A 144,179-nucleotide genomic window follows, 5' to 3' on the forward strand; every position below is an offset into this window, starting at 1 on the left:
AGTGATTTTTAGCCAGGAATAAAAGGGACAAAGTTGGTTTATACGGTCGCTTATCATGTTCAAAAGTTATTGAAATGTAAATATAACAACAATAAAAAGATAAGATATAGCAGAATGAAATCAGATTAATCAGTTACATCAGTACAGAAAAGTTAAATAAATTTTCAAGAACAATTACAACGGATAGAAAATAGGAAAAAATAAAATTAAAACCTTGCAAACGTATACAATGAAACACACAAAAAAGTGAATAAAAGTGGAGATAAAAGCTTAATAAAAGTACAGGCAATTAACACCAGTCTTTATAAAAGTAAACTAAAAAAAAATTTCAAAATTCAACTTAACTTTTAATTAAATGTCTTCAGCTTACTTGTAAAAAAAATGGCTACCTTTGGGCCAAATCTTACTTCCAAAGGGAGCTGGTTCCAGCAGTGGGCAGCAAAATGACTAACACCAATTTATCATGTCTGGCCTGAATTCCGGACACCACAAACTTACCAGTCCCAGCAGATACAGGACATCTACCAGGCTTCAGCAAACATATCTCCAATATATTTTGGTGCCAGATCATTCAAAGACTTACAGACAACAAGAAGGGTTTTAAATTTAATTCTATCGTCAGTCAAAAGCCAGGGCAGGAATCTGAAAATTAAGGGAGATGTGTTCTCTTTTCTTGAGGTCTCTGTTCTAGCAGCAGCATTGTGAATGAGTTGCAGATGTCTAATGGTCTAATTAGGGAGGCCAGTAAGGAGTGCATTACGGCTGTCCACTTTACAGGTAATAAAAGCATGAATCAGGTCTTCTAACTCTGTTTTTAGGATGCCAGCTTTGGTGTGACGGCTGTGATTTAAATCTTTCTCGATGATCACACATGGATTTTTTTACCTGGATGGTAGGTTTTAGAACTTTAGACCTATGATAAGTAAGTCCATACTTAGTAGTCTCGTAAATACTTTCAAATTGAACACGAGTGTCTGTAGTAATGACATTTTTAAATCCAATCAGCCCATTATTATAAAGGATAAATACAGCAGAGAACATGTAATCGCAGATATATCAAGAACACCACATGACATCCCTCCACAGCTGTCAATACTCCATTACACACACTGATATAAAGTGTCACAACACACAAAAAAGAAACTGCAGTTTGATAATAGATATATTTTATTGGTGATGAATACAAATTTAACAAAAGCAGGCAACGCCAGGAACTTTTCGGATCACTGAATATGTCGGCGAATGTTAAGGGTTTATGCAACTTTTGGCTCTATCGTCCGACCATCTACTCTGATGAAACCATGGAGTTGGTAGAGTCACATTTAGTGTATGTAAGAAAGCTATGAGCAAAAACAGTGGAATAAATTAACATCTACAAGGAACGTAATTTAAAGAAAACTTCACAGGAGGACAAAAATAAACAAACCCGACATCATACTTGTTCAACATTTGGTCATAGTCATCAAAAACTGAGGTATAATCGATTAAAATTAAAGTCAACTCTCCTTCGGCCACACCAGAGAAAGTCGTTGTACCATCACTGCCATGGTTTTAAAGGTAATAACTGCATCTTCATTACAAAAAAAAATGGGTCATTTGAGAAACACTGACAAGAAAGTACAGTACATCTACATCAGCAGATGATTTTATGAATGTACACACGAGTGACCAAATCTCCAGCTATAAATTGCAATCCAGTACTATATTACGACCTTTGTTTGTTGATTTAGACATGTTTTCAGTTGCATATTGCTCGATGAGGCTGCAGTTTGTTGCTTTTCATTTAACTGCATTATGTTGTGATGTGTTTTGTACACTTTTGCCTTCAATATTGTGTGTCCTAACCTGTGAAACTCCGCATATACAACAAGAAATGGGTTTAAAACAGAAAACAACTCAAGAAAAACTGAGAACTTTAAGTAAGGTAGCAAAACCGGAACGACTGTTGGATTGCATTTCTTCGTACAAGTGTTATTTGTCTGGTCACTCAGTATGAAACGCTGTCCTGCGACAAAGTGAAATCCCATCTCTACGGTAAAATAACTGCACAATGTGATGCTTTAAAACTATAGCATAACCATAGGACAATATCACAACAGCTATTTTTAAAAATATTTTTAAATAGCTACTATCTGCATCTATTTTTCATTTCAAATGCTCAAATGATCCAACATTAACTACTGAAGACACAAACAATGGCAGCCAACAAAAAAAAAAAAGAAAAACTATCCGGCAATGTGACAGATACGCATGAACCTACACATGTACAGGGTTGGAAATATATTTTCCCATACGCAATTAGTGATGATTTAGTATTTGTCACAAATAGTTCTCAAACATAGCAGAGAAAAGAGAGTGACAGTGAGGAGGCAACTGACCGACTGACATTTCCGCCCCCTTTGGCCAGAGGTCAGAAGGCACTGCCAGCTGTGCTTCTGTGATTAGGCTCTCCCACTGCTCAGGACTGGTCAGGCCGTCACTACAGGCTCTTGCTTCAATTTCTAGCAGCTATGACAACGGATAAAGCTACGCCACCGATGGCTACTGCAGTGGCACCAAAAAGCCACTTCCAGCTGAAACCCTGGGGAAATAAATGTACAGTGCATGTTAGGTAGACTGAATATATCGACACAGACAAAAACTCAAATGGAAGATATTCATCCGACTGAAAATATTCATTCATTAAAAACACATTATGCAGACATTTTTCTGAGGGAATGGCTGTCTCACCCATGAAGACTTGGCCCGGTGTTTCTGCGTGCCGCTGCTACTGGAGGGATTACCCAGCATCTTCTTATACATGGCTTGCTCTGCTCCCCTCTGCTCCGAGTGCTTCTTCACCAGCTTGGAGAGCTCTGCATGGATTGTCTATACAAAAGAGACGAGACAAAATGATATCGCAGGCTCCAGTTCCAATCTGTCTCACAAAAACATGCAGAAAACAAAGTCCTGCTACGATAAAACAACCCGAGTTTGATTTCCTTGGTAATGATAACGTGTCAGGATGATAACAACCCTTACATCAACAGACACAAGCAGTGACCAAGTGGTCTGGAAAGCACAAAAAATAGCCATAATCACCAGGCTTCTCAAAAGAAATATGACCAATATTGTTTTCTTTAATCATTATGGTTGGAAGAAGCATTGATTAAACGCTTAACATAAATAAATACCGGAAAAGTGTTTATGCTATTCTTTGCTGTCTTCCAAGAAATCACAGGCTTGCAACACAAAATTAGCCTGCAATTTTGCCCACATGTCCACACAATTATTCCAGGATATGGGTTCAGTTATTGTTCCAGCATGGTCTCAGATCTGAGTCACTTCGCTGCTCTTAAAGCCGGTAAGTGACTAAGCAGACCAGGGTTTGCAGAGCCAAAAAACATTTCTGCTTAGTAAAAGCACTCCAGAATAACTGATAGAGCGCCATTACGTAGAGTTTACAGCAATGTTCACTAATAGTAATTGTATTTTTGAGTGCAGTCCACCTGTGAGGCTCAGTAGGAAGAGAATCAGTATGTCTGTCTGTGTAAGGTCCTACCCTGAGGATTTCACTGTTCCTTCCTGCTGCTAAGAGTTTGAAGATACATTTGAAGCAGGGTACCCTTGGCAAGTTGGCACTGCTATTATACAATCAACTACCCACCAAAAATCACCAAAATGACAACACTGACTTGTCCCCGGGGGAAAGGATAAAATAAGCTGAACAAATGTGTAACATCCTGTCCTTAGAGCATGTGTGTCCAAATACTGGGCTGAGACAGTCTGAGGCCGTCTAAACTGGAACTGTCAGGCTGCATGCCATTTCATAAAGTAAACAAACAGGCAAATAAATCTCCTGTGATCCATACCAGTTTATGATAGAGGGCGTGAATAGCTGACACCAGTGTAAAAAAAGTGAGACAGTATGTCTCTCAGTGCTCTGTGAAGAAAAAGACAGTGCGTCATCTTGTCACTTCATGATGCCTGTGCCTGTTTAAGACCGCCTCATTGATTATAATGAGAGCGTCTTGGCATTGTCACTGAAGCACACCCACTGTTCTTGCTGCTAGAACATGGGGTTATTTAAGGAGCCTCGATTATTGTCATAGAACCGAGAGACAAATCCATTTCAGCATTAAAACATCAAATCTAGCACCAAATTAGAAATGCATGGATAAACGCACACACACACCACTGCAGACATACACAAGGACGAAAGTCATGAAACGGAACTCTGCCAGGTAAAAGGGCTTTTAGGTGCAAAACATCTACAACATGTTCATACTGCAGATATAGAAACAATAACTATTCAGATACTTCAGATTCCCGTTATTTCAGCAACTCGCCTAGGATACATGAACAGAAAATGTGGTAGTGCATAGCATTTACACTGCATTTGTTGGCTGAAAAGTGGTGTACAGGCCATGTGCTGTTTGACAGATTGGTGTAGGACTGAAGTTCTGGGCACGAGTAGCATGCTGCTGCAGCTCACAGCTGATCCAAGAAGCCCACACACTTGGATAAATTCTGTGAGATGGTCTTGTGCAGCCAAAGAACCACATATACCCAGTTGTATAAGCAGGAGAACAGAAACAGTGGCACGGCGTTGGATATGGATGGGGTGCAGGGCAAACCTATTTACAGCAACAACATGAAAACAGATCCTCTGAAATGATGAATCAGCAGTCCACCTGACCTTGCGCCGCTACTAAAATTATATTCTCCCCTATAGCACCATCTACTGGCCATACAAGCAGACTGTCATTTCTCCATCTGAAAACACAAACTACCAAATACTAATGATATGATTACAAAAATACCTTGTTGCTTGGCTCCAGCTTCAGTGCCTTCCTCAGCGTTTGAATGGCTTCCGTGTATTCCCCTTGCAGAGCCAGTACCTAAAGCGAGAAGACAACTGATAACAAGAGAGTCTACGAGAGTTTAATAAAAACAAAAGAAACTGAAAGAACCAAAACAACACGTACCTTGCCCATGCGGAAAAGCGCTTTTATATTGTCTGGCTGGTGAGCAAGTGCTGAGACACAAGACTTAAGGGCTGCATCGTAGTGGTCCAGTTTCAGCTGAGAGGCAGCCATGTTGTTTAGACACTTCACTTTCACATCCATCAACTCATTTTCCTCCTCAGGGGTAATGTCAACTGGAACAGAAGACACAACAACTTTGAAATAATAATAAAAATAAAACTGCAAAAAGGTCATTGAAATCAGAACCATGGACTTAGACCTGAAGGAGATTTGCCGTTTATTTAGCCAGGTGTATTTCACATTAGGCTCACTATTGTGGTTGTGAGCGTCATGCTAACTTTGCACTCTTCACCTCCATTGTAGAGATTACAGGAAAAGAGGAATTACACTAAACAGCTTGTGAACAGCTGAAGTGCTCCAAAAAAGTGGATTGTCTTCATGAATTATTATTATTATTCTAACCCGAAGCAAACACTGAAATCTGTTACGTTATTCTGTGCATGCAAGTTTAGAATTACTGTCTCCAACAGTGGATCATTAAAATGATCGAAACTAAGTGTATCATTAGTTAATCAATTACATTTTCCTTTCTTTTCACTAGGATGGAGTTGCAGAAACATTTAAATTTGCAATGGGCTCCTCTTTCTTTGACGGGAAACTTGCAAAACTCTATAATGAAAGACAACAACAGTAAGGATGCCCTATTTTATTTCAGTATAACTTTCACCGACTTTGTACGCGAGTCTCACCTTTAGAACTAGACTCTGTTATCTGCAAAGCAATGCTGTATGAGTTTACAGCGAAAGCATAGTCCCCACGTTGATAATGGACATTGCCCCGCTCTCTCTTACGGCTGGCCAGGGCAATCTTTTCCGGTGGGGGCAGCAGCTCTAGGTCTGGAGCATCAGTCGCTTCCAGCAGTTCCACTTCAAGAGAAAGCTCCGCATTTGGCGAAACCTCGGGTTCAAGACTGACAAGAGGAAGAAACACAGTCAAAGCCAGGAGATGAGGAAGTAAAACACACCATTCATTACATTTTAATTTATGTGCACATCCAAGCAGAGAAAATTAAGCTATGCCATTTTGCTCTAAGTCAAGAATGGGAGTTAATATCTTTTTGTGAACAGTAAAATTAAAGGTAAGTCGAAAATGCAGCTTTTATATGATCGGATTTTTTTTTGCCTACAATACTAGTGCAGTTCTGTAGCTTTTTCCAGTTAAATTAAAACATTTTCCTACCTTCCTCGGGCACCATATGCATATTTTGCATCAGTCTGGATGAGTGCCTTCTCTCTCATTTCCATGAGCTGCACTGTCAGATCTAATGCCTAAAAGAAGTAAATTACTGTTATATACGATGTAAAACTGACTGCTACCATTAGCATAAAGATAATTACATACAACCCAGCATATAAAAGTGAAACTCCTGCATACATTCTTCATCACTTACAAGAAAGACAAAACTTGAGAGAATGTAGCTCTACCTGTAAAACATCCCCATCTCCCAGAGTGAAAGAAAGGTCAGGCTGCTCCGCTACAAGTGTTCCATCCATCAGATAGGTTTTAAGATTAATCTTTACATTCTGTCCTTTCTGTGGCCGACTGTCTCGCCCTTGCCCTGCCTCCAGTACTTTTTTCTTCAGCTGGTCATTACCTGGAGACAGACACAGTTACAGTGATTTCAGTCATTTACAGCACAGATCACTGTCCAATGGCTGGAGCAATCACAAGTCAAAAATGTGCTTGGAAATCGCAAGGCTTTGGGCTCTGGTTGTGGATTTGAGAAAGGAATCTGATCAACTTTAAGCAGGCATATATTCTAGTATATCATGTCACATACCTAATACATCAAGCCATTCATCCTCTTGACCTGAGGGTTCTGGGTCCATGTCTGCATTTTTATTTTCTGACTTATCTGTCTTTTTTCCCTTCCCACCCCCGGCATCTTCCAGAGGAGGGGGGTCGTCATCAATGTCATCTTCATCTAAAACCTCGAAGTCTTCCCCGCTGTCCAGCAATGAGGTCTGCCCATTCTTCTTTACTGATGGCGCATTGTCACGACTATCTAGAGCGTCCATGGTTTCCGCTTTTTCAGTCATTTATTCAGTCCCTCTGATGAAACAAGAGGAGAAAGAACACAACTTCATAACATGCAGCCTTATATACTTCTCAAGCTGCCCTAAACCGGAATTCTAGTTACGTATAAACCCACATCACAGTTTAAAGATTAATCCGCTGCTATCTCTCGTGATAATAACAGTGAGTTTGCTCTCATGCTAACACCTAAATATAATCGAATGCCACACGAAACAGTCCAACACTGTTGTAATATCAAACAGACCGCGTTGCAACATAAGCAGAACTTCCCCCTGACTTACCTACTATCGGCTATGCGACAAAAGCAAAGCTAGCCACACGTTTTCCAGAAGTTTCTGGCAAGTTATTTTACTGCTGCTGTGTCCTCAAACGGCTAGCAGGCTACTAGCATTAGCTGTAATCTAGCTAGTTGTGTAGCTAGACAGCTAGTTACTGCTAATGTGACAATTTATACTATGTCTTTCAATGAATCATTCTTTTTATCGGCTTCAAAAAGAGGAAGGCATCCTGAATGCCATGTATGATAAAAGTTTTTTTATCAAAATAAAGGGTTACTTTACCTTCAGATACTATCTATGAAGAGCCTTGTTTTGGTCCTGGGCAACCTTCCCGTCAGTTTACAGCAATGAAGTTTGGTTGTTGTTGGGCACAAGGAACCCAACGAGGCTTATGTGTGTCGATAAATGTCCAACATGAAACTGACTTCGTCGCAGCGTATCACTAATGTCAACAAGCTGCTTCCTGTTAACCTTGAGCTCCTGCTCCTCTATTGGATATTAGTGTGCATATTAATATTTTTGCTAAACAGGTATTCAGATGACTGCAGTTCAGTTACTCACATTAGAAAATTAGGACCTAAAATGATTCATGGCAGATTGAGAGCATTCACTTATCATTAAATTACAAAATTGCCAATGACTGAGCTTCTGAATGCACACAGCGACTTTAGAGTAATATTTACAGATTTAAAATTAGTAAGGTTATTGTAGTGTATAGGTTTAACCTAAAGCAATTCTGTTCTATATAGCTTTAATCAAACATTTTTAAAGGCTTCTAATAAAATATTTAAAAAGTGAAACTAAAGCACTCTTCCTTACCACATACAACAAATATTTTTGAAATTAACCACTGTTTTTCCACATCTTTGCCAAAAGCTAAATTAAAGAGCAGAGTCCACTGGAAATGTGTTTTTTAAAAGATTAACAGCAGTTCGAGGAAAAGCATATAATTGGTTACTTGCACCTTTATTGTAAATACCAGCAATTCTGGCACCTTTTTTGTTCGACCACTACAATTCGCATATTAACTAGATAGTATTTTCTACAGGGTTTCTGCAGTAATCAGCCAGTCAAATTGAATGCTTTTTAATGCCATTTTAATGCTATACTGCAAAAAATGTTAATGCCATGACTGTGAACTTAACAAATTACACAGGTTTGGGTTTTTTTTGTAACAGATGATTTTTATATTTAAACTGTCAGTATATTTCAGTATTTCTGAATCCGGAAACCACCCCTGACCACCCAGGGGCTGCAGTCATTCTCTGAATTCCACGTTTTTCAGCCATTTTTGTGTGAATTTTCATTTCCCAGCTATCCTCCACCTGGTCCAGCCTGTCAGCCACTTTCCAAACATGCAGTTTTTGGCAACTGCACCCAACCGGCTGGAACAATTACCACAATGCTTCGGCATGTTTACGCAGATGCACGTAACTGACGAACTGCAGTCTATAATCACATATTATATTATTATTGTCAAATATTTTTCTTGAAAACTGCAGAAATAATTTTCAATGCCACTGAGAAACAAATTGAATGTTTTAATACCATATAAGGCCTTAATTTTCGCAAAATCAATTTAATGACTATTAATGCCTTTAATGCCCTGCAGAAACCCTGTTCTACATCTGTTTTTCTTGAATGGAACATGTGTGAGCTACTGGATACCTTGACTCAATCAATCAATCTATCAATTTATGGCTGAAAGTTAAATGTGAGCTCAGAGAAGAGATTCAAACAACCAGGAAAAATCAAATGACATTTATTATTGATGCATTGTTTCTTTTCTGATAAGCAAATTATCTGTTTTTCTTTCAGTCTAAAGAAACTTTACAATATAAAGAAACATACAAAGAACATCTTTATTACCTACACAAGACACCTAAGTCCCTAAGACAAGATTCTGAACTATCCTACCATGAAATACAAAGCAAACCCAAGAGACAGACTGCTTCATATTGAATACTGCCGTGTCATCAGAAAGGACCATGAATGGTACAGGAGAATCATTTATATCCCCTTTCCTTTTGAATCCCCCACCCCTCCCCGACTCAATATAACCACCCCACCCAACCAGCAAATCTTCCTAATGGTACAGTATTATACATCACAATAGAAGTACAGAGATGGCCAACGATCGATATACACAGAGGACTGAGAGAGGATCAGTGAGAGAGCTTCAAACTATACAACGCTATTACAGGAGCGAATAGCAAAGGACACAGTTTTTCCCCATAAGTATTACTTTTTGATCTGTTCTTAATTTAAAATGAGGTTTCTCTTTAAGTATTTTTTACCTTTTTAAAAGTTTTCTTAAATCGATAAAAATCCTTCATATTAAAAACTGCAATGTGAGGTCACATGTTTTTTTTGTTTTCGTGAGAAGATGCCCTTTGGAAAAAATTATTCACACGATTTCTCAAAACCAACAGCAACTTTGAACTGAAACACAAGGAGTCAAGGGCAGAGCGAGGACGCTACAGCACGTTTGCTTCTCTCTGTCCTGTCCTCTCTCTGTCCCATCCTCCCCACCATACAAGTCTTTAGTATACAGTCTGCATTAGGAGTGTTACTGTATTCTATACACTTAGCCACGTTTAACTGTATTCTATAAATTTAGCCACATGAGCCAAATAGTCACCTTTCTCTATGAAAAAACATGGACAGTTTTTATTTATAATTTACTTTCAGCTGTATTCATTGGTAGTGACTGACATATCAAAACATGTCAATGATATCAAAATGCATTATACAGTATTTACAAAAAAGAAAAATTAAAAGGTGGGGGTTTGGGACGGGTTTGGAGGAAAGAAGGGAGGTGTGTGTCACTACATAGACGGAAAACACTGGAGAGAGTGATTCCCAGGCCACCGAAAGCCAAATCCTGGAGATCTCCCTGTTGAATTCTGGGTACAATCTGTTCACATTGAAATCAGGCAATTAATAAGTACATCACCATCACCCACAGAGGCTACAATGTTTGTTAAGGTATTGTTGAACACAGCTGTCATGTGAGTGCAAGTGTGGAGTCGTGAGACATAAATTTATCCCTTTGAAAACAGTGAGTGTTGATCAGGCCAAGAACATACAGAAAGAAAACAAATTAAATAGCGTATAATATGGAACTATGCTTTTCCTTGTGTGCAGATTCTATGGGCTTTTTTTCTCCTCAGCTGAATACGTTTAAAAAAAAAGAAAATCTGCTGAAAACAATCCACAAAATGGAAATATATCCATTACAAAGGTTCCTCTTCTTTGTGGCTGCGTGGTCCCATCATCTAAACTCCCATACTGAGAGGAACCGGTTGATGGGAAAACTCCACAGAGACAGTTACTGTCTGGGTTAAGAAAGCGGATCATACAGGATCTGTGAGTTCAACCCAAAGTCAAAAAAAAAAGAAAGGAAAAAAAGGCTTCACGAGCGCATCAGAGGTCCCGCGATCTCTCCGAGTCCAAAAGGAGACGCTGAAAAGAGACCAGAGTGAAGCCCGAGAGGGAAAACGGGGCCGCTTTGGAGTCAGTCCACAACGAGGTCGAACATAGTGATGAAGGGGAACAGGAACCACATTTTTAGGATTCACAGACAACTTGTAAATAACAAATCATAAAACAACCACAATACAAGCTAAATATGCTGTATTTACATACAAAGACCAAATCCACAGAAGAGACAAGAGGATCCACAAAATGCTCTCCATCTCTGCCTGTTACTGAATTAGAAATGGCACCTGTCCCGAAATCCTCAGAGCAATTTTCGAGCAGTTAAACGGTTGTGAGAAGGGTTTGCTTATAAAGACGAGATACCTACACACCCGAACATTCAGGTGCATCAACAGACAGTTTGTACCAGAAGCAGCGACACTCCGAGCCAGTCTCTGCTTTAACTGCATGGCTAGTTTACTCTGAGGTATGAACGCCTCAGCCAAACTACCTCACCAGGAGAATTAGTCTTCCTGTGAAGGCTTAGGGACAACATTTAGGAGCCAAAGACACAAACTACGAGTTCAGAAAGAAGTACGTGAAGTGACGAAAAACAAGACAAAAACAACAAATAACCTAAAATCATGTAAACAGAAAAATCATTGTGCATTTTTCGAGTGTGTGCTTATTCTGTCATTGTTGATGCTGCTGCTGCTGCTGAGATAAGATGTGCCCTTTACAGGAAATCATAACTACATTAGTAGAATAATATCAATTATGAAAATTAGAACAATAATATTATCATCAACAGCAAAAAATACAAACATTTAATGAAAACCATTCTTGCCCTAAAATAACATTATCAGTTCATCTTTTTTTTGTCTTTTTTTAAAATCAATCCTGCCGCAGGAGCAGAGTTTTTTAAATGAGGGTGTTCGGCCCAGCGTCAGTCAGCTACTGCGAGCCCTCGTAGTTGGTGATCAGCATGATATAATGGTGGGTGATGGTGGGATAGAGCTGAATGCAGTGGGGCATCTTGAACCGAATCGGGCCTGGTGGTTTTGGATTTGGGAGAGGCGGGCTCGGGGCATGTTCGGCCTCTCACTGTCTGAGGGGCCCTCGACGAAGGAAGAGGAGGTTCCTTCCTGCCGCTCGGAGGCCGTTTCATGCCCTCACAACCATTTTGCAGGCGTTGGGATGTGGGGCCTTGAGGGGAGTCCTGCTTTCCAGGGGAATCCCCAGGGGCTGTGTGGCGCAGCACCGTCCACGGAGAGGAGGAGGAGGGAGGAAGGACAGGGAGGGAAATGCAAGACGCACCGGGGGTCGATGGGAAAGGGAGATAAAGGGAGATGAAAAAGTAAAATAAAAGATAAAATAAAATAAAAAAAATCACACACTCATCGTCATGTTGGGTGAATACTGTAAAGAGAGAGAAAAAAGACAGGGAGGGGAGAAAAGATAAGCCAATACTATATTAAACTTGTTACACTACTCAGTTTACAATGAAAGCAATACAGCTACCTAAATTAAAAATGCCATGTCCAGTACACCAGCCTTTTGCAGCAAACACTAAACCCTCTCTAATTTATTTTCTATGTCAGTAAACCAAGCAAGCAGAGCAGAGTCCAGCCCAAGGAGAAAATGTTAGGGAATTTCAGATCACAGTGACGGTACAGTCTCTTCATTAATCACTCCATGACAATCTCTACATGCATCAGAGAAAGCATATTGTGTGTTTTTGTCCATGCTTGTGTCTGTGCATGCTGTGTTTGTGTGTTTGAGTAAAGTTGCAGGATATGACACATTGGACTAATTTCAGTTTAGCCATGAGGGGTGATTTGAAACCCACGAAAAGGAATTTCGTGGTGCTGTGTGCAAAACAGAGCAGGACCCAGTTTCACAAACACATTTTTGATTGTTCTGTAGATTTTTGCTCCAAGGTTCATCGAAAGCAAGACAATTTAACAAAAATAAAGACTTATTTTAACCCCCTCAACCATAAGTTTCTGTATGTTTTCTTGTCACTTTTCCACTCACTCTGGGCTAATAACTAAAGGTAGAGGGATTCCAACAACATCTTCTGGGCAGTTTAAATGCAACAAATGATAAAAATCAAAAGGTAATTTTAGTTGATTATTCACTTTACAACAATGGAAAAAACTGTGACTCAACATGTACAACATTTTTCCTAGAGCCCACAGCTGTTTAAAAATAAACAGTGGCTCTACATACTATACATATTTTCCTACTTGCAGTTTTAATTTGTTTTCTTGTCTCCCTGTCTGCTCCGTGTGATCACAGTCTGAAGATCAGCCCGGTTCAGCTGAAAAGTCCCTAAATTTCTGTTGAATGCTGGTGAGTCACAAATAGTTTCCCAGTTGCACAGACTAGGGCAGAATTATTATTTGTTTCTTGTTTTTTACAGAAAATTATTAGAGTAGACATTTTATTTTTGGCAAATATTTAATTGAGACATGTAAAATGATGTGTTTATGAAGAAATATCGCGGTTGTAAGCTTAGATTTGTTAGAATCTGATGTTTTTTTTCTGTTCTTACAGTTTCTGACTTTGATATATTGCGCATTTATGATGTTTATTTTAAGACAACATGCCTTTTGAGAATTTTGGAGTTCAGAGGGCGAATTCGGAAAAGCCTCAATCCAATTAAGAACTTTTTCTCTGCAACAATAGACATCTGCTGACTACTGCTGAATTTCTTATGACTCAGTAACCTGTGTAAACTATATTACAGTGAAACATTCTGTAATCAGATAGCAAAAGCACCGAGCTCTGGTACATTATTCATTAGAATACTGGAGTGTTTCTACACGGGTATTCTGTTAGCCATGTTTTTAGTTTGGAAAATATCTAGATCTACCCACGATTTAGTCCTGCTTGAGAGTCTGTCTTTATGAAACTGGGCTGAAGTTGCCATCGACGGCTGGCACATACAATCATCTAATGTTCGTTTTGTGAGGTAAATGTCATTGTTTCGAGGCGTGCTGCATGACACGATACTCACACTTTCACTTTGGAATGGGTTTAAAAAGTTGCCTGCCATCTCGCCGTCGTCCCGCGGAGTGCCGGGAGGATTGTTCATGCCTGCCATATTGTTGGGAGAATTCTACAACACAGATGAAGCAAACAAGTCAGAAAAAAAGAACTCACAGAGACGAGCAAATAGACTGACAGACGAAGAGTTAGTCAGTCTTACCTTTGGCAACCCATCCATGTCACCAGAGCCTGTGATTAGAAATAAAACAGAAAAATTTGCATTAACTGTTCAGCGCCAGTAGAAACCAACCTGCCCTCTCACTACTAATAGCCTTTAATTAAGCCATTTGTTTCAGATACAGATGAGCACAAACTCCACCAGCTTCACTGATCCCGTCTCAAACATCGAGACAATCAATTGGCCTCCTCACTGCCCCACTAATCTGTTTTAGGTTTGATCAATACTAGAAGAAAACACTTCCTCTACCTGCCATAAGAGGGCAGAGTCTTACTGCTAAAAGCTTGTCTTCAGAGACAGTCACAGGTTTCAGTGAATATACTGAAGAGCCAATACCGAGCAGCTGCTGCATACATCTGAAGTTACTCACCTAGTGATCCGTTCATATGATGCTGCTCCATAGCACCCATTCCACCCATGGGCCCATCAGGACCTGGTCCCATCGGGAACTAAAGAAAAATGAGAAATATTTGAGTCATTAATATTTGTGCAGCCAAAAATCACACATTTGCCATTTACTTTTTTCAGGCATAAGACTGATTGGACATAAAATAGAAAAATAAATTCAAGATGAAAAGCAGAAACCCTGAAGCGGCTTACTGGGAGTCAAAATGAGAACTTACATTAGGTCTGTTTCCACCAGGGCCGATGGGGTTCATCATTGTGTAGATGTTTTCACTTGAATTTGTTGAATCTGTGAAGAGAGAGCAGTAAAATGTTTAAAATGAGAAGAAGTACCTGCAGATAAGGTGTTTTCATGTCCAGTATGGGATGGGGTAAAACATAGGGAATAACGAAGACACTATGGTGACTGTCTTTCCTTGTATTTTACGTTGCTTCAGTTAAATTTTGCCATAATTCTGCCACAGCCCAAGACAAACACCATCTGTACGTAACTGCCAGTTTCTGGTGTAAGTAAATCTGTCTGTCAATGAGTCCACTAACAGCTCTCTGCAATGTACAATGAAAGAAACCTATTATCCCTCCTATTCATGTAATAAGGGGATTAGTTATTATATGGACAGCTCCGGCAACTTAGGAACAACCAGTACATGCTGTGTCGCTTCTCTTTTGTCCGTCTATGTGTCCTAAAAGGATTCACAAGGATGAGGTGACCTTGATCTGACATTGCAGGTAGAAAGTTGTGAGCAGATAACTGAGAAAAGCAAAAAAAGAAAAAAGAAAAAAAAAGAAAAACAAATTGAAAGACAGGGCTGGGGATGGATACAATACGTGCAGAGCGGTGAAGAAATCCTGCCTGTTAGTGTCCCTGAATGTGGCATTGTCGTGACTGAAGGAGGGGGGCAAATCTGAATGTGAGGTGTGCATTTCTGTGGGAGGTTTGTGTATGTGTGTGTGCACAGTCTTGGCGACTGCAGTGGAAATATGCCTTCCCTCCCGGTGTACGTGTGAGCAGGACTGCAAAAGGTTTCCGCGTAACATATCACAATAGAGGTATGTATATAAATAATAAATAGTGGACACAAAGAGAAGGCTCTCCGCGGGCCAACAGAAACAGAACATCTACAGGATATCAGCCCACAGTGCATTGTTCTCAGCCAATCCTCCACAGGCGCGTTATTGACGGGCCAAAGCTGAGACGGAACAGACGCTTGATGGCGGGCTGACGTGCCTCTTCTGTCTCGACCGTGACAAAACACAGCTTACGACGCTAAAATATGTTCTCCGTATGCGCCTCAAGTGGAAATCCGTGACACAATAAACGCAGGTACCTCTGTAGGGACTCGGTTCATGTGCGAGGCGAGGTGAACATTTATAGGAAATGACCCTCGAATCAGCTACTTCAGGCTTTCTGTTCTCCTAGTCTCACTCATTGGATGTCGGCTGTGTGGACAGGCCTGCCATTGGCCGATCATTTCAGTCGGCATTGTCCATCCGTTCCCTATCTGTGTGGTACCATTTTTGTTTGCCCTGGCACCCGGCAAAAACCTCTGAGCAGCAACTTCCTCTACAAGAAATGAAACTCAAACTTTTGATGAGGACTTACAGGTTGCCAGCTCTGCTATTTAATTTTGGTGAACTGTCCAATACCAAAGCCATAACCTTTGCTTAGCCCCGCCCACAATGTCTGCGATTGGTTTATTAAAGAAATACAAACTGTTTCTCCCCCTATAGCCAACTAATAGTGAGGTGTAGAAAGATGATGTTCTACAGAATGGGCTGGCAAAGCAAAACTGGAGCCATGGGGCTCACAAGGTGACGTAATAGTTTTGCAACCACTTCACCCACAACATTAATTCTAAGCGCACAAAAGCAACAACAAAAAACAGTTACAGAGGATGTCCCAATCAAGTTTGCTTTTACTCCAGATCCGATCCATTTAATATTTACCAGTAGTACCTGGTTGTCTTTAATGCTGTGGCGACCACAGGAGACAGGCAAGCACAAATTATTCAGAGTTTAGCTGTTAAAAGGAGCACCGTGATAAAGACTTTTATGAGGCTTAGTGACTGCAGTTCAGCAAACTGTATTTAAATTTAACTTACATATCTCAGGACAGAGATAAACAATTTCAATGGAATCTATAATGGACATATTCAGAGTTTTTGGTGTGCTTTTGTGTGAGTATGCATACAAATAAATATTTGAGCATAGGTTTGTAGCAATACTCTTGGCTCCAATATTCTTAGTAGTTATTGGATGTTGCTCCAGTTCTAAAAGTATGTGCACAACAGGACAACTTACGGAACCAACGTAGCTGCTGTTTGTTGTGTTAGTCTTTATTTTAGGTTGTTGGTGGCGATTGTGAGCACGGTATTGAAGGCTCATATCATTTTACTAATTTCAGCTTCCTCGTCTCCTCTGTCCTCCGTTCTCCTGCCCTTGACCCAGAAATCAATCTTGGTGCAAAATTGCAAAGGACAACTCAATTCCTAAAATGCATCTCAAGGACAAAAGATTGAAGCGGCTGTAATGAGTGACGATGCAAAGATCCATCCTCAATTAAATCTTTTTTTGCAAAAATTTATAATATGCATACATTCTCATAGCAAATGCCACATTGTGAATTGAATTCAGAGTAAACGGACATTGTAAGTTAACATGAACACTGTTCTGCTTATGTGGCAGAGATTGGAAAATGCTGTGGTAGGTTTCAACAAAACAAAGGAAAGATACACGTCAGATTTAAGCAACATGAGGACAAGAGTCAAGGAAAGGAACCAAGGATGTATGAACTTGGAAATGAGATGAGGGGACATGAGAGCAGAAAAAAAACTGACACTGGTTGTTATTGTCTTTTCTGAGTTTAACCCAACAGCATCAAGCTCTGCCTAGCAGTTTATAAAGGTTGTATCTAACCTAGATTTGGTTCTTTTTTTCTCACCAAAAATTGCCCTGAAAGAAGCTTTACAGGGGTGGTTCTTGCCTACAACGGCTCGCATATTCTTAAATATAGCAAGTGCAATATCTTTGCATTTTAAATGTCTTACATTTTTTGAAAAACTTCCTCACAGCTCAATTCTTCAAGTGTTTAGAGTTCTATCTCTGTGTGTCTCCCAAAGAGAAGCATGTATCTGACAGAAAACAGATCTGATGTTTCTTAGAGAGACCCTCCTTCAGTGAACACTGGATAAAAGTAGAAATCAGAAGGGAAACTGGAGCGCATAACTCACCTCCGGGGCTAGGCATGATGGGAGTTCCTGGTGGGCCGCCTCCCCCTGGAGGGCCCTGAGGGGTGAGAGGAAGAGAAGGAGAGAGATGAGCGCTGAGTGCATCTCGATGGCAGCGTGCCTGTTAGATATCACAGCATGACAGGTAATTTATGGCCCGTGGTTGAACAGGAGTTCATGACGGGACACTTACCACATAGTTGCCTGGAGATGAAGATGAATAAGCTATCTGTGGAGAGAGAATAGACCCGAGGTGAAACAAAACATGAGACACGGTTATTGTAAACACACTCAGTCATGTAGGAATAAAGATGTTAGAGGAGGTGACTCACTGAGTTGGTGTTGGGGTTTGGCCATGGACCTCTTCCACCGGGACCCCTGAAGACGAAAACAGACAGAAAGACAAATATATTAGAAGATTTGTCACTGTTTACATGTTATTTTTCTTGACATCAGTCAGTGACATTCAGATAAATACCCGTCATTAGTTTATAATCGAGAAAAAATGTGTTAGTGTGTGAGTGTATGGTCGTAGGAGAAAAACGTACAAAAATTTCTAATAATTCCTAATATTTGATCATTTCTTAAAGGGGAGTTGTGCTTGCTCAGTAATAATAAGACAAATGCAATCCAACATATTAGAATTTAATAAACTTTATAAATTAGGAAAATCAAGTTTTTTTAAAATTAATTTTCTTACAGACTGCAGTCATTGTTTTGGGGACAAATGAGTCAATTAGGACCAGAAATCATTTAGACAGGCCAAGTTTTTATTCAGTATTTTAGTACTTCACTGTTCTCTGTTTCCTCTCTGGTTTTAAAGGTTCAGTTCCGTTAATGTGTGCAACAACCTTTAAAAATCCTGGGCCCTTCTGAACTGTCACCCTACCCTCAAGTTGACTTTTATTGCTAAAGTTCTTGAAAAAAATAAGTGTCTAAGCAACTGCTTTCTGCTGTGGAAAATAGTTCGAGTTTTGAAAATTTGGACTTGGCTCTGGCAAATACCACATCACAGAGATTGCTCTTTTGAAGGTCACCAGTAGCTTCCCAGTGACTCCTGATGCAGACATGTGCTCCCTTCTAGTGCTGCTGGACATGAGTGCAGCCTCAGGAACAGCTTAACCACAACACGGTGTTTTAATAGACAGATTGAGGCACAGTGAGCGTGTCTACAGCACACTCTTGAAGTGGTTTGTCTCTTAAAAAGGGTGGGCCATGTGTCTGTCAATAATTACACCTCTTCGTTAGCACACTTGAAGTACGGTGTGCCTCAGGGGTCAATTCTAGGTTCACATCGTATTTCCCGAAACTTCCCCTGGGGCATATTTTTCATAGCTAGTTTTCATGTTATGCTGATGATACTCAGTTGTACCTTCCTGTTAGACCCAACAGCCCTGGCATGGGGACTTCCCTTAAACATTGCCTATGTAGCATAAAAAATTGAATACCAAAAAGTTTACCAGCAAACTGAGACACAGGTCATTCTTGCCTGGACTTCTTCGTTTTTGCTCAAAAGGATTGCATCTGTTGCAAGGAATCTTTAGGTTTTATTTTGTAGACATTTAAAGTTTGATCAGCAAAGAAAGGAGTTAGTAGAGCTCTGCTTTTTAAAATCATCTTAGAAATATTAAAAAAAAACATCAACTTTTCTTTTTTGAACAAACTGAATGACCAAATCTTGAAATAAAAGCCCACATCATTATTTATCCAAACCAGAAACTGCAGAAACAGAAAGATTTGTTTGATTTTTAAAATTTCTGACGGTCCTTGAACTGCTGATCAGTGATGTGCAGTTTGAAACGCACTCCATTTAAAAATGTCTCTGTGAAAAATTGCCAACAAAGAGACAATTTACATTAATCTGATTCTGTAGAAAGACAAAAAATTGTGTGTTCTCAATGGCAACTGCGTGGCCACAACTAACTCGGCTTGTAATCTAAAGTTTTTTCAAAAAGTTCTCTCTCCTTCTAGCCATGGTTGTGCTCTTTCCATAGAAGTGCAGGACTTTATATTGCAGGGAAAAAATGAGCCCACAGTGAGGAAAAATGTTACAGGAGCGATGTCCCAGAAACGGCTTAGGGTCCATAAGCTTAAAGACACAATTTCATATGCTTTTTTCCCATTACAATGGTACTTTACCTTGTTTTAGCCAAAAATCTATTGATCGACTTCGGGCTGTTCAGAACACATCACTCCTGTTTAAGCTACTTTACACCTGCGTTTCAGAAATGAGTTGAAGATCTTATTGATTACTTTTAAGGCTCTACATGGCCTTTCTTCCAGCTACATCACTGACCTTTCACTGCCAAGTGAACCAGTACGCAGCTTAAAATCCTCAGGCTTTTATCCGTTCAGGACACCTGATTGAAAACTAAAGAGCGTTTGCAGTCAGGGCCCTTCAAGATAGGCCTTTTAAATCTCCTCTTAAAACATATCTTTATTCTAAGACCCAATCCTGACTTTTATAAGAAATTTCACTTCATTTTAATGCACCTTTTCAAAAATTCCCTCGTTGAAATAATCTCATTACTTCAAGTTTTATTCTCACTTTTCATTATTTCTGTATCTGCTCTATATTACGCCCACTTAATTTTACTTTGTCATTAACTTTGTGTCTTCTCTCTTCAGCAGTTAGTGCCTTTTCCTCTCTGTCATTAGTGTTTGTTGATCACATTTGCTCATTTTCTTCTAATCGCATCCCAACCAGCCAAGTTAGGAGGCCACTGATCTTGAGCCTGATTCTGCTGGAGGTTTCTTCCACTCAAAAAGAAATTTTTTCTTCACACTGTTGCCAATTCTAAGAAGGAACAGTTCAGTGCCGTATAAAAAAAAACATTATTATTGCTGTAAGCACACCACATTTTTTCCTTTACTTATTTAGACAAGAGAAAACTATAAATATTATGGCAATCTGTGCCTTAGAATTAAAGTTTCACAAACTATAATGTTTTTGTTTATGATTATATATGATTTTGGTACATCCATCTTATCAGTTTTCTGAGAATTATGTATTATTTTAACTGAGCAGTGACAGCTAAAGCGCAAAAGTAACATCTAGGTTGTTGGGAAAAAATCCCACATTTTTTTGTGGTAAAACAAAAACTTCTTTTGCAGTCTGCTTACATGTTCATGCCTGGCATTCCTGGCCCCATGGAGTTGGGAGGCGGCCTCATCCCTCCGCCGTAGTTCTGCACGAAAAGATGAACACATCGTCAGTACAAAGTCTCACACCTGCTCCGTCTAAAGGGTTGAATCTTAATGAAGGTCAGCGACGATCATGTCTCCCACTAACTAGTGTTTAATTATGTGCATGTATGAGCCGTGTGTGGGCTGCTTGGAGTGGGCTGTGTGTGCAAGCAGCCAGCTGTGTGTGTCTGTGTGTGTGTGTGTGTGTTTGCCTGTATATGTTGTGAGTGTCTGTAAATGCGCCTCTGTGTGGCCACGCTGCCTCCGCGTTTGTGTGCATGTTTTCATGGCTGCCCAGTGGGCGGGTTCGGCTGGCGCTACATGCATGTACTTGGGTATGCATGTGTGTGTTTGACTGAGTGAGCGAGTGGCGGGGCAGGCCAGAGAGCAGCTCCACTCAGAGGAAGAGTTTTGTTCAGCAGACGATTACACTTGTCGAGCAGATGCCACACCAGCTGCTTGTACGCTCGCTGCCAAAGTCACCGAGCCAGGGTGGCACAGAGAGGGGCCGAAGGGCACGGGGAGAGAGAGAGAGAGTGTGTGTTTGTGTCTTTGTGCGAGGTGACGCTGCAGTGTGAGGTTGCTGGGTGCAGAATGAAGCAGCTGTCTGGTAATGGTAATTCAAAAGGACACTGTTGTTTAAGCATCTTATGTATTACAATAAATCACATTAACACAAATTAAAGTGATAAAAAGGAAACCAACGGCGCCAACTTTGGCACCGTTTTTGGGTAAAAATGTGTCGGTGGTGACTCGCTCATTGCCGTCTGAGTATTCCGCCTCTGTTCGTCTCCCTACGTGGGAGTCGGCAAGCAGGATTTAACATGTAGAACTGGCGTTAGCAGTGGGTGAGCTCTGGCCGGAGCCAAGCTAATCATCAGAGCGCTTCTGACATTTAAAGGCAAAGTTATGAGGTTGGCCGAACCAAAATTCCTCTTCGGCAGGAGAAAAAAATTATCTCCATGCTGTTTATAGGCTGCTGGTTTGACATTATGGTGGTTTTTATGGGAACCCTTAATGAAGGGCAACAAAACATTGGGTTTGCTCATAAACTGACAGTCCAAGCTCTAAATGTGGCTGTGTGGCAGCTGCAGAGTGGGAGTACAGTGGGCTGGTAATGCTGAAGGACACCATCCCCTGTCGTGACTTGGTTTAGTACACAGCACTTTATGCTTCACTCTCTGTGACAGTTTCACTCTTATCACCATTATAAGTGGTACCTACCTGTGGGCCCATGCCTCCCATACCTCGGGGGGGATTCATTCTCATTGGACCTCCCATGTTTGGATGCCCTGTGGTGGAACACAGACAGAATTAGCATTAGAGCATTAATAATGATTAGAAAATGTTGTCATTCTGAAGGCGATCTAAGCTTTCCTGAAGCACCATCACCGTGTTTGTCAGTACCTTGAGGTCTGGTGGGGTCCAGGGTGTTTGGAAGGAGAGGCTGTGACCCGGGGATGCTCCCAGGAGGCTGATTTGGCATACGGAGGGAGGGCCTTGGACCACCAGGGTACCGTGGAGACATGAATGGCTGCAAAGAGGTAAGAGGAAGCAAAGTGTTGTATTTCAGGATGATCACAAATAGGAAATTTCTTAAGTGAAGGCCAGGACTTCAGCATCTTAAATATGTTTGTTCATGAGTTCATGACACTCTGAGACAAGGCTTTGTACAAGAAAACAAAAAAGTAAAAAAAAAAATGAATGGAGATAAAATGACAGAAAGCTGTGCACATGATAGAAAATTCTGCAGAATATCACAGCATACATGTATCAGCATGGCATTGGCATTTTCCACTGGATAAGCATCAAAATCAACTTAACCTTCTGAACCATAAAATATAATTAATCAGAGTGAGAGAATGTGTCATCCACATCTTATCATCAAAATAACTTCATTCTACATGTCTCATTTAAAATTTTGCAAAAAATAAAGTCTTTGCATGAATTTGATACTGTAAAAAGCAAAAAATTCTGTGTTCCTCTGCAGAACTGAGTCACCATAAGTAAGTCAAATGCAAAGTGACAAAAGTCCAGGGACTTTCAAGCTAAACTGGGCTGAACTTCGGGCTGTTTTTTCACAGAGCAAATAGGGCACAAGTATGAAAATAAACGTAAAATTTAAGTAGTATAATATCGAAACTATTTGACTAATAGTCATAATTGAATTAAAAACAAGTCATACTGCACAGAAGACATGCTGCAGTTGTTGTGTTTCCACAGAAGTGCGGGACTTTATATTTCAAATTAGAAATTAGCCCCCATTGAGCAAAAATGTGACAAAAGTAAAAAACATCCAAAAACTGCTTGGAGCTCAGAGGGCCAATAACATCCCATGTATAAATCCCAAATCTTGTGTTTGTTTTTATGAGGTACAGAGTCCTTTTGCATGTTTTGAATGAAATAAGCACACATCTTGATAACACGTGATAAATAATGTAATAATAATATTCTTATTTCTATTAGCCAAAATTAAGCTTTTCTTAACTTGATGTATCTGTGCAAATTTTCTCTTTAGATGCCGTCAGATTTCCACATAGAAAGACTGTGAAGTGACATTTACTCATCTGTGGTGGTTAAACAAGGCACAAAAGGTTTAGTAAACCCGTCTTTCTAGCAGTGTAACCGATTGATCCACTTTCTAGTGTTATCCCTGTGTGTCAGCAGGGGGAGCTATTGTGTTGAATAATAATATCCTGCTGTAGTTTTGTTAAATTTTCCAAGAAGGAGGGGCTTGTCATTAAGTTTTGGAAAGTAAGACCTCAGGTGGTAAAAGCCATTAGGATAAAGGTAAAGGAGGACAGATAAGTGCGAGTTAGAGAAAGAGAGAGAGACGGAAACAAAAAACAAGCAGGATGAAAACTCGGACTGGAGGAAGAATATGAAAGGGAGGCGCAGCGGAAACAAAACGTTCTACATCTAAAAGGTGTGTGGTGCCGGACATTTTCATACCGTCTCTGTGCAACCACACAGACAAAGATTCTGCCCAGATAGCGTGATTCATAACAGAAACAAGACACATGTTTTCAGCAGAGAAGGGACAAGGAGGAGGAGAAGCTGTCCGGGACACAGAGCCAGAGCACAACTAGTGAATAATGTAAAGCACCACAGACAGATGGTTTTCAGAATTACCTATGAGAGCATGCCGCTGCAAACTACAAATACCCACAACCCAGTGAGCCATGATTCAGTGTCGGATGATAAGAATTAAATCCAACTATTTAAGCATCAACGTGCCGATTTGAATGCTGATTGGTTGAGAGTTGCGTGTTTTGGTCACGGAGCACGAGCAGCAGAATTACGTTCATATCTCCACGCAGAGATAAGCAGCACAAATACAACAGGATGCTACATTACAGAGGTAATTACATACTGCATGTTTTGGTGTCCATTTGGGGCAAGTGGAGGACGAGTTATATAATTACAATTAGTCCTGGAGGCGAGAACTGACTTACTACCGTTCTCTTTTTCGAGCCTCTTGTGCTTCTCGGCTCTTCTCCGCCTTCTTTGACCATGTTGTGGTGGGTTTGTGCATGAAGAGCTGCACAGTGTCAGGCTGTGCTGCAATATTAATGGTCTATTGATGGACTATGAGATGGTGAGTGCTGGGCAGAGGGAGAGAGGAGGCCCTCCAGATGCACCTCCGCTCCTTACAGCTGGGCCAACACAGCTAAATTATTCATCCCCTCCACCATTGTGGATGCTGCCTGTCCTGCCTGTTAGCACAACAAGGGACCCGTGTGCTGTTTGTGTACACCGCTGAGCGAATGAAGGAGTGAAGGGGTGAAGGAGTGAAATCGACAGTGGGCTTACAGACAGAACTACGCAGGATGGTGCAGATGCTTCTTTCTTACCTGTCCATGAGGTCCCATCATGGGATTGCTGGGATTGTGTGGGGGAGGCTGCGTGTGAGGGGAAGGCTGAGATCCTGGAGGACCCTGGTGAAGAAAAGATATAAAGATGTCAATAAAGTGCTACAAGAATGTACAAAGACAACAAAGCACTGCATTTAAAGGGTCGGTTCACCAGAACTGACTGCAAAAAAAATCCCAACTTTGGCTCCGGTTTATTGCCCAAACGTAAAACTTCCATCCTTAGATCTTCACCTCCAACCCAATTTGACACAAGTGACTGGAACTGTGTCATTACTGGAAATCTCTATTTAGTGTCAACATTTGGCCGGATCTTGTGATGCACAAAATCCAAAAATCACCAAAATCAAGCATAATCAGCTAGAATAATACTGAGACGTTGGAAATCATCTTTTCCATGTTGTTTTTTTGGAATACATGGACCTTTAATGGTATAAAATGGTTGGATTTGAACGAGTACATACAGAGTAATAAGAAGAGAAAATATTTTTTGTCTGGAGCTTCTTTGTAGCCTCGATGGAGGAAACGTCTGACTAAATTTGCTCTGGCACCTGATACAGACTGGCACCTGCTGCGATGACTCAAGGCACTTTTTCAAAAAAAATAAAATAAAAAAATACAACTTCATGTGTCCACTGGAATGTTTGTTTCGTTTTGTCTGTGGTTATGTCTCATATTGAAGTGTTATAGATGGGCGATGCACTGTCTGGGTTGGTTTTAGGGTAGAAATGTTCATGTATCTAAGTCTGTTATACTCCTCCTCTGCACTGCCCGATGTGTTATGTGTAGTCTGCTCTGTCAAAAATATGTTCATTAAACATATCACTATAGTTCAATGCATGTCCAACATTTTAAACTATCACATGATTGGATAAATGCTTCGATACATCTAAATCTTAAATCAAGCTGAAATGACAGAAAATGCTGGTCATGTTAAAAAGCAGCTGGCATAATCAGCTCAATGAACATCAGATTCATCTTCAAATTCAAGCTGAACCCTCCGAACCACAAAACACAACCTGTCTGAACCTGTCTGATCTGAATCACTGGATTTTCAACTTGTCGATGGACCATGAACTGCTCATCTACAAGATACTGTTCTTTCATGAAGCCTAAGTGTAGCACAAAATCTTTATACTTCATTATATTTGCTTTATTCTGCATGCCTTATTTTAAAATTTGACAATAATAAACCAACTGCACTAAGCAGATTCTGTGAAAAACTAAATATTTGTGGTCCTTGGTGCAACTGAGAAGCCGTAAAATGCCAAAAAATGGCAACATTACACCATTTATCAGAGCCAAAAATTGTAAAAACGTAAAGATTTGTCAGATTTTTAATGATCTGTGACGTGCTGTTTGGTCACAATCTTTATCCAAATCTAAGCTATCTGTTTATTTGATATGTCTTACTTAAACAAAAATGCCAAAAATATACCAACTGCACTAAATAGATTCAGTAAAAACTAAAAAATTCTGTATTCATTAGTGCAACTGAGATGCCATGAGTTTCTCAGCTGCAACCAACGGTCTACTGGCAAAAAATGAGAGATTTTGTGACTGAACTGGGCTGAGCTGCAGGTTGTGTTGTCTAAGAGCGTGTAGAAGACATTAAGGAAAAGCGTGTAAACCAATTAAAAATACCACGAGTAAAATGTACCATTTTTTCAGTACTGCAACAGCTGGGGGCAAAAAATGCTCTAAATGGTGGTAAAACAAATAATCAAATAGTTAATCGACATAAGACAGCTGGGATAGAATCCAGCCAACCCGCAAAACTAATGAGGATCAAGCGGTGTCCAGATAATGGTTGGATAGATATCTATATCCATATCTAAATAATAAATAGTTGACAGTAACGCTTCCAATCCCACAGAGAATCAACATCAAGCGTAGAGCAATTGAGGCGCATTGAGTCGATTGTTCTGAGTTTGTTGGTATGTAAGATTCAATTCAACTCTCTTCAAAAACAACACTATGAAGCAATTAAAAACACTCCAACCACCACTCAGGCTCTTAGCAGATGAATGATACCTGACTGGTGTGACACTGAGGAGAGACAAAGTAAATGAGTGGCTGCTAAGAAAGACAGAAGATTACCGACGCTGAAAAGCTGTGAAGACGGAGGGAAGAAACCAAACTCTGATGGGATGGCACTGCTGGAATAATAAGCTCATATTCAGCAAAGCAGCTGCTTCTGAACCTTATCGGTCAAAATCTGAAAGCCCAAAAGTGAACACAATCCAGCAACAAGGAAGTCAGGTAATAAGATTTGAAACATTTCCAAAGGGCCACATTGATTTTCATGTAGAGGAAATGTTCATCGCCAGGGTGAGGTCAGATCAATTCACCAACTGGGCCGCAATCGGCATTCAATTAAAACGCAGTTGCCAAAATATAATTCAGGGTATTTTCAAACTGAGTGTTATTTTCCTAAAATTCTGATACTTGATCTGGATCCAGGAGAGAATCAAGGGCCAAAGCAAGCTTAATTCCGATGCTCACTTTCACGCTACAAAGAATCCCCAAACATTAAAAACCCAATCAAACATCATCAGTGTGTCGATAAAATAGAGGAACAAGTCTCACATTGAAATTATTCCATCATTAAAATCAAGTCTGAACTGAAGGCTGGTGTGTGAGCTGCAGTTCCAGAGCGACTGAACCGAAACTTCTTCCTAAGTTAATCTTCCACGAACAAACCCAGCGTTGCATTAAAGTGTAATAAATTTGCTTTAAAGTGCAAACTCTGACCTCCTTGTCTCTTCCTACAGTTACCTCAAGTGACTCTGGCAGCTCCAGCAGAGATCTATTACTACCTGAACATCAATACGGAGGAAGAGGACCACCCACTGCCAGACCAGGCTTATCTACCGGTCTGCCAAGCACTGCACTATCAGGTAACACTACAGGTGTGTGCGAGCATGTGAGCGGAGATGAGGGCAAATATGATCTCCCAGGTGACAGCAGGATCTTCCTCTGTGTGTGTGTGTGTGGAGCGTGTGTGTGGTGGTGGTTTGATTATGTTTGTGCATGTGCAGTGTGAAGGTGGGCACTACTTTAACAGATGTGTATCTAACATCACTGTGAAAAGGTGAAGGATTAGGGGATTACCTATGTGCAATACAACACTGCAGACACACACACACACACACACACACAGATACACATTGTTCACACACGAGACCCACAATTAATGATGTTTTACGCTATTGATTTAACATTTACCATCACATATTGATTTTTCCAAGTAATTGTTTATTCTATAAAATGGGGAAAAAAAAAAATCTAATACTCTAGGTAAATACACTCCATACATTTCACAGTCTTTCCATGGTGGGTACAAGATAGCTGCTAATCTTCACATGGGAGAAGCTACAACTACCAACATTTGCTGGCTGTCAGTTTGTCACCCTGGAGGAGGTGGTGGAGCAGAAGATGCTGAGCAAACCACAGGACATCATAGACAACACCCCCCACCCCCTCCATGAAATTGCGGACGATCTGATGAGCAGCTTCAGCAACAGACCGATACAACCCCCACTACTTTAAGGAATGGTACAGGAGGTCATTCCTCCCCACAGCAGTAAGACTTTTCAATGAGTCTGACTGATCACAAAAGGACTCTATCACTCTGGCTGCAGATTAAATCACTTTACATACCGGACACTTTACAGAATATAACATGCGTATATTGTCTTATGTTTAATAAGACAACATAGAATTAATAAAGTCATCCAAGTCTAAGACTAAGTCTACCAACATGTGTATTTTGAATTTATTTATTTTAGAATTTGTACTGCGATACTTTGAAAAGTAATAATCTGATGGTGGAAGCTTTGTTTGTAGAAAATGAGACGGCTTGGTTGAAAGTATGCAGAAGATTCATGTCCTGGAAGCGTCTCCATGCAGATTAGATCAGTTTGCTTTGGTCGTGTTGCTGCAACAACTTTTTGATACTCAGAAGTTGTTAAAGACGTGAGTTCTGAAATTCGACACATTGATTGAATACAAGTATTGTCACCACTTTGTTGACATGAGTTTCTGTTGTTACATGCTGAAGCAAATATGCAGAAAGAGGTGCATGTTCACATACACACACTTGGCCGAATACTAAAGATTTCCTCCGTTATTAATTTAACATTTAACATCATATATTGGCTTTTCCAGCTAATTGTTTACTCTAAAATGCTGCCAATATTCACGCATCATCAAAGAAGCTGCAACCGTCAACATTTGACAATAAATTACTCTACTGGAGAATTTATACTATAATATCTAACAAACAATCTGATGGTAGAAGTTTTGTTTGTAGAAACTGAGACAGTTTTGGGAAAAGCATGCAGAAGGTTCATGTCCTGTAAGTGTCTCCATGCAGATTAGATCAGTTTGTACTGCTCTTGTTGCTACAGCAATGAGGAGTCGCCAAAGACGTGAGTTCTAAAATTCAACACTTAAATTACTGACAAATATTGTCAGTAATCTGTTGGCGCAAGTTTCTGTTGGATTAACTTGAAGCAGAACACACGTATCTGTGTAGAGAAGCATGACTCTTCGTGCAAGCATCACTTTTAATAAAGGCACATGTTCAAGCAAATGTGCAGAAAGAGATCCATGTCTACACACACACTTAACCCAAAACTAATGATTTTTTTATATTATTCATTTAACATCATATATTGGCTTTTGCAAGTAACTGTTTACTCTATAAAGAAAATTAATAAATATAAGTCAATATATCCATTACATCTTGCACAGTTCTGATGTGATGTGTGCAGAAAACTATAAATATTCACATCGGAGAAGCGACAACCACCAATACAAGCAGCAATAAATTACTCGACGGCAGAATTTGTACTACAATATCCAAGGAGCCTGAGCAAAAAGCAACTGGACCCTTTGGGTTCTTAGAGATGTTTTCATCCAAGAGGCTTCTTAAGTGGGTTTCTACTAAAGCTCTGAGGATTACTAAGATGTGGACGACTGAGAATCTACACGGATACAATATTTTAAATATTCATCTAAAGGTAATGGTTTTGTTTGGACAAAATGAGACAGTTCTGGTGAAAACCTGCAGAACATGTGCTGCTTTCAGCATATTCATTCACTGCAAGTATCTCAGTGCAGATGGACTCAGTTTGCATTGTTCTTGCTGCTGCTCTGATAGAACTACTGACACTAAAGTTATAACAACAATTATTGTCCCCATCGAGAGAGGTGCCACTCTCCACCAAAGTGAATGCCTCATGTTTATAAAGGCACATGTTCCTGTGCAGGAGTCCCCCCCCCCCCCCCCCCAGCTCCGCCCCTCACTCTGTTCCCTCCCTGTGCGACTGCTCTGCTGGCATGGCTGGGATGGTGGCGCACCGACTGAGCCGAGCACCAGGAACCTGTGGGTGCTGCTACGGTGGGAAAATAAACATGCCTGACTGACAGCTCGAAACAAGTGCGTTCCCACAGGCACAGATAGAGTCGCTGCGCTGCCAGGCACGCCATACAGGAGCACAGATTTTGGCAGGAGAGATGAGCTTGTACATAAGCATGAAAACAATATTGCTCACAAGCAGGAGTACTTGCTCATGGTCTTGCAACACTTTCTAAAAAGACACGAGTGTGGAGCTGAGCAGCAGCAGCAGCAACAGCAGACGCAGGTGCTTCCCGTCCTATTGAGACATGGCAGTTTACTTTTCTTTATGCAATGATTCTATTCACCTCGTTGTCATGAGACCAGCTCATCTGAGAAGCAGTCAAGGTTTCACTAAGGCCACTTATTAACCAGCCACACAACAGGCAGCTGGTCAATAATCTATTCAGCGATCTGGAAATGTTTATTTAGTTGTACATACAGTGTACTCTTGATGTGTTGGCACAGCGGTGACGTTTGTAGCAGTGCCACTGTGGTTTTCTGCCACTCTGGGTGTATGTTTTGGGTGGTTAACACCAGCTGTACTGGCTCGCTCTGTCTCTCAGCAGGTTCACACTGGGGCTAATGCAGCGCTGGCTCTGTCTGACCTCAGAGGTTATTGTTGTTGCCGAGCCAGTCTGTGTGTGTGTGTGTGTGTGTGTGTGTGTGTGTGTGTGTGTGTGTGTGTGTGTGTGTGTGTGTGTGTGTGTGTGTGTGTGTGTGTGTGTGTGTGTGTGTGTGTGTGAGTGTCTAACAAGACACCCCTGCGGGTCTGACTGCACTGATCCAGCTGCAGCAGTCTGGTTCTCCTCCACACAAACACACAACCTTGTTTTAGTCACTTAGGAGGACACTGCACTGACTCACACTCATCTTTCAGAGCCTTATCCTGACAGTAACCATAAGCACAGCATGCCTCACCCTAAACCTCACCATAGTCTGAACCTAATGTGTGAACATATTTTTATTCCTGCAGTGTAGGTAGTACACAACCTCTGTGTGCTCGACACACACACACACACACACACACACACACACAAACATGCACAGAGCTGCTCTCTTGTTCTTCTCTGTAATGTGCCATAATGGAGCGTAGCTCCTTTGGCTGGGCCTCCCCAGGCCTTCCTGCTATTACATCTGAATGGGCCAGCATATGGCCTTTATGGCTGTACTGTTCTCTCTACAGGTCCCTGCAGAGCGAGGAGAGAGAGGGAACATTTCAACTGTCACAGAGGTGTGCACGGGGCGAGTTTGAAAAGTAGCTGTGTTGGGGTGTGTGCCACTGCACGCTGTTGTTTGTGTGTTTGTGTAGGAGAGGCGAAGAAGGAGGGGGACACGGGGAGCGTTAAATGAAGCAATTAATAAAATCATTTTCTACCCGGCTAAGGAGATAACAGCTTGGCACAGTACCACAAACCCATCAACACAACCCCCTCGCCTCCTCACCACTCATTTCAGCTTAAGGAAGACCCACACCGCTGCCCCTGATGGACCACTAACAGAGAGAGAGAGAAAGAGGTGGAAGAGCACCAGTCTTCTGAGGGGGTTTTCATTCTCTCTTGTTTATCGCTGCTAACACTAGAGGGCAGTGTGTAACTGCCATCAAAACACCGGACACACACACACACACACACACAAACAGAGAGCGAGAACACAAAGCAGTCTGCATCACTGAACACAACAAACAAAGCCAGGAGGAACAGCACCACACACACACACACACACACACACACTGAATGCACACTCATTGTCATTCCTCGCTAACATTCCAGAGAGAGCGGCGGTGGCAGCAGTAGGTCTCCTGCTAGCTCATGGTATATAGCATGGCAACATGTCAGCTCAGAGATGGGAACACGTTATCAGGGGTGTTTTCTCCCCCGAGGACAGCCATGAAACGCTGACAGCCATTTAAACATGTTAGGATGGTACCAAATGATTCATACATACGCTGCTGTGTAAGGTTTTACACACCAGATGTGAAGGAGGGCGTCTGATCGGTGCCAAATTCAATCTGCAAGACTCTAAGCATACATCCAGAGTCAGAAAAAGGTATCTCCATCTACAGAAAGAACAAGGAGCCTTGATACCCCACAGCAACAATTATGGAGTCAGACTGGGAGGACAATGAAGCAACACAAATCCACCAATGAACCAAGATGCTCAGATCAATCTACTGTTGAGTGTTGGGTTTGGTTTACACACAAAATCAGGTCAAACTAAACCGGTTTCATTCAGTCTTGCTCTTAGCATGAATGTAGTCAATCCTCAGTTTGTTATTAGCGCCTCAAACTTCTGCACAATAAGCCCGATCTTCTGCTCCTCAGGTAAAAGGAGTAATTTTTAACTTTCCAGCAAAGTTTCACCAAAGCGTTCAGTATTGTGTGTTTTAAAGCGAGTTCCCACGTCCGTCTCCAAACTGATAAAATGCACGATATCGGAAACACGCTGTCGATATGGACGAAGCATGCACAGCGGGAGACAAAGGCCACATTCAAATCTCTGTTTAACCATAGCGACTCTTATCAACATGTTTGAACAAACACGACGGACACAGAAGACTCTTAGGTGTCTGTCATTCAAGGGGAATTGTCAGGTATCACTTTTGTCGCCGTCCTCTCAAGTAATAAAGATAAAAGAAAAAGACGGCCCCTCTTCTTAATGGCTTCAGTTCAGACAGGAAAGTTTTGTCCGTGCGTTCTAATCTGGGTCCTTTGGCGTCTGTCATTTTGAATCTTCTATTTCAGATATTGCAGAAGGAAAAGGGACAGATTAAAGCATTTCACAGAGATGTTTTATACACAATCTGCTGGCGTCTTTTGTCCAGTGGTCAAAGCGGTCGAACACTATTATGTTTGTAACAATATGTGTGCTGCATTGTGCCCAAAAACAGCCACACAACAGCTACGTAATAATCTTTCTGTTCTGCAGTCGTCCAGGATCTAATCCAGAAGTCTGCATCCTGTAACCATGACCCTCAACCAAACCCCTGGACTTGACATTTGACCCTCACATAATAAATAACATCTCAGACGCTATTCTTCGATCATTTCTGCCTTCCATTCACATTCTGAAGCACCTTGTTTATCTGTGTCTTTGTAATAAAACTGACCAGAATGAATCCCGAGATCAGCCCTTCCTTTGATAAATAAATTACCGAGCGCAGATGTCTCCCTAATTCGCCATGTGCCCGCCATGTGTCAGCTTTGAACAGGTTCTTAAATTCGGTCTTTGATACCTGCGTTGCTTGTTCTTAAATGTGTAATCAAACCTAATCCTCTTGTTGTTGTTTTTTTTTGGTGTTTGTCCCCGAAGAGCTGCAATTACCTGCAGTAAAACACACAGCCTTTGACTCAGGATCCCTCTTTTTTCCTTCTTCTTATTTGGCAAGAGGAAGAATTCCAGTTTAGCAGAAAGAGCGGCTGCCCCACCCCGACTAGACTTAATGGAGTGCATTAAGTTTTCTTTGAGTCACCACGTGTAGATTACAGAATAAGGTAAACACAGACGGATTTTTGATGGACCTCTAAGGAGCACATTTTTATCATTTTTTTGGAAATAATTTGACTTCCCTGACATCTCGGTGTCCTGTCCTCTCCTCTACTCTCGGCTGCCTTTTTTCCCTCCTCCCTGTCATTAACTCTGTCTCTCTTTGCAGCCTCTCCTCCCTCTTTCTCCTCCCCCGTCATCTCCCCTTTTGCTTGTCCTCCCCAGAGGGCCATGATGCAGCAGGGATGGACTTTTGCTGAGAGGGGGAGGATTATACACCAAATGTATACCCCACAGACACTTTTCTCTTTCTTCTCGCCTAAATCATGTCCCTCTCTTTGGATACCTTTTTCCCTTTTTTTCCCCCACTGCAGGAGCTCCACATTACCCCCTCCTCTTTCTCCTTCCACCTCCATTTTTCCCCCTCCACTGTCCCTCCTTTGCCCCTCATCCCTCTCTCCCAGGACTGGAGCCAATAACCGTGTTGGGGTCACCTATGTTAATTACCGTGCCAGTGCAAGTGGGAAAAATTTCTGCAGCAACACATTCACACGTGAACAGTTCACACACACACACACACACACACACACACACACACACACACACACACACACACACACACACACACACACACACACACACACACACACACACACACACACAGGAGTCTGTGAGTAAGCATGTGCCACCGAGGCGGTGTGTGAGAAAATAATAGTTTCAAAGACAAGGGAAACGAAGAAAGTGAGGAAATGTCATGGAGAAGGATGCCAGCAGTACAAAAGGAGAAGGTGGGAGAGGAGAAGTGACCGCGAGTTTAGAAGAGGAATGACTCCAGCGCTGAGAAAATTCAAAGACATAATCCATTCACGATTCTGCGTCGTTGTCCACTCCACTGACCTCACCTTCAGCGAGAGAAGCGCGAGGAGAAAATGAGTAAAATCTCAACAACAAACGCGAGAGAAAGAGAGGGAGAAAATCTGCTTCCCCCTTCGTTTTGAATGAATAAATGCATTGCAGAAAAGTGCACTTTCAGCGTGGACTGCAACCATTAGTTCACCGAGGAACGGATGTCAGCTACCTGCAGAAAGCAACGCGTGTGGTTTTACTTCTGGCTCGGGTTGAAAGATGCTGCTCTTCTGGTTGCAGCTCGACTTGAGGAAATTCGATGTAAAGTTTTTGGAGCATTTTGTCTCAGTGTTTTTGTGCACTGTGCAGGTTCTGCTGTTGGCACCTTTATTTTTATGCACGTTTCTTTTCCTCACCTTTGCCTGCTTTGCTCAGATTAGCTGAACTAAGCAGGGATGGAAGATGGAAAATACAGCAGCCATCCATCCTCTCTTTCTTTCCCCTGTCTCTCCTCTGCCCATCCTGTGTCCCTGCCTGCCTGCCTGCCTGCCTCCCTGCCTGCCTGTCTGACTGTCTGTCTGTCTGTCTGTCATGCACACAGGGTCTATTTATGGAAAGCAATGTCACTCACGCAACACCATCAGATCGCTTTCTCCCCGGCCTGCTTGCTGCTCATACATCATTAACATTCTCCTGGACCCCAACACACACAGCACACGGCACGCTGCCAATCAACGGACGCAGGAAAAAGCAGCAAAATTGCCATCCAATCTCACACTGTATGTACTTAAACACCAGGAAGACCAAATGTCCACTTAGAGGAAAAACGTGAGCAAAGTCCCTTCAGCTTACAGTGTGTTCGCTTATTCTGGCGAGAGATTAACAAAATGTGTTTCATTAAAACTGATGCTTGTGTACAATTACTGTACCTGCAACTAATGATTACCAGTTAATCTGTTGATTAATTTAATCTATTCTCTTGCATTTTGTGCTCAATGAGAACAATTAAACAACTTGTACGGTTGACAACCATTTTACCAATGACTCGGTTAATCCAAACAATAAGCTGTCCTCTAAAGCAACAAAATGACCATTTTATTTAAGTTTACTGCATTTTGACAACCTATATGTGACTGTATAATGCAACAGAGTGCCAAATGCAAACAAAAGTTTGCGTATTAAAGCGCAAAACTGCAGAGTTTGACTGGAAATAAGAATATAAAAGAAGATCATCATTTAAATCAATAGTGCAACATTGACATATTTTACCGGCAGTGAGGAGCTTGAAAAATGTGTTCTTTTTGTGTAATTGTTCTCCAACTTTGAGAGTAGATTCAAACTCTATGAAAATACAGCTGAATTCACAGCACAGCTTTAGTTTTGAACCTGTGTGTGGTGAGTGCATTGGATGGCGTTGTAAAATAAGGAAAATATTACAGGTGCAGGAGTTAACACGTGGTCATAATGAGTCACGTTTCAGTCACTATTTCATACTCTGTTGTCTGACAACAGAAACAGACAAACGTGAATGAAATCAACTTCACTGGGAGTCGGTTGTATTAAAATATAACTTATATGAGCACAGAGAGCAGGACAGAAGTTACTAGATGTAAAGTGTCTCCTATGATTTTTCTTCAGTTGTTTGTGCTGCCGTCGGCTCCTACTGACCCAATCATTTGGTTAAGAAAAATCTTGCATTCTCAGTTTCAATGCCATCAATCATGCCGGGCAGGAGCTTTACTCATGTTGACATTTAGGGTGCTTTCACACCTGTTAGTCCGTTAGAGTGGTTCGTTTGGACCCAAAAGTTGTTACAATGTTGCTAATTTCAACTGGTTCGGTTCGCATTCACACCAGTGTTTTCGCAGTTGAACCAACTACGATGAATGTTATATCTCCCCCTAGTCGTTTGGCGGTGCTGTTCACAAAAATAATGACGTAGGTGAACGCTGATTGGTGCAGCATGTGAAGAGGGAAAAATCCCAGAAGAAAACAATAGGCTGTGTTTATTCCATGGATCGAGGTTTATTCGTAAACAATGAACTATGTTCTCCTGTTCTTTCTTGTTGCCATATATTCGTATCATTGCTTTATGCAGCAAGCACAAATACTGCTGTTGTTCCAGCATGAAGCTCGCATTCGGTACGAGAACATTACACAGTCGTTATTCCCCGTGCAGGTTGCTACGGCAGCTCCCGTAGACCAAAAAGTCTGCTGCGCCATCAAGCCGGTCCGAATGGAGACAGGTTTGTGTTCTCACCAGCAGCGAACCGAACTGGAGTTCACATAGAAGCGGACCGAGACCACCTCTCGAAGGTGGTCTCGGTCCGGTTCTTTAGTCCGCACCAAAAACATCTGGTCTCCTTTCACACCAGCCCAAATGAACTGTACTTGCTGGTGTTGCGGACTCCAGTCCGCTTTAAGCGGACCAAAAGGCGTATGTGTGAAAGCACCCTTAGTTTGCAGGCTAATGTAGTTTAGCACAAAGTCTGGAGACAGAACCAGAGGCAGCTAGCTTAGGAGATGCTAACAGATGTTACTCGTTTCGTTTAGGCAGAGTCAGGTTAGTTGCTCCCTCCAAACTTTGTGTTATTCTGTGAAATCCAGCTTTTCAAGAGTGCTATCAATCTTCTCATTTAACTGAACAAGCTCAAAATGTTGTACTGTTCCTTTAACGGATCATCTCCAGACAAAGACAAATGTCACATGTGCAGAGTTTTATCAAAGGACATCTGAACTTTTTTACCTTTTGTAAGAGATTTCACAAAATGCCACCAAAGCTTGGTCTTCTACTGATATAATGAAAAAAAAATTTCTAATATTCGCCGTTGACTTTCATGTGTAACTATTCTTTCACTTAAATAATTATCCACTGTAGAAACAGCGGCAGTTTTAAGTGAAAATCTAATTTCCAGTTCACCTTCAGTGATTCCAGGAACATCTTTTGGTGTAGGGTGTACAGTTATTTTAAAACCTCAATTTTGAAAGTGTTACCAGTTTAATGTGGGTCAAAGTGTCAAATAAGGCTTCTGTGTGTGCGTGTTTGAATACAAGAGAAAAGGAGAGAGTGATGCATAAAGAGAGAGAGTGTGAGTGACCTCGTCAGCCTCCGAGACAGCCTTCAGAGAACAGTGATGACAGGAGGAATTAGTGAAGCAACACAAACCAGAGAAAATAGCCTCCTCTCCTCTCCAAACCTACCACCACTTCCACTTGCAAAAAGACATCTCTTATATTTCAGATCATATCAGCGAAAACTCTAAAGCTTCGCACAGCGCAGCAGGAGTTAACAACCCGAGCATGGACATATGGGACGGAGGCAGAGAGACAGAGAAGGGAACACATCTGGACAGGGATTAGGACAGCTAAAGAGGCTAAAAAAGGAGGAGGAGACAGAAGGATAGGCTTAGCGGTGATCGAGGGAGGGGCGGAGGGGTTGCGGATGGTTAGAGGTTGGTGCTGGAGGTGGGGGTGGGTGACGGATCAAGTCAGAAAAAGACTCTTTTTCTTACTTGAAAGAAGCCAGGGGGCATCGGTCCTCCCGGCATGCCATCGTTGGGTGGCATGTTGCCCATCACTGGACTGGGGGCAGCGGCCGCACTCTGCAAAAAAAACACAAGAAAACACTAGTTTACTCTCAGTGCTGCTGTTCTGTGTTGCAACACACAATTACAGGACAAACTCGAAAGCAGCAAGGTGTTAAAATAGTTGCAGAATTACCAGAAAGAGAGAAGTTTTTTGCAATTAAACCTCCAACCTTGATTGCACTCCGTGGAGCAAATGGAGCAGTTGTGGATATCTGATGATGATGTGAGTTCAGCAGAGCTTAAAAATGGGATATGAATGTGTCACGCACATTTTAATGGCTGAAAGTTGAAAGAGGTTCGTCTTTGCTCAATTTTTGCTCGACTCCAAACACTGTTTCGGTTGACTGATGTCTAAGAAAACATGTAAATCAGTATCATGATCTTTGATTTATGCAACAGCCTTTATTTCTGCATGCAACCCCTGTTTGAATGTGGCCTCCAAATTTATTTCTGGCAATATTTCCTTCATCTTTCCTCTCAATTATAATGATTTTCAGCATCGGGGAGGAGACAGATGTGACACTCGGTGCTCTGGTTTGCTTTTGAGGCAGCAAATCTGACAGTCGGTGTTTGGTCATGACTGCTTTTTCAGAGCTCAACATTCACACATGGACATGGCAACGAGAGGAAGGATGAGGAAGTTACACGAGGGAAAATTTAAGGCAAAGGATGTATAAAGAATGCTCTCAATATAGTGGAAGAGGACTGAAAAAGCTACAAGAGGCCACATACCACACTGACAAACACTGTAAAAAAGCAACCTGCACAGCAACATTTTGAACAGATTGTAACTACAATTTCTTAAAAAAAAAATTTTAAATGTTATTTTATAGATCTTGCTTGTTTTGATGAATTGCAGATAATAACTGGTAAAATTACTGGAAAAAAAACAACTTAAAAGGCATGTTTGCTGTAAAAAAAAAAAAAAAAAGCCCAAAAATCTGTAGATTAACAAATATTGTTGTTGTTTTTTTGTTTTGTTCTGTTTTTTTTTTTTTTTTACAATGTTTAACATTAAATTTACACTATATATTGTATTTTAATAAGCTGGAAACATTGTTATTTTACAGTTATTTTCCGTTATTTAAGTAAATGTATATGTATATTATATACGTAAAATATACATAAAATTTCTTCATTAATTGCTATTTTACAGTTTTGGAATACTTTTGTTAAACTACAGACAAATAGGAAAAATAATTGGAACAAATGTATTAATTTACATGTTAACTACCTAAACAATAGCAATAACATTGCTAGCAGTCATACAAATGGTAATTTACAACATCTGACCATAAAATTACCCTTATAAAAAATGAAAACAGCTAAGAATATTGGTATTTATTTGTCATTATTGATAAAAGGTATGTTTATTATGGATTTAAAAACAGCAAATTAAAGTTGTTGTCTGTTTTTAATAGTATACATGTTGATTATACAAAACAGGCTAAAATCTTCACATCAGAAATGTGCATTTTTACAAAACGTAATTTGTTCTTTTACAGTGTGTGGGCATGAAATTACCCTGTTTCACTGTATTTCAGTATGCTAAAAACATTACATTAGTCTACCATTTTTAAGATATTTTTGTGCCACCTTGCTGACAAATTTGTACATGATGTTTTTTTACAGGGTTTCTTTTTTACAGTGTGTCTTTATGTTTTCCTGACTGGCGACCTTGATGTGTTACCTGTGGGAGGATGAATAGGTGTAAAAATAAACCTCTGTTAACCAATGACCACAGCTTTTCTCTGTCCTTAACCGAGTGGCTGAACACAACCACATCTTAACCATGTATCGGTAAAAGGCTCGGCAGTGCCAACATTTCCATTTTACTTCCATAACATTGGTTTCCTGCTGAACAATCACAGACTCACATCCACTAAATGTACAGATGCACTCGCTCTCCTCCAGCCCTTCCCCCACTGTAACTAGAGCTTCACTCACTTCCACTGCAAACAATCCCTCCATGCCTCGGCTGACCTGCACGGCCCAGACACTAACTAACAGGCCCCGAGGCCACGAGGCAGGACACACACACACACACTCTCACACACACACACACACACTGTGGTAAAAGGGTGTGAATCTGTGGGACTCTGAACACAACATGAGAGACCAGCAGACATGGACATCAACCGGAGTCAGACACAAGCAGAAAGTGGAGCTGGAGAGAGAGAGAGGGAGATATTTAAACAGAAGGAGCTGGAAAACCAGAGAGGAGGAGGCAGCCGGAGTTCTGTGGAAGGGTGATGAGGGGTCGGACAGTGAAGAACAGCCCACTATGTCTCGGTCTATGTGTGAACCGTGTCAGTTCCTTCCAGCCTCGACGGCAGACAAGCTTGAGGAAGAGGTCAAGACCGAACCACAAAGTAAAGGAGCCCACAGATAACTGGCTGTCAATGCAGAATTAACAGTTTACCGGGGTTCACTGATAACCTGAAAGCTTGTCGTGGAGGAAAAAGCCACATTTTATGACACATATGTATAATTTCTGGAAAGAATAGCAACACGGGCTGATTGAAAGCATCTCTCCCCCATGTTTCTTTTCTCAACTACGTTTGGGGGAAAATTTGCCAAACGAGTCTCAGCCCCAAGAAACTGAAACCTCTCCAAGAAGCAGGGTTGTACCACATCCAAACGACATACAGTGAAAAGAAGTTGTGTTGTTTTATTGCAGGTTTGGGGATCATATATGCCACCTCAGCAGATCTGAGTGGATCTTTCAACATCAGTATGGACTAGAGCTGCACAGTTAGCTCAAATATTATCAAAATCACAACATGGTCAAGGTAAAATACGTCAAAACACATACTTTAAATGAAAATACGTTGTGATACAGAGACGCCCAAGCCTTTAAATAATTATATTGGGACATAATAGAACATGTTTGCTTGGTGCAGTCTTCAACAAAAATGACATTACATATACTTTTTTTTTTCAGTGAGAAAAGAAATGCAAAATTTTCCATTTGCATTAAAACCTTAACTTAAAAAACTGCTGAAATAATGACAATATGGGGGTTTCAGCCCCTATGAGGATTGAACTGTGAACAAGAGCTGCAGCTTTCTTGGATTTTTCCATCTTTTTATACCTTTTAAGACTCATCAAGGTTCCTGTTGTCTCCTCTTGGATTGTGTCCATATTTCTACAGCAGTCATACAGTCAAAAAATTGTCATATTGTTTTGTGGCTGCTTTTGGGTCAATGCATTATCATAAGTACCACCCAAGAGGATCAATTATTAGGTCTAATAGGATAAAAGTTGGACTAGACCTGCACAATTAACTGAAATATTATCAAAATTACAATATGATTAAGGTAAAATATGCCAAAACACATTGTAAATGACCTATAAATCATTTTCTCCAGCTTGTTTGGTGCAGCAAATATCACCTTCAGATTTTTTTTTTAGGTTGAAAAGAAATGCAAAAATGTGCACTAAAATCATGATTTAAAATATTATTAAAATATGAAATATGGTTATATTTTTGCAAATCCTGCAACTTTAAGAGAACTGAACTGTGTAAAAGGAGTTGCTGCTCTTTTCAGTAGCTTGTTGGCATGTAGCTCGACTGCTCGCTTGGATTTTTCCATCTTTTTGCATTCATTTAGTCATGTCAGGGTTCCTATAGGCTCCTCTTGGATTGTGGATGAATATCTATAGCAGACATACGCTCCAAAATAAAAATTGTGCTGTTCTACTGCTGATTTTGGGTCTTACTGGGTTTTAGCGTATGCACAACCGAAACGATCTGATCCAATATTAGGTTTAAATGTGATAAAACAAGATAAAAATATAGGCTTTGAATCAGCATGGTCTAGAATGGCACAATTAACTGAAACATAATCAAAATTAACATATGGAGAAGATTTAGTTTGTCAAAGTATATTAAAAAAGAAGCATTTTGGGGGATACAGAGATGTCCCAATCTAAATATCATTTTTGAACCTAAGAGAACATGTTTGCTCTCTTCATTTAACTTGAAATACCATGAAAATAAAGACAATATGCTGTTGTATGTTTTCTGCAAACCTTTCAAGCCAAAGAAGACCCCACTGTGAAAGAGTTGCTGCTTTCTTGGATGCTTCCATCCTTTATTTTGCCATGTCAAGGTTCCTACAGGCTCGGATTGTGTCCCTATTTCTATAGCAGACATCACATTGCATAAAACCAGCTTTACAACGAGGCCACTTCTTTTTTCCTCCAAATGTTTCCACAAAACACACTGGGAATCCAAGTCCCCTGACCCCGTAATAATTGTGAGCCTTTATCGAACAATAAGCAGCAAAAACAATAGGCTAAATACAGTATATTTGCACACATGTGCGCGCACACAATTGCAAACAGTTAACCAGCTGTTGTGTTTCTGAGAGCATTAAGGGATCAGCGCAGAGAGAGAGAGAGAGAGAGAGAGAGAGAAAGAAAAAAGAGGATGAGAGATAGAGGAAAGGAGGGTGAAATGAAAATGAGAGAAGGAAGACGGTTGGATGGACGGCGGGGCATCTCGGGGAAAAAGAGGAGGAGGAAGAGGAGGAGGAGGAGGAAGAGTGAATGGAAGTGGTGCTGGCATGTACGTATATGTGTGGCGAGCATGTGTGTGTGCGTGTGTGCGGCTGCCTGCCTCAGCCAGCCAACGAGGCTCCACAGTACTCAGGTGAAGCAGCAGCAAAAGGCCCCTTCTCCTAGTTGCCATGACAACCCCGACCTCAGCTCCTGCTCTCCAGTGCCCATTAAAACCCTCAGGCCGTCAATCATCAGCATGGCCAGGGAGCAGAGTGAGAGAAAGAGAGAGAGAGAGGGACACAGAGAGAGAGAGAAACCAAGAGGTAGAGAGGAGGGAAAAAATAAGAAAGAGAAAAAGAAACAGACATGGAGTTTAAAGCAGCCTGTGGCTTTTGATAGCTGCCCTGTTTGCCACAGCTATCTCCCTCCTTTTTTCTCTCCCTCTGCACACAAACAAACCCGATACACAATGCCTGCTCGGTGCTAACTCCTCACGCTCCTCCTTTAAGCTCTCTCCACCTCCACCAAACCATCCGCTGATAATCACTTTCCCCGCATATCATCTTTTCCAAACAAGCTTTTTCTTCGTCCAATTTAACCTAACGATCGCTACATGACAGCTCCTAAATCATTTCAGTATTTCTCAGAATGCAAACCTCTCAGTCCATCTCCTCCTTGATATTCTCTGTACTATACTCTCTGATGTGCGCTTGGATTTGGCTTGGTGGGAAATGCATATATTTTTTTCCCCCTCCCCACTTGCCCATGGAGAGATCAGCTCATTGATGAATTCTTATGTCTGCGAGCGATTTGAAAGAGACACATTGAAAGGTGTTCGCTTTGCTTCCTGAATGTCTATAAGATTAAGATGCAATCTGTTTAAAGCAGTAGTTGCACAATTTTGGGGAACGCGCTTGTTTGCCTTCTTTCCCAAAGTTAGATGAGAAGATTGATACACGGCTCTCGTGTCTTTACTGCAAATACAAAACTACAGCCAGCAGCTGGTAAGATTAGCTTAGCATGAATACTGGATACAGTAGGAAACAGCTAGCTTATGTAACTCTCCAAGCAAGAGAGCAAATATTTCTCTGAATGTATAGCGATTTATCTTCTAGTCATTGATCATTAAACGCATGCTTTCCTTTGTTTTGCAGGCGTTTATCGATGGAATCTTTATGTGTCCGATGACATCAATACAGGCCAAAAACACGACAATCTCTCCCATCAGCACCTCCCCTCTCACATGATGTGAATGGGGCATTATCACGGAACATGTATTTGATAATTTCCTCTGACAGAAGGGGTCTGCAGTCCTTTTGGCCCCTGGTTGTGATCCTCTTTAGCTCCGCAGTGGAGGCTGGTTAGCTGGCTGGGCCCACAGACAGTGAGTGAGCGGCTCTATCTGTCCGGTGATCAGACCTCGGCTTCCAGGGGGTAATGGATCTGCTGTTATCTGGGTCCAGACAAGCAGGCCAACACACTGCTACCTGCTGGCCACAACAACACTGATACCGACCTGTTAGTGGCTGTGTGTTTGTGAATACGAGCCTGTGTTTCGTCCATGCCGCCACCTTAAGGCTCTGAAACATAAAGTTCACGAGTCCAATCCAGCTCTTCTGTGGGCTGACATCATTCACACAAGGGCTCGTGTTTGTATCTGCTACATCCTCTCTTCGCCTCTCTGGCTCTTTGTCTGCTGCACAGAAAAGGCACCAACTTCTGAAAACGCAGACGGATTGAAATTGTTAATGTAAAGAACTTGTCCTTGATGTGCGAGAGCTACAAAGGAGGAGTGATGCTTAATCAGAAAAAAAAAGAGATACTTCAGTTTAATCTGACGTCTGTGCCGGCACAAGCAGGAATGTGTATGTACGGACGTGTCTCCAGCAAAGATGAATACTTCATTGTGTGTTTCTGGTGCTTTCAGACTGATTTGCAGACAAACTACTGGTTTCATTCAGCTTGCAGTGTCTCGTGGAAACCAAACCAGGAATTACTCTTCAGGCCACTCCTTACTGTCACCACCGTCACCCTCTCTCCTCCCGACTCCCCCATTTGTCCTTCTGTCACGGCCCTCCTTCTCTTCCTCTTCAAGTGCCCCAATAACTCTGTCAGCGAAGTCAACTCTATAAAGATTAGCGGAGAGGCAGGAGTGTGTAAGCAGGGCTGCCGGCTGACAGACGGCTCTAATCGATGGAAGACAGAGAGCTGCTGGCCTGCTCTGCCACAAACTCTGCTCCTGACCCTGCGACGTGGAAATGCCCTCCATGGCACAAGTATGCAGGAAAATATGCACACACAAGGTGAGTATGCACACTGCATATACCACACACACACACACACACACACACACACACACACGCCTTCCCATAGCTCCAGCAGCTGTTATGTCAATCAGGTGAATTAATTACCGGTAAACAAATCTGCTTGGGATCCCCCCACAGAACACACACAAACAAACACACATCCCTCTCTCCCTCCTCCGTCTCCGAAGCATCTCCGCCCAACATCGGGGGCCCCAGGAGCCCCGGAGCTGCCCCCAGCTACCCAGGCACCGCTCCGAGCTGGAAGCCCAGAGGGAAGGCGCCGTGTTCTGGGGGACGTCGCTCCGGTTCTCCCCCTGCTGCCCTGGAGCGCCTGCCTTAACTCCCGCTGCTGCCTCTCAGGCTAACCAATCAACCTATGGCACTCCACACGCACCGGCTGACAGGAGAGAAAACACATTACCGGGTGCAGACGGCATAGACACACACACACAGACACATGCATGCAAACACAGACACCTGAAAAAAAAAAACTGCTCTGAGATGACACAAACAAATGCCGAAACACAGACAATCCTGCTTGTCAATTCCTGCTTCCTGTAAACATCATATTGATGTGGTGGCTCTCTGTGGATGGCAGCTGACAGAATGAAGGGAGGGATAGACACCACATGACAGACAAAACAGCGGGAAATAAATAAAGAAAAACAAGCAAGCGGGAACACTGAGAAGTCAGAAAGATTAAAAGCCGGTTTCACTTTGAAAATGTACATTCGCCAGCCTTCACATGTCCAAGGATAATTCCAAGTTATTACAATCAGAGTCTTGATTCCAACTCGAAAATCACGACGGCGAAAGAGTTAACTGAAAAGTTAATTGCTGGGAAACGAGGCAACATCAACAAAAAAAGTCTGCTGGGGCAAAACATGAGAAGCCGCACAATCACAAAGGAATTAAACAGGATTCAGCCGATCTTATTTGCGAGAGAGAACAAAGGCAAACAATAACTGTCTGTTGAAAACATCCCGCAAAGTTTACGGACTAGTTCAACTTTGACCTACTGTACTTGCTATAGTCGTGCACACATTGTTTTGTATTTTTATTTCAGGTGTGTTCACTTTTGGATTCACACCCAAAACAAAAGTGTTTTTTCTATATCTGGTTAATCGGTTCAGTTTGTGAGACATGAGATCAGCATTATTGTTATTAAAATTTCACTTTTTTTTTTAACTCTTAAACTTTACATCCACTAAAAGTTATTCATTTACTTCTTTGATACACAGATCAGCCACAACATTAACACCACCTGTCTGCAGACGCTCGATTTGCTGAGATTCTTGAGGCTCTTGTTCATGTTCCTTGAGTCATTTCGTAGCAGAGTTTGTGGTGTGATGGTCGTATTATCTGCATGAGGAGTGCTGTTGCCAACAAAACACTTATTCAATTCGCCTGCGAGTGATTTTTACCATGAATGATCTACAACTATTTTCATGAATCATCAAGCAAGAAAATGCCAATTATCTGTACTTTCAGCTTCTGAAATGTCAAGATCTTTCGCTTTCGTGTTTGCCATCAGTGCAAAGTATACTTTCTGCTATATTTTGGTGTTTTAGACTATTGTTGGTACGAAACACAGCAATTTAAAACGTCTCATGCTTTGAGATCGAGCATTTGCTGGAACATGCTCGATTGGATGGGATTTGAGGAGTTTGCAGTCAGTAAGTTGGTCTCTTTATCATCTTCCTCAGCTCATTTATAAGAAGATTTTGCATCAACACTGCCTGGAGTTCATCTGAAAACGGTATGAATTTTTGTCATGTGACTCTTGGTCACAGCTCAGTCACTAATAGCTTCCCTGTTGCGGCCACGAGTGAAGAATTTTGTATTTTTTACAGAATCTGTCCAGAGCAACAGGTTTATTTTTGGCATATTTTTGAAATGGGACATGCAGATTTTGTGATGTGTCAGAGTGCACTGTCCTGCTAAGGGACGTTCAGGTGGGTTCTACATATCAAAGTAACATTCACATGAATGCCAGGATGCAAGATTTTCCAACAGAACATTGAATTATGACAGATCAGTGATTCACTTCACATAACAGCGGTTTGAATGCTACAGTGCAACTTCAACTTATAAAGCAAATTTAAAAAAAGCCAATATTCTCTATTTTCAGTCTCTAAAGTGTCAAGATTTGTTGCTTTTCTTGTTTTCCATCACTGTAAAGTTATATCTTTGGGTTGTAGACTCTCGTTTGTACAAAACAAGCAATTCAAAAATGTCTTGTGCTCTGAGAACAAACAATGGCCACTTTAAACTAAAATCCATCCATCCATCCAGCATCTGTACATGCAAACTCCATGCAGAAAGATCCCAGACCTGGGCTGAGACCTGAGGATCTTCTAGCTCCAAGGAAACAGTGCTAACCACTAATCCACTGTGCAGCCCAAATCCCTGCATAAATTGATAAAAATCATCATATTAATATTCTGAAAATAATGGACTTGTATCATTAGCAGGCTTCAACTTAATCCTAGTCATAACTTTACTTAACTACAAGCTTAACGAAAGTGACACAAACATGTACAAAGTGACTAAAACCCATATTGATGTGAAGTAATTTAGTAGTTGGCCTTCTGACTCTCACACACACAGACACAGACACAGACACAGACACACACAGACACACACAGACACACACACACACACACACACACACACACACACACACACACACACACACGCCCAGAAGCCTTCATTGGCGGTGTCGGTAGTTAATGACCAAAGCTTGGCGATGGCCTGCTGCTCTCTTTTTGACCCTTTCTAACACAGGTCCCCCCTGCAGGCACTTCTCTTTAATTACACACACACACAAACACGAGCGCGCACGCACACACAACCGATATGCACCCCCCACCCACCCATCTGCCCATGGCCTTTCACTCCCTCATTAGCCAGTTGGTGTTGGGTGGAAAGCCACAAGAGAACCAGAGGACAGGGTGTCACGAGTCGACACACCCACATGCACACGCTTTGAATGAAAAAGGCCGACTCTCACACGCACAAAGCTATATGCCTAATTGAAGATTAATAATGCTGCTAATTAGGAAATAATAGAATGCTCGGAGCTTGGAGATGAAGCCTAATGTGGAGAATACAGTGGGAGAATGAAAGGTGTGCAAGCATTTGTCAGGGAGAGTCAGGAAGAGACAAGAAAAATGATTTCATTGCATCCTCTGAAATAACGGCTCTCATTCACCTCCGCGGGTCAGGGAAAGCTGCAGATCAAGACTGAACAGGTAGATCATCTCACTTCGCAGCTGATGACGCACATAAACGTGTGCAGGCGCCTGACACCTCTGACACCGCTACCGAAGCTGCGAGCACAGATGATGTATGTTGCATTTCTGCGTCTTTATTTCATTGTTTTACCTCGCAGTGGAAAAAAAACAAAAAAAAAACAAATGTTCAGCGGTGTAACGCATCTGCTGTTTCCTGCCAGTACCTCGGAATCAAAGAGCAAGACTGTCTTTCATCAGCTGCCCTTTTACACGAATGCTCAACAATAATAGAGAGAGAAATCCATCACAAAGGTGGAGCGGAAGCCTCGGCCTCCGTAGCCCAGAATGCAACGCAGCCGGACCGCAGGTGGCTTTTTTTGCTTTGTATTTTTAGCTAGAAATGCTCCACCATCGTTTTACTCTTCCTCCTACACAGTCATGCAACAGGTTCACAGCCACCGTAATGGAATTGAAGGAAAAGTTGAGGGAAAGCTGCTAACACTGAAGGAATGTAAATTATAAACACTTAATCACCAAAAAACGACTCCAGGAATGCACCGAAAATCCCTGACTGATGATAAAACGCAGCAGTAGATAAATCAACTGTGGACTTTTCTTTTAAGCACGTAATATAAATGTGCACACAGACAACTAATATATACGTACTACACAGGAACACCGATGCAGCTTTTAGAGCAGAGGTGACACAATGAAAACACAGTGAATAGAACATGCTGTTAAGTTGCTATTTATGATACAATCTGTGACAATCTGAGAGAACGCTTACTTTAACCCCATGAACTCCGAGCAGTTTCTGGGTGGCTTTTTTTTTTCTTTTTTACTCCTATTTCATTTTTCATTCAAATATAAGATCCTGCATCTCTTTGGAACCAGAACAACCATGACTAAAAGTGGAGAGAATTCAAAGCTTAACCCTTCTGTCAAATATCGTTAAAAAAGAGCAAATGAAAGTTGCGTGTCTTTTATTGCTTATTTTGCAAAAATGGGGAAAAATGGCATCAACATGCAAATCTTTTTCCAAGCGTCCACAGGTGTTATCAATAGCAGAAAAAAGGTGAATTTACGCAATACATTTTACTATTTTTACATTTCTTTACATACTTTGTCCCTTTTCTGCTTTGCACATCCTGCAGTTCATCTGAAAAGTCTCTGAATTTTTCTCATGTAACTGTTGGTCCTAACTCAGTCACTAACAGCTTATCAGTTGCAGCAAGGAGAGCAGAACTTTTAGTTTTTTGCAGAATCTTGTCAGAGTAAACAGTTGATTTCTGCCAAATTTTTCATCGGAGACATGTAGAATAAAGATTTTTTAAGCTTAGATTTAGCGCATCCCGGAAGAGGAGGACCATTGGAAAGTGGAAATTCCTCACATCTTTAAAGTTTCTTCCTCTGAAAGTTGGTAATTATGAAACAAAACATGCCTTTCGAACCTACCAATGGGGATTCAAAAGGTCTGTGAGCAAGAGACACCGGTAGCCTCTGGTTCTAACTTCAACTCTGCGAGAAAAAAAATGCAGTCTCTTCATTCATTTGTCCAGCTTATCTGCGCTAGACAACCCACGGCAACGAATTTAATTCTCTGCCAGGGTGGGTCTAGTTACCCTCCATAAGGCTCGAGGCTGGATTCTCCTAAAACTGGCCGGACCAATCACCATGAAGTGTAGAGTCAGAAGGCGGGCGTAACTAAGTGACAACAGAGGCGTGACAATTCTGACAGAAACAACCGGAAACAACTAGCCTAGCCACGCTAGACAACCCACGGCAACGAATTTAATTCTCTGCCAGGGTCGACAACAAAAATGACAACAGTTGTTGAGCTCCATTAGCACCGACTCTGAATAATCTTTCTGTTAACATGTCTGTAATATACTTGAGCTTCACCCATTGACTGTATAAATAAGGCTTCACCGAACTCCCGCATCCTCTGATTTCCGGCGCTCTAGGAACCTATTCGTTGCGCTGATTGGTTGTATACCTACCCAATTGCTGCAGAGTGATTTGATAGACAACCTTTTAGCCCGCCTCCCTCCCTATCGAGCGTCCCTAGACCCTTGTGCCTTCAGAACATGGGTCTAGCAGGGCTAGGCTATCATTTGTCTACAACCAGTCAAAACATCCCTCGTCTACTTCTGACCAGGCATGTTGCATGTACAAATGTCAAAAAAATTAACCAAAACTATCCACTGGTCCATCTAAAGAATACCTAAAGAATATGTATTTACTCAAAAACATTGCCACTTGAGTTAATTTGCAAATAATAAATGATTACTTGAACGTAAAAGATGTAAGGAAAATCCTGTCCTTTCATTTGGATGCAGTTTGTCTAACCTCCAGACAAGTGCTACCGTTGGAATCAGTTGCAGCTCAAACTTTGCCAGGATTTAATAATATAACATAACACTTTATCAGCCAGACCTCCTACGGGACTATTAAAAATGAAAAGAGTCTCTGGCAACCTTGTTAGCAATATCTACCTCCTCCTTATTCTTTGGCATTCTTTCATATTCTCCTGCTCACTCCTTTCCCCCCCCCCTCTCTCTCTCTCTCGCTTTCTCTTTCCACATGTTATTCTCACACAACTGGATTTTATTTCTGCAGAGCTGAGAAGGTGCAAGATGAAAAGGAGAGGGAAGTGGTGGTACCGTATACCGCGAACATAAAAAATGGAGCGAGCCAGGGAGTTACAGTCGACTGTACATTCTATGGCGCCTGAAGCAACGCGGCGGACCTCAAAGCCGAAGGGAGGCGTCTTTAGCAGAGTGGTTAAAGAATTACCCAGTATTATTCTGCATAATGTCCTCATGAAGAAAATGAATTGAGTAAACAGAAAAAGAGAGAAAAGTCCACGATGTCTCACAGCTTTTTTTCTTTTTTTTTTTACTGTGTTCTACTGTAACAATGCACGCCTGCACATTTGGCATTCAGTCCGAATTCGCAGCCCAGCCGCGATTTTCTGTGTCTGACGATTATGTTTAGCAAACCAAGAGAAAAGCAGCAGACATTTAAAACCATCTCACGCCAGTCTGATCCACTCACCCCATTTCTATTTTAAAGTGCGTCTATGTGAGGCCAGGCAGGAAGAAGGCATTCCCAGAGGAGCAGTCCTCCTGAGCGCCAGACACTGGGGGGTTGGGCATGTGAAACACACAGCTACCAATTTCCATTTTGTATCCCAGAGGTAGCGCGATTGGAGACCACCTCCACCTCATAAGTCACAACTCATGAGATCAACGTTTTGGGTAAATATAGAAATTCACACGAAGCTTTAACTCTCACAGTGACGGAGGTTCTCCTTGTTCACGCTAATGCATAAATAGTAAGAGCTATCTCACATTCTCATATCTGAGCACTCGAGCATCTTGTTTTAAGATCCTCTAAACTTTGCTTTTAAGCCAAAATAATCACACTTTAATTCACATGACAAAAAATCCAGATATTTAAGTTGCAAGTGCACAAATGTGATCGGCATGAGCATTTTTAAACTTACATTTTAACCACAGTCGAACACACATGGCTTGGATTTCTGCTTCTACACTCTAAAAAAGTAATTCAAGGGACCTATTTCCATCACTTAATTAAATGCATGTTTGCAAGATAAGAACCTGAATTTGATGACTTAGATAAACCTTTAAAGTGGCAAAAGTGGCAAACAATACTTTGATAAGTTATGCTAACATAATAATGTTGCATCAACTTGACAGTGAGAACAATTTAAACTCAAATTTCTGTGTTTGTTGAGTTAAACCTAAAATCAAGTAACTTAATGAAATTGGCGTCAAATTGGCTTAGGATTTAAAGTCCCAACTCCTGTCCTGATATGCACAGACAATTATAAGTGGTTAAATATGTTAAATAAAGATAAATTTGATTGTAGAGGGAATGTTGTTTGGTGGTTGAACATAATTTCCATAGAAGTTTTCATAACTCAAAAAGATTGTGTTATTTTCCTTTATTCGTCCAGCCCAAAAGTCATTTTTTAGAGTATATCCTGACACCAAGCTTAGCCTGATCAGCTGTCCTGGTCTAGGCCTTGGGGTTACCCATTATTTTGATGCGCTGGCTTGACATAATAATGTCGTATCAACTTAACATTGTGCATCGTTGAAACTCAAATTTCTGTGTTAGTTGAGTTAAAACTTACCTCCAGTTCAGATAAGTTAATGAAACTGGCTTGATAATCTCATAATTGGGGGGATTCAAGTTCCCTCCACTGTCCTGGATAATTTTAGGTGATTAAAACTAATTAAACATGATGTTGATTGTAGCAGAAAAATTAATTCCTCTAAGTCAATGAATTCAAGTACAGGTAAGACGATCCATTATTTTCAGGATTTCAAGACCCTTCCCCTACCTACTTAACATGCCTGAACAACTTCAGATGGTTAAGATTGGTTATTTAAAATACATTTAACTGCAGAGAAAAGGTTAGTCCCACCTACTTCATGTAATTTCCTTAGAAGATTGTGTTATTTTCTCTCTTTATTTTTTGTCTAACCTAAGATCATTTTTAAAGTGTGTCTAACCAGATTAGCTGTCCTGGTCCAGGTCTTCGAGTTACTCATAATTTTCCTGTGTTGGCTTGACATAACTATGATGCATCAACATAAAATTGTGCACAATTTCAACTCAAATTTTTGTGTTACTTGAGGTAAAACTAAATTTAAGTTCAGGTAACTTAATGAAATTAACTTATTAACTTAAAAATGTTTCAGAATGTCAGGCCTCTTTCAATATGCTGGACAATTTCAAGTGTAAGAGCTGTGAGTACACATAATTATGACTGTCGAGAAAAAGCAAATTCTTGTCACGCAATGTAACTTGTAGGTTGAACACAATTTTACAAGAAGTCTTTATTACTCAAGAAGATTGTGTTATTGTGCTTCACAGTGTTTGCTAATGCTAAGTTTGGCTCTACCACCTGTCCTGGTCCAGGTCTTGGGGTTACTCAGGTTATAGTCTTTAAACTCAGTGGCCTCGAGGACCCAGAAGCTGAACACCACCCTAACCTTGTCTCCTGCCAGACAGGGGGAGGAGGAGGAGGTGAGGGCAGACAGAAAACCACATTCCCAAGACAATGGACGGTCTGTGGAACTTGCTGAAACTCTCTGAGGGTCCGGAGGTATGTTGAGGGAAGAAAAAAATGGAGGGAGAAACGCAGAAAGAAACAGGGAAAGGCGTGAAGAGGAACAAGGAAAGAGATCAGAAAAGAAGAAAGTGTGCAGAAATCAAGACAGGGAGTCGACCAATAAGGGAGGAGATGTAAGAGAGTGCTGGCACAGTTGTAGGGAACTGATAAGGAGAAAATGGGATGGCGGGGGGCTGCAAGGGTTAGAAGGGGGGGGTGTCTCTTTCAGTAACAAGGGGAAAAAAGAGCTTGACAGTTGCTATTACTTTAGCTGACCTATGAGCGTTTTCAGCTCAGCCAGTACATGTGTTTCAACTGCTATGTTCATCATGTAGCATCATAGAGACCATAAATATGAGTAGCTATGTGGGGAAAAACACTCACGAAAGCCTCCCAGTCCAGGGTTTCCCCTTGGAAACGATGAAACCACCCAAATACTGATGCCTGCCGTCTCCTAATAACATTTCTATGTGGATGAGGCCCTCTACAGTCACACTCTCCACATTTAAGTCTGTTTTTAATACTGTGGTTGTGTTTCATCAAAGTGTATTGATATTTTATCATAGAAACATTGCGGGAATCCCTTTAGTTTGTTAGTCTGAGTGTGAAATATGGATATTTACTGGCCGATAGGATATTTCGTGGTTGGTGAAAAGAAGTCAAAGTCCAATAAACTACAATCAAGCTGCTCAACAATGGAATCTGCTTATCAGAACCGAGATATCTGGTTTAACTTGTACCTTTTATCTGGTGCGTCACTAGAAAATCATTAACCATCAATTCGTGTCAATAATTGCATTTTCAACTTTCGTCTGGCCCAAACTAGACCTCTGTGACACGCCATTCAGTTGAAAAACAGCAAAAATTAAGCGGAAAACCACAATGTTTCATCAAAATGACTCTATTCTATGCGTTCCATGTAAAAATTTGCCAAAAACAAAGCATCCACACTAAATCCTGTCACAAAAACAAAAGCGTTGTGCTCCTCTGCACAACCAAGAAGCCATTAGTGACTCAACTGCAACTGATGGTCATTTCACAAAAATTCATGGAGTATTCGGCTGAACTGCAGGCTGTGCATACGCAAAGCAATATATGAGAAATACGGAAACTAATTTAAGATCTAGGTTGTTAAATATATACAGCATGTAGAACCACCGTTCTTTCAAGTACTGGTAACACCTTGGAACATGTTTGGAAAAATACTAGTTCCAAAACAGCAACAAAAAATCTACATCTTGGCATTATACCTCTGTCAAACTGCACAAAACACATCTCTAAGTTCTTTTCCTTCTAGCCATGGTTGTGCACAGTGAGAAATAGTGTAAGATAAGACTTTAGAGAGTTAAGAGAACTTACACACATGAAGTAAATAAAAATTGACCTGCTGTACAGTTGTCATGACTGGGGAAACTGGTCGTATAAACCAGAACCTTGATTTGTACCAGGCTGTAAACATGTTAATTTCTGCTGTAAAATTGGACTTTTTAACATGGGGCTCTATCGGGATTGACTCACCTTTGGAGGCAGCCTCAAGTGGACATTCAAAGAGCTGCAGCTTTAATTTTTAAGCCTCGGAGGTCGCTGTTTGCCAACACAAAGGGTCTATAGATGAACTAGTGCTGCTAAGACATGAAGTCCAGTGCTCGGTTATAAAAAACTACAAGGTAGTTAAACCCAGATTCACCCTGACCTTCACCCAGCATTATCACTAACCGGAACCGAGGAAGAAACGCAAAGCAAAAAGAGGGGGAAAGGGACTCAAAGAGATGTAGAGGGACACACGACTTGAACAATTCCAAGATTTAACAAGGGGATGTTTTCTCACTTTGCTGACATATCTGCCTCCATTGAGCCTCCCCAACATCCCACCTTCACTTGCTCGACTCCTCGTCTGTCCCTGGGAGTCACACTGGAAGATAAACAGCCTTAGTAGGACCTGCTGACCTCTGGACCACCAGTCGACAGGCTCCCAGAGTTCAACGGGGCCCAACACACAATGAGGTCTGACATTAACGTCCTCTATTTGCATTCTTGCTTCTGTGAACTATTTATGTAGCCAGGCAGCATCGGCTCATAGCCGCTTGTCAGAGACAGTGGCGTCAGGGAGGTGCTCTTTCAGGGATGATTTAAACTTCCATTTCGGTGACACCAGCCTTTCATCCTCCACATGATACAAGACAGAGAGCACGACTGAAAGCTATAGTTCCCTCCCGGCCGGAGGTCAAAGAGCCAACACTTCCTGGGTCGGCCTCGCTCTGTCATTAGGATGGAGGTTGACAAATATTTACTCTGGAGGAGAGTCATGGAGAGGAGAGGATGGAGAGGATGAGGAGGAAGAGGTAAAGATTTCCAGAGAGCACCTCACTTTCTCTTGACACAGGCGCACGTGTAGGCAGGCGAACTCTCACCAGCATCGCCATCAATAAATAAATAGAGGCTGACAGAAATATCCCCGGCATAGTCCCAGCCAGCATAGCACAGCACTGGCATGCACAGAGAGAGAACCAGAGAGGGGACGACACACACACAGAAACACACACACACAGAAAACACACACACACAATCACACACACAGACTGAGGCATGAAGATAAAGGCTGGCAGAGATAGCAACAGAGAGAGGAGAACAAGAAGGAGGGAAACAGAGCGAATAAAAGGGAAGCACTGAGAAACAGACAGAGTAGGGAAAAAATGGAGAGATTTGAACGAAGAGAGAGAAGAAGATGCCTCCGTTCTTCGTGTTTTGTGCTGTAGGTCTCCAGTCGGCGCAAGAAAGGATTAATGGCCGAGGTGAAACATGCTTACTGTTTCATTCCTGTTTTGCAGGCGGAGTGGGGGCTATTTTCTTTCACATCCCTCTTTGCCTCCGCCCGAGTCCTTCCCTTCCCCACTCCTCACCTCCACATTCAAACACGCCGACCCCCCAATCTGAGCCTCTGCCTCAACTTCTGGTTGTGATTTAGAAACAACCTCCTCTACTTTGCCGCTCTCTCCCCTTCTTCACCTCAATGCATCTCAGCATGCGTTCATGTGTGCGTCTGCCTCCTGCAAATGGATACACCAACACGTGTGCGAGCACAGCCTGAGACATTTATGCCCCCTGTGCGAGTTGTGGTTGCGCACACACTCGGTCAGACACACACCGGCGAACAGCATGCAGCACCCGAGATCATATTCATGGAGACACATGCTCCCCCTCTTCCATGATTAGTCTAAATATGCCAGTGATCACAGAACGGCAGGAAGACCCACTACACATGGAGCTACACACACATACTCACAAAAAAGAAAAACCAAAATCCTCTCTCTCACTGTTACACACACATACACAAAGAAAAAAAAAAAAAATCACACACACTTTTCATTTCCCCTCCAAGCAGCGCCGGCAGGCTGCCAAGCTACACATAAACATGGCGCATTGCATTTCACAGCCTTTTCTGCAGGTACAGTAATGCAAACACTGGAAAATATTTAAGCCACATCAGCGGCCCGCTCGCTCTCAATCGGAACCGAGGATGCTTCTACTAACAAATCACACGAGGAAGGAATAAAAAAACATTAGGGGCTGCTGTTCCGGTGCAAATTAGGGCGCAGAGCCAGATAATCATTCATCATTAAAAAGATGAGAATTGATAAAATGTGTTGATGGTTAATTGCATTCTTTCATTTTTGTTTTGCGTCCATCCCAGTGAAGAATGGAGGAAGTCCTCCATCGGACAGCTTGTATTTACTGTCCTACTTTCTGTCTGTTAATCTAGAAGAGTTTGCTCTCACTTTCTTGTTTCTTCTCGGTTTCATTAACTGATGAAGAAAACCAAAACCATTTACAGTCTGACCTGAGGCATTTAAAAGAAAAAAGTCAACTAATTCGTTAAGAACACGCAGCCGTAAAAACACAAGCAGACCCAGAAAGCTGTTTTAGGTCTCTGAAAGCATGTAGCTCATTTGGATTTTAAACAGTATGTCAACACATGACATTAGATAAATAGATGGATAGATAAACAGAAACTTTAGTCATGCATTTGGGGAAATTCAAGGTATCCAGTAGCTCACACATTAAGGAAAATAGGTGCAAATTGTGCTGGTAGAAGAACCAAATGAAGGTGCAAGAAAAACCAAATGGTGTTGGTACCAAAAAAAACCCAAAACACTATTATAAAGGATAAATACAGTATAAGAATTAAAAAAAACAATACGCATGCAGAAGGAGTGTTTGAATCCTGATAGACAAATGACTACAACCCATAAGTCTGTCAGTCATTGGTCAAAAAGCAGTTGCAAAAATACGACAACAAAGCGTTTGAAACAAGCTTCCTCCTGGAACAGTCCAGTTGGGTTGGACACACAAACTGCCTTCTACTTCTTCTACTGTGTATCTGCCTGTTTAGTTGTCTTTAAGCATCTAACAAGAGCAAAACTACATTCAAAATAACTCACTTTTTCCCACTGTGAGCTAAGTTATGTGTCAAAAAGGTCAAAAACTGCCTTCTACTGTACATCTGCATGTGTAGTTGTGCTGCAACATGTTTTTTCCAGCTAACAAGAGCAAATCTCGATTAAAAGAATTCATTTTCCCCCACTTTTCCCAATACTATGTACCAGAGAGGCTATAAACGGCCTTTTACAGTGGATCTGCATGTGTAGTTGTGTTTAATCATGTTTCTTCATCTCAGAAGAGTAAGTCTACGTTCAAAATAACTCATTTTTCTTCCACTGTTCCCTATATGATGTGCCAGAAAGGTCAAAAGCTACCTTCTACTGTGCATCTACATGCGTAGTTGTGTTTAAACTTTAAGTCTAGTCAGATGTTTTCCCTGCTGTTCTCTATAGTGAGGCAGAAAACGATGAACTCTTACAGTACTAGTATAGTTCAGAAGCATAGTCCACACTGATCTGGTGGACATGAACTGCATGCTGGGACAGTAACAGGAGTCAGTGTTTAGAAGCACACATACATGCACCACATCTGCGTGCACAGCTTGATTATACGACCCTGAGAAGACCATTTCCACACTCATCATCAACACACACTGGCCTCCTCCTCACCCATCTCTCTCTCCCACCTCTTTCTCCCCCCTTCTTCATGTCAAACCTGAACCCGAACGAGGAAGAAACGGGGTCGTTTGCCTCCGCCCCCCCCGTTCTTTCCCCTCTCTCTGTGTTTCTTTCTACCCCTTTTGCTCAACTTACTCCTTTCTCTCTTTCCTCCCTCTTCCTCCCCACCCTTCCTCCCCCTCCCCCCTCCCCCAACAGCCCTCAGCCAATGGCGTCTGGGTGTCAGGCAGCTCGGAGAAGCTGTTGTCATGGTGACGGGGCTCCTGTCTGTGCTCTGTCCCTCAGGCATCCCAGATCCAGAAAAGCAGCAGCAGCAGCAGCTTCAGCATCGTGTTTACGTGAGGAGAGAGGAGAGGAGAGGAGAGGAGAGGAGAGGAGAGGAGAGGAGAGGAGAGGAGAGGAGAGGAGAGGAGAGGAGAGGAGAGGAGGATGGACTTGAGGAAGAGCAGGAGGAGGAGGATGGAAAAAAATAGAAGAAGGGAAAAAGCAAAATTGCCCCAGTTTGACCAGTTTTTGTTCTGCTGCGTCTTTGGGTTTTGAAGGCCTTTGCGTTCATGTGTCCGTTTATGTGTGGGTGTGTGGGGATTTTTTGTGTTTGTGTGCGTGTCTCACATGGCCCTGTAGACATCCAGGCATCTCACACCCCTATTCCTGGCACCTCCACCCAATCGCTGACCTTTCCTGGACTCCAGCATGCAGACACACACACACACACACACACACAATCGCAGCTCTTTATATACACACACTAACCAACAACACACATGCACACACATTCATCCAAGATCATGTAACCGGCCCAAAACACTTGCACCTGGTGTGGCCTAAAATAAGGTCCCGTGTGTCGCAGGGCGGCGCGACGTTGACAGCAGCTCGGAGGGTCCGTGTTAACCGTCGCACACACACAAAAACCCCACAAATTCACAGTCTGGATCATTTACCTCCAGGGGGCATCTGTTGCTGATTGGTCGATGCCATCGTCTGTGCCCTGACCATGACACTCGCAGTATGGGGGGGAGTTTGCTTTTATACATTTCAATGCCGTACAACAGAGCAGGTGTTGAGCAGCACTCCGGGCTCTACCTACTGTATAATGAACCCTGTCAGCTCCTCAATCTGCATCAGTGGTGGCCTATTGCCCCAAACTCTAAACACTTGACTTTTTTTCTTCCGTTCTCTCTTCCACAGGACAATCCAGCACGCTAATTGCAAGGTAAACAACTGAAAAGAAGCGTCACCCCCACAGGAGACCCTCTTTTTCCTCTCCTCCCTCCCTCCTGTTCCTTCCTCTCGTCTTTTCTGAGGCGAGGTTGCTTAAGCCCCCCTTCAGAATCAGAATCTGGACAAGCACCAGTTGGAAGCTAATCCGACTCGCCGACTGGACCCCTCCTCCGAAACGGCACAGCGGGGGTGGACTGATGAAAGAAAGGCTGATATGAGGGACATGAAAGGCATTGTAGAGGCAAACAGAGCTGCAGACACAGCTTGCCTCAGACCCCCGTGCTGCGTTCAGCACTGTACAACAAGACATTTAGGACATTAAAACAGCACAGCGTCGTCAGAGTCGCTTCGAGACGCCAAAGCTGGCAGCTAACTTTGCTTTAGGTGGACATTTCTAGTCTGCTGCCACTTGATGCCCAGGTTAAGACACTTGATGTCCACAATGTGTTCTAACTATAGTATTGACACATTGTTTGATCAAAGCTGAACCTCTTAACTGGAACATCACATTTCACTCACAGTCAGTGAAGCACCAAGATAACATTAGCCCAAATTAGAGAAGGAAAAAGCATGTGGATGCACCATTTTTTTCAAGCATTGGTAACACCTGTGGGCAATTGGAGAAATGACAACAAAAACGATATGTTATGTCATTATAACCACATCATACTTCACAAAAGACATCTCTGAATTCTTTCTCCTTCTAGTTATAGTTGTTCAGTTTCAATAGAGGCGCAGGACTTTATATTGCTGTGAAAATTGAGCCAGCTGTGAGAAAAAAATGTGATGGATACAGCTATGAGTTTCAAGGTTTAATACAACTTACACAAGTGAGATATCTGAAGACTCACTTGTTGTACTGTTGCCATAAAAGGGGAAACTACTCATACAAACCAGAACAAGTCTTTGTACCAGGCTGTAAACATGTTTATTTCTGCAGTAAACTGGTCATTTTAAGATGAGGGTCTATGGGGATTGACTCGCCTTTGGAGGCAGCCTCTAGTGGACATCCGAGGAACTGCAGTTTCAATTTTTATCCTCAGAGGTTGCCACTTGACAATATTTTGTGTCAGCGCATACAAAACCCTACCCTGTACTTAAACCCCGATTTACCCTGACCTCAACTAAGAAAGACAACACAATGGAAAACTGAAATCGACTCAAAGACGCATTCAGGGACACACAACTTAAACACTCGTAAGTCTTAAAAATGGGATGATTCCCCATTTGTACCACTTTGCTGACTATGGCTAAATTGTCAGCTAACTTTAACAACACCACCTATACTGCTGTGCTGTTCTATTATTATATGAATGGTGAAATTCTCCAAGAAAGATGCTGGAATTAGCAATCAAACAAAGATGAGAGTTGAGACTAACCAAGCATGGCATTCATCTGAACCATATGTAGAAAACCACCCACAATCTGTTGTTTTATTTCAGTGAATTAGTGATAAAAGGAAAAGCAACACTGGCTCAGAACAAGTCATTGGCAGTGGATAAAGTTAACCCACTATTGTATCGAGGTAATTAAAGAAACGTGTATTTGTCGTGAAGTTTCAGGTCCCCAATGGCCGCTACTGGTGCCTTAATATTACCAGATTTTATTAGACTCCCATAAATATGGAAAGGCTGATACCTTTTGAACATTTTCAAGATAACAAATTATTTGCGAATATTTATGCAAGAACCCCTAACCTCATGTGCCCCTCCACACTACTGAAACCAACCCAAAGCCCTTGTGCAAACCCCTACTGTTAATCTCCACATTATCCTTGCTCTTCACGTTAAAATTTTAAGAGATTAAAAATAGCAATAATGATTAAAAAAAAACACAAACGACCCGCAGCCGGCAAAGACAGAATCTGGCACGGCGCTTGGTGAACCAATAAATTCGGTGAGGCCTCAGTCTGGGTTTTTAACCGCAGATGAAAGCCGCGTGAGTCTGAATGACTTTGACAAGATGGAGTAAAAAATGAGATTTTGATGTTTTCAGAATAAAGAACGGGGAAAAAAAAGAACACCAAGGACGTTTTTGTATTTTGTCTTTGAAACACAGAACAGACTAATTGTCTGTTAATATCTGAAGAGTATCTATTCATAGACGAAGACAGGCGACACGCACACAGAGGACAACTTGATGACAGATGGAAAGAAATTAGAGGCAAAGTAGCATTAATATTCCATCTCTTAATAACAACCAACGCCCTTCCCCCACCTCTGGCACCACAGTCACTCGTGCATGTGTACGTGCATGCACTCGTACATGTGGACGTGCACACAAACAGTCCAGTCCTGGAGAGCATTTCAGCAAAAACAGGAAAAATTCTCCAGATTCAACCTCCCCCATCCTCCTCTCTGTCCCTTCCCTCCTTTTCTGCTTCCTCCTCCCAAACCCTCAGCCTCCCCCCTTACTACCTGGCCTCTTCCCCGCTCCCCCCTCCCCTCGGTACACCCACCCACCCACCCACCCATCCAGCCCAGTTGCCCTCCAGCCCTGCAGCCTCGCAGCAAAGTAGAGAGCAATCCCTTGGTGGGTCAGCCAGATTAAACTGCCACTGTAATCCGCTTGGCTTTCACCTCCTTGTCCTGAGCTGAAGAGAGCGATGATGGAGGGATGGAGAGGAAGAGAGGAAGAGGGGTGGGTGGAGGAGTAAAAGGGCAGGAGGATGGAGAAATGTGGAGGGGGGTGGAGGGGAGGAAGAAAATATAAGACAGCAAAGTAGGAGAAAAGAAAGGGGGAGGGAAGCGGCTAAATGACAACAAGGGCATGGAGGGAAAAAAACAAGTGGGGGGAAAAAAGGAGAGGAAAGCAAAGAAAAAGGCAGAGCATGGCTGAATTAAAGGAGTATGAAAAGGAAGAAGTGAATAATGAATCTCATAAAGGAAAGATATTAAGGACGAATGAGAGTCAAATAAACTGTGTTACGAGAGGGAGCAATGAAGGACAGTGGGGTAATCCTGGTGGCAGAGTTTCTGCGGCAAATAAAAATGAACCAAACAGGAAACTATGCCGAAGTACGCCCTCGTATTCGTGTAATGATGAAATTTGTTTTGTGTGAAATTCGTAGGAAATGACACAGTCGCCCCTCATGGCCAATCAGTACCGAATCCTTCCCGTCATTTTGTTCTGACCTGGAATTGTTGCAACCTCCTCCCTCCTCCTCCCCCCCCAGAGCCAACTAGTGTAATAATGAAAAAGCTGGAGATGTGTGCTGAAATGTGCCATCCCCTCACGTCCTGCTCAAATCTTATAAGCAGAGTCAGAGATATCAAACATGAAGGACAAAGTGAGTCAATGAGGTTGCGAGTGCTGTTTGCTGCCGCTGAATGTTAAAGATTATGGATTGTGTTGTCTACTCATTCCTGGCGGGGATAATTCACCGGTGAGTATAATGATGCAGCGCGGATTCTCACGTCCTGGCAAACATTTCTGCACCGTGGTGGCCGTTCATTTACATCCTGAGTTAAACCCTGCAACAACTGGGAACAGTCCTGCACTCATTAATCGATCATTTCACCCATTAATGCAAAAGGATTCCATTTTGACAAATTGTACGTCATTGTAAATTGCAACACACCATGGAACAGGAACAAAAGTTTACATATTAAAGAGTGAAACTGTCAGATTAAACTAGAAACCATGTCACGTTAACGACAAAAAACGGAGATTATTATTTAACTCCAGGGCATCTCCAAGTTACAATCAAACCCTTTAACAAAGTGATGAAGATTAGTTTGTATATTAAACAAAGTGTAATGTGGATGTGGTGAATATTTTACATGCATGCAACAGTAAAAGAAAATCATTTGGTCTTTATTGTTGAATCATTCTAAGACTTCAGTAGGAGCTTGAAAGTCTATTAAAATACAGCCGAATTTACTACACAGATGTGATTTTTGACTCGTGTTTACGGTGAGTTTGTCGGACAACACTGCATCTGGATTTAATGGAGACATGTAGTCAAAACAAACCACATTTCAGTCAGTACGTCTTCTTGCTTCATTAGAAACAGATAAATGTGTGGATGAGGGTAGATTTATTGGGGATTCAGCTGCATTAAAATGTAGTACATGTGAGCACAGGGAGCAGGAGAGAAGCAAACATTTGTAAAGTACCTCCTGTTTGTTTTCTCCTCAGGTGTTTATGCATTGTGTTTCGTGGTGGACGTCTGCTATTGAAACAGTTTAAAAAAACAGATTGTTGTTCTGTGATAATCAGAAGTACTCCCACACTCTCGACTAAGCTACAATTTTACATTTGGCTCAGTCGAACTTTCATGCCAACACTGACTAAGTTAGTAGTGCAACGGACATCATGCAACAATTCATCAGTGAAATTGAAGAAAAACATTTTTTATAGTAAATTTAGGCTCAAAAAACATGAACTGGTTGAAATGATTGCAATTTTGGCACCAACTTCATTGATTATCGTGTTACTAATCGTGTGGCACAACTTGCGAACAATGGAAGCAAATTTTACCACAATTCTGATATACAATTACCCATTGAAAGCGAATTACACTGATACAGTGCACTTGGTAGCAAACAGTTGCTGAGACAAACTGCACTGGTGTTTATTCTCTATTTTACTAAACTTACGGATTAACATCATAAAAGCTACATAACTTGTATATCCAGTCAAAAAACTGTTGCTTTAAACAACAAAAGTTGATCTCTCCTCCACCAGAGGCCACAGGGCTCTTTTTCTACACACCACTTTGCACTGGATTAAGCCGTGAGTGCTGTGGTGCGTGTGTGCAGAATTAAAGCAACCAGAGAGAGAACAGAAGAAGCTGCACGCATGCAATGAGCAATTTGAAACATTGACGAGCATCTCAATGAGCATCTCAGCCCTGTTAATCAAGTTACGCTGCAATTATGACCTTAATGCAAATAAGATAAACAAGTCAATTTGTGTACATGACAGTTTCAATAATCTGCGTGCTGCCAGCCGCCAGTTCAAGTCCAATTGCACGTAAATTTACACACTAGTTGTGGCTTGAGAGTCAGAATGTGGGAAATTAATGAAGTTTTAAAGTAAATTAGGAACCAACTGAAAACATTAACCCTCTGAATTCCAAGCAGTTTCTGGAAAGTTTCTGTTCCTGTCACATTTTTACTCACTGGAGGCTCATTTTTCGCTGCAAAATGAAGTCCTGTAGCGCTATGGAAACAGCACAACAGTGACTAGAAGAACAGAGAACTAAAATGTCTTCTGTGTGGAATGACTCAGTTATGTCATAAATCATCAAGAGGGGAAAAAACTAAAAGTTGAATCTCTTTGATTATTTCTTTTATTGAAATAGAAAAAAAGTAGAATCGATATGTAAAACATTTTTTCAAAGCACACAGAAAAAATATATAACTCTGCATACTTTAGTTAATTTATTTCTTACATTTTTAATAGATTTTTCACAGTTTTTACATACTGGTCTCCTATCTTCTCTGTGTAAACATTGCAGTTCAACCCAGTTCAGCCAAAAAAATCCATTAATTTCTGTCATGTGATTGTTGGTAAAAGCTGAGTCACTCATGGATTTCATGTTGTGCTGCAAAGCAGAGAAATTTTATTTTATTTTTTATAACAGATTCTGGTTAGAGCAAAAGACCTGTTTTTTAAAATTCGACATGTAGAGTGATTCAAATGAAACATCACAATTTTAAGCTGAAATTCGGTTCATTTTCCCAACAGAACTGTCACACCTGATAAGTTAGAATGTCTGGAATGGTGAAAACATGATGATTATCTCTGTTTTTATAGTTTTTGTCTCTTAAATTGTGTATTTTGGCAATTTATATATATAAAAAAAGGCATGAATTACAAACCCGCTGGCAGGTTTTGGGTTCAACTGGTAAAAACTACACTTCATACTTTATAGGTGTATGCTTTATGCAGTTTAACAAGTCAGTTCAGTTTAAAAATGTTCAAATCCAAATGAAATCCCCATATATCAAATCAGATTTTGAAAAGCTTATTGAACTTATACAATACACTTAAGTGTACTTTTCAGTATTGTGAAAAGTGATACAGATTCTACTTGAGTTTGAGTAAAGTAACTCCAACTATCTATTAATATCACCACTGCTGGCTATTTTGCTGCTGAAATATCTAAAATAGTTCAGAATCACATGAAGTTGAGCTCCTCCGAGCAGACGACTAACATGATCGTCTCTGTGTGTGTGTGGGAGCAGGTCCGCTGGGTATAAGGGAAGAGTGTTAAAGTGCAGAAAAGAAATAGAGTTAACAGGTATTCCCGTCTCCCATCCCCCAGTTGACCCCCCAGTTATTAACCGGGGGGTCAGAGGGAGGGAATGAGGGAGAAAGAGAGAAAAGAGAGGGAGAGGCAGGAAGAGGGAGGACATCCTGCGAGGAAAGGCTGTGATATATGAGCAGGCCACTTCAAGCAAGCAGGGGGAGGGGGACACTCCTTCTCCAATAAAACCTGGGGAGGTAGAGGAAGCAGAAAAAAGAAGGCAGAGATTTAAAGGTAGAGGTACAGTAGAAAAGGGGAAAGTTGGAGGAAAGTTGTAGCCAGATACGCCAGAATGGATGGATCTGAATGACAGCAGGATGCATCCACGACAATGGTACAATAAAACCCCAGAAAGAATAAAAGGCTGATTAGGTCCTGACTGCAATATAGTTCTAGATAAAAGTCTGCAGGAGGCCCTCTTTAATGTTGAAATGAGTCTTGTACTTAACGAGTAAGAGAAAAAAGCTTAAAAAAATAATCCAGACAACAGGTAATTGCAGTAATTTATCAACCTAAAAATGTCACTTTTTCTGGTTAGATTTAAAAACACTAAGTTTGCATTTGTTTATTTCATTTTTATTTGCAAACATGACTTACAAATGGGTAAGAGAAGCACATTAAACTTTGGATAGGTAGCTTCTCATAGGGATTTGTCATCACGTCAAAAGAGGAATCATCATTTTAATTTTTGCTTTTTCCTCCTGCACACACTGACCACTGAAGTTCAGTGTATTATTCATGTAGATCAGGTACTATTAACTGATCGCCTCTTTGTACAGCTAACATGGTCTTTTAACAACAGCACAGCTGGGAAAAAGCTTCTGACTCAGTCTGATAGAGCAAACTCTGCATGCTAATGTGCCACTAGCTGTGTTTTAATAAAACTGTGAAGAGAATTTGAAGCAAACATTTAAAAAGACACAAAAAATGTAAAAGAAAATGGCTTATTTCCATTAACTGCTTTGGAGCAAATTAACCAGCTTGTGTTGTATCATTAGGAAGAACAAAACTTGTTAAATTCTACAAGAGAAAAATGTTTTCAACAATTGTTTTCCAATTGGGAAAATGATTCTTTCATGTCCTCTGGTACTGGTCAAGTCTCATACAGACACATTACATGTGCTGTAAAAGCGACTCAGGAATTCTGTGAACTGCAACCCGTCTCTGATGCGCGACCTCTGGCCTGAAGCCATTAGCCACCACAGAAGTCTCTGTCATAGAGTCCCATTGCTAGCTAACCCCCAACAATGCTCTCTACTGAACAACACAGAACTGTCACCATCAACAACGTCTGTATGGACTGAAAAGGGCAGAAATATTCAGTGATGCCTTCTGTACAATTCACAAACTCTGTGTTCCAATTCTATATAAAATTTGTGGTAGTATGTCTTTCTCGAGCCTGGATCCCAAGATCAGGATCAGAACGCCAATATGTGAAGTACTTGATGTTTACATCTGTTTTTCATGTAAAAAGGTGGTAGAAAGTCATATAGTTAGACATCAGATGTCCCTCTAGAAAGAAAAGTTTACTTAAACCTAACTGAATATATCACTGAGTTGCTGGCCTGATATCAGTCTCTGTCACGACGCACCTTTACCAGCTGAAGTCCCTTAACGCAACAGCACTGCCTGCCTCCTCAGGTCACTACATTTAATTTACAGTACATTTTCTGACGTGTATATCCTTCATCTTCTGCCTTATCTTTTCATTTATTGGTAAATTATTAACGGCAATGAATAGATTAAAGGTAAAGCTTTAACATCCTTACTTCTTGCTGTTAAAAAAAAAAAAACAACTTTCCTCAGCAAATAAAAAGCTGTTGCACACAATGATGAAAACTCCAAAGTGCACACATGTGGACACACACAGAGAGTCGTGTCCTACAAGAAGTGATTTATGAATTCAGGAAGGGGCTCTTGGGAAGAGGAAGTCCAGTCTGGGTCAGACTTCATCTACACATCCATCCATGGGCACCATCTGCATGCACTCACAGATCCCTGAAGTCGACCCCCCGCACACACAGGAACACGGCCCGGTACTCATTTCAACATGCGATACTGCCCCTCTCACACCGTTTACTATATGATGTCTTTCCTCTGCTGTTGGACGGCAGCAGAGTGAGTGAGGGGAGGCGGAGGGGGGAGGCACAGAGTCAAGGTGAGGCGGGGCGAGCCGGGCACGATGGCACAGCGGGCTCTCTTTAGTTTTAGGCTCAGTGTGCCGTTGTGGGCCAGCATGGGGCTGTTTTTGACAGCAGCCATTACAACAAATAATTGAACAGCAAATGAAGACAAATGATATGATTGCAGTGCGCGTCCCAGCAGTCAATCCACTATCTAGGTGGTTCCCATTCAAAGCCATTGATCAGCTTTACAACCTAAGTAGCTGGCCAGGAAACTAAATGGTGGCGATCAATGCTATTTAACAGATTATTGACTGCTGACTGGTTGCCTGAGATCAAAATAGAGAGAGGGGGATGAAGAAATAAGCAAATAGAGGAATGGAATGAAAACACATGAAATTGGAATCGGTTCCTTTGCTTCAGTGATGATAAATGGGAAAGAAAAACACTGAGACAGCAGAGAGCGAGGGAGAAGGAGAGAGGTCGCTTTTTTACTGTGAGTGGCTGAATGTGCGTGATCATGTGCATTTAATGAAGAAAGCAAGTAAGAAAAGCAGAAAAATACGAGAAAAGAAGCCAGACTGAAAGACAGAACGCTCAGTCTGCACACAGTCAGTTTTATCCAAAGATTCCCACTAAAGGTTGTTTGAAGCCTGATTTTTCTGGTTAGAGGTGGTCTGTGTTCATGCCTCTGGCACACATCGGTGGTGCCTTCGGAAAAAAAAAAAAAAATCAGCTCCAAAAGGAAGAATCTCACCAAAATCAGCCGGTACTTTCTGCTCGTCTTTGTTCAGCTGATCCTTGATGGAGCTTTCAAGTGGCACATAACAACAGCCGCTCGCACCGCAATTACATCCTTTTGACTGCACGCTCCTTCACGTGCGTTGCCACTGTCTCTGTTTACAATGCATGAGCCAGACCTGAGCCAGCCGTCGGCTCGTCAGGCCTTCGGTTTTTGTGGGGACGAGCTTTGTGTCTGTTTGGCTCCTTTGCTGAATGTTGTCTAAAATTCTTAGTTAATGAAAACGAGAGTCAAGAACAAAGCGAAGGAGGTTGAGACTTCTCAGCGAGTGAGTTGAATCGAAGCAGATGCAGTGGAATGAGTGGAGGAAACCTGCACTGACATTAATGTGTGTGCACGCGTGTGTGTGTGTGTGTGTGTGTGAGGATGGGGTAGAGACCTCCAACAGTCCCAAACCACTGTAGTGTTTAATACACACTGTAGCGTGTTACCATGGTGACTGGGCCCGGCTCTGGGGCCTGACTCATGTTCGTGTGTTCATGTTCATGTGTGTTGGTTGCACTTGAGAATATGTGAGAATCTCAGAGTCAGTACGGTGTAATTTGTGATTGCTGTCCAACTTATTATCTCTTTCCTGAAATTTACTTTGAGACAAAAACACTGTTCGTGCTTTGAAACAGCAAAGAAAAAAGAAAAAAGTGGCCAAGCTTCAGTGAATCACAGTGTGCATGTGTGAGTGTAAAACGCAGACTTAAATATGGCTATAGCAGTGGATATAGTGGCTCTGTGTGTGTGTGTGTGTGTGTGTGTGTGTGTGTGTGTGTGTGTGTGTGTGTGTGTGTGTGTGTGTGTGTGTGTGTGTGTGTGTGTGTGCCTTCCTGCTTGCATTTGTGTGAATGTGTGTGTGTGTTTGCGTCTTTGTGTGTACACACTCCCCTTGCCTTTTCTCAGTTCAGCAGAACCTCATTAATTCAGCAGGAATGGAAATCATTTCTGCATGGAGTGCACAGGAGACAGAAAGAGATGGAGAGGAAGACGCATGGAAGGGTGGGTGGTGTGGGGGGTGGGCCACAATGAATACTCAAATTTCTTCATTTTTCTTTACTGAAAATCACTTCGTTTAAAAAAAAATATTTCCACATAAATAGCACAGTGAATCTACAGTGTTAGAGAGCCACACACATGTCTAATCACAATTACGCTACAGTGTGATTCAGTCATTTGGTTGGCAACTCCTGGGAAATATCACATATGTCTAATCTCAGCCTCGATTTACTTAGATTTAAATCTCCTAAGATTTATACAGTATGTCCTTAGAACAAACAAACAGACAGGACAAACAACCAAATATAGCAAATGTCCAGATGGATACATTAATAAAAAGGTAATCTTCCTTATGTAGCAGCAGATCAGAGCAGAGCCTCCTCCATCCCTCCCTCTCTCCCCTCCTCCTGCCATCTCTCCATCCTGCAGCCCGCCACCAGACAATATGGAGCAGACAGTAATCTGGCCATGCACTGAAGAGATTACAGCATCCAACAGAACAGTTCAGCACAGAAGAGAGCAGCTCAGTTCAGCACAGCACACAGCCGAACTGCTTTTCCTCGCAGAGAGAAAGAGTACTCCGGCGGTCGTCCAAACCATGTCAACACAAAGCAGGAATCTATAGTGTATCCAAGCAAACAGAACTGACCCAACTGTTCAGAAGAAACCTCTCTCTTGGCTCTAGCACACTGGCAGAGCGATGGCTGGTCGCGCACGCTCCTTCAGTGAAAGCTGACCTTTTCAGGGGGCAACAGAGTGCAGTGCAGTGCAGTGTAGTGAATCTCTATTCCAAATGTCACTTTTTACAGTAAAGACCTGATGTTGTTAAAACAGAACAGACAGAGCAGACAGGACACATAAGAGGAAAAACACATGTACCGTATGCAAGGATGTGGACACACACAGTCTAACTTTTGGTCTTTTTCTCATTTTTCTATTGCATGCATCCATGATCACACACTAGAGCTTAAATAAGTCCAAACATCATAATGAAACAGATGTGCTGCCCTATTTATCCACTGAACTTAATCATCAGAGATATAAATAACTGATCTGAAGGCTTACATCCAGACAGCGCAGTAGAGGTTGGAAGTTCACCCGTTGCAGTTGCTGCTAAGTACATGATGTGGATTTTTGGATTTTCCGGCCTTCTCGGAAGAATTAACCCTTAACAGCAGCAGAGGCAGCCTCTGCTGACCTTAAGGCCTGTTAATAGCTACAATCCAGCTCACTCACAAGAAAAACATAAAATATAACACTAGCTCCACACATGAAAACACTAAGAGATACTCTGCTAAAAACGTTTTTTGTTAGCATTATTGTCTTTATTGAGCGTGTGATAAATCCTCACCAACAGTAACTTAGGCCAGCAGAGAATCTTTAATATCAGTATGAACAAAGATAGGACAGAAAATCTTAACAGTGATACATCTGACACAACTAACAAACTCTGCGATCAATTTCATATAAAATCTGGGCTGTCTATGTGTTGGAAATTAGTATGTATAGTATAAAAGTTAAATAGTAGGGATGTCCCGAGCCTGACCCCAAGATCAGCGTACATTTTGAAGTGACTGGAATAGACACATAGCTACGCCTAATACCTTCTTTACATCTGTTTTTATATGGAAAGATGGAAAAAAAGTCAATAAATAACTGTTCCTCTGGGATGTAAAGTTGCTATTTTTCTTTAACCAAACTTAAGTTATCACTGATTTGCCAGCCTGATATCAATAAGACTCATGGAGGTCTCTGTCATGGTGTTCCTTTACTAGCTAATGCTCTTTGTTTCTTAATATGGAATTTGTCACCTCTTCTGATTACTATAATATTAAACAGAAAGAGGTTCTCCTGGAGGTGCAACTAGGTACTACAGCTCATCTACAATCTCGCCATTAAGTATGTATTATCTCGGAAAATGTATTGGATATCTGCAGATGCTAAATACTAAACAGCTTGGATCAAATCGGGAGCCAGTTATACCTGTTCGGGACATCCCTAGTAAACAGTCCTTTAAGCTTAGCTAAATTCATTCGCCCATTTACATACACTCAAGGAAATTAAGTAAGAGCTCCCATGCAAAGCGCTTGCCTGCCATTGGGAGAAACTTGGTGTTCGGTGGCTTGTCAAGGGATCGGGACACTAGGTATCAAACCACCATATGTCCAAGTTAACATGGACATCTAAGGCTCCATCCACACTGATATGGCTTCATTTTAAAATGCATAACTCTAAGGAGTTGCAAGAGCACCAAAATGGAGACTTGAGAATGCAGCTGAGTTTGAAAACTGCAGGCGTGGATTTAACTCAGTTTCTGATGCACCAGACACTTTAAGAAGACACAGACAGCCGTGATCATTTTGTGATTGGTTTCCCTGATTCGTCACAATACTCTGATAAGGAAAGATCCCTTCAATGTGCACAAAGAGCTGCAGATGTTGCTAACCTGTGTTGTCTATGCTAGCAGCAGTCCAACGTCAGCACAACGTCACTCACATGCCTTACGTCTATAATGGTAATGCAACGTGCATTTTCAGGTGCCTTACTGTACACAGAGAATATTTCTGAAATGAAGTTGAAACACTCATCTGGACGGAGATCATTTCCTTATAAAACTGCTTTAAAATGAGAATATATCAGTGTGGATGTAGCCGAAGGCTGTATGACTTTTTAGGCATTTGCATTAAAAGTGTTTTGACTGCCCACTGGCTGTGTAGGTGTGTAGAGGACTAGATTATTACAAGACACAATCGTTAGCTTCATCTTTACACATTTTCTTTCCAGCTACCCAAAACATAAAAATCACAACATGTTCGGTCAAGTCAAATTTCTCTACATCACAAATAAAAAAAATGCCTTAGGAGGCTTTACAAACTCTGCCTTTACAACCACACTGAGAAGTCCTCAGTATGTCTGTGAAAAGCTGCCAAAGTTGTGCTAAAAAGTGGATCACCAGTTATATTGTTGTGTAAAACGTGAAGTGGAAAGAATATTGAAACTCTGAAGGGCTGTTTGTCTTTTCTTTGTTTTCAGTCACGTTTGGAATGCAAGGTCAGGGATATTTCAAGATTTGCCAGAAAATTGGATTTTGAACCTAAATCTCTACAAAAGTTCCAACAAATATTAAGTCATTACATGCATAAGTCTGAAAATCAAACTTTCAGACTGAGCTCAATGTAGGAATACAAGCTCAAAATACCAGTAGTGGTGCAAGCATACTGTTTCTTTAATGGCCAAAGAGGTTTACGGAAACAGCTTTCTTCTTCGTTGAGTGAAGAAGAGTGAAAATTGAACAGGAAAATTGTTGACTGTAGATAATAGAGACACTGGAGGAAGAGGACCAGCAGCAAGAGCCTTAGGTTCAAATGAAAAACGGAAGAGGAAGACGTTGAGTTATAAGACAAGTCCTCATAAAAGTGAACAGAACCAGAACACAAAAACATGTTGACTTCAAACTGTGTCATATAAACAGTGATGGAGAGAAAGAAATAGCATCCAAATGTGCAGTTTATTTCCCTTTAAACAAATCTTGTTCCATGTTTTTCTGTACTAATGCAATTTATTGCCCCCAAAGTGATTATAAAAATATCAGCATTTTTTTCTGGTGAAACTAAGAAAAAAGCAGGAACATAAATTTGGTAGGAAAGTGTAGCTGAAAGAGAGCTTTACGATGGGTTTTCAGAGCAACTGTTGCAAAGGTTTGTGAAAAAAACAAAATTCTAGACACATTTAGAGTGCATGTAACAAACACTAAGCCATCTAAAAGATAAAACCACACAGAAAGGTTAAAATTACCACATGAACGATTCTAATCAATCTGAATTCTATCATTGGACGTTGTTTCACGTCATGTTTGTTATGAGGTCATTTCAACTTTGATTGGTAGCACATGCACCCCATTGCTCTACCGCTGGACTAAACATACCATTACAGTGTTTGCATTTTGCTTCACTAATCACCAGTGATCCAAAACATCATGACCACCTGCCGAATATGCTGTTTGCATGCTGCCAAGACACATCAGTTTGCCAGACATGGTCTCTACAAGAACTCTGAAGATATCATAGAGTATCTGAACCCAAGATATTAGCAGCAGATACTTGTCAGACTTCAGCTTTACACATTTGACTTCGGCAAACCGAGTCTATAGAAGAAGTACAATACAGAAAGCTCCACTCTGTAAGCTGATAGGACTGGCTCCTTGTGTTTGTATCATATGAATTCATGTTTTTAAGGCTATGATTGGTACACTGCAGTAGAGTAGCTTTACGGTGTTTGAGAGCAGTTTTAGGAGGTGGTGTGCGGTGTACTCGAGTTGCTGGGTAAAGAGGGAGGACGGAACTTCACAGATTCAATTCAATCCGAGTGTATTCATGAGGCGCCTATTTACGACACAAGCTATCTCAAGGGACTTCACATATTAACGTGAAGTCCTTTCAAAACTATAGGGAGAAATGCAACAAATGCATGATTCCTTTTGAGCAGGTCTTGAACCTGCAGTCTCCAGCAGAACAGAACCAGGCTTGAGGAATGCGGCCGTCTGCCTCAACCAGTCAGTACGTTTATATGCAGTCAATATTCGGGTTAAGGTCAATATTCCGGTTTCTGAAACATTTGGAATAACCCGTTTACATGGATAAACAGACAGAGTTACTCCTGTTTACATGGTCAGCGTAATCAATTGGGATATTCCCATCCAAACCGGGACGCGCAGACAACGGCATGACGCAAAATGCGGTCCGTATCTCAATACTTTCTGCCGTCAATGAAAGACATTATATTCATGTCTTTCACAATGCTAATAAAGTAGTCCGTTTCCTCCTCGCTCCAAAAGTGTGGCGCTGTGCTGCCGCATGTGGGTTTCACCATGTCTATTTACCTCTTCTTGTGTATTTCCAGTGGGTCGCGCGCCAGACGCGGCATACAAGTAGTTGCAGTACTCAAAAGACCAAGATTCCTTTCGGTTGAAACATGCGCAGAACGCAAATTACTGTTCCTTTTGATGGGGATATTCCGAAGCACGTTTATATGACGAGATATTCGGGTTAGAAAAGGAGTAACCCAGGGGTCTTATTCGGGTTTTTAAAAACCGGAATATGAGCATATTCGGGTTTTTGCGGGTGTTTACATGGCCGTACGCAACCGGGTTATTGCTAATATTCCGGTTAAGAAAGGGTTTTTGACTGCATATAAACGTACTCAGTTAGGTTAGGGTCGGATAAATCCACAGTCTAGAGAATGCAACAGTGTAGAATTACATCGAAGCCATTTTAATGCTCTAAATAAGGAACATTAATACACAGAGATGAGTTATTGGGGGTTTAATCGATGACCAGAGAGTGAGTTGCACTGCCACAAATCAGGCGGATTCCAGAAGAACCCCCAACATCCCATCACAGATTTATTGTTTGTCCTCTGTTGCACCACTTTTGGTTGGTTCCCCACTGTTAACTGGAAGGGCTCTACAAGCCTGGCCATTTAGCAGATGCTCTGAACCAGAGGCAGGTCTTTACACCTGCCCATTTCGCTCGCATCCAACACAATGACAACGAAAACCGACTGTTTGTTTGCCATCTAATACATCCCTGACCTCGACGTGTGCTGCTGCTGGAAGATAATCACGATTATTCGCTTTCTCTGCGAGTTTTCATAATGTTTTTGCTCACCAGTTTTATGACACCACCATCCAACACGCATACAAAGATGTACACTGGATTAGCTAACACCTATACACATCTCTGCAGACAACTTCACAGACTCAAAGAAGTAGGTTTTCATGTTTTAAGGTGTTAAAGCTGAAAGCAAAAGAAGAACTATGAAGGTGTGGATATGGAGAAAATGGGGAAGCTGAATTATAGCACTAACCTGGGAGGAAACTAAGGGTGTAATGCTTGAGAAAAGGAGGTAAGGAAGAGGAGATGAGGAGATGATGAAGGTGTTGTAGCACAGAGAGGCACCAAAAAATGAAGGTGCAGCATACTGTTGAATTTAGTTGAAGGGTAAAGGTATACCGAGGGAGGGAGGGACAGATGAAGATGTAGTAATGAAAGAGGGAGGGAGGTTATAATGGCGGAGAGAGAGAGAGCTGAAGGAGCCAGGTGTGGCAGCAGCCACAGAGGTAATCAGTGGGCCAATAGGGAGTCATTCCACTCAGAGTGAACGGGCTGCCGAAGTACCTGGAATAAAAATAATCATTACACTGCATTAAAGTCACTGTCTGTAAATATACCCTGGGCAGCAGTAAAGCACCCTCGCCGTGGCCCCCACTATCAGGACACCTTAACGCACGCGAATATCTAAATACAAGCTCATGCAAATGGCATAAATGCAAATATTTCCTCAGGATGTGAGTGCATCTCTCTGCACAAATGGTGTGAAAATCAGCGACTCCCCTGCTGATTCTGTGCATTCATCCCGTCATTACAAAGGCAAGCTTTTAACAGAAACAAACTGTTCTCCAAATATAACCCAACCAGCTCAAAGCACATTCATTATCCCCCCCTCTATAACTTATAAGTGTTATTTTAGCAACAGAAACCCCAACAGAGGCTTGAATTGGATCTCTCTCACACATTTATTCCGCCTCCCAGTATTGCTGCCTTTGGAAAATGGGGATTAAGTCTGCATTTAGGAGAATTTAAATTGCAAATAAGGCTTTGTAATTGTTTTAGTCTTTAATCCTTGCAGGGAGGGCCTCACTGTAATGCAAAGTTGAGTCGGGCGAACATCTCCGGCATTCATCTGAGGAAGGTCTGTGTTTGGGTCGCCACTCGGGTTCAATGAGACTTAATAAGAAGGGCGTCCAATCAGCACAACACACACACACATACACATGTATATACACAACATGCAACACAAGCAAACATGCACACACACTCTGCTCTAACCTATGGGCTCAGGCCGGCCGGTTTATTTTGGTTGTGGGTTTGGGTGCCCAGCTGGTACTTGAGACCGGTGGACTGGCAGAGCAGCAGCAGACAGCAGACACACACTCACAGACACACACAGACTCACACAGCGTGCCAGGGACACACTGTGCCAGGCTGCAACGTCTGCCAGCTACAAGCCTGCCCACTGCTACAAAGAGAGGCAAGAGGCAGAGGAGAAAGGGCAGGACGCAGAGTGTGTGTGTGTGTGTGTGTGTGAGAGAGAGAGAGGAAGAATGCGAGAGTGGACAAAGACATGGAAAGAGAAAAGAAAAAAGAATGAGTGACTTTTAGAAGCAGGAAGGTTACAGTGCTGAAAAGGATGAAACTCAGACCTCGCCGTCCAAGTCTCACAAAAAAATAAGAGTTGAGGGAAAAAGTGAAGCAAAAGTTTCTTCCTTCTTACTTCCTCGTGAAGATGGTCGGAGCCATCGTTAATTATGCATATTTATTAATTCCTCAATGCAACTTAGATCTGCTGCTTGGCGTTTGCATTTTCAACAAGCCAGTGGCCCCTGTGTCAGCTGTTTTACTGCGAAGTAACACAAAGAGCAGATGTCAGAGGGAAAATGAGGTTATGAATGACACGACATGAATGTTGGTCAGTGAGCTGTGGTGAAGTTATGCTCGTCGCAAAAGCGGTTGTGTTAAGTTTTGTGGGGTTGAAGTACAACAGTGAAAGGCAAAAGGATGCAAACTGTGTTCTGTGGTGGCAGCGGTGCAGGTAAAAACACCTCCAATAGCAGTAAGGTTTGTATTTTGACAACATTAATGTTTGTGATCTTGTGGGGATGATTTAGCAAGCGGGGTCACAGATCTAGTAGATACAACCTGTTCACCTGTGTGTAAACAGAAGGACTGAAGGTAAAAGGCTAACCATTGTTTTTCTTGCTGACCGCAACACCAAACCACTTTCTCAGTAATTTTTTGACCAGTTGTGAACATTGCAAATGGAGTTGATTCCTTTTTGTTAATAAAGGTAATTTATAATCTGTTTTTGGATCTCCGTAAGTTGTTTTGGTAACACCTCATACATGCTGAACCAGGTCTGACCTCAGCTTCTCAGCGACTTTTGGATGGTCTCCTGAAGTTCAAATACATCTGATTTCTAATTAGTACCACAATAAGATACTGTGACGAGACTTTGAAATCTAAAAAAAAAAAACCCACAGCACAAACCATTCTGTTGTTAGAAGGAGGACACATCCCTTCAGACAAAAGCCCAGATAAGTAAAAGTTTGATTTTGGTAAAAATGTTGATGCTTAGGACCATACATTTGCCAACTTTCTTTGTCATCTCAAGGTTGAACAAAAGACATTGCGAAATTAGTAACATATTTTCTTAAAGGAAGCTAAAATTGACCATCAGTCAATGAGGAGACAACAAAGCAATACTGGTGAGTTTGAAAGGTGTGTCGGGATTTTTTTGAAAATCATCAAAATTATTTAATGGAGCCACAAATTACTTTTGACTTCACAATGATTTTCAAATGTCTCATCAGTGACATTCAGCATCATTAGGAAAATTAACCAAATCTTAGCATAAAATAGTGATGTTTCATCAAAATCATCTTATTTTGCATGGGTTTTCTAAAATGCGCCAAAATAAACCAGTTGCACGAACAATATTCTGCAAGAGACGAGAAAAATTCTGTGCTCCTTGGTGCAACTGTAATGCCAGTGGTGACTCACTGGTGACAGTAATTCTTACAAATGAACTTTGAATAACTTTTGCAAGATAAATAATGAGAGGAATTAAATGTTCATTTTTTTATGGTATATGACACTATACCCACGTCATACTGCATAAAAGGCATTTCTGAATTCTCTCTACTTCTAGTCATGGTTGTGTTGTTTCCATAGAGGTGAAAGACTTCATATTGAAGTAAGAAAATGAGCCCAGAGTGACTAAAAACGTGACAGGAGCAGAAAAACACCTAGAAGCAACTTAGGGTTGACGGTATGCCTGTTTATGTCTTACATAACATGGACTATATTCCATATTTGTGAATTTTAGTTATGTTTTAACAATCAAGTGAGAAATTTTGTCAGTTTCATGTAGTAAAATGTCCCAGTTCTTTCTGTTCTCAACTTGCACAGGTTGCCAAACACGAAATTCCTCAGCGGACGGTTAACATGCACCCGCGGAACGGCAACAGCAAGCAATCAAGTCTGACTTAAAAATCTAACTTTTTCTCATATTATGTCCACTACAGCAGCTGCAGGGTGAGCTGATTTAATTTAGAGGCTTGGCGTGAGAGGGAGAAAATGGCTTCTCAACTCCCAGAGTTAACCAACAGGAGTGTATGTTTAAAGATAGGTTTCACTCCCTGGGATCTGCCTGACAATCCTCGTAACCACCGTCACTGTTTTAGGCCTAATGAGGAGCGGCAGTAATGGAGTGCTCCAAGCTTTTTCTCTGTGAACACGGAGCTCCACAGCTGCACGAGTCGACTGGAGACGAGGAGAGTCGCTCTGCTTGGAAGAAATTTACTTAGTGAAACAGTTAAGCAGTGAAATTCCTTTAAATCCGCAGCTACTGCACGTCGTCATAACCTTACACCGGGCTGTTCTGCCCTCTCGGCTGCGACTTGGTACACAAAGTTAAAGAAACACAAAGTCAGCACGGGTTGCCGGAGGAAAGTTCAAACTAAGCAGAAGCTAAGACAGCAGAGGCATCATAATTGCAGTAATTTATGCCATTTTGTGCAGGACAGTGTGTTTTTACACAATGGATAAATGGATAAGTGGATGAGGCTTGGGAGTCGCCAGTGTCAGGGAACTTCAAAGATGGTGAGCGAGTGCGTGTCGAGCGTCTGAACACAGTCAGGGGATGCAGGCTTTGGCAGGAGGAGCATCACAGACACCTCCGACATGGAAGGTCGCCCTCAAACTTGAAACCCCCACCCCCGACAAACTGCTCACTTCAATTCTCCACAGTGTACCGGTTACAGTCGAGGCAAACGACTGATGAATGTTCCCCCTTTTTTTTTAATTATTGAACCATAATTTATTTTCTGAAAATGACTAAACTCAAACAGAATTGGCAGCATTCACCCCGGTTTCAATGGGAGAGATAAACAAATGCCCCCGAGGAGTTTTCTTCCACTATTTCCCAGAATGTAGTATTCATTTAAAGCATTCGTTTAAATTTTATGGATGATGATGTTGCAACTAAGAGGGTATTCATGGGTAACTGGGTTAGGGAAATTAAATGGGACTGGGGTTGGAAATCTGCATGCGAGGAGGGAAAGTAAACGCTGCGGGGCTTGGCTTCTACAATAACTTTGCTCAGTCGGATTGATGGCATTTACGCTGCTCCGGCTAGCAGGATGCAATGCACAGCTAGTACCCAAACTCAGATAAACTACGGAAAATGCAGACTTCAAACAGAGTCCCTGGTGCCTTCAGACACCTCTTTTTTTCTCCCTCCCTTCTTTCTCCAAACTCCCCCTTGCCTTCCACCTCTCCTTCTCCTCTGTCACACGTCTTCCGTCCCCGGATTGTTGTCTCCATCTGTCCGTCTCCCTGTCTGTCCCTGTCAAACACGAGATCCAAGAGCTGCTGCTTACAGAGAGTCGAGATCAAATGCGGAACCACAGCTCGCTTTAAGCTTGCCCAGAATGAACCTGGAAGGAAGGGAATCATAAACAATATTTGATCTTCTGTTTCTGTCACTTACAGACCTCCAGCCGAACACACACACAGCTTGAGGGCAGCACTTTCAGGCTTTGTTGCCTCTCTCAGATAGGGAGAAGGTATACACAGACAGAGGAGCCGACTGGCCTTTTTCATTTAGACTGTAACAACGGTAAACAAACGGCACACAAAGACAGCGTCCTCTCGCTCGACGCCCGTCTGCCTGCAGCCTGCACTCCACGCACTGTTTGATATTAAAAGACGGCACAGGCGTGAACGGAGGAGGTGGCGGCGGCGGCGGAGAGGTAGAAAAAGACAGATAGAGAACGGACAGGAATGGAGACATAATGTTGTGGCATGCTGCTTGTGTGTGTGTAGGCTATATTTAAACTGGAAACAGCCAGGAGAATCTGTATGAAGAAGATATCGCCGTGCCAACGCAGACTCCATTCCTCCGCTCTTTCTTCCCTCCTCTCCCTCATCCCTCCATCCATACCTACTCTGCCTATATTATGGATGTTATTATTATTCCTGCATGTCGTCATGTCGCCCCCGCTTCTCTCCTTCCCCCGAGCAAGGAAGCGGGCACCGCTGGCACCCAGCCAGATTACCCAATCAATCTCCTCTGAGAGGGAGGGAGGGAGGGAGGGACGGAGGAGAGGGAGAAGGAGAGAGGGGGAGGAATAAGAAAGAGAGCGTGGAAACAGAGAGGAAAGGAAAGAAAGAGCAGCAGGAGGGGGGTTGGAGGACGGCGAAGGAAGGCGGCGAAAAAGACCTGAGAAGAATTGAAGCAGGAAAAACGGTGCAGGATGAGTAAATTTTGTCTTTGGGAGAAAAGAAGAAAAAGCAGAAAGGGGACAAAGGCTGCTTTGACAAGGAAAAGGGGAGGTTTTGGTGGATGTGTGGCGCTAAAATAAGGCACCTGGTGAGGCGAACGTAGTGATGGAAAACACAAAAAAAATCACACACGGCGTCCAGACAAAGGCTCGGCCATCAGCGGTTGTTTACAGTGTGCAGCTCCTCCCCTCGTGCCACCTGTTACTGTGGTCGAGCCTAATAAATGTTTAACCCTCTCCAAGAATCCCCAGGCAACAGCCAGCAGAGCATCTCCATCCATCCACAGTGTGACTGCACGCTGGGAACGCATCAGATTAGGGCTACTGCACTTATTCTCCGTATCTATTTATTTGGATTAATCGATTTAGAGCTAGTTGCTTAATCAATTGTTCATCTGACAGAAGCATTTTGATAATCCATTAATCTTCTGAGTCATTTCCGAAGCAAAAAACAACAAATGTTGGATTATTGCGGCATCTAAAATGATGTTAAATGATATTAAAATGAATTTTGGAGTCTTCATCAGATAAAACAAGGCAGACGTCAACTTATTGTTTGAAAAACAATGGCTGACATGTTTTACAACTTGATGACATTTTAGACATTAATCAAGAGTATAATCTGCAGGCTAATTGAAAATAATAGACATCTTTTTAACATTTGCTCAGAAGAATACAAGCTCAATTTTACCGCCCATATGGCTGTTTAGAGTTATTTTTCAAGCAAAAATGACAAATGTTGGATTATTTCAGCATCGAAATACATTTTTTGTCACATTATAGGCCTTAAATGATCTTAAAATGGATTCATCAGACAAATCAAGGCATTTGTAGACGTCTACTTATTCTTTGAAAAACAATGGTGAACATATTTCACTGCTTTCTGACATTTTGTGGACATTAATCAGGAATATAATCTGCAGATTAATTCAAAGTTGTATTAGTTTCAGTCCCAAGTGTGAGAATACAAGGTCCATTTCATTGCTTTAATAGCTTGTTTTGAGTCATTTCCTAAGCAAAAATGACCAATATTGGACTATTCCAGGATGTAAAAGGTGATGCCATGTCACATTATGTGTATTAGATTAAGATAAAATGAATTTTGAAGTCTTGATCAGACAAAACAAGGTTGGCATGACTAAGTGAAGTCAAGTGAATAGAATAGAATAGAATAGAATAGAATAGAATAGAATAGAATAGAAGCTCAATTTCAATGGTCAAATAGCTAGTTTTGAGTCATTCCTCAAAGCAGAAATAGCAGATGTTGTATTATTTGAGCATCTAAAATGCATTAAATGAAATGTTTTTAGTCACATCATATGTCTTAAATGATCATCATATGTCTTGATGGGATTAAACAAGACATTTGTAGACCTCACCTTGTTCTTTGAAAAATAATAGTGGGCATATTTCACTAATTTCTGACATTTTTAGACATTAATCAAGTATATAATCTGTAGACTAATTTAAAGTAGCAGTGTAAAGGTTAATTTCAACGCTCAAGCTGCTTGTTTTATCAAAAAACTAGTCAAAAAAATCAAAAGATATGAAGTTGCAAGGAGAAAATTAAAGACATCACTGTTTAACATATAATGATTTTCAAAATTCCTCATCATTTTTCTGTCGATCAATCAGCTAATTGATCATTTTATATCCATACTGGTATCCTTATCATTTTCTTTTCTGGATAAGGTGCAACACTCTAAAGAAAGAAAGAAAAAAACACAAAACGCCACGTCGTCATATTTGAGTCCTGCATTTCGACCATGATCATGACACTTTTCATCAGTAAGCCAGGAGCTGAGTGGAGTCAGTGAAGCACTGCGATGTGAATGACGCACTTGTGGCACTAAATCTGTGACACTCCGCAGGCAGTGAACCCGGATTGGCACGAATCGCAGATGTTTGGGGTTGCGACCTCTGGCTGGGGCGAAGCAAAACGTCTGCAACAACGAGGCCGAGTGTATCGCTTTCCTGAAAGACTGTTTGTCTGTGATTGCAAGAGCATGCATGTGTGTCAAAGACGGAGAAAACAGAGACTCATTCTTCTTCTGCCGGATTTAACGTGAACAACAATACTCAGTGTGTGTGTGTGTGTGTGTGCGCCCGCCCGCCCGTCAATATGCACGCTTTCTTCATCACAAAGCTCGTGTGCTTTAATCATTCATATTGAGTTACTAAAGACGTGCCATGTTCTTATAATCAAACGCATTTCCTCAACAAAGTGCTCTTTTGAGGAACATCCAAATTCCAGCAGAAGAGAGGACCATAAGATGAGCGGATCTCTTTTAGGGAATAAACATGATTAAAAGGCAACGTGAAGAGGAAGGACAGAAACACAACTCCAACAATTAAGACGACAAGAGAGAACACTTAAATTGCTTTACAGAGGTACAAGACTTCAGGCTGTTCCAGCTCTTTATGATACAGTATCATCTCGCTCACTTTGAGCGTAAGTGTTCATTTGCATAAGAGTGTGGGTGTGTGATATGCACACAAGCGTGGCTGCATGTAGGAGTGTTTATGTGCGAGCTCGAGTGTCTATGATAGCAGATTCGCCATTCAGGGGTGAAGCCAACCAGCTATCCAGCTAGTCAGAGGCCTCCAGTTCTGGGAGTGTGGCCAGGGCTCCAATCCCACCACATTCCCCTGGATTAGCTGTCAACCAGTCCCCAGATCTGAGGATTAGCACATTATATTCCATTATCTTTCCCAAACTGGAGAGTCCACAAAGTCTACATCATTGCTCTCAGTGGGGGCCAGTAGGACAGGGCTGAGTAAGAGGTGCCTTCAAACCAGGCCAAATTGAGCCAGACTGAGCCGAGCCAAAACCAAATCTGTAACTAAGACCGTACTCTGGCTCAATGTTGCCTAGCAACCAAATTAGTTCGAGGAAACAAATAAGCAAACTGCATTTCTAAATATCAATTTTGCATCACGCCGCTGATATTTTCTCACCGCCATCCTCAACAAACTGACACGATGGCTGCCGGAGAGGAGCGTAAATTGTATATATATATTTAAGAAAACACAAATAAAAACAAATCCCAGTTTTATCTCGTACACATTCCTCCTTCACTATTCCCGCTGAGCGACACACAGAGCGGAGTGTGTGCGACTCCTGGGAGCCGTGTTGTTTTTCACTCTGTGATCCGGGTGGACTCGGGGGAATGAGGGAGCCATTATCAGCAAGGGGCCGTGATAGAGACTTGATCAGGCCGTCGGTCTGCGGGGACCGAGGAGCCGGAGTTAATCAGAGACAGACAGACCCCTCTCCACCCTGGGGATTCACACGCTTCGACCCCGACACTCTCCCTCCCCGTCGCACAAAGACACACGCACGGCAACAGTCACAAAAGCACATGTGCTCACTCGCACCTTCTCCTGCGTTCGGCTGTTGTCAGAGCCTCCGCCACACCCTCTGTGCACGCACTTCACTGTCACGCTTCACTGTCGACCACTGCTCTGGATTAAACCTGAAATTCTACATCTATCACCAACAATCAAGCCAAGCAAACAAAGTACAATTCATAGCATCCTTTTATTATAAAGTAAGATCACTAAAAAGCAGCAGCAGCCCCCTGGCTCAGTCATTACCAACTCCTGCTGTGAAGCTAAACGCTATTCAGAGACACAGCTTCAATTTTTTTACATCCCAAATTTAGTCAGAATTTCACATCTTTTGAAGAAAAGGTGCACATACGGTAATACCAAAAAACACTGTTTTTCCAAACTTCAACGCTACATCAAAGGAAAACTGTATATTAGGAAGTGAAAACATCACAAATCTGCCCTCTCAGTGCAACATATATGACCTTTTGAACTTGAGCGAGTTTTGAAATGCAATAAAATCATCTCTTCTGCCTCATTTGCACCAACAGTTTTAGCTCTGACGTGCAGTTTAAGGCAAAATCTTGACTGTTTGGTCAACTACACAGCAGTAATAGTGATTCTGACGCTCAGCTGACTGATTTATGTCGCCAAAGACTGAAACTAAACGCGTCTTAGGCGGCGGCAAAACTTGAAGCTTGAAGTTCAGGCGTTCATTGACCACGGCTGTCAAACCGGAGCCGTTAAAGAGCTGACATGCAGGTATCCAGCTGGCCTACCTCTGGAGAAAGGTGTAGGAAATTATATGGCATTTAGATTAATTAGACACAGTTGTCAGATTTAATTAACTACTAGGTTTAATTAACCATGTAATTAATCTTATGGTGGTCCAACACAGGCACACACACACAGACAGGCATGGAGACACACATCAACTAGTGCCCACACAGACATGCACACTACACGCACAACAAATGTAATCTGTTCAGCTGACAAGCGCTCGCACTTTTTGCCGTCAAACCTCATAAGAGAGTTCGACTGAACGGGTGACTGGCTACCAGCTAAAACAGCCTGAATGAAACGGTAAGAATAGCACCTCTAATCCATTTCAGGTTTAACTTCTGCCCTGGTGGAATGATAATCTCGCAGTCGAAGCAGCCTGGCCGGTCAACATCCGCACAACCATGTAATCCTTACTCAAATATAAACCAGGTAACAGAATGCAAATATTTATTACAGTGCGAGGACACTCCAGGTGAAGAGCAGAAATCCTTTCCGACAGAAAGCCAGGAGCTTAAATCCCATCCGAACACTCATTTGCAGTTTGCAGCACAATCTAGTTGCATATGTGTGCTGGTGTGTGTTCGATATGTTGCTGATCGACTCTTCCAAAGACGAGAGGGTCAAGGAGCAAGGAGGCCACAGACCCCGACCTTTCATCGCCCGGTCCAGCCTCTGTAGCCGCAGCTAGCATCGCCCGGCCTCCCACCAAATGTGTCCTCTGTGTATATGCATTGTGTGTGCGAATGCGTGTGTTAATGTGCTCGTGTGATCAGCCAGCTGCTTTATGCGATTTGACCTTTACTGAAGCCATGAGCGGACCAATAAATAGCCAGGCAGCACCCTGACCTTTCACCTCCGGGAAAACAGGACCTGAGGGGGAGGTCGGCGTTTTTCAGGAGGCCACCAGCTGAGCTAGATATCCAATCGAAACAAATTACAGCTATAGAACGCCACGAAGACCCTCTATTAGACGTTAAAAATTCAAAGCTGGGAGTCTAAGGGCTTTCCCATAAAATATAGAAGTGGTGTTCATAGGTGCTGCATTTTTTAAAAGCAATGCTATTTCAGACGTCTGGCTCGCAGTCTGTCCCATCCAAAACAGAGGCTGCAGCAGACACGCAGACATTAAAAAACGCAGACATGTCAAAACAAGAACCGGCAGCATTATCTGAGGTAGAATAGTCCCTTCTTTCTGATACACGCTCTGACCGCGCGTGTGCACACAAGCATTTGGAAGTGAGGCTGGATGTGTGTATACTTGTGCCCCCTTCGTGCACCGCAGGAGGGTTGGTTAAGTTCACTCACATAGTCATGGAAAGCCTTGGCCTCGCTGGAATGTTCGCATGTCTCCCTCCGGTCCGGGGCAGCGCAGTACAGATCCCAGAATACACTGTGCACACAGGACAAGACAGCGACAGCAATTAGACACTTTACTCTCTGTGATCCAAACACATATGATGGTTTCTGGTGCAGATATAGACAAGTCTGCAGACAGTGCAATGAGTGGTTAAAATGAACTCATGGAGCTGCAGCAAATCCACATTGATGTTTTTGAAGTAAAATTAGATTTCATTTGAATTTCGTCAGTATTGTGAGTAGAATGTAGGGGTTTTGGTAGAATGCTGAAATAAACTTCAGGGATATGTTCGTTTTCCTCACAATAATAACCTTTCTCAGCCCATTTTGCTCGTTTGACAAAGCACGCCAAACTTTTCAAACACAGACCGAAAATCTGCCACTGTCAATGTTTTATATTATTCATGAGCTCTAATGATAGCAGTCATGTGAACATTAGCAGCCAAAGAAGAACTTCTCTTCATAAAGATCTCTACTGATTCAGTGTCCTGAATGAAAGAACAGTGCGTGGGAACATCCTCTTTAACTTGAGAAAATGCTGAAAAATTAACAACATTACGATACAAATAAGAAAATAAGTGACCAAAAAGTGTGCAAACAAAAACTGCAAAGCGTACAATAATACCCAAAAGCTATAATTAACAGTCTAGCATTGATAAATCTCGTAATCAGGCTCACTATTGTCACCACAACTCTCCAAAAGCTGATACATCTTATTTGCTTGAATTCAGTTGCTGTCACAGAGAATTAAGAAAGCCACAAACATTCACATTTGAGATGCTGAATATCATTCTACAATCTACAATTCTACAATTTCATTTAGCAGACACTTTTGTCCAAAGCGACGTACAACACAAGCAAGAATTCAGACATAAGGAAAAACCTGTAGTAAGTGCAAAAAGTGCTTCAAGTGCGATTGGCCAAAGGTGTTGCCATCAAGTTGCAGAAGAACTTTCCAATGGTCCTTGAATGAATCATGTGTGATGACTAGTTCTGTCAAGAAATGTAATCACATTTTAGCTTGAAATTCTAATATTTCATCAAATAATCTTTCTACATATGTCTCACTTAAAAAATGCCAAAAATACACCATTTCTACTAATTATATCCTCCAAAAACGTTATAATTCTTTTTTTTGGGAGCAACCAAGAAGCCATGAATGACTGAACTCTGACCAACAATCACAACACAAAAATTCAGAATTTTGGTTGAACTGAAGGCAGTGTACACAGAACAGAGAGAAGACGAGTGTGGAAACAACATGAAAATGTGCGCAGTAAAATATCTATATTAGCTAGAGTTACCACCTTTTTTCCAAGTATTGATAACGTACACTGTCGTTCAAAGGTTTGGGGTCACCCAAGCAATTTCATGTTTTCCATTAAAACTCATACTTTTATCCATGTGCTAACATAACTGCACAAGGGTTTTCCAATCATCAGTTAGCCTTTCAACACCATTAGCTAACACAATGTAGCATTAGAACACAGGAGTGATGGTTGCTGGAGATGTTCCTCTGTACCCCTATGGAGATTTTCCATTAAAAATTGGCTGTTTCCAGCTAGAATAGTCATTTACCACATCAACAATGTCTACACTGGATTTCTGATTAATTTAATGCTGTCTTCACTGAAAAAAAAATGCTCTTCTTTTAAAAAGAAGAACATTTTTAAGTGATCAAAAACTTTTGAACAGTAAATGTTGGTTCCATTTTGTTCTTTTTTTTGTAAAATATACAGTCTCAACTTTAGCTTTTACAATTTACTGAATAATTCTCTTCTCCTCAGTACGACCAAGAAGTCATTAATGATTCAGCTACGACTGAGCCACATGACAGAAATTACAAGACACCTGAACTGCAGGCTGTGCTAACGCAAAATGAACAGGAGACAAGTGTGGAAACAATTTTAAAATCTAAATTGTGAAATCTCTACACCATGCAGAGCCACTATTTTTTCCAGTATTGGAAATATGTTAGTTGTAAAACAACAACAACAAATGTTAAACCTTGGGATTCTAAATGTCATGCTGCACAGGAGACATGTTTGAGTTTTCTCTACTTCTAGCCATGGTTGTGCTGTTTCTATAGAGGCGCAGGACTTTATATCGCTCTAGAAAAATGAGGCCACAGTGACTAAAAATAGTGACAAGAGCAAAAACTGCACAGAAATTGCTCTGGGTTCAGAAGGTTAATTGAATTGCTGTTGATCAACTTATCAATTAGCCCACTGAGTGTCTACTACTCAGCACTATAGACTCATTTCAGTCAGCACTCAGGAAGTATTGAGGTTTGATGCTCGGTATTAAAAAGCCGTGCAAATCAGATACGCGGCACATTTCCCTCTGCAGCTCAGCGCCAAAGAGCTTTTACCAGGAAGGACCTCCACATGTTCCTCTCAGGCTGCCCTGCCGACCTGCAGGTTATTGACCAATCAGCTGTGATTATGTTACTTACTGCCCAATCAGCCGCACTCATATTAGTTAATTAGACCAATCCCACTCCTCCAGGGTAACGGGGGCCACCAGGTCCCACTCCAAATGGACCCTTAATTACTGCACTGAAATTAAGTACTGCCTAAGCCGGTCCACATTAAGGAGTTCACCTTCCTCCAGATATTGATTTCATGGACAGCTTATGTAAAGAAAGAAAAAAAAGAACTGCTGAACACATGGGAGGAAATTCTTGCTGCCATGTAGAGGTGCAAATAAACTGTTACATGCATTCTTTGTGCTGATGTTAGGAGCAGCCGTGACACTTGATATGACAGACTGCGAAATGGAGCAGAAAATATTAGCTGATCACCCATAACTGTCAGAGAATTGCTCGGTAGCACCCTGTCACATGTTGGTCATTTTTCATTCTCCTGGATGTTTGATTTTCGCTCTTATTATCTCCTGAATTATAAAACCCTGTTGATCACTGATCTACACTTTGCTTTATTGAGTCCAGATTTTGTTATTTTGAGGCCACTGAGGAAACATAAGTGTAACAATAGGTGTCCTAAAAATAAGAAGAACAATAAACAGTAAATTTCGACCCCGTGGCGCGTGCTAGCAACCTCTCAAAGCATATGAGCTAAAATAGAAATGTCTTATTAAAGTATTTAAAGATTAAAAGACAGAGCTGGTGCCCCGAGGCACTCAGTGAGCTCTGAGGTCCTTCCTAGACAAGGAGGGCACTGAGGAACGGGGAGGGACGAACACATGGTGTGTGTGTTCTGCTGCCCTTCTGTCACGCGACAATAAAGCCAGTGTACATTATCATATCTATCGGTTGGTGTTAAAGAGATTGCTGCTCCGTCGGAGACGAGACGCAGCGAGAAGGGGCGACCATCGCAAATCCAATCAGCTCTCGGGGAAATGAAATGCGACGCAGGTTAGAGTTTGTTACGGAAAAGACAGAACCAGGTGCAGGCGCAGGGTTGGGGTAAGGTGATCTAACATCTCCTGGCCTGTGAAGTCTGAAATATTATTGCGATTTGAACAGCTGACCCGCGTCTGTCTGAGCCGCGCAGGGAAATCTCATTCTGTGTCTCTCTGCATAATCTGAAGCAGGATCGCTGTGGACGAGACTAAACGCACAAGACTTTCATTATTGTGATATTATTTTATGTGGATGACAAAGGATGCATTTTTATACATGGAGTCAGAACGAGATGCAAAGAAGGTGTGAGGATCATACGTGAAGAGTAGGTCCACTGAGAGATGAAACCAAAATATAACTGGGATATTTCTCTCTTTAAAAAATTACCAAAAATTAAGACAGGTTTATCGACTAGATATCTGTAAAACAATAATAATAAAAATTCTGCATTCTTCTAAACAAATGAGAAGCCAAAGTTTGGCTGAACTACATGCTGTGCAAACAGACAGGTGACTATATCATCTACAGTTATTAATCTGTGTTTCTCTGCGTAATCCTAAACACCCAATACTTTCATTATTGTGATATTATTTTATGTGGATGACAAAGGATGCATTTTTATACATGGAGTTAGAAGCAAAGAGGGTGTGAGGATCATGTGTGACGAGTAGCTCCACTGTAAAGTTAGCAGAATTCAAATTGAAAAAAAAATGAAAAGTTTAGGTTGAAGTGCAGGCTGTGTATATAAATATGACTAATATAGACACAAGATTAATGCACAGTAAAATGTTTATATCATGTACAATTATCATTCCTTGTCTGTCTGCATAATCTGAAGCACTGAGGACGAGACTAAACGCTGAAGACTTTCAATATTGTGATATTATTTTATGGGACTGTTAAGGATGCATTTTTATACACAGAGTTCATGTGACAATCATGTGCGACAAGAATCTCCGCTGAAATTAAAACTGTGATATTTCTTCAAAAACTTTATGCCTGGAGTCAGAATGAAAAGCAAATAAGGTGTGAGGATCATGTGGGACAATAACTCTGCTGGGAGATTTTGGCACATAAAACTGGGATAATTCTTCAAAATAACTTTCTCCCTACATGTGTCACAAAAATTGCCAAAATTTAGACCAGTTTACTAACTTGGTTCTGTAAAAAGCAAAAAAAATGAGCGCATTTTTCTGAACCAATGAGCCATGAGTGACTCAGCTGTGATCAACAATCACAGGGCAAATATTCAAAATTTAGGATCAAGTGGGATGAACTGCAGGCTGTGTACACAGAGCAGAGATGAGATGTGTAGAAACAAAACAGTAAAATATCTATATTATTTACAGTTATCATTCCATGATTTATCTTGAACAGGAGAATAAACGCAGAAGCAAGATAAAGGATGTATTTCTCTACATTAAGTTAAAACAAGAAGCAGAAGGTCTGAGGGGGTATAAAATCAGCAAGCAAAATAAAACATTGCCCTAATTAAACACAGATTTTTGCAAACTTTTTAGGGTCAGCGTGCAATCAGGAAAAAAGTCAGTTTCCATCTACTGAAAATGTGCTGCTAAACAGAATCCAGGTAAAGTCGGGGTGGAACCATCGTTAGCTCTAACTTGACAAAGCCACCCACATTTAGATGGAAAATCCATGTCACTGTTGTTGTCACATCCTTTTCAGAGACACTAATCTTTACAAATTATCTGGGAAGTCAACATTCGCAGTTAATTAGTGCCAGCAATCTGCAAGAAATCTTGTACTCTGCACACCCTCGTAATAGCAAAATTTCTATCCAATTATCTAATCATTTCAATCTAATCATCTCATCATGGGAAGCTCTTAATGGTATTATGGGAAGTAACTGGTGTCGGAGCAAACCCAACTCTGCATCAAGGATGAAAAGTTTAACCGCTCTCACTTTGAGGTGTTACAGGAGAGATTTAAACTGCAGCTTGGGGGTCATGCAAATTCCTTTTTTATTTATTTATACAAATGAGAAATAAGGCTTTAAAAAAAACATGAGGCGGCACCATCAGCACATAAACACCAGAACAGAGGAGGAAGGGATTAGCGTCCAGCCGTCCAGAAGAAGACAATTACTAAAATTAAATGCCATCACGATAATTATTCGCAATTAACTGTGGTTTGACAAAGCCAGTGGTTACAATGTGCTTTTCCATTATAATAAGGAGAGCAAACAAAGACGCAAGAAGAAACGGAGGCTGCTGGAGGCAGGTCCACGTGACAATCCTGTGTGTCAGTCAGTCAGTCGGTCGGTCAGTCAGGAAAGGCAGAAATTAAGATGGAGACAGATGGAGAGAACACGAAAGAACCAAGAAAAATAAAGTTACAGAGAGCTGGCCACGCTCCCCTTAACAGACTCTTCCTAATGGGACAAAATGCTGCAATCAAAGAGCGGAGGTGGGGAAACACAACCCTTTCAGCTGTCTTTATTACCTTGACTCAAGTAGCAGCTATTCTCCTGGTAGCACCGACGCATTCAGACAGCAGGAGGAAACAACACCACCGACGTGCCATGTAAATCAGGAGCGCTCCCTTTGGACTGGGGCTAATAAATACAGCAACTGTCACTGTGGAAAGACTGGCGGCTTAAAAGGAAAAACATGAAGTTGTCTAAATTATGGCTGGCAAAGCTTCCAGACAGGTAAAGAAAAAAAAAACAAATAGAAAAAAAACGCTCAATCATACAGGAAGAGCAGCGAAAGTAATTCACAAATCGATGCAAAACAGGAAGTGCTGGAAGCTTGGTGAGGTGGTGAATACTTAGAAATATTTATAGGCTACTATCTTCTCCTTTTTCCAGGAGCCATGCTGCAACTCTTTAGCGGAGCGGTGGTCATAAATTTGCATGATCCCGCAAATATTAAAGATCCTTCTGTGTTGGACTCCCCAAGTTTCTATTCTCTCAAACGTCACTGCTGTCAAGAGGGTGTGCAATTGGTCGACAATGCTAATTTACTCGATACAAGAGGTCTGTGCAGGTTGACTTTGCCACTGTGAGCTATTATAAGTGGTTGTGTGACCCAGCCCTAAAGGCCAGATCATGCTTTTCAAAGTCCTACATGCAAGGACCTGCATGGATACTTATATGGACAGTCGTGTCCAGCCAATAATGCGCCATTGTGTGGACTATAGCCACTGGAAGAGTATCAACTGCACCAGGAAAGGAGATTCCATGTGATCCACACCTTTATAATACGTCGTCATAAGAGCTGCATTTGAAGTCGTCGCTGCCGAACTTCAGGTGCTTTGATTGCTGCTACGTCAGGAATAATCACACTGACATTCCACTACAGCCCAATCTGTAAGTGGCTGTTATATCCTTACTACAGGTTTTTCCTTATGTCTGAATTCTTGCTTGTGTTGTACGTCGCTTTGGACAAAAGCGTCGGCTAAATGAAATTGTAGAATCGTAGAAAAAGACACAGCAAACAGTTCAGAAACATCCACAGGAGTCACATTTACTTTTCTCTGCTCAACATTTAGAGCAAAACATCTATGAAGAAGATGGATGCAGCTGTAGTACGGCCAGAACCACATTTTCAAAGTCTGCATCAATCAGCGCACAAGAAAGAGGAAACAATGAATTCTTCCAAACTGTCAAGTGTCGCTGATGATTTCAGAAAATATCCAAATTGACTATAAAATGTGCATATTTCTCTTCAATTTACATTTGAACAAGCTGAACTCACATAACAGTGAATTAGAAGAACAGGAAACTTTCCATTTCTACAATGTATGTTTGCTCCAAAGTCCCAAATTTTGTCCTAAGTTCTACTAATTCTACTTACATGGTTGCACTCAGAAGTAGCCTGGTAGCCACGCTTTTCTTTCATTACACAACTGTAGCATTACAAATCAATGCAAACAGTGTGTAGCTCCTTTAAAGTTCTCACTGGTTGTACCGCATTAGTGTTCATATTGAATTCTGTTTAGATGCAGCTGCAATTGGTGGTCCATCTCTGGTTTGGAATTACAATTATGAGGCTTGTGCTGATGCTTTTTTAACTAGAAATTGTTTATATTTACAGCTTAACCCCCTGTAGGTTTGAAAGATATGTGACAATTTAAAAAATCTACAATATTGCACCATTTACTAGAGCAGGAAATGATAAAAAAAAAAAACAGGAAGAGTCACTAGACTTTTGTTTTGATAATCCTTCAACTAAGCAATTTCAATGTGCCATTTTTGTCTGAAAACTTAATTAAACCTAAACTTAAAATTGAGTTATTTCATCAAAACCACTTTGCTCTACACATCTCATTCACCAAAACAAGCAGTTTGCAACAACTAGACTGTGTGAAAAAAAAGAATTCTGCACTTTTTGGTGCAACCATGAAGCTATTAGTAACTCAGCTGTGATCAACACACGGCTGACAAAAAATCAGTAAGTTTTCAACAGAGCTGGGATGAACTGCAGGCAGTGTTTAGACACAACAGAGAGAAATATCTAGAGAAAAAAAATGTAGTAAAATATGAAGTGAATATGAAGAGAATCAAGTCAACATTTTTTAAGTACTGGTAACGCCTGTGGGCACGTGGACGAATGTTTTTTAGTTTTTGCAAAATAAATATCTAAAGAAATTCAACTTTTTTATGATGTATGGCATTAAAACTTTGTCAGACAGCAGAAAAGATTTTTTTTTCAGTTCTCTCTACTTCCAGCCGTGGTTGTGTTGTTTCCATAGAGGAGCGGGATTTTATATTACAGTGAAAAATGAGCCCACAGTGGGTGAAAATGTGACAGGAGCAAAAAAAAAAAAAAAAAAGCCCAGAAACTGCTTGGTGTTCAGAGGGTTGCACAATATGAAGCAAAAGAACACAGTGGCGGAGAAGAATGAAGGATGACTTAGGTGAGGAGAAAAAGGAGAAACACTGTTTATAAAGAGCAGTGCAGACGTTCGGGAGCAGAGGACGGCTACTCTGGCTGTTTTCTCTGCCCCTAACAAACAAGAATTTCAGCTTGAGGCTATCAAACAGAGGATCCCTGTACATGCTGTTGTTGTGCTGAAGGTTTTGGGGTTTTTTTTATTTGTGTGTATGTTTTGTGTGCTGGGATGCGCATCGAGGATTCAGCAGCCATCCAGTGAAAACTGGTTAAAGCAATCGATTTCGGGATAAGGAGGAGACAACTAGCAGCGGCCAATAGAGAGGGAGCTAATGACACAATCAACACCTGCAGCCCTCGCTGAGCCTTTTCTTTATCCTTCCACCCATAACAACAGATGTGGATGAGTGACCCCCACCCCCAGCATCCCTCCCCCATTCCCCCAGCCATTCTGAAGCCCCACCACCCACCAACGCCGTCCTGTAGGAAACAGCCACAGCGGCGGAGACAAGGGGGAAGAAAGCCCCAGCGAGGTGCTGAGGAGGAGGGAGGGGGGACGGCGGGGGTCGGGGGGCCGAGGTGGCGGTGGGGTCGGGGTCTTGGATTTGGCTGTTTAACACAAAAGGAGCTGGAATGCAAAGAGTTAATCCGTTCGGGGGTCTCTCTTCCGCAAACAAAGGGACAGGCCTCCAGACAAAGGTTGAGGGAGGGGGAGCGAAGGGTGAGGGATGAGGGAGGTTGGTGGCTTTCCTACCATCTGGAGCTTTTGTTTTGGGGGGGAGGCTGGAGGTTGGAAAGGAGAAGGGAAGAGAGAGAGAGAGAGAGAGAGAGAGAGAGAGAGAGAGAGAGAGAGAGAGAGAGAGAGAGAGAGAGAGAGGACTCCGCCTCCCGGTTCTCTTCCAGCAACAAACGACCCCCTCAACCCCAGAGAGCATCCACGTGGCCCAGATGGACGCCCCTTCGCTGGGTCACGCTGCTCCGTCGCCCTGCCCTGCCCTGCCCGGCTCATCCTCAGCCAAACACACACTCTGTCATCTCCCACACTGCAGAAATGCATCAATACAGGCAGAACACACACACACACACACACACACACACACACACACACACACACACACACACACACACACACACACACACACACACACACACACACACACACACACACACACACACACACACACACACACACACACACACACACTGCGGTCCGGTCTCCCTCAGCACTCTTATTGGTTCAGGCAGAGGCGAGAGCAAACTTGCGCTGCACTGTATGTTTGTGTATGTCATTCTGTCAGTATTACTGGTAGCTGTCCAATTGAGAGCTGTCAGGTTGAGAGAAGCCAGGCTCTTTAAGGACCATTATGAACCGTGTCAACAGGCTGCACAGTCACAACACACACTGGGGCCGGAGAGGATGAATGAACGGAGCCGCATGTCCGGGTTTATTACACAGGGCTGGCCGGGGGGCTTTGGGGATGAGCAGGATAGCATGAATGACAAACAAAGCGGCCCCTGTCAAACCTCTTATCCCCTCTCTCCGGCTCTCGTGCTGCCTTGCTGAGGATTCGGCCTCTCAACCTGCCGTCGTTAGGTCAAAGTTGTGATTTTCTGACAGTCAGAAAAGGAGAAATCCTACATTTAGGTGTTCCTTAGTCAGACAAAAACAGCATCAGCCTATAAGCCCACTGACCCGAGCAGATAGAAAACACTGTCCTCTATTTATCCAGCATTAGGAGATCTGACAGATTTGTTTAAAGAAGCTGCAAGAAAAAAGGGACGGCCGCTTTGGAGCCTTGTCCCATTAAACGGAGCTTCAGGTTAAACAAAGTCTGAGAGCTGGAGGAGAGAGGGGCGGCAAAAATACTTTCTAAAAACAACAACAAGTTAGTTATTGTAGCCCGGGTCCACCTGCACCAATATGGTCGTGGAGGCAGTTATGGTTCTTTAAAAACCCTTCGCACCCAATCTGCATCAAAAATCGCACATAAAAGACATATTTTTAACCTCACTGTAGCTCACCCTTCCCGAGGAGATCATTACCGCTGATGTTCATTGCAAATAAACAACCATAAATCCACTTAGAAACCACAAAGCAGGATTTATGCTCCATCCAAACTGCCCATCAGATGGTCATATAGCATCTAAAAACCCACTTCCCTCCACACTTTCCTGACAGATTGTGTTTGCGCTGACCAGCCTGGAACTTTCTGAAAGCCACTTCTAGGTCATGATCGGCCTGAGAGGAGAAGAGAAGCCCGGTACTGTACTCCTCCTTCCAGCTCTCTTTATTCATTACATTTGTTACTCAGCTATTTGTGGCAGTTTCTCATGAGCAGAGCATGATCAATCTCTCCTTGGATGGATTGACCAGAAAATACGAGCACTCATCGCAGTTTTTAAATCGTCTCGTAACCCGTTTTTTTTACGGTCTCCTCAGACAGAAGCCCATTACTTCAAATGGATTGCAACGTGGTGAGCTCGAGCAAGACCAGCTGAACTTTGACCACCACAAAACAGAGAACGAGCTGATGTTTGTGTCTTGAATTATGGCATAAGTTTGCTTTTGTCACGAAACCTTCAGAGGAAAAAGCCGATCTTTGAAACAGCTTTCCATCCAAGTGGGCATGTCAGGTGTGTTTTAACCTCTCTAGATACAGTCAATGGTTTTAACAGTTAGGTAGCTTGTTGTGGGTCAGCAATATGTAAAAGCAGAGGTTAGGTTTATGTATTTTGCTTCTGTTGCTCTACAAAAAAAGAGGAATAAAAAAGAATATTTGAGCTGCAGTTGAAGCAAAGCACTGTCAAATAAATCTGATTTGGCTTTCTGATTTAGTGATGGTGGTACGTTTGCATGGGTTCTGTCAACTTGGAATCACACTTTGTCCCTTTAAACTGGTGTTATAATTTTAGTTAAAGTGCAAATATTGGGTTGACTTTTCCTTTTAGGGTTGTACATCTGACATCAATCCAATTTCTTTTCTCTGACTCAACCGCAAGTAGAATTACAAAGCATAGAAAAGGAAATGGAACGTCTAACGTTTGGGGAAAGCAAATATGTAAGTTGGAAATATTTTAAACTTTAAGTTTTTTTTAATTAAAGTTGCAACAATGTTTATTGGAGATGAATCAGATGACTGAAGTACATCTAACTTAAACCAGTGACATTACTTAATTTAGTTTAACTTAACAGACTTGTGTGTTACCCGTCTTTTTCAGGGTGCAGGTCAAATAAAGCTTTATATTTGAGGTAAAAAAAAAAAAAAGTATAATTTTTTTTACTGAATATTGGATTGACTTGTTGATGCAGTTCCTCCCAAAGTGGTGAAAACTCCATGTACATCTGTGGTAGTTGAAAATGACCATAAAGGCGATCAAACAACATCATAAGAACTACTTCTGAAACATCATATCTTGGCCCCAACTCCAAAAATATGTCTAGAATCTTTGTGCTTTTTAAATTTTTCCTTACAATCGCAGTAATAGAGTGAAAGTTGTTTGTAGATTCATGGATCCACTGCACAAATACAACTGCAAACAGCTGATTTTGCATACTTCCATTGTGTCAAAACTTGCAAGATTTGAGGTAGTTGTGTGGTGAGGAAAGGTTCAGTTGCCCCACTCTGATTAAAAAAAAAAAAAAATCAGTCTCTGACTTTGACTTTGATTGGACAGCTCACACTTCACTGAGAGGCCAGTTTAAATAACAGACGAAGGGGAAGTTAGCTCACTTGTCAATCAGAGCGACACGAGGAGGACAGCATTTAAACATACGTGAGATGATGCACTTAGCATTCCCCGCAATTACTGTCCCTCTCCACCCCTGCACATTCGTTCATTCCATTAAGAGTACTTCCACTGCATAAATGTGAGCTGTTGAGGAAAAAAATCTAAAAAAAAAAAAAGTGTGTGTGGTCAAGCAAGAGAAAAAAAGCACAGCTCAACGTATACGTACCACCACCATGAGTGTAAAAATCCTGGAGGTTCCCCAAGTGTGATGTTCTTCTCCCATCGGATCTGAGAGACAGCAGCGGGATAGAAGAGGAGGAGGAGGAGGAAGGAGGGTCGGTGGGGAGAAGACAGAGGAGGGAGAAATGAAAAATTAGACACTGCAGCATGTTTTATGCATAATGTAATCATTTTGCTCAACTGTCCTCTCAACTTTCGGACTGACGGAGCGATAGTCGGACAGAAAAATAGGCCGAGGAGGAGCGCGGCGATCTGCAGTGCAGTGCGGTGCAGAGTTTTGTGGATAAGAAACTGTGACTGTCTTGAAGCAGCAGTCCTCTCCGCTGCCCTCACAAACCAGCAGCGCTCCTGCCTGTATCTGGACACCGAGATAAGATCCAGTCGCAGATAACAGATCAACTGCCTGCTTCACACACTCCTACTGACATGACTCTACACACAGAAACTCACACACACACACACACACACATACATACAGTCTGAGAGATGATTCGACAGAGTCTGAGAGGACGACATGACAGCGTCAAGATTTCTCCAGATTTTTTTTCCTATACGCGCCATATATATATATACATATATATATATATAGAAGACACCGATACGAGGTTTCTATTAAAGTGTCTACTCTCCAGATTTCCCCAACGCCGCTTATAATGATGTGATGTGCCATATGTTGGTGTGGGCCTGTTGATTTAATGCTGCTAAAGAGCTGAGTGCTGCACTGTGCAGAAGAGCACAGAGTGGCAAAGTCCTCTCGGGGACAGAAGTGTATTGTTTGTATAGTATAAACGTGTGTGTGTGTGTGTGTGTGTGTGTGTGTGTGTGTGTGTGTGTGTGTGTGTGTGTGTGTGTGTGTGTGTGTGTGCGTGTGTGTGGCTCTCGCTGAAGGAGGAACAGAGGCTAATTGAGGCAGGAGAGTCCAGGTGATAGCGCTCTCATTAGACGAGCAGGTGTGTATGAAGGCCTTCAGTCTACCTGCGAGGATAGAAGTCCCTTATCTATTGAAACATGCATGTGTGTTTTCCTGTGCGTGTGCGCTCGAGACTGCGAGATACGGAGGCTCAGAAAGAAATCCGGAAACCAAAACATATTCATCTTTTAAACAACACATACACGCAGCAAACATCTAGAAAACACTCTCAGACTGACTGCAACACATTCACCGATTTGATAACTCAATGCAGATGCAGAAAACAGACACAAACAATGGATTTAGGTTACGCTGCAGCAGTGTTGTAAAATGCCATTTAACCCTCTGAACCCCAAGCAGTTACTGGGCAGATCACATTTTTACCCACTGACGGCTCATTTTTCACAAAGTTCAGCACCTCGAGCAAGCATAACTAGGAGTAGAGAGAACCTGTGATCCTGTGATTTAGTTATAATGCCAGAAATCAAAAGAAAACAAAAGGTGAATTTCTTTGGCGATTTATTTTACCAAAATGGACAAAAAACTACTCAAATCAACCTGTAGAATATCTCTCCAAATGCCTACATGTGTGACAAATACTGGAAACTCTACATAAAAAAGATATTTCTCTGCTTAATTCCAAATTTGCTTTAATATTTGTCTTCCATCTGGTCTCTGTAAACACAGCCTGCAGTTCAGTCCCTGAATTTTTCTCAGATAAGTGTTGGTCACACTTGAGTCAGTCATGGCTTTATAATTATTTTTTTACAGAATCTGGTCATCGCAAACAGTTAATTCTTGGCAATTTTTTTTTAATGATTTTGTTAAAATGCCACAATATTATGCTCAGATTTGGTGAAGCATTTTAATAGAACAGCACATCTCCAATGAGTAGTTCAAGGACTGTCAGAAAATAAGGAAAATACAACAATTCTTTTTCTTTTTATAGTTTCTGTCTGTAAGAAATTGTGTAATTTTGGTGATTATTAACAAGATAACGCATCTTACAAGCCCACATGTTTTGTGGTTCAGAGGGTTAAAGCAGCATTTTAATTCAGCTTAATAATTCTATTAATGTATTCCAACATAGAGTATGCTGACTATACTCTTAGCACTGCTTTCTAATTACTAGAGTGTTCACAGCTTTTAGCGTCCATTAAGAAAGTCTCACAACACAATACATGCCTGTATTTTCTTACTTTATGGAAATATTTTTGGCTTATTTTTGCCAAATATGTTTTCTTCATTTGCTTGTTTCATGGACAGCGTTTGTGTTTTTTAGTGGATGAAGCGGCCTGAACTCTCTCGCCCACTGCAGTGAGGTGAAAGGAGCAGGTTTAAGAGCAGGGCACCAAGAGGAACCAAAGAAAAAAAAAAAAGGCGGATGATCAAAGTGCAAAAGAAAGGCACATGTAAAGTTAAAAAAAAAAAACTCAAAGCATCAAAGCAGAAAGATGCTAACATGGTAAGTGAACAAAAAAATCATTAGTTTGCAGTCTTCAAACTTACTGCTAGAACTACATGAAGGCTGAAAAGGTGAAAGGTCAAGCTGCTGCTGTGTTTGCTCGGATATATCCATTACCGCCAAACCCAACCAAATGCACTGATTATGACCATATAAGACAAATAAAAACCAAGATGAGGCTGAGATAAACACAATCATGAAGCAATGCACCGCTGCAGGAGCTACATTTGAGACAACTGGCGTCAAAGCGACTTAGCCAGTTTAGCATGTATGCCTCATGGACATGTGGACTGTTTGCATGCGTCTGTGTGTGTGTATGTTGTTTTAATCCCCGTCTGTGTTGTTTTAATTCCTGTTTTAAAGTGTGTGCGAATCCGTGTTTGTGAGCCTCCGGTTGCTCGCGACCCACAACTTCACCTCTTTCCAGCAGCTCCACCAATAACACTCAATCTCTGGGAGAAGATTCACCCACAAGGGCTCTGAAATCAGCGAGGCCCCGCTGCAGCCCAACTACTTAATCTCTCCGTGTTGCTCCCCACATCTCGGCTTCATATTTTAGACGCCTGATTCTGGTTGTTGGCAGCTGGATCGGCCTCCAGCCTCGTCCGCCCTGCTGCCTGTCTGCACACTCTAAGCAAAGGCAGCCAGACTCCAACCAGACCGGCTGATTACATCTGATTGATATGTCCGAGTTACAAACAGGGCGATGTGGGGCAGGAATGCATTTTGGGTTTTTCCATTTCTTTAAAGAATCTTCTCAATACAACTGGAAAAGATCCAACTTTTTTTTTGAGAAATTAAAATGAGAGCATTAGGATTTGATCTCGATTGTGGTAGCTCTTTTACAGCTTATTTTGCTGCCCAGGCCAAGTGAGACATTTCGATTGAGTTTTGCTTTTGGTGGAAATTGATTTTGTTGCTTTATGTTGATTTTATTCTGTGTTCTGACAACAAAACCTACACCTAATGGTGCTGAAAGGCTAACTGATGATTAGAAAACCCTCTTGCAATTATATCAACGCATGAATAAAAGTGTGAGTTTTCATGGAAAGCATGAAATTGTCTGAGAGACCCCAGACTTTTGAACAGTAGTGTATGTGCAGTAAATATGAAGCTAGAGCCAGCAGCCTGCTAGCTTAGCTTAGAATGAAGCCTGGAAACACAGGAAGCCTGAAGAATGTGCACTGGTTGCCTGACAACATCACAGTGACAACTAGAATTACAGCATGGTGACTGAAAGCCTCCTGCTAATTAGGCAATTAGCAGTTTACATCCATGTCTGTCCAGGCTCGTGTAATATATGTATGTGTGCGAGTTCATTGAGAGAAGCAAGCCACAGAGTGAAATTCCTCGCACCAGTTCACGTGTCGAACAAATCAAAGTTGTTGCCATGATAGCAGAAGATGCTTCAAATATAGATGATGTTGCAAAAAAGCTTAAACATGGACACACCTGGAATCTGGGACCATATAAGATCTTCACAATCATCACAGTTTCAAGGTGTATCCAACCAAATGGAAACATAAACAAAATCCTTTCTGTTCCTATGTTATGGTGATAAATATTGGATAGTAAAGTGTTTTTGCAGAGTATTATGATGCTGCAGTGGAACTGTTCTTTTGGATATAACATGTTATCACTTGTGTGAAACTTTGTCAAGATTAACCTACAAATTCTTGGCCAAAAATGTGCTTTTTTAAGATACAGCGCTTCACGCTAACCACCAAACTCTAATCAATTTATTGTGGAGTTCAATTGAAAATTTGAACCAAATCTGAAGAAATTTCTTCAAAGTGTTCCTGAGATGTCATGAGAACGGGACAAGCAACCTGAAAATCTGATGTCAGAGCGTTGTACCATGAATAAAGTTTGACATAGCCAGACTTTCTCTGTGTTAGCTGGCTTAACAAATCCCACAACCCCATTCAAAGAGGTTACAGGTATTACAACGCTGATTAGCAACTTGCTTTGTTAACCAGGTTTTCTTCTTCAAACTCTGCACATGTTCCAATAAAAACAGGCGTCAAAATCCATGTAAACTGCTTTTAATCCCAACAATTCACCAGAGCTCGATGCCAATAAGTTTACAGACAACCAGACAGCTGAATGGTATAGCGAGGTATATTAAGCTTAAAGTCAGATTTCTTAGCGTCACAGGGGTTACTCCATTTTAACCTGCTTGATCACCATGGTAACTGATGAGCACAGCTCATGTGTTCAGAGTTTTTGAAAAACATATCAACAGTTAGAAGCAGTTCCCATTAAACAGTTCTTTTTCCTGATGATTCTCTATGAGGAAATACAAACCTACTGAGCTGCATATTAGTATTCCGACTGAACGGGGTTGTGCAGTTACAGTATCGCACATTGTGTGCATCACGTTGCCACGGTAACCTACAGTAATTCCTTTGGTGATGCAGAAAATGCAAAAATTTGTTTTTTTTACTTGGTCCAAACCTGTTTTAACCTGCAGCTGATAGAACACAGATTAGAAATTGATTTGTCTGCTGGTGTTTATTACAGAAAATATTGAATCACTGACATTTATTTTATCTCATCATTGTGACAATTACAAATAAATGCACTTCTTCAGTACGATGTTCAAATGAATGAAGTTCATTCAAGCTGCTGCATTCAGAATCACCAGCTGGTAAAATGAAAATTAACACGCACAATTAAAGGTTTTCTTCTCTTTTTACTAAAATACATTTGTATATTCCTCATAGCTCTCCATTATAACAACCTGTTGATTGAATTAGGCGGCACATGCTTGGTCCGTTTTGTGCAGAAGAAGAGCTTTAAATGCCCCATTTTTTTGGGAGCCTAAAGAAGAAAACCTGGCTAATGAAGATGACCTCCATCGTTTCTAATGGGGTTTTAGGTTTTTCTGAGCCTGGCTATGTTAAACCTACTTCACGGTTCATCCTCTGCTGCACTGATGTTTAAACCGTCTTACTGGGCTCCAGCTGCTCGGTGTGTATTTCACGTGCAGCTCATGAGGCTGCAACCGTATCCTAGTGTGACTCTACCCCGAGCTCACCTGACGAAATGACAGATAAATTATGTCAGCATTAAAGTTGAATGATATAGACCTGCCTCTGCTTGCCATTAAAGCCCTCTCAGTGTTGGGGAGTGTATTAAGTGGAGCTGAATAAAGCCGACGGGCAGGAGAGGTGTTCCAGTGAAGAAGGCCTGCACACGGGGCCATTAGCAGGAAGGATGTCCATTAAGGAAGAGGATGCAACACATTAGAGACCCTACCTCTTGGACAGTTTCAGGCCTAATACGAAGCTATAAGTCTGGCGGACCTGGTGGGACAAATGGTTTCCAATACTAAAGGTACACTTGGTTTACCTCAGCAGGCAGCGGCGCTTAAATGTCAAAGCAGAACCGGAGAAACAACACATGCTTACAGTATGTCAAACCGCCTTAATTATACAGCCGCTTACAAATTAGAGCTAATAATGAAGGGCGGGTAATCACATTAAGTGGCCCAACCGATGCCATGTTTACATTGTCCCAAATTAATAAACAGTCAAAAAACAGAGAAAAAAACACCAGTCTCGGCTCATTAATGTACTAATATTTCCTCAACATCGTCGCTCAACAGCTGCAGTACGAGTCATAATGTGAATTCCATTCCTGGCCATACAATAGAAGGGGAATCACACTCATCCTTTTTCTTTTTTTCCTAACAGGAAGTCAAACTGAAAGAACTTCTTACCTCTGACAGGAAGGTCTGTGCTGATTTCTGTGCGCCAACATGCAGCAAATACTCATAGACATATAAAGCTAACCTGGAAAACAGAGAGAGAGAAAAACAGAAGTCAGTTCGTTCAGATAAACTGTTTAAAGATTTTACATTTTTTATAGAAGACATGCTTATTCTCTTTTCATCGTGAAGTGTGTCGCATGCAAACAGAAAAGTCCAACATTTGCGTGCCCAACTGGCAGAGGAGTCACCACTGTGTCATTGGAGCAGGAGCTGGGATAAACAAGATTTTACAGTATGAAGATCATATAGTCTGTGAAGGGGTTGTAAATGTGTGATGCAAAAGCTCGGCAGCTCTGAGCTAAAGAGCCTCGGTGGCACTCAGCCATATCCCTGCGGTTTTAGGATCTCTGCTGTTGAGGCAATGAGACTGAAAACAAAACAGTGTCGACGCTGAGAGAAACATGGACGGAGGGGAAGAGGAACATCCTCAGACATGGAAAAAAGACGGACTCTCGGATATCGCAGCGCTTGCTTGTTGACTTCCACATGTTGATACTGATCTTCAAATCAGACAAGGGATTGTAAAAATGACCAAATAATAAACTGTGATGAACTTCGGGTAATGAAGGATTCCAAAATAATCTCACAGAAATGTAGCTCTGAAGTCCAGCATTCACAATGCAGCACTAGTTTGGTCCATCAAGCCAAAATACAGAACAGATGGGTGTCAGTGACATCTGCTGAGGGTCAACCACAAACAAAAACAACAAAAACACAACTAGCTGGGTGTTGAGTCTCACATGTTTCACTTGTTGTTAACCCTCCAAGCTAAAATAAGTTTCTGAGCTTTTTTAACTCCTGTTACATTTTTACTCACTGTGGGCTCATTTTTTACTTCAACATGAAGTCCTGCACCTCTAAAGAAGCAGCACAACCTGACTAGAAGTAGAAAGAACTCTGAAATGTCTTGGTGCACTCTGACAGAGCTAAAATGTGAATAAAGAAATAAATCATTTAAAAAACGAAAAATGAAAATGTAATTTCTATCATTATTTCTTTCACAAAAATGGAAAAACTTGTAATCAACCTCTACAAAATGTTTCCAAGTTCCCACAGGTGTTGCCAATGCCAGAAAAATTGTAGCCTGACGATCTGTAATGTTTTGCTACTTTTTCCTACATATTTAATGTTTCCATTCTTGTCTCCTATCTGTTCTGTAGAAACACAGCCTGCAGTTCAACCTAGTTAAGCTGAAAATTCCAGGAGTCCAAGATTTTTTGTCTTGTGACTGTTGGTCACAGCTGACAGCTAGTGAGTTTTTAGTTGCGCAAAGGAAAGCATAATTTTTTGCTTTTAACAGAATTTTTTTCAGTCAAACAGCTTATTATTTGCAAATTTTTAAATGTAGAATAAAGACATAGTACTGAAATATCATGATTTTAAGCTTCAATTTGGTTTAATTTGCTGAGAAAACGAACTAAGTTCAAGGAACATTTCAGAATCCAACAATGCTTTCTGTTTTTTCCGTTTCTGGCTCTGACAAATTCTGTAATTTGGATGATTTCTGTAAAAGGTGAAAGGCTTTTCAAATTTGTCAGTGGGTTTTGGGATTCAGAGGGTGTAAAGGTTGGCTAAATAGTTAAACAGCACACTCTTCATTTATCACACAACTTCCATTCATTCCTCCATCAGCTGTACTGTGTTATTGTTTAGAGGCTCAGGGAAGGAACTTTGAGGAAACTGGAGCACAGGGACAGAAAGAACACAGAAAAAAGCTCCAGTCGACCTGCTGGTTCAAAGCCGGAAACGTCTCGCTGTGAGGTGCAATCACACAAGGTAATGGTGAAAATTACGGTTAAAATGAGAAATATAGTGATTGTGCTTTAGACTGGCAAGTTGAACAATGTAAGTCACGGTGAGAACCAAAAACCACCTTTCTATGAAAACACTAATGACTCCTATTAAACTGACTTACATGATTTTAAACAAGTCATGCAAATTTTGACTGCGCAGCTCCTCGTCAGTCAAAATTGTGACCACTGATGCAACACACATTTTAAAAACTTTTGCTGCACAAAAAGGAAGTCGGCTTTTGTGTGATGTGTTGATCCAAGAGCGAGTAAAAGTCCGGTTGCCTGGCAACAAGACAGCGGGACTCCACAAAGTCGTTGCTTCCCGCCAAGAAATAGTACGACTCATAACCCCATTAAAATCCACAAATGTGTCCTGTTTTCATTTCAGGGGTTTGTAAGATTAAACAAACACAATTTTAGGTGTTCATGTGTGAGTTTTAGAGCTACCGGCAGGCAAATCGTGCTACTTTTGGACATTGTTCGGTAAGCTGTTTCCCCGTGTTTTTTAATTCAAGTGCCCACGAGCATTGCTAATATTGGGGGGAAAAAAGATAAAAGCAGCTGCTTGACAAACTACGACATTTTACTACATTTTTATCATGTTTCCATTCTTTCATTCAGGTCTCCTGCCTGCTGTGTATAAACACAGCCTGCAGTTCAACCCAGTCCAGCTAAACGGTCCATTTTTTTTCCACAAGACTGTTTATCACAGTTGAGCAACTCAGAGCTTTTTAGTTGGTCCAAGCAGAGCAGAAATTTTGTTTCTGATCAAAAAGTTTCTTTCTGGCAAATTTTGAAACGTAGAATAAAGTGATTTTGATGAAATATCCCGATTTCCAGCTTAAAACAAAACTGCATGTCACGTGATGAGTTCAAGATCCAAGAAAATGCAACTCTGCTTTTACAGGTTTTGGCTCTGATGATTTTTATTAGCTGAGCTAATCAGCTGCCAATTATAGCTTCAGATTTAACTAACAGAAATGAGATTGGCATTGATCTTCTCATTTCACTCACAGCAAGAAAGCAAATAAGCATATTTTGCAGATGTTGAAATATTCCTTCAAACACTTGCAGACAGTTTACAAAGGACTGTGACTTGTTATGAATCATCATGATCTATAAAATCAAACCGTCTCCATATCAGAGAGCGGGATTTTTTTTTATTTCTGGAGACCAGATTGTTTCTTTCAAGAGCTGACTCATCCTTGTTACTTGTCATTGTCTTGTTAATTCTCATCCCAGAGAGACAAGAAAGACTTCCGAAAACTCAGCTCAAGTACTTCTAACAAACAACTCAAATGCAACTCACTCCTAGTTGGACAACATGAAGCTGCAGACAGACACAGATAAACAAGGATTCCTCATTTTGACCAATTCAGGATGATCTTTATCCCAACGCGCTGAAGCAACTAAATGTTTCTACTTCAATGCGGAGATGTGCAAGCGAGCATCTGTATGCAATCGGCTCTAAAATGCAGGGGGGTGGGGGTGGGGGTGGGGGGAGCTGCTGTGCTTTTGTGTACGCTGGGCGACTGTTTTTATGCTGATCACATGCACCAAGGCCAGAGCAGACACAGAGTTGTGATGTTTGGGTTGATGCTGGATGATACTGAATGAATCAATAATGAGGCGGGCCAGAGTTGAACAACCTGATTCTCTGTCTGCTCCAAGATATCGCTGAATTTCACCGCAGCGGCTGAACAACCATCTGCTGAAGGAAAATCCTCCGTCACAGCTGGTCCGAACCAGTTCCAACTAGACACCAGATACCATCCCCTCCTATACGTCTCAACTGTATCTACACCAATTTCAGATACCTGGTGTAAACAAAAAAGGCTTATCGTCGGGCAGAGCTGTTTGTCCTGTGTAAGTATGGTGGTGATGGGAGTCGTGTCACTACAGCAGGCCACAGATTGTATGTACAAAAAACAACCGAGTCACAGGTTGGAGCAAACTGCTCGTTGTAAATGTTTAATATTGATCTCAAATGCAGTCCTGGTATCGTCGAGTGAAAGCGATCAGTGTTGTGTTTAGGGACATGTCCATCACGTTAATTACGTGTTGTCTGAGAATTTGTGTAACAAAATGCCTGCAATGTTTTTTTTTTACTTCAGAGGTTTCTGTTTGCCTCTAGTATGGACAACAGTATCACTGTGTCTCTAACTTTGCCTTATTATAATGGTAGAATAACTCAAATTGAAACCTGATTTTTAGCTGGGTGATATAACTGAAAGGTTTATAAAATAGAATAGAATAGAATAGAATAGAATAGAATAGAATAGAATAGAATAGAAATACTTTGTTACCGGTAATCCCTGAGGGGAAATCTGGTTGTTACAGCAGAGGGAGTATATCAAAAGTTATTGGTATTTTGGTGGTTTATTTTTAATTCAACCACCAACAGGTAAGAATTGTACTGTTAAACCGGCACTGGAAAAACACAAATAAACACATTTTTCCATGCAAATAGGATAAATAAGAATAAAGGAACTGTCCAACCTTGATAGAAATTAAATAAATATTTAGACCGGTTCAGGTGGTCACCAGTTACCGTTCTGTTCACTTTGGAAAACAACGATAACAACCTCTGAGCAGCAACCTACCACACTAAAACTTTCTAGTTTTACAGAGGCTTTGTATGCAGTAAGGCGGATCTCTGAGGCTTCTTTGGTTAATTATCCATTTTAATCACAGTTCTCATCTCCCTGCTTGATAACGTTCCACTAAAACAATTCCATCTGCCGCTATCTTTAAGGAAACACTAAAGCTACATCCTTTGCTTAACCCCGCCAACAACAACTGCGATTGGTTTAAGGAAATGCAAACAAGTCCGTGCATTTTTCCCCCTAAAGGGGAAAGATACTGAGGTGAAGTCAGACCATTATGTTCTACAGAAGATGGTTGGCAAAACGAGACCACCAGACGGAGACCTGCACTGGTCTCCAAGCGCCAATGTCAAGTCTGTCAGCCCTCGGAGCAGGCTGTCGAGACGGTGTCGCTTAGGTGGAGGACGTCTGGAGCTTTTAGAGCATGAATTCATCTGACAACAGCAACCAGAGAAAGTCCCTGAGTTTAGAAGGACGTGACAAGACGTCCAGGCACAGCAACGTAAGCCGAAGGAGCTCCATTATCAACAGCTATAATAACAACTTTACAGTGGTGGGAAAAAAAGTTTTCGGACACCCCAAACATTTGTGGAATACTGCACTAAGAATCACTCTTAGGTCTTCAAGTGCAATTTCTTTTAGTACAATCATAACACTAAACAAATCCTAAAAACGCCATTAAAAACTTAACATTGATTAGTTCCATAAAAAAAGAAATTTTGAGTATTGGGTTATTTTGGTAGAATTTAGTTTTGTCAGTTTTTCTTGTAAACAATGAACAAATAAAATATCATTTGTATTTGTTTGTGTCTGTTTATTGTAGCCACACTCTTTGAAACACAAAAAACATTTTTTCCACACATATTTCTAGGGCTGGGTTCCAGATATTCACCCCGTTTAAAGACAAAAATCCTAATATTCAGATCGAATCGTGATGTCCGACGGGGGGACATCATATACGGATCAGATTGTAAAGGGGATGGACGGACGGACAAATGAAGGAACAAACGAAGGAACAAATGAAGGGATGAGTCGAATACTGATTGTGCGACATCGTCCAACGGGTTGGGGGGGGGGGGGGGGGGGGGCAATTATTTGGATCTCAAAATAAACATTTGGACATCACCGTGATGACCGAATATTCGGGTCCAGCCAGACATATTTCATGATAATGTTTGAGGCTGTGTAACATTTTAAGGGTGTCCAAAATCCTTTTACAACCACTATTTCTATGGCACCTTTAAAAAACGTGCTAAGCAATACACTGAATCCCAAATTAGAATGCAACAGCAAAACCCACTTTTATGCAGCAATTCAGGATGCAGGATTATGATTGGCATTACGAAAGTAACTGAGGAACACTAAACTGTGCAGTTGAGACCCTGTAGTGTTATTTAAGGCGCGAGTAAGTTACAGATTTGGGAATAAACCCCAAAAAAGATCTAAAGTACTACTTTACATGACTATATTGCATATTAAAACTGAGCCTCTACAGAGTTATTTAATTGGCATTGGCTGTTTATGATTCAGGGATGGAGGAAGATTGGAATTTGTTCATGCAACCAAACTTTGTGTTTCTATTATGTGTTTTTCTGGAAGATTGCAATCAATTTAAGTCAAACTATCAAACATTTTATGAAACTTTTTTCTTAGTTCTATAAATAAAGACACAGTTTCCTAGCCTAGCCGCGCTAGACAACCCACGGCAACGAATTTAATTCTCTGCCAGGGTGGGTCTAGTTACCCTCCATAAGGCTCGAGGTTGGATGCTCCTAAAACTGGCCGGATGAATCACCATGAAGTGTAGAGTCAGAAGGCGGGCGTAACTAAGTGACGACAGAGGCGCGACGATTCTGACAGAAACAACCGGCGCACAATAAACAGTTATCTTTCGACTCGGCTTTGGCCACAGCCCTTAAAGATTTGAAGCTAAAATTCAACTTGAAAGATAAACAAAGGACGGCACTTAAGTGTTTCATTGAGAAGAAAGACATATTTGGACTTATGCCGACGGGATATGGCAAATCCTTAATATACCAGTTGGCTCCACTGGTTGGGAAGCTAATGGGACTTAGCCACAATCCGTCGGTGCTCTAGGAACTACGTCAGCCTATTCGTTGCACTGATTGGTTGTATACCTACCCAATTGCTGCAGAGTGATTTGAAAGACAACCTTTTAGCCCGCCTCCCTCCCTGTCGAGCATTCCTAGACCCTTGTGTCTTAAGAGCTGGGTCTAGCGCAGCTAGGCTAACAGTTTCCATGAAACACTGTTCTATTGCTGAGGCCTAAACTGATATCAAACTGTTACCAATTTATTTTTGACTGATGTTCAATTTTGGTGGACGTTAGTTAGAACACGACCTGAATAATACTGTGATTTTTTTTTTTGCATTCTAAGTAGTTTTCAGCTTAAAGTAGTGACTGTAGAAACACTACTGGGCTATGAAGGTTTTGATCTGAAACACACTCACTGGAGATGGAGCTGCTGTGAAACTATGAATTTTCTGATTCTTTCTACAATCAGAACTAGATTCATTTGGACCAGTATTGTTTGTAAAGTCCAAAACAGCCATATAAATAAATAATTTTCATAATCACACAGGTAGAAAACTCTCCACCGGCTCAGCTGGAAAAGAACTCCTGTTCTCGTGTGACTAATTGAAGCCGACTCAGATGATCGTGTCAACATTTTTATCAGCTTCTCTCTTCTCACATCTGGATTTTGGCAGCTGAACAGTCCGAAGACATCGTTTCAAGGCACTTTAGTGAATAATCAAACATAAACTGTAAAACTGAGTGAGGAAATTCCACCACTAAGCATAGGTGGAAACATCATATTTGTCTTTTTTGAAACATTTTTGGTTATTTGGTCATTTGCTGTAGTGCTGACGTAAACAGTTTCCTGTTTTTCTGCTACATCATCCTGAAAACTTCAGGGGGCATTTAAGTTTCCCAGTGCAGTGGGGAGTCCCGCTGGTGTAGCATTTAAAAACGAGGCCCTGTTTGCAGTGTGAAACACCCAGCAGCAGGCATCAGATCCCATACAGCCCTTCCACACTGTACTGGATCGAACAGAGATTCCCATGAGCACTGTGCCGATGAAATTTTCATGCCGAAGCCTGGTGTGATCTGAGGGGCTCTATGCCCCGGCGATGGGCACCTGCCCTGGCTGCAATGCATTATTTAAAAACACTCATTCAATCCGGGCTTCAGGGGACACCTTTTGTTACTCTGTCAGAAGCGGTAAGTGTAACTTGGCTGAGGAGGAGACTTTTTCTGCAGAGTTTGGGGACAGACAGGTAGATAAAGAAGTCATGTGGGGGGTTGTACTGTACAGCTGCTGTGTCAGAGGGAAATCTAAGGTCAGGGCCTTGACTTTTTTTTCCTCTGTGGATAAAGCAAACCTGAATTCTCCCTCTGTGGCCCCTGCATAGCTACGCACGTCATTCAGGAATAAAAGATGAGATACAAACAAGATAAACCACAAACACGAGCAGCTCTTTCCATATCTTTTCTCTGCTGCACTCTCTCTGAAGACATCCACATAAAAAAAAACTACATATTGATGCAAATTACATGATGACAAGTGGGAGATCAGTCTGAGTGGGAGGAAGAACATTTGACCTGCGCTTTGACTGCTGACTGGATATTCAGGCCCGTGATACAAAGCCGGCGCGCGAGTTCACATTAAAAGAGCCACAAAGCCAAGCAGAAGAGCATCTGTCTGCGTCTCCAGCTCCGTCTCTTCAGCTACGAGATCATTTGCAGCATTTTTCTCCAACACAGAGCACATTTGTAGGCAAAAATTCTACAACACGACTCTGATCTTCTTCCCTTTCTTGGTCCTAACCTCACACAAGCAAACTAGCACTTTGCTGCAAGTCCACACATCAAGGAGATCTCTCCCACTGCCTCGTCCCCAGGAAACACACCTGACATTTAGCCCCAGGCTGTCCGATCCAGCCTCCCCTTTCCTCCGCTCGCCTCCAGAGACAAGGGCATCTCAGCCGAGTTTAGCCAGCTAAAGCACAGACAGTTAGCAAATTAACTTTCATGTCTTGGTTTCAATAATTCAGCAGCGAGCGCAGTGGCAGGGTGAGGTAAGGTATGCAGGCAGGAAGTGATGAAGGATTAAGCAGGGCCCGTAACGGCATCCGCTTTCATATATAATCTGCCACTCAGAAAAAGAATATATAACATGTATATTTAATGTATGCAGCAGCGTTCTGACGGCAACACAAAGCATGACTGGATAAAAACCACTCAATATTATTTTGTAAATATGAAATATTTATAATAAAAAGGCCATATGGACGTGACAGGCTGCTGTGGATGGAGGTGAATGAGATCCTGGCTGCCGCTTGGAAACACCTGTGATACTGTGAGGCTTTATTCCCACTGCACAGACTGTTTATATTTGCTTGGCTTTGTTATGGCAGTTCCTTTGTCAAAACAAATCAGTGTCAATGAGCATGTAAACACGAATGGCTTTAGCCATGGGTTAATCCACACATTGTCACACACACACACACACACACACACACACACACATATATGAGAATTCACCGTCACACAGAAGCACACATCTCTGGTTCTCAGTCTGCCAGCAGGAACATCGACTCTGTTACCTCCTGACACCATCACCTGTAAACGTCCTCCAACCTCACAGTTAGCTACCTGATAACTTGTTCATTTTCAGCTATATTTGAGCAATTTTGGAGCAAAAGAAGTGGAGGAGAGACATTTCTCATGATTTGTGATGAGAGATTAGGCTGACATTGCTGGAAGTTTTGTTATCGCCACAGTTTCACCCTTCAGCAGTTAATGAGGACAATAATACGATGATGACAAAAACAGTCCAAAGTTTACTAGGAATCACTGGTTTTCTATGTTAAGACAGACTTCTCTTAAGAAACACATGAGGACTGATTCACTGATCGCTGCTCAGACAGATACTTTTCTCCGTATGCTAATAAAAGACGAGCACACTTCTCCTCTGTGTGCTCTGTTGCCAAACTGATTAACAACTTCAGGCACGTAGCTTCAATATTTATACTGTCTCCTTTATTTCAAGTGAGAAAACTAACAAATTTGTGCAGATGCACCAAAAGCAGCTGACGAAAGGCGGCATTAATTGACTGTTGACATATCTGAATGAAAGCACAGTCAGCCAAAGGGTGCCGAGGGTAAATCAAGGGTTTCTTTACTTTTAGAGCAGTGTTTCTGCCTATGTTAGTGCGCCGCTCTTTATACTTCCTTCAAAAGGCTAAAATGCAGATGGCAGAGCCATCTGTGTAGAATCAAAACCATGCATTCAGACCTGAAGATCCCCATTAAACTGCATGTAAATACATGGGAGGAGCCAGGGGAGGAGCAGAGGATGTAAAGAAACCCGCGTTCAAAACAAACTGATTAACTTTACACTTGAAGTTCTTTTCCCAAACAAATCCAGCAACACTTGAGATCACAGAAAAAAATGTCTGTAAACAAACACGGAGTATTAGGAAACAAATGCAGGGAGCTAAATTATTTTTTGAAACTAAGGACATGCTTTTAAAAAATGAGATGTTTGATCACACTATTAAATATTTTTGTGAATGGCACCTTTAATTAAGATGCTGGATTCATCAGTGCACATTTCAAAGAGGTTCCAGTCACTAAACAATAAGGAGACATTAATATTGAAGGTGCTGCATTACTCCCATCCAAATTAAATTAAATAAAACCCTGAAAAAGAAGTGTGGAGCGTAATTAATTTCTTCAGCTGCAAGGGCAACAGTTCTTCCCCTACCTTTATTATTATGATGAGCTTGTTCTCTTTACAAAATGTCTCATCACAATAACATTTCACAAGGATTTGCAAAGAAAACACTTCACTCCCCCCATGTTGCTGCTACCTGTGATCTCAAGACAGCGAGACCAGGCGGCTGGATTCCACTAGTGTGCTGAGGCCTTGGTTGTGCAGAGGAATCCACATAAGTGTGAAATGTTCGTGTGACTGTTTGCTTTATGTTGTATTTCTGAACAAACAGGTTGGATTCGAGCCTCGGTTTCAAGGCTTTAAAGGAAATAAAAAACACACGGCTCCGTGCGCAGTGTCACCGCACACTTAAACACACAAATGAGCCTTTATGCCGGAACACTTTGTCAGCATTCAGTCCTGTAAACACGCTACACTGTACTAGAGAAGAGCTGATGCATTTTCTGATAAAGTTTTGAGGTTTCAAAGTGCTTCACTGCACACTTGTAAAGAGTCACGTGCACAATGGCACCAACTGTACCAAACTCACAAGTCCAACCTGAAATAAAGCACCGTGTTCTAAGGTGAGATGGGGAAGATTACAATGCCAGGAGCTCAAAATTTAGAAATTACATCACTATAACGCCTACAAACGCACTGAATTACACCGTATATCATATGTTACAGGCCTTATTAGCATTTACTGAGATAGTAGGGTCACAATTACTCTAAAAATACTGTTTCTTAATCCCTGAAAAGCAGCTGAGCACCTGAATGTGGTGGCAGAAATTAAAGACTGCAGCACCTCCCTATTTTAAATAATGTGCATGTATGTGAAATATTTTAGGAATTTAATAAGACAACACGACAAAATGTGCTCACAGCAGTAAAAACCCACTTCAGTAACAAGACAAGGAAGAAGTTAATAAAACAGTCTATCGCTGCACACCTGCAAACACCAGGTTTACATGTACCGAAATCACAAGTCAAACCTGAAATAAAACACCTTCCTCTAAGGTGCAATGGGGACGAAGGCAATAATAAGAGCTAAAAATTTACAAAAAACGACTGCAGCATCTAAAAACTCACGGAATTAGACCCTATATTGTATGTCACCCTCCTTTTAATTGGGACCGTGGGGTTACAATTATTCTCAAAATACTGTTTCCTAATCCCTGAAGAGCAGCTGACCACCACTCAAGATAAAACCACTTTGCTAACAAACCCAGTTAACAGCGTCAGAAATGTAAGCGTGCAGGCCCTTCCCTTTTCATAAATAATGTGCATATATGTGAAATATTTTAGGAATTTAACTAAACAGCGCGCTAAAATGTGCTCACAGCAGCAAAACAAGGAAGGAGATTATTCAAGAGACTATCACTGCACACCTGTAAACATCTGGTTTACATGGAGAAAGGCACCAAGACACCAGTCCACCCTGAAATAAAACACAGTCTGTGATGGGGAAGACTGCAACCCCAAATGCTGAAATTTAAAAAAAAAGAAGCACCAAAACACCTAAAAACTCAGAGTTAGAGCATATATTGTATGCCACCCTCCTTTTTTAATCAATAATTGAGACTGTGGGGTTACGATTAGTCTCAAGATGCTGTTTTTAATCACTGAAAAGCAGCTGACCACCACTCTTCATTGGTTAAAAAAACTCCCAAAAATTAATTTACGGTTAGGATTTGAACTCTGCAGCCCCTCTCCTTTTTAAAATAAAATGCATATTTGTGAACTATATCAGGAATTGAGTAAGACAATATGCCAAAGTGTGCTCACAGCAGCAAAACTCACACACAAGGAAGCAATTCAGAAAAGACTATCACTGCACACCTGTAAACACCAGGTTTACATGTGTAATGGCACCAAACCCACAAGCCTAATCAAAAATTAACACCATTTCCTAAGGTGTAATGGGTGAGATTGCAAAAACAGAAGCACAACAACACCTAAAAACTCACAGAATTGCAAAATATGTTGAATATCAAAGGTGTTTTTAGCAACTGAGACGGTTCAGTTTCAATCTTTCAACACTTAGCTCCAACAAGTCGCACTAAGACAAATTAAACTCTGCTACCTGCTCCTCTGCTTTTGTTTTAAATAATCTGCATATATGGAAAACATTTCAGGAATTTAAAGAGACAAAATGTGCTCGCAGCAGCAAAACTCCCGGCAGCGAACAACAACACAAGGAAGCAGAAATCACAACGCGCTTATCAATAAATATTCACCTCTGCAAGTTCTTCCTTGTAGCTCCACTGCTCTGATGTAACTCTCATGTCCTGCCCACACCCTTGCATTGTCTGATTGCTTTCAGCTGCACAAGGAAAACATTGCAGTGGACTAATTACATTTTTCTCCTGCTTCCAATGTTACTATCTGCTCCTCCTCAACAAGTTTGGGGTATTGGATCGAGAGAGATGAAACACACATTGGTGAGACATCCTGATCAGAGCCGACTGTGTCCTGAAACCTTTAACAGTTTGTTTAACAGTCTTGATAATCAGTCCTCTAAGAAGAAGAGCTGCAGCTGCGGTGCCAAACTGTACGCTTTAATGGCATACGAGTCCATCCGGGGTGCCCCTCTTTTCAATATCTGAATATGTAAAGGCTCATATGAATATGCAAATATGAATATGAGCTAATTCAGTGATGCATTGAGGCAGCTGTTGTGAGCTCCACATTTACAAGGAAACATGTGTTGGCCCTGCGGGGCAGGTTAGGGTGACAAGACAGGTGAGGGGAGAGGGCAAGCGTCGTCTATTATGTGTGGACAGACCCTATAGGCCTGTAACACACAGACACATATGCTTTAAAGAACACTATGGAGGCTCTGGTGGACAAAGGGTAGAAATAAACGCAAACAAACACACTAAAATAACCGAATCTGCTGTTTTTGTATTAGCATTAACAAGCAACTTTAACACAGAAGCATTCAGCATCCCCAGCTCTCAAAAGACTTGTATTTCTTAGGAGTTAAATTATTAATCCTCCTCCTACACTATCATTTGAAATACACGCTGCCTCTGCACTGATTTCACTCCCAATAACACATGGAACATAATCCACAGTCCCTGAGCGAGCAACTAAAAAACACATCAGTTAAATGACACATTGCTCTCGGTGTATTGTAAATAAAGCAAACGGAGCTGAGGCTGCACAAACAGGTGTACGAGCAGCCTGCTGACGGTTCCTATGCAATATTAACGCATCATATGCCGGTTCAGAGGTCACTGCTGTTCGTAAAAGCACATGGGACTGTTTTCATTTCACACACGGAGCTGCTCGGTGTTCCCACAAACTGAATTCAGAGCAGAAAGAAACAGCTCGTGGCTGGACAAAAGCCACTTCCACTAGACGCACACACATCTCCAGGAAGCTCAATCAACTGAATGTGGCACGGAGATGCATCAGGAAAAGAAAAATTACAAGAGAGTCTCTGAAGAAATGTGGTTTCTGCTACAGATGCATGAGGTGCTGTGGAACAAGCTCAGCCTCTCAGGGCTTGACAGTGTGTTTTTTTGGACTACAATTGCATCTCAGCAGGGATCCCTACTCACTCCTCTAACCTCCAGACTGCTCCACTGCTTAAAAATAGCAAGTGATGATAAAAAGGTCGAAAATGCTGCCATGCAAAGAAGGTGCAACTCTTTGTGAAGACTGTAGCAGAGGAATAAAAGGGACATAAGCATGAGGAGCAGCAGGCTTCACGACATATGGGGGGGGGGCATTTAAAAGTTTTTAAGCAAAAAGCATGAATGAATGCACGGAAAAACTGGGTTTAAATGAAAGAAATGCTTTGCAAAATCATGTTTTTTCCCCAACACATCCAACACACAGTGGCATCAGAATTCAACACTGCTTAGAATGAAGTCTGCAAATAGTAGAAAATGTTCGTGGCAGCATGACTCTGCTTCATGCGAGTGCAAAAGTTTACCACCGCTGTATGGCTGCTGAATGGGACCAAACTTTTCCCTTCATCACCAGCCGGCTTTACGCACAGAAACGCGCCGCGAAGATTTCTACTTCTGAGCCCAAAAACAGCTCGAATAAACCAACCGTGCTGCAGATTTACGTCTTAAAAAGTTCAACCGAGTGCCAGCAGCACGCCTGTCCGCGCAGGGACGAGCACAAACAGCCCGGAGAGACACGCTTTCACCCGAAATTAACGCGTCTCCGTCCAACTTTTTAACGCTGCACAAGCGCGCAGCGTATTTAGGATATATCTGCGAGATTTAAAAAAAATAACAACGCGCAGGGGGAAATAAAAAGAGCTCAAACAGCAGCACGGATCCGAAAGTGCAATATTTTGTTATTATTGAAATTAAAAATAAATGAAAAAGTTTACGAAGACGCACCTCTAAAGGTGGTCGCGGAGGAGGGAGGAGGGGGGACGGAAGAAGGAGCGCACTTTTTGGATACAGCAGCTCCTTTTAAATTACACTTTAGAAAGTTGTGCTCCCCTCCTGCTGCCCACCTCGGCTGCAAAAAAAAAAGATAAGCAGGTAAAGTCCGACATATAGAAGCGCGTAAAAAATTTTAAAAAATCCACTTACTTTTCTCTCGCTTGGCTATCGGAAGGGACGACAGCTCCTTTACCTTTGGCGTACATGCTGAATTCTGTTTTAAGACTTTTGCCCCACTCAACACCTGTCAAAGAAAGCAGCCAGGAAAACGCTCCATCTCCATAGCTACCCCTTTAGTGTTTTTCCTCCCCCCTCCTCCTCCCCCTCTTCTCCTCCCCCTCCTCCCTCCCTCCCTCCCTTCCTCCCTCCTCCCTCCTTCTCTCTCCTCTCCCTCCCTCCCTCTCTCTCTTTCTCTTCTTCGTTTTTTTTTTTTTTTTTACATCTCCAACATTGGCCACAAATCAGGCACAGTTTCTACTGGGGGGACTTGAAACCGGCCGCTGTTGGATTTTTTTTTTTCCCCTCCTCAGCCGCTATTCCGCAGACCCGCCTCTCCTCCCGCCGCTGCGCAAACGGTGGGGGCTTCTTAAAGGGAAACGCACACTTCTTGTTTACGCACCGCGGAAACATGAGGAGAGAGAGAGAGGAGAGAGAGGAGAGAGAGGAAGAGGGGAGGATTAGGGGAGGAGGAGAAGAAAAGCATGCCGGGTACAGGCTCTTCTCTCTGGGCTCAGCTCGTTTTGGGAGCCTGGCGATGCTTCTTATGTTATTTTTGTCCCCAAAAGATTCTCCGGGACTCAATTCTTGGAGTTTCATTCACAGTAATGACGACACCTGGCTTGTTTTTTGCCCACTGTTACAAATGGAATGAGTGATTTCCCATGTTCTGGTCAATTACAAAATAAATACAGCACTTGATGAGGTCAAGAAACCCACCTTATCGTAATATTATGAATATCTTATGAGTTAGAGGCCTTCGGAGTACATAGGGGTCAGTCGAAATCTCACACTTTTTAATTCCAGGATTTTTCAGCCCTCATTATTTCATTAGTTGCATGGACCAACCAGATCCATTTTACATCCACTCCAAGTCACAATCTACTGGAAAAACATTTAAAAAATTGCATTTTTTGTCCCCAAAAGACTCTCCGGGACTCAGTTCTGGGACTTTCATTCACAGTAATGACGACACTGGGCTCGTTTTTAGCTCACTGTTACAAATGGAATGAAGGATTTTGCATGTTTTGGTCAATTACAAAATAAATTCGGCACTTGATGAGGTGACGAAACAAACCTTATCTTATGAGTATGAATATCTTGAATACTAATAAAATAGCAAAAGCACCAAAAAATGCGATATTATCTTTTTAAAAGTACAATAAAAGAAAATTGAGGTAAAATTATGAAATAAAAATACGATTATTAATATCATAAATAAAAATAATAATGATAATAACAAGAAGTAATAGCAAATCAGCTAAATAAATAAGGGTAAAACTGAATAAAATAGAGGGCTGCACAGTGGACTAGTGGTTAGCACGTTCGCCTTGCAGCAAGAAGGTCCCCGGTCCGTGTCCCGGCCTGGGCCTGGGATCTTTCTGCATGGAGTTTGCATGTTCTCTCTGTGCATGTGTGGGTTTTCTCTGGGTACTCCGGCTTCCTCCCACAGTCCAAAAATATGCTGAGGTTAATTGATGACTCTAAATTGTCCGTAGGTGTGAATGTGAGTGTGATTGTGTGTCTGTATATGTAGCCCTGTGACAGACTGGTGACCTGTCCAGGGTGTCCCCTGCCTTCGCCCAAGTCAGCTGGGATAGACTCCAGCACCCCCCGCCACCCTAGTGAGGATAAAGCGTGTATAGAGAATGGATGGATGGAAGTTGAATTTAGATCACCATTAGACACTGAACTGTTTAACTGTGGCTGCTCTTCCTGGAGTCCTTGCTTTTAAATTCCATACCATTACAAGACATAAAGTGCATAGCCACAGATTTGCTCCAGTGTGCTGATTCATAATCTGTACTTTATTATTCATAGTGCGAATAATAAAGTTAAAAAAAATGATACAGAAATCATGTATTTAAATGTGTTTGTGCTTTTTTTCAGTTTGACTATCCACTTTGCGCAAGGCAGCAAAGTTATAAAAGTTATATATTTTATATTTGTGCATATTATATTTAATTTGTCTTTACATACAAATGTTATAAACAAGTACTGATATCTTTAAATGAGAGGTTGAGAAAATCACAATTCAAGTTCTTCTAATTGTAATTGTATTTATACTGCAATAGTCCAAAATTATGTGAAAATGCATGTACACAGTTTTAGTGAAATAACATAACCTCTGCCTCATTGCCTCTGGACACACAGGAAACACACTGCAACTCACTGACAGTAAAATAATACATCTCTCTGATGCACTTTGTCCATGACAAAAAGAACATACAGAAACAAAAAGAAGCCTGGCATACTTTATCCTCTCAGCTCGCTGTGTGGTTAAGCAGTGGCCAGAACTGATGAGTGTGTGTTAGAGTCAGACACACACACAGGATGCTCACTTTACTTCGTCAGTCATCCTACAAAAATACACCGTACACAAACGAATCCCACTGCAGAACCTCCTCACCGGACCTTCAGTCGTTGAAGTCCTCCCTCGGGTCTCTGCTTTCTAGATTAGCAGTGCTGGCACTCAGCTACAGGGAACATCTGGGCACGTCAGAGCAGTGAGGGACGTCTACAGATTTCATGTGAGCGACCGAGGTAGATCTGAATTATTATTATTGTTATTTTTGTTTTATTTATTATTTTGGGCCTCAAATACTTTTAAACACACACACACACACACTTACAAATGAAAAAAACAATATTAAATAAAATTAAACAAAATTTTTAAAAAAACAAAACTATTTTGACAAAAGGGCACTTCGGGCATCAAATGGCAAAGGGGCGGGTGCTCCAGCCCTCTCAGCACTTGATGAAGTCAAGAAACCCACCTTACCTTCATGCCATGGATATTTTCAAAGGTACAGGCTCTCAGATTATTTTTACAACATTTTGGAGCCCTACTAACCAACCAAATCAATCATACAACAATCTAAAGCCAATTCTTGTTTCTTGTATATGCCCATCACTCTCTCTGATGATCACTCTTCTGCTGTTGAAAGTATGATATATCCCATAATAATGATGCTCAGAGTTGGTCATAGAAAAAAGTGGGTGAGATGTTGGCTGTTTTTGCCCACTGTTACAAATGGAATGAATGAGTTTCCATGTTTTGTGGAATTGCGTGGTTGATTACAAAATAAATGCAGCATTTCATGAGCTCAAGAAGCCCCCCTTATCTTAATGGTATGAATATTTATTCGTAAAATGCCTTCAGAGTACATTGGGATTGTTATTTCCAGAATTTTTGAGTCCAATTAACCAACCAGATCAATTTGGCATCAACTCCAGGTGTCACAATCCAAAGTCAAAATCTTGTTTTAGTTCAGCATAATTTTTTTTTCCAGGTTTAACTTTGCGCATCTGGGCCCGTAACATTGGGTATATCATAGTTTCAATTGCAAATTATCAATCCAACATGGTGATATGACTCTTGAAAGTTTATTTAAAAATGCACTTTCTGCAGTAAAATTTCAGGGCTGAAAAATACATTCAGGTTCTGTTAAAAACTGCAAACTAACTGGCAATACATCCACCCCAGGTGTCACAATTTAAAGTCAGAATCTTGTTTGTTAAGTTTCTATGGGCTAACCAGCAACCTTGAACATCAATATCCTGCTTTGGATATATAATAGTTTCAACAGCAAAACTGCACCAGTTTAATTTATATGACATGTAGTCATAGAAACAAGCATGTGGGACTGTAGATTTGTTATGTGTTTCCAGACAATTCACTAGAGAAAACTTTGAAATGCACATTTTTCAGTACAACTTTTGAGTAGAAGTTTCAAGGATCATAGCACCAGGTGGTCAAACAAATTCAAAGATATTTAAGGTCTAATTTTCACTCACATTTTGTGCTATTTTTGATCTTAAAAGTCACTCCAGGACTTGATTCTGGACATTTCATTGACAGTAATGGCAACACTTACCTCATTTTAAGCAAGCATGCAACCCACTGCTACAAATCACCTGAATGATCTCCAATGTTTCTGTGAAACTGCTGGGTCTTGAGTGTTGTTGTTACATGATTGCAAAATAAATAGAGCACTTCATGAGAGTTTAAGAAAAGTGCTCTGTTCTGCTCTGTGGGTGGGGTTTTTTTTATGTGTTGACACTGAAAATATTTAATGGGCAGGTGTTCAGCATCTTCAGAGTTACATTAACACTGGATGATCCCAAACTATCTAAGAACGACCTCAAACTGGAATCCTGCCCAGTCAAAATGTAAACCAAATTTGACCTTTGACACAGTGGAATGACGTTGCAGGTACTGGTAGTTGTGTCAGAAGCTACAGCATCCAGAATTCAGCTTGCTTCTCAAACAGATTATGGCACTGCAACCATAACCGCATCTGGTAAGTCATTTCACCACCATGTCAGAGCAGCCTGAGGCTGAAGTTCTAGTAAATTTCACCCACAAGTCTCTAATGAACCAAGCTCTGGTTCTCCACAAAGTCCTCGTTGATGAGCTTTTCTTCCATCACTGGATAGAGATCTTACCCACTACAGCAACTGCTATCACATCTGTTCACACCGTTCAGATGCTCTGCTCTGCCAATGGGATCCCCATATGCTCAGTATAACGCAGAACAATTCAGAAAAGACATAGTGACATTTGAAATATCAACAGTGACATTTACAAAAGGAACAGCATGTTGTATTGAAGGGAATTTGAAACTAGTAATAGAGACCATAAAGTCATTAGGAAAATGTTTATTGAGGCAACAAATTAAGTGAGAAGTAGGCTTGTTTTCTCATAGACTTCTGTACAGTTGGCCTTGTTTTTGTAATTGGACTTGTCCCCTGCTGGCCATTAAAAAGAATGCACTTCCACCTTTGCTCCATTGTAGAGACCTCAAGGCAACATTCATCTTTAATATACATTTAATGCTCATAATAAGTTTTGAATTATCCTAAAAGTTAACAGGAGTTCTATTTCCTTTTGGCCTTTTTACCCTCTGTCCTTTTTCTTTCCATTTCCTCAAGAACTGACATGATCAAGCCATTATTGGACAACTTTTTCTCTAGTTTATTTACCTTGTGTAAGCTTCTTGCTTCTCTTCATCATAATCAGTACTGCCTTGAGAGTATACATGTGTGTCTGTGTAAATCAGTATTTTTGCATTGACTTTACTTGCAATCAGGCTGCCTCTACAATCTGCTATTGAAATTGCCTGTTTTAAATAAACATGCATAAAGTGAATGTGGCTACAGCAACAGTACTTTATTGTTCATTGTTAGTTTAAAACATATGGAGGATAATTTCAACACAGCTTCTTTATTTTTCTTTGCTGCAATACACTTTACAGTGATAGCCTCCATGATATCCTGACATAGTAAATAACAGATTTAGTGAAGTAAAACCCACTTTGCTTTACATTGTGGTGTTTGTGTACTTCTGATAGTGGTTTTAGTCCATTTCTTTTGCAGATTTAAGCAGCTCATTGTGTGCTGCTTAAATCTAGAACTAGATGCAGCGTGCTATGAAAATGAATTTGGTGACCATTTACTCCTGGACAACTCTACATGTGTGTTGGACCCTTTCAAGCCAAACCTGATGACCTCAAACTCCCACCAGAAGACATGCGGGTTTGTAACAAGGGTCAGGTAGTGCAACATTTTGTTTTCTACTTAGTGGTCAGTTGGTTATTTCTTGTCCCATCAAACTTCATCACCAAGCTGCTCGATCTTGATGAGGGTCGTCTGTACAAAACATTACGCTCAGGAAAACTCTTCATTTGTGCAGAATAATAAACTTCATCAGTGGTGCAGTTGCTGTCAGACAGGTATGACGACCGGGCCTTCACAGGAAATGAGCTGGTTTTCTGAACCCCTCATTCACGTTTTATTTGTATTCTTGGGTATTTGCGTGAAGATAATTGCTGACGAAGGCAATAGTTTATCCACCTTTTTATTCGCAATTACATGACTGAGAAGCAATCATTAGCGTGATCAGAGTTCACCCTACCACACAAACAGCTCTGAGGTTTCTGACTCAGCTTTCCAAGCAGCAGAGGACACATGATATTTTGTTATTCCGATTATTAAAAAATAAAAAAATGAATTGGGTTGCTTGTGGATCCAGAAGCGATGAGTTAATCAAGGGCGTTCTTGGTTATCACAGGGGAGCTTTAAGCAGCGGTCTCCTGCGCCAAGTCCTGCTCACTGTTCTGCACAGAGCAAAGCCTCTACTGCAGAAAGGCCACAATCCTGACGAAATCTTCAGCTAATTTCTCACCAGCCAGGAAGGAGACTGATTATTATCATTCATTCTGAATCTGACACCCCAGTGACCTGAGGGCAACCCTTTTTTCCCTGGCACTCTTAAATATCCGCCTCCAATTACAAAGCAGCTGTAGGGAGGTAGCGCGCTGGTTATTATGTACCCCTGAATGTGACCAGCTTAGTATAATAGCATCTCTGATTAGCTGCTAGATCCTTTAAGTAAGACACATTTGTGGCACTTGCTGGCTTGGCCTTAAGGGAGGATGCACTTTTGATCTTTAGCTTTTCGGATCGTATAGCATGCCCACTCATAAAGGTTAGCTTACTGCCTTTCAAAGGTCTGTGTATGACCCTGTACCACCAATGTGAAAGAGAGAAAAGCCAGGAAGCATATCTGAAGCCACAGTGAAGATAATAGTGGTTAATACTTATGCAGTTATTTTGTGTTTGCATTAGAACTTCAGATTCTTCTCACATCGGTGGCATTTTTCATGCATTAGTACTTCAGATGGTTAAAATTAGAGCAGATGAGGCAAAGATATCATGAATTTAGTCCTTAGTCAAGTTCCAAAAACACTGAATCCTACATTTTCCCTCATGCAACTAAACCCTTACTGCCTCTTAAAATTACACCATTTTGAAATCCACCAGAGTCATCGCAGACATTATAGTCCTGTTCTGACAGGCTCTGGGAGTAAACTAATGTGTAAAATGGTTGGAGTGCCCCTTTAATTTTGTTGTCGAGAACTATGTAATTTGAAATTTCATCAGTCTAACGTAACAGTGATATTTTTCGTGCATTAGTAGATTTAGATGGTTAACATGTCCTGTCAAGCTCCAGAAGCATTGGACCCTACAAATCCCAGAAAGCAACCAAACTTAACTGTCTCTTTAATATACACTCCTTTAAAACACACCTGAGTCACAGAAAACATTGTGTTCCTATTTTGACAGGTTTTATGAGTAAACCAATGTGATAAATATTTGGACTTTCCATTTACGTTTGTTGTGAAGAAAGATTGAATTTGAAAGTTGATTAATCTCATCTAACAGTGGTATTTTTCACATGTTAGTGCTTAATATGGTGGTTAAAATCAAAGCAGAAGAGATCCAGATATCCCTAATTTAGTCCTCAGTCAAGCTCTAAAATCTGGAGCCTACATTTCCCATAATACATCTAAACCTTTTGCTGGCTCTTAAATATAAACTTCTCTAAAATACACCATTTCTAAATCCACCAGCGTCATAGAAGACATTATACAGCTTTTTTGACGGGCTATGTGATTGGTTGCCTGAAAAGGAGCAACAGCAAAGCAATGAAATAAACGGCAAAGCATACATTGATTCGAAATGTATTTTTGATATGTCAGAAACAAGCATAATCCTGCAGGAAATACATTTGTGTGCCATAAAAACACAATTCTTATGTTTGCTGTTTATGTATATTGGCCAGTGCATTCTGCATTAGATTTTAGGATCTTAGGCCAATTTTTAAGCCAAAAAGCTGACAATCAAAGATCTGATTTGAAATTTGATTAAACTCGTGTCACAGTGGTGATTTTTCCACCAATGTTACATTACTTGTCTTGAAGAAGACCAAGTGTTCTCTGGACAACTAACACCAGATACTTTTTCAGACTGGCACTGAGCCAAATGTTTGAATTGGAAGGTAAAAACTGTTAATCCAGCTGATACAGAAATATATGCTTGATGTCATGGGCTTAAAGTTATAATAGTGATGTATGGAACAAGTGTAACACAATCAAATTTCAAGAAAAAGAGACCATGCCTTGCAAAAGTATATCTGTGAGAAATCTTTAAGAAAGCTGTATCAATGTCGGGAGGAGCCAACAGCTGAAGTATTTTTCTGCTTTGGGTGGCCTTTCTTTCACTCAGACACACAATGCAGTTGCAAAATTTGGATCAGTTAAACCATCTCTGGCCACTTTAACTTTCTTTACCCTGAAAAGTGTGTTAAACTCTTGCCTCTGTGCTCCGCTCTGCAGAGTGCACTCCTTTCATTCATGTTATGCAACAGCTTCAACAATAAGGATCCACGTAAGATGTGCAAGCATCTCGTACCCCTGTTTGGCCCTGCTCCGCCCCGACATCAGCCTCCACAGGAAGGAAAAACACAATAAGTTGCAGCCCAGACCAACAGAGGAATTCCCCCAGCCCCTGCCTTTGTGAGGCCAAATTATAATTAATCACAGGTTGAATAATTCAGCGCCAAAACCAATGGAAGCTTCTCTAGGCGCATTTCTCGGCACCTGCCTCAGGAGGCGCCCCCGGAGCACTGCAGTGTGGGTGTAGATTATGTTTGCATGTGTGTAATAGAGGGGATCTCTGGAGCTGGTAAAAAGAGAAAAACACACAACCCCAAAACAACCAAACACAAGACAGCAGTGAACCCTCCGCCCCGCAATCCCTATGACTCAGCCTGGACTCGGAGTGGCCCCTTGATCCGCCTCTTCTCTTCTTCTTCACTCTCAGTCCATCTTTTCCTCTCCCCCTCTTTAAGATCGCGACTTACAGAAGAAAAATGGCACTTTAACATGCATTATAGAGAGCAGCATTGTTGAGGGCGGCACTGACTCTAATCAAACACTTCTTCACCCTCTTTATGTCAGTAATTGGGTCAACAGGTTGGAGGGTTCATGTAGGGAGGTTACTCATGCGGCAGAATCACTGATATTCGTCTCATCCAGTTGAGACATCAATCATTAAATCGGTCAGCTGTTGTTAATATGAAACATATATTCATCTCTTGGCTGTCAGTCCAACGCTGGATTGAATCCAGTGTCTCAAAATCCTGCTTCCACAAACAACAAGCTGTGTTTTGTTGCTAGGTTTGAACACTCGGTGTACTCAGTGTGGGGTATTATATATTATTCAACTGCAAAATGACACATTTCAGCCAAACCCACAGAAAATACTGAGCATGTAGGAAACTGTAACTGTAAAAAAAAGAAAAAGCAAAAGAAAATCCATTTGCACAGCTCAGCCTCGATAAACATCTACTGCCGCTGAAAGATTTTTGAGGCATGCTTACATAACTTCAAGCAGCCTGTTATCCCAAATATGAACCTGTCTGTCTGCCACACTCTCTGTCTGTCTGTCTGTCTGTCTGCGTGCCTACCTACCAGCGGTTACATCTGTCCGCCTGCCTTCCTGCCTGTTTGTCTGTTTTGATTTGCGTCATTCCACTTGGTCACCAAGTTCGTCTGTGCCGTTCCCAAACGGCCGGCCTCCTCCCCAACCTCCCCCCTCATGCGTCTGACACCCAGCGGCTACTGTGGGCCTCTGCTGTGGTGAAGAAAGACTCTGTGCTCCTCATAATTAGAGACAAAGGCGGAAAGAAAGCGCTCGTTGCTTTTGTGTGCCTCCTCTGCACACACCGGTTGCAGCCACACATGAAAGAAGAAAAAAAAAAGACACGTACTTAACACCAAACGATGGTATTTTCCCATTTAATATCCCATTTTCCTGAACCTAACCAAGTCATTTTGGTGCTGAAACTTAACCAAACTTCCAACATGTAGCTACCATTAAGAAATGTTAACCAAAGCGTGACATTGACCGAAACTTAACCATATAGTTTTGGTGCATATGCCTTACCAAAGAGCAAAATGAACAGCAAAAGTAAACGAATGAAACAAAAGCTAAGTCTTGAAGGTGAAAATCGCTTGCCGAGTTTTGCCTTTGATGCTATCTATGAGTTTTTCAACCTGGTGGTCTTTCCTACAAAGCCATAGGTCAGCAAACAAAATTATCTATCCTTCAAAATGCAAGTGAGAATGCAGTTTTTTGGGATGTAGTATTGCCTATTTTAACACATCTCAAAAACTGACAGTCCAATACAGACTTAACCAATATTATTTTTTAGATCAGTCTTGCAAAGTCTGACATGCAATTAACCACTTTTTTCCATTCATCACTGTGTTTTAAAGCTAATTAAAATTGATTTGAAAAATGTCTGAAGCATAATATCAACATCATCCTGTGAGATTCTGTTTTATTCTTTGATTATTTCATCTCTGTACCTTTAAGAACAAGAAGTAGAAGAGAGTGGAGGCAGAGCGAGAGAGGCTGGAAAACAGTGCAGTGAGAGAGAGAACCAAGGAGGGAGGGAGGCGGCGGTAATGTTCTCATATGTTTTCTTTCTGTGGGAAGTGGCACAGCCCCACCGCAGCATAAACACACACACATGCACACACATGAACACACACCTGCCTGTGTGCGCACACGAACAGGAAGGCAACGCATTTTTCAGCTTGTGAGTGAGGGTCTTATATTCTAACAGCCGAAGAAGAGGGTCAACAGCTGTGATCACAACATGCTCTGGAAAAAAGAAGGACGAAACTGGACAAGAGGGGACAGTTAGTGGGATGAAAAGTTTGCTTAATGGAATGAATAAAACTGGTGGGAAAGCATGGTAAAGAAGGAAAGAAAGGGATGACTGAATGTTATAGTGAAGAACGGCGGCTGTGCCACCACAGTGAACTTCCAGTGGTACACCTCAGCTGATACAATACAGACAAACTAAGCTTCAATGTCACCACCAGTACATCCCCATTACTGCTAGGTGATAACAGAGGAAGGATTGCTCCGGCTTTTTCCAATGTGGCTTCGTGCTTAGTTTTAGATGGGAACCACTAACAACGAGGCCCAACCCAACAGAGCCGCACTGAAATATTGTGGTTACATCCTACGCTGCTGCTCACTCTCTCTTTCCATTATCCATCATCCACCATGCTCCACCCTGCCATCCTCTGCTTCCACCACCACCACCACCACAATGTGCTGGCTTCTTCAGCTGGAGAGTCAAATTACCATGACAGTGCTGAAGGAGGACGACAGGCCGCAGTTGGCCTCCGGAATAAGTGAGCGGCAAGAGCGGCAGCTAGCTGTTTCTGTAACAGGCTTTGTGGTACCCTGATCCCCTAAGCTGGACCCACAGGGCCATGGCGAACCGCAGTCACACTCTTGATAAGAAACCGGCAGAAACACACGCGCCGCCTGCGACTGGCATGCAAGCGGGGAAATTGCATCATCAGCGTGAAGGCAGCCACCATGCCAAAAACACGCCGCGGTGAAACTCGCAAAAAACAAGCTGTGCCAAGTTACTCTTCCTCCTCTGCCATCCCTTCTCTCTCCTCTCTCCTCTATAATACCACGCCCACCTCCATGCCCGCCCCCGCGCTGTCACACTTTGCTCGAAAAAACACGCACATGAGCGCACTTGCCAGCATGCGTGCCCACACTAGCGCGTGCATCCATTCTGCAGTTTGTTTCTGCTGCATGTCTCCCACACGCCCTCCAAACACCACAGCCAGCCAGCCAGGCAGCCAGCACGGAGCTCTGTGACCTCCCACTGCCCTGAGGGGGCTGTGTGTTGTGATGTGTTGTGTTGTGTTGTGTGTGTGTGTGTGTGTGCGCAGACACTGTATGTGAAAGAAGAGGGGGATGGGGTTTAAGCAGACGGGTAATGGGGGTTGTCACACCAGGGAGTCAGGGATAGACGGCTGTCTGCTCCTCTGTGCCCTACAAGAGAGAAACTGGTGCCATTATGAGCATCATTCACTCCCCAAAGCTTCTCAGTACAAGACTTCAGAAAGGAAGCTGCCAACTTTTGAGTATTTCACTTTATTTCAGAGTCATCACAACACAACAAAACCACTGTCTGTGATTCACATGTGGTCTTTTTAGAAAAATGCAGTGACGTGTTGTTGGAAACAATGGACTGTCATTTTTATTTTGTCCCAGTGAATTTGCTGGCAGCTTGTATGTTTGCCTGTCTTGACTAAACTGTGTGTGATGCAAAAACAAGGTCAGCAAGGGGACAGTATCCAACACGATGGAAAATTGGTGCCATTATGAGCATCATCACTAACAAAGCTTCAAAATGCAAGACTTCAAATATGAAACTACCAACTTTTGAATATTTCACTTTGTGTCAGAGTCATCACAACACAACAGGACTGTCCAAACATGCTCTTTTTAATAGGATCGAGTAGAATAGGAGAAGTATTTAAGAGAAAAACACAGCTACATGTTGTGAGAGACAATGGAGTGACACTAACGCGTTGTCATTTTCATTTTGTTTCATTAAACTTGTTGGCAGCTCGTACATTTATTTGCCCATCTTGACTAAACTGCATGTGATGCAAAGACAAGGTCACTGAAGGGACGGTAGCAGACATGATGGAGAACTGGAGTCATTATGAGCATCATTTACTCTCCAGAGCTTCACAACACAAGACTTCAAAAAGGAAGCTGCCGATTTTTGAATACTTCACTTAATTTCAGTCATCACAGCACAACCAAACCACTGTCTGTGATTCATCTCTGGTCTTTTAACAGGATCAAGGAGGGTAGGATTAGTATTTATGAGAAAAATGCAGTGACGTGTTGTTGGAGACAATGGACTGTCATTTTTATTTTGTCACAATGGACTTGTTGGCAGCTTGTATATTTATTTTCCCATCTTGACTAAACTACATGTTATGCAAAGACATGACTCTCATAATGGCATCATTATGAGCATCATTCATTTTCAAAGCTTCAGAATGCAAGACTTCAAATTTGAAACTGCCAACCTTTGAATATTTCACATTATTTCAGAGTCATCACAACACAGCAAAACTGTTGTCTGTGAGTCACATGTGGTCTTTTCAGAAAAATACAGTGACACGTTGTTGGAGACAATGGACTGTTATTTTTATTTTATCCCAATGAACTTGTTGGGAGCTTGTACATTTGCCCATCTTGGCTAAAATGCATGTGCTACGAAGACATGGTCACCAAGGGGACAGTAGCCGACACGATGGAGAACTGGTGCCATTATGAGCATCATTCACTAACGTAGCTGTAAAATGCAAGACTTTAAATATGAAACTGTCAACTTTTGAGTATTTCACACTACATTTTTCTATATAACTTCGAACATGCACAAGCAGCAGTATTTTCAGCACCAAAATTCATCAGGAACCATCCCAAAAAGAGATCCCAACACACCTTTCTCACGCACCTTGCTCTTCAATTTCCAATCTATTAGTCAATGAGATAAACTGTCCATAATGATAAAACCTAGCCGACAGGATGGGGAACTGGTGCCAATATGAGCATCACTCACTCCCTACAGATTCACAAGACAAGATTTCACACACAAAGCCGCCAACGTTTGAATGATTCACTTTATGCAACACAACAAGACCGTCCAAACGTGATCGTTTTAATCGGATCACTTGAAAAGAAACAAATCCTAAATAACCATTTTAGAGAAAAGAAGCAGTGACACGTTGATTGACACGGTTGATCATTTTAATTTTATTCTGTCAAACCTGTCCGGAGAGGAAACAAATCAAGGGAGAATCCACCATTTTCTCCAACACATCTACGCATTTGGGCGTCTTTTTGCAACCAGAGGAGTCGCCCCCTGCTGCAGGCATAAGTCACGTCCACTTAATATTTTAGGCTACATTCAGACTATTGACTATGAAGCCGAACTTTTCTGCTATTAGCCTCACTGTTTGCATCAGTGGAACACAGTATAATGTGTTTAATCACTAGTGCTCTTTGACCTGAAGACCCTACATTGAATGTACGATTTTGGTCTGTAGTGTCAACGAATATAAAGTAAATAAATAGAGTAAATAATAAAACAAGTACTTGAGAGAAGGCGAGCATTGACTTGTCGATGGAGACAAAGGAGTGTCATTTTCATTCTGTTCCAGTGAATTTGTATGTTTGCCCATTTTGACTAAACTGCGTGTGAAGCAAAGACGGGGTCACCAAGGGGACAGTAGCCGACACGATCGCTGGAGGTGCATGCTGCGGAGGTTGTGGGGGGTGTAGGAGGCGACGGTGGTGGTGTGCGTGCAGACTGGATTGTGATCCTGTCAGAGGAGGGGCGGGGGTGGCGCTGGACTCAATGATATGAATAATACCACGCAGAAAGTAAACAGCAGCCACTCTCAACACCTACAAGCAGCCGACTGGCAGATCGAGCTGGTGGGAGGGAAAACGCAGAAGAAGAAGATCTGTATGAAGTTTTCCTAATTTTTTACGCTCCCAAAAATAGCCACAGTGGGATGATGAATTTAGAGCTGCCTGTGTTGTCAGGAGAGTAGGATGGAGGTACTGTTTGGTTCCCTCCTCCCTCTTTATTTCTTGCTTAAACATCTCGATAGATGGACCCACGGGAGCCTGTCTCCTGCATGAACCCTGCTCCTTCTTTAAACTGCACTGTAAAAACGGGGGGGGGGGGGGTAAAAAAAAAAAAGCATCTTCTAGTGAAAAAAGGAAGCCACTGTGAAGCTTTTGTCTCTGCTGTGAAGAGTAAAAAAATCTACAACCGATCCAACACCGCGGGATGCCTGGGGAATGCCACCACACGAAGGTGGAGGCTCGGCGAGACGCTCATGGGGGCTTTTTGGGTTATTCGAAGAAGAAAGAAGCATCCCGGCGAGTGTGTGCATGTGTGCGTTTCAGCATCACTCCTTCGTTTTCTCTCACATTCATTTAAAGTGGCTGAAACAAAAAAAATGGGTGTTGTAAGAAGTGAGGAGAGATTTTTGTGTGTGCGAGTGTGTTCCGCTTCAGTACATGTTTGTATGTTACATGGAAAAGGAGGTGTAAGTGTTGCAGAAAATAGGTTGACGTGACCTACATATCCATGTGGCTTCTTATTAGCATACACCCATATTTCACATAGACACAAACACAAGCACACACACACACACACACTGGGCCGATAACAGTGACTTGTGTCATAGAGACAGCCAAGAAGAAGGCTATTTACATTATTAGCATTGTGTCCTTTGTTTGCCTTTAACCGTCTCAACACCAGAACAGATGGCACTCTCTACACACACACACACACACACACACGCACTTGAATGTGAGCTGGACATGAATGAGCCTTGTGGCCAGTAACTTACATGGTGAGGATTTTATTAAACACAATTAACACAATGAGGCTCCGGCCAATCATACAGGTCTAAATAAATGCATTTGTAGATAAATAGGTAATTTTATTTTATTTTATCTGTAATATTAATGATGTTACAAAAAGAAGAACAAAAATGAAATCTCAAATTGACCCTAAGCAGCAAAAAGGCAACACTAGTTGTTTTGTGAATGTCCTAAATTGACAAAATAAAATAAGTTCTAGCTTTTTTTTCCAGGGTCCAAGGGTGGTTCGGTTTCAAATACATTTTGGTTGAAGTGTCTTATCTTTTTGCAATAAACATTAAAATGAGAACATTAAACACTGTGGAATGGGTTGTTTAGCTTTCTGGTTTGGTTTAGCAGCTAAACGATGCTAACATATTCACATCCAGAGTCAGATATTCTCTTCAGGAGTTAATAGAAATCACAATAGATCACAAAAATAAAGCTTGGAGAGAGTGAAAACCTAACTTACCTTGATCAAGTGTCCAGAAGTATGGCTTCAAATAAAGTTAATGTTGGTTGGAACTCCTGGATGTATACAATAAATAAGCAAGTGTTAACTCTGTCCTGTTTTAGCTCCAACGTATCACCTGCTGCTGGTTTGTCAGGACTTCTTGGCGTAACATTTGGATGCACAGTGTACCTTTAAGTATCATTTATCACCAGATACAGTAGTCTCATATACCTGCTAACGTCAAAAACAGGCACCGTGAGCCTGTAACCAAATGTGCTCTGCTGGTGTTGCTACCGTTGCTCCTTTTCAGGTAAAGTTTCCCTTGTAACATGTGGTTGAATAGGTATGTTTTAATGCATATCATTGTGTTTTTTCTAATCTTGGCCAAGCAGTTGTGGCACCGTAACTTAACCAAACACTAAGTATAGAAATGTGACACAGGACCTGAAACTCTTTCGATACATTTATCCTCATCGAGTGTTGACGGCAGGTAATGCACATACAGGGTATGCGCAATGTAGCCTACATCGCCACTCTCTACCAACAATCTTTATTCACATTATTTTCTTGGATTAATGTGTTCGCGGCATTTTAAAAGTTTACTGTAAATTTGCTTGACAGTCATATAGATACATCAAAATGTACCTGGCCTCACCAGAAAACGTCACAGGACTTGCCTTTGGTCCACCGATTCAAGCTTCACAGAGAAGGTCCCATCTTGAGCCTCCAGCATGCATGACGTCTTCATCAATCGGGAAATGGCTACAACACACATGGGATTTTAGTTTTTGGTATGGATAGAAGTCAAAAAATCATAGGAGTTACACTCCTTAGTCCTGAGTGAGACCAGGAACTTTCGAAGTGCCCTCAGATTATTTTCGGTTGATGAGTCTTTACTTGTGTGTGTGCATGACTTCATCATCAATCTTAAAATGGCGACCATGCTAGTGGGATTTTTGTTTTGGAAACAGATAGCAAACAGTCACAGGCCTTACCCCCTTTATTACTGGGTGAGGCCAGGTATTGTTGAAGTGCCCTCATAGATTTTTTTCTGTTTTACTAATTTGTCTTCAATTGTATATATGTTTGACTTCACCATCACTATGAAGATGGTGACCAGAAGTCAGGCCGTGCAGGTCAGGTGAGTAAGATTTATGCAATAGCAGTCAGCTCAAAGCTTTCCATTCCTTTTTTCTTTGGTTGCTTCTAACATTTGAGTTTTTGTGGACAGTGATAAGGCTTCATAATATACACTTATGCCCCCAAATGGGAGTTATGCCCCTTGTTTTCAGGTCAGGCATAGAACTTTTTGAAGCACCCTCGTTAATGTGGAATAAAGTCTCCTGATAGGTAAGAACCAACGTAACCTGTGGACCACCAGAGTGCTCCAAACTTATATTCCTTTATTCGTGACAGTGGTTTTTTTATTAAGCAAAACTGCTATTTCTGGAGTCCTAATTAAGAATTTCTTCATTCAAACATGGCCACAGTTGTGCTCTAATTTTAACTCAGTAAGATTTTTCACCTTCATCCGTGACATGTCCCTAAACTTTACCAACCAACCCTTAACCACAGCAGCTCAGAAAATGGTTAAAAGGATGGGTTGTTTTTCTTGCAGCAAAATTTGTTACAGTTTCGAAAGGCGGCAGCAAACTGCGTCTTCAAACCGGCGCACCAGATCGGAAATGGCTTTTATGGATCACTTTGGACGACAAACAACTGTTTTGCTGAAGACTTGCTAATGAATGTGCCAGAAATCCTGTGGTCTGCAGTTTCCACTCTGAGGATTGCACGACAAACACTGTATTTGATTTTATTTGCACTGCGATGGACATGAACACCACCATGACACTACATATAGGGAAAGATTAACATACAGCGACAGAGAAAGTGGGAGGTGCATTTAAGGCTAAACTAATAGCTGACAGCATTGATGTTATTTAAGTAGGGGAAACTTGGAAAAGAAAAACCAAGCAACATAATCCTCTGAGGTTTGTGATTCACTGTTTTACCAACAATAACATGATCTTCTTGTCAGGCTTTATTCATAAACCCTTTTTCTTTAGTACACAATTGCAACACAACAGGAGGACATCTCTGAGCTTGGGTTTTGCTGTTTAACTGTTTCAGACCCCTGAGGAGGAGGAGTTATTCTCTCTCCCCCTTCTGTCATTATTTCCCCACTGCTGTTTTCTGCTTTTTCTTCCCTCTGCCTGCCTCTGTCATCCCTCACTTCATCTCTTCTTCCTCCCTCTCTCTCTTGGCAGAGCACCCATCCCCAGGACAACTATTAATCAGAGGCAGAAATGATAGATGTTTTGCTCACCAGCAATGCCATCTATTTTGCCTAAGTACAAACAGTAGATGCTCTGTGCATATTTATTTTTAAGAAACACACACACACACACGGTGGCTCAAAAGAACACACACATTTGCACATTCACAAATGCACACACACACTTATTCTTCTGTAAACAGCCTCTGCCACAGTGACGCAGAATCCAGGCTTAAATATAACAGATTGAGCTTTCTGCATTTTAGCCGCTGCCTGTGTTCGAGTGTCTGAGTGTTACTGCGTGTCGTGGCACCTTGCAGCTTCTCCGGCTCACTGATGATTAAGCAGCACAATGAACACTGTGGTCACTGCTGGCAAGTCCTCTTAAAAGGACTTTATCTTGAGGCATTGGTGAGTCACAGAGCTGTAACAATAGTGTATAAATAGTACGACTTAAACCTATCGATATGAATCATTCACTGTCTGTGTCATGCAGATCCTCAGTTTTTCTTTCATATTCATCTCACAGCTGAAATGAAACAAACTACCAGATATGTGGAAAGAACTATCTCTTTGCATCAGCTATCAAATTTCTCATTTTTGAGATTTTACCAATAACTTATAAACTTCTTGCCCTAAGCTATACGGCAGTGCTTTTCACTGTACTCAGAAGTCAACCGTTCTTGTTGTTTCCAGTGCCCCAGACTTGCCTGAAGAGTTTACTGGCTTCATCAGTCTCACCTTTTAAATCACCTCTTAAAACCTCTTTTTATAGACTTGCTTTTAAGTGAATGCTTATTATGCCACTAATGCAGCAAGTCCCCCCCAACCTGAACGGCCATATTGGTCGATTGCACCGACTCGCTCAGTGTCACAGAGCGTAGTATAGCACAGATATTATCGGTTACGTTTAAGTGCAAATAGAACTTGGCTAGTTTAAAGGAAGGATCTTTGTTGTCATTTTTGACCAGACACATCTAATGTTATGGTCACGGTTAAAACAAACATCAGCTATCAGTTTTAAATGGGAAAAAAGCTGGTCTCCATTGTTAAAGTCAAGGTTTTTGACCATCTTCATCCACAAAGTATGACCTCCCATCAACACAGAATTTGTGGCTCTATAAGTATTTCAGCTTGATGTGTTTTCATCTGCTCTTGAAATCTGAATCCACTCAGATTTAGAACCTGTAGGTTTTCACATGCAGGGCATTTGATGCATTTGGTGCATAACATTAAAAGGGAACCTTTTCAAAGAAGGATAATTTAAAAAAATAAATGAATAAAATGAAGTGTTACAAGACAAATCAGAAGCAAGCACAGTAGATCCACACAGTTATAAGCAATTATAAGCAAAAGAAATATTTATAGTGGGCAGGAATGTGCAAATTTATACTTTGATTATGTGCAAAAGTGCAAAGTATATGTTGTGAACCACTTGAGATGTGAGATTTAGAAAGCATTAAGTCAATATCTGTGGTGAAAGGTGGGAGGAGAGAGGCAATCAGATTCATATCTCTTATTAAATCTATTATCCATTTAGATTATGAAGAAGCTACAGTTGCTCGACATATCAAAGTTAAAATTCTAATTATTTGGTTGAAATCTTTAAATTCAAAGGACAGAAGCAGGTTTGAAAGGTTGCCAAATTAATGATCAGAACGTGTCCCAACACCTCACAGAGAGGAATGTTCAGAACTCTGTTCAGGTCAGATTTTTGTGTCAAGAATGCTCAATATGCATAGCAAAATAAATGCTCGTAGTGACAGAAGAGAAAACATGTTGATTAAAAGCTTATCTAGTACAAGTGTTTCACATGCAGCTCTTGGTCCACTGCGCGCTCGATGAAACCCAAGAAAGAATTTCTGGAGCTCTTCTATTTGGTCAATCCAAAACAAGACCATGTTTGTAAAGAAAATCAAAAACGGTTGCAACACATTCGTGGTTTGTGTTTATACTTTAACTCCTTAGGTTAAATTTTTTATTTTTAAAATTTATTAAGCTCATGCCAAGATTTAACTGGGCTCTATGACTAGGAGACGCAAGATAGGAATATATTTTTAATATAAAGAATTCTGCTTTTTCTAATCACAAAGGCAAAGTGAGATCAGAAAAACTCCAGAAAAATCTACATGTTTACCACCACCTTATCTAAACTGTAAATTAAAGCCAAAATAACAGTGACCTGTTCTAGAACTGCTCAACTTCAGCGCTACCAAATATGAAGCAACTGAACTGAAGAACAGCAAATGCAGAATCCTTTTTTTTTTTTTTATCGTTGCAGTAACTGGTGGCCTCTTTAATAAATAATCTAGAAAATATGGTAAAATGGCAAAAAAAAGGTCACATTTTTATGAACGATATGCTGGTATGATGAAATAGCTTCAACATGTAGCATCAAAATAGTTTCTTAGTTAGCTTTTTTCTCTTTTTTGGAGGACAGATACAAATTAAATTCTTGTTATTTCTTCTAGCACAAGTGTAGAACATGATGTTGGCAGCCTGATAGTCATCAGTGGTTTGTTCAAGTGGAACTCTTAACAGGAGACCAAGAGTTTAATCAGTCAGGCTTTGTCTTTCAGTAATATTTAATGATGTGAGTGTTCTGCTCTCCTGCATGGTAAAGTTTTGACAAATAAACTCGATGACCTACATAAACTCATGTGGGTGATGTTTATATTTATTCCAATGCCTATAAGGTTCATACATTGGACATGTTTTCTGTTGGACGTTGTGAACTTCATGACCAGAGGGGAAGGCAGTGTTGACTTCTCCGACTGGTTTGCTTCTTTGCCACAGAGTAATCGTGTCGTTGTTGAGGTGGATCGGCTCGAACAGTCGGTGTCTATGTGTGCATCAGTTTGGCATGACTAATGAGGATTTAGTTGGAACAAAGAGGCGTATCAGAGCCGCAGTGTTGGCTATGAGGGAGGCGCAGTCGCAGCTACAAGATACGTTCACCGGCGATTGGCCGAGGCGACGTGGCACAGCGCTGAAAAATGCTTCCTCCCTGGCCGCCTGCCTCGATGGCTGGCTGGATGACTAGCTGCCTGCCTGGGAATTAATTGAATAGGCTGCTCTACGTACAGCGAATGTGACACATGCTGTACGTGTCGAGCAGTGTCAATTTACTGCTGGGTCGGGGGTTGGGTGGAGCAGGATGGAGAGGAAGGAAGATGATATGCTGTTTTATAATAGATTAAAGGTGAGGGAGGAGAAATGGTTTATAGTGAAAGGTAGAGGGTTTCTGGAGGGAGATCGTTGTACCTTTAAGCACTATCATTAAATATAAACTGTATATTTACCACTAAGACCCAGTTAAATGCTTTTTAGGAATTAAGTGACTTGAAAAGTAGAAATGTTTGTCTGCTCTTCAATAAAAATGTATGTAGTCTTTGTCTTCTTAGTTGTATACTAAGTAGAATATTATCTATATAGTGCATTTTAGGATTAGCAAGTGGCTTACTTAAGTTGGCTATTTTCTATTGAGGCTACATTACCTATACTGTGGTAAAATGTTTGGTTGCAAACACATGAAGTACCATCACACAATGATTTCAGAGCACAGTAATAAAACTCTTGCAAGCATGCACTCCTTTCCATCTGATAGCATCTAAATATGTCGGCATCATGTCTGAACGAGCACCTTGCTCAGTTTTCTGTAAAAATCACAACGGAAATCTTAATAGGTTGGACCCAGTATCATCCATCCATCCATCCATCCATCCATCCATCCATCCATCTTCTTCCATTGATCCAGTGTTGGGTCATGGTGGCAGCAGGCTAAGCATCTAATCATAGATGTCCCTTTCCCTAGCCATGTCTTCCAGTTCCTCTGGGATTCTGAGGAGTTCCCAGATCAGATGAGATATGTAATCCCTCCAGCAATTTTGGGGTCTACCCCAGGGTCTCCTCCCATTTGAACATGCCTGGAAAACCTCCAAAAGAAAGCACTGAATAAGCATCATGATAAAAAATTCCAAGGCAAAGGAACACTGACTCTACTCTGAGCTCCCTTCGGATGTCTGAACTCTTCACTTTAACACTAAGGCTGAGCCAAGCCACCCTCTGGGTTAACTACTTTTGGCTGCTTGTATCTGTCATTTCCTTCTTTCTGTCACTATCGAGAGCTCATAAAAATAGGTGAGGGCTAGAACCAAAACTGACGGGTAAATTGAGAGCTTCCCCGTCTGTCTCAGATTCCTCTCCACCATAACGGTCAACACCAGTATTTCTGCTGAAGCTATACCAATCTGTCAGTTCATCTCACACACTATTTTCCCATCACTTGTGAACAAGAATCCAAAATATTTCAACTTCTTCCTTTGATTCAAGTAGCAATGCACCGATTTCCAGCAGAGAATCATTGCATTAAGGTTGGAGGTGCAGACTCCTAATCCTAGTTGCTTCACACTTGCTAGCAAACCGCCCCTTTGTGCACTAAAGGTTACGGTCCGGTGAAGCCAACATGTCATCTACAAAAAACATCACGGAGACTACCAAAGACACAGTTTGAATGCAACAATACCAGCTCATTCAGTTTGCTTGACAATTTCACAATTATCCCAAACTAAGATGTCCGTATTAAAACTCTACAACAAGACACATAACAGGTGAGATTATTGAACCTCATCGATGACAACATGATGGCATCATGGAAAGACGTTAAAAAAAAAAAAACATGACAAGTCACTTTGTATGTTATTAGAAAGGTTTTTTTGTATTTTAAATGTCATTGCATGGTATGCAGCCACAAGAAATAAGCCCCCTCCCTCCGATCTTGCTCCTAACCTTCACCTGCATCCTTTTTCAACATCAACACCATTAAGAATTACCTGTATGAGGGATCAATAAAGTTGATCTTGTCTTTTGAAACAAACTGAAATGTCTAATTGCAAGTTCATATGCAAATCCAACAATATCAGGTAAATAATTAATGTAATCCAGGTTTTGACAAACAAGTCAGAGGAGCTGAAATTCCGTTTGTTGCTTCCAGCTGTTTGAGTTTATTAAAAGCCTCCAGCATCAGACAGCAGCAGGATTCATATGAATGTCCCCAAAGCAGCAAAGTTGCACACGTCTTCACATTTGACACAACAGAAGTAACTTCACTATTTTATTTATTAAAATGAAAAATTATCCACGACATGGAGACAGGATCACTTTTCTTTACCTCAGACAGAGCAGATATCGGTGTTCATGAGCTGCAGTTAAATCATTTGTTACCATGTGGATTTAGATTTAGTCTTCTGTTTATTTGTGTCTTTTTATGCATTTTAAATCACTTAAAGGCATTATGGAGGATGTTTTTTTTTTTTTGTTTAATTTGTCTGATTCACATAAAATGAATATACTGACCTTTAGTGGACTTGTATTTATGGTCTTTAAAAGAATAAAATAAATAAATAAATAACTGTGGACATGGCAGGACCTGAAAAACATCAGCCAATCAATGCGCTCGGACCGAGGCGTTTGGTTTGCTCCCTTTCCTGTCAATCAAAAATCTTCCGGCTCAGGCCTAGTTACGTAGATTACGTACGCCTTGGACTTACGTGTTTTCTGTATGTGTTGCTTTGGTATAGCTTCGTAGTTAGCTGGCGACTTGTTTTGCTCATCTTTTTTTACATAATGGCAGATAAAGATCCAGGGGGACCCAGCCGTAAAAGACAACTTCACGAGTCCTACGCAAGTTTCTGGAGGGGGGCGTTTCTTTGTAAATGTTAAGAGGGGGGAGGTTAGAGGGGGTTGAGGGAGAGGTTGTATGTGCGCATGCGCATGCTACGTTCAAAGTCGTAGGAAATTAAATCTCCTCTAATGCCTTTAATGTGCTGTGCAGTCTTACCTGCATGACAAAAGCTGAAAAAACTGTGGTTCTCTCTGTCAGCGTAGCGGGTATGTCTGAATGAAAGTGTTAGGACCATTATTGTATGAGTGGCCTGTCTCTGAATGACAGAATGTCTCCACTTTAACATAGAGAAAAATCAATCAGTTTTCACAGTTAAACAAGCGGCGCTGCATTACATAAGATGTTTTAAGGCATCTGATGAAGAGTCACGAATCTAAAACTTTGGTCAACAACTCACCACTTCACGGCGCCATGTTATGGTTCGTATTTCATTATCATATCCCATCTAAAATGGACAATTACGCTCAATCCCAAGATGAAATCAGGCCAACGTCTTCTCTTTTAATGACCTACTCACCCATGAAATAATTTACGTGACTGAAAATCATGCTACTCAAAATCAGTCACGCACCATATAGACCCCGAGACTAAACCGGACGCCTTGGCAAAGCCTGAAGAAAGCCAACAGTATGGAGAGTATCGATAATGAGGACACAAACCTCAACTAGACTCTGGAGCCCTGCTCAGTATGCCAGAATTTGTCCAAGTAGATAAATCAGAAATAATTGCCCAGTTCTCCTGCATTTCCTGGCCACACTGAATGGAGATGAGGGGCCATAACACAATACAATCAGACATCAGTCACTTCCCAGCCTTCACGGGTCAGTGGCTGAAACAATAGGGAACATAGACTAATTGTTTACCATATTTTTTGGACTAAGACAGCCTTTCCCAATTTCTTTTTGTGCAAATGAAGACCTCAGATTGGTCAACTGAAAAGCATACATGCTACAGCGCTCTTATACCTACGAACCCTGGCTCAGCCATCAGCTCCGTTATTCATGTGACTGTCAAACT

The 144,179-nt window shown here is 41.6% G+C and overlaps 2 protein-coding genes across 3 annotated transcripts; both read right to left on the reverse strand.

Moving 5' to 3' along the window:
* Positions 1 to 1,149: 1,149 nt before the first annotated feature.
* Positions 1,150 to 7,765, reverse strand: fkbp8 (FKBP prolyl isomerase 8). Its single transcript, XM_022205826.2, has 9 exons — positions 7,625 to 7,765; positions 6,808 to 7,079; positions 6,452 to 6,621; positions 6,207 to 6,295; positions 5,717 to 5,937; positions 4,968 to 5,140; positions 4,803 to 4,880; positions 2,731 to 2,868; positions 1,150 to 2,581 (listed from the first exon to the last, which is right to left on the reverse strand). Exons 2-9 carry the CDS (start codon positions 7,064 to 7,066, stop codon positions 2,495 to 2,497), a joined length of 1,215 nt encoding a protein of 404 aa, XP_022061518.1. The 5' UTR covers positions 7,067 to 7,079; positions 7,625 to 7,765; the 3' UTR covers positions 1,150 to 2,494.
* A 1,323-nt stretch (positions 7,766 to 9,088) lies between these two features.
* On the reverse strand, positions 9,089 to 119,724 carry ssbp4 (single stranded DNA binding protein 4). Of its 2 annotated transcripts, XM_022205825.2 has the most exons (17): positions 119,556 to 119,724; positions 104,803 to 104,875; positions 98,690 to 98,751; positions 86,464 to 86,548; positions 37,933 to 38,022; positions 24,667 to 24,750; positions 22,220 to 22,346; positions 22,037 to 22,104; positions 20,750 to 20,814; positions 17,959 to 18,004; positions 17,820 to 17,855; positions 17,630 to 17,684; positions 14,618 to 14,688; positions 14,365 to 14,443; positions 13,977 to 14,005; positions 13,785 to 13,886; positions 9,089 to 12,181 (listed from the first exon to the last, which is right to left on the reverse strand). In XM_022205825.2, exons 1-17 carry the CDS (start codon positions 119,609 to 119,611, stop codon positions 12,152 to 12,154), a joined length of 1,158 nt encoding a protein of 385 aa, XP_022061517.1. In that variant the 5' UTR covers positions 119,612 to 119,724; the 3' UTR covers positions 9,089 to 12,151. The 2 variants fall into 2 exon arrangements, with proteins under 2 accessions (XP_022061517.1, XP_051803028.1); XM_051947068.1 differs by lacking the exons at positions 86,464 to 86,548; positions 104,803 to 104,875; positions 119,556 to 119,724 and having other exon boundaries at positions 98,690 to 98,717.
* Between the last annotated feature and the right edge of the window lie 24,455 nt (positions 119,725 to 144,179).

The sequence above is a fragment of the Acanthochromis polyacanthus genome, chromosome 4, assembly GCF_021347895.1.
Source record: "Acanthochromis polyacanthus isolate Apoly-LR-REF ecotype Palm Island chromosome 4, KAUST_Apoly_ChrSc, whole genome shotgun sequence".
Classification (NCBI taxonomy): Eukaryota; Metazoa; Chordata; class Actinopteri; family Pomacentridae; genus Acanthochromis; species Acanthochromis polyacanthus.

Coding starts and splice junctions, on each gene's coding strand:
- ssbp4 (XM_022205825.2), bottom strand. CDS start 119,611: ATGTACGCCAAAGGTAAAGGAGCTGTCGTCCCTTCCGATAGCCAAGCG. Junction 98,752..104,802: donor CACAGACCTTCCTGTCAGAG/GTAAGAAGTTCT, acceptor GCTGTCTCTCAG/ATCCGATGGGAGAAGAACAT. Junction 14,006..14,364: donor TCATATGAACGGATCACTAG/GTGAGTAACTTC, acceptor TTCTAATCACAG/GCTCTGGTGACATGGATGGG.
- fkbp8 (XM_022205826.2), bottom strand. CDS start 7,066: ATGACTGAAAAAGCGGAAACCATGGACGCTCTAGATAGTCGTGACAAT. Junction 2,869..4,802: donor AGCTGGAGCCAAGCAACAAG/GTATTTTTGTAA, acceptor TCTTTTGTATAG/ACAATCCATGCAGAGCTCTC. Junction 2,582..2,730: donor ACCGGGCCAAGTCTTCATGG/GTGAGACAGCCA, acceptor TTATTTCCCCAG/GGTTTCAGCTGGAAGTGGCT.